At 36.2% G+C, this 118,402-nt stretch overlaps 1 protein-coding gene across 1 annotated transcript; it reads right to left on the reverse strand.

Annotated features, from left to right (window-relative positions):
- Positions 1–22,799: 22,799 nt before the first annotated feature.
- On the reverse strand, positions 22,800–62,774 carry LOC574937 (sodium/potassium/calcium exchanger 3). Its single transcript, XM_030999314.1, has 16 exons — positions 62,577–62,774; positions 47,539–47,615; positions 43,942–44,016; positions 42,072–42,156; positions 38,841–38,944; positions 36,887–36,987; positions 35,567–35,620; positions 34,876–34,979; positions 33,536–33,629; positions 32,866–32,962; positions 32,379–32,503; positions 31,553–31,641; positions 30,714–30,995; positions 29,801–29,913; positions 29,048–29,113; positions 22,800–27,876 (listed from the first exon to the last, which is right to left on the reverse strand). Exons 1-16 carry the CDS (start codon positions 62,638–62,640, stop codon positions 27,730–27,732), a joined length of 1,677 nt encoding a protein of 558 aa, XP_030855174.1. The 5' UTR covers positions 62,641–62,774; the 3' UTR covers positions 22,800–27,729.
- Between the last annotated feature and the right edge of the window lie 55,628 nt (positions 62,775–118,402).

A 118,402-nucleotide genomic window follows, 5' to 3' on the forward strand; every position in this document is an offset into this window, starting at 1 on the left:
GGTTTCATGGTGGCCATAATACAATAATAAGTAGTATGGATTCTACAACCCCAAAAACCTGACACCCAAATCAGATATATCACGATTTATGGCTATTTTAAGTTATTCTTTTTGGAAAATAACCACTTTGGACCCCGATGAAAAACAGCTGTGCTGACTAGGGTGTTCCGCCCGTATGTGGAAATAAATTATTAAAAAAATTAGCAAAATTTCCATCAGTAAAATTCATTCGCTTTCATTATGTTGTCTGCGTGCGACGTATGACCGATTATCACTAACAATGTACACGCACACGCCTCATTTGTTGCTAGGTACCATCTGTATACGACAATGCTGTCGGATGAAGCTGTTGTTTGTTTGTTGATTTTGCTTGTTTTTAATTATGTACCCGCTGTCTATTTTAGAATTGTAGTACTTTGTCATTTTTATGATATAATCGCAGACACATGCACAGCCAAATTGAGTTAACTTTCTCCATATAAGTGAACATGCCTTCCTATACTTAATTCTCTTCTCATTTTTCCCCCTCTTCCATTTACTATTTTTTCTTTCCTATCAACGTTCTGTTATATAACATGTAATTTTCATAATAATATCTATAATGTTCTTTCGGTAAGTGTGTTAACTTATTATGGGCGTTCCCAACTCAAGCTATATGCTTTCCGGGTTTTCGCCTCTGTCCGTATCTAAATTATTTACTGTATACTCAATGTTGAAATAATTGTTACACATATTGTACTGTTGAGAAGGAAGTAAATGTTAATAATTTTTTAAATTTTTTTTTTAACAATTTTGTTTTATTTCTCCAGATGTGTAATACAAACCATGACATACAATTAAATAAAATAAACGTGTTCAATATTGATGCTTTTACATAAACATAATTAAACACAAACTTATTTGCAGTATAATATAACTTAGCAACAAAGTAAACGTATAAGTACCTAAACATAATATGTCAATTGTAAATGTTATTTACTTATATATTACCAAAAAAAACAAATCTGGAGGTAATTTTACTGAAACAATCCTGCCCCCTCCCTGCCCCCTCCATCACACAAACATACTCACCCTCTATCACACAAACATACTCACCCACTCACACACATACTCACCCACCCCCACCCACCCCCACACACACACAGTACTCACTCAGTGGATGTCTGCCAACATTCTCAACTCAAGAAAAATATACTAAATAAATTATCCAGGCCGCAAAATCGAGTTACGCCTTTAACAGGCTCACGGTGGAGAAGAAAGCAAATCTTAATTAATCTTAAGCTGCTCCCACTTTAAGAAATGTGATCTTAGCTTTCCCATTTTAATTGCTATTTTCTTTTCCTCATCCCTATACTTAAAAATGCTTGTTTTCATCTTTTCTAAAGTTAGTACTCGCCCCCCCCCCGATCTTGACATAAATGTAACATACTTCACCATGAAAATGATAGTATTACACATTTTTATTCTATATGAACTACCTACCAACCCAACAAATATATCTCGCCATTCTAAATCTTTAATTTCATCTAACTCAAAAAGTTGTATTAAAGCCTGCCATAACCTTTGAACGCTCCCACAAGATAAAAATAAATGTTTGTATGTTTCTATTTCCTGCTTACAAAACGAACATAAATTATCACCAACAAAACCAAATCTATGAAGATGCTCATTAGTGTATATGGCTCCATGCAATAATTTAAATTGAAATTCACGTTGTTTTCTAATGAGTATAGTAATTCTTGGTCTAACAAATATTTCTTTTAATTCTTTATCTATAAAATCATAATCATTTTGCCCATCCCTTACCTGCAAATCATACGTTCGTTGCAGTGCTTTGATAAAATAATCATAGATTGTTCTTGAACCCACATCCACAAACTGTATTTTTTTACTAGAAATATGGAAATAAGTGTTAAAGCTTATCAAATCAACCTCGAGGAATTCTATTAACCCTGATACATCCTTCCATAACCTGGGTATCGCATCATAAATATCAATAATCATAAGCAAATTATTACCTTTCATACCGAGGTTCATAAAATATTTAACAGGCTTAACATGACCTTTCTCAACCAAATGATTCAGTTGAACAATCCCTTTTTCAAACAAGTATCTATCAAATATACTTTTTCCATTTATACATATATTCTGATTATTAAAAATAATTGGATTAATATAACCCTCCAAATATCTTAAATTACTTGTCTCTTGCCATGCTTGCAACATTTCCATATAATATGGTGGAATATCTAAAACGAGTTTAATCTTGTTTAAATCATAATCACATAAAAAAATAAATCTACCACCCACAAACTGTAAGCAATGATCAAAAAACAATTTCCATCCCAAACTTTTCTCTCCATATAAAAGACGTTTTATCCACATTATGCGCTGTATTTTAACGGACATTTCAAAATTAATCATTCTTAATCCTCCAAAGTTATAATCCTGATAAATTGTTGCCCGTTTAATTCTATCTTTCCCCCTCCATATGAATTCAAATGAAATTTTTGCAACTTCTTTATATACCCAATGAGGGACAATAACGAGAGATGAAATATAATTTAATTTTGAAAGCGCGTAAGTTTTTAGCAAATGTATTTTACCCATAATAGTTAAATCTCTTTGTTTCCACCATACAAGCAATTTTTTTATTTTACTTAGAATTTCTTTATAATTCAAATCATCTTTTAATCTTCGATCTAATGAATAACTAACCCCTAAAATATGTATTTCCTTAACCAAATTTCCAAATAAAGGCCCATCAGGTTTGTTCTCATCCTCACCCATCCACATAAAATGTGTCTTTGTTTTATTCACTTTAAGACCACTAATTTTTTTCAAATGATTCAAAAATATATTGCAACCTTCTAACCGAATCAATATCCTTCAAAAATATTGTCATATCATCTGCATATAGCACTTGCCTAATTTCAGATTTTCCAAATGTAATCCCTTTAATACCGTTGTCCCTCCTTACTGCATGCGCCAAAATTTCGATGGCAACCAAAAACAAATATGGCGATAATGGATCCCCTTGCCTTACTCCCCTTTCTATTTCAAAATACCCCGTGGAGTGACCACCGTTCATAACACAACTACTTATCCCTTTATACAATAATTTTACCCAAGAGCAAAATGAATCTCCAAAACCGAACAATTTCAATATTTGAAATAAATATCTATGAGATACAGAGTCGAAAGCTTTCTCAAAATCCACTGCACACAAAAACCCTTTCCCTTGTTCCCCATAATGCATAGAATAAAATAACATGTCATCTATCAACCGTACAGCTTCCCCAATATTTCTATCTTTTATATATCCAACTTGATCATGATGAATTATTTCATTTAAAACCTCTTTCATTCTTTTTGCTAGAACTTTAGATACAATTTTATAATCTACATTCAAAAGCGTGATGGGTCGATAATTTTTTATATGGAGAGTATCTTTCGCTTCCTTCTCAATTAAGGTAATTACCCCTTGTTTTTGAGATGCCGTTAATTCCCCCCTTTCGTATGTTTCATTCAATACTTCTACTAACAAATCACCCAAAGCTGGCCAAAAAGTATAATAAAATTCAACTGTTAACCCATCATTTCCCGGGGTTTTATTCAATTTCATTTCTTTTAAAACTTTCAAGCATTCATCTTTAGTTAATTTACCTTCACAGATTTCCCTATTGTCTTCATTTAACTTTGAAATATCATTAAAAAAGAAAGGGTCGTTTTGATTTATATCAGCCCTTAAAGAATATAAATCTTTATAAAATAGTTTAATTTCCTTTAAAATTTCCTCCTTATCTATAGTAGTTTCCCCATTTTCTTTGTACACCTCCCTAATTACACTTTTCCTTTTATTCGATTTTAACAACTGTTCAAAATATAAAGAAAGGGGGTCCCACTACCAGTTCGCCTTCTAAATCCTTGATTTGTTTCTCTAACAGTTCTATTTCAACCCTCCTTGCTTTTGCCTTTTTCCGCGAGTATGTTATAATAAATTCTCTCATTTTCATCTTTAAAAAATCCCAAAATACTAATTTATTCAAAATCTGTAATGACCATTCAGCTTTTAATTCCTGTATTTCCTTATTCATCTCTTCAACAAAATCTTTATCCATACATAAACTACTGTTAAATTTCCAATATGATTTCCCCAAAACAAACTTATCAACCAGATCATTAAATTCTAGCCTAACGCCAGAATGATCTGGCGTAATAGATGTCAAAATCTCACACGTACCCACCAATTTTTCAACACTACAAGGTATAAACCAATAATCTAAACGGCTTTGCACCACCGGCCAATTTTATCGAAAAGTAAATTGCTTTACATTCGGATTTTTTTTCCTCCATATATCTTCTAAATCGTATTTATTTAAAAATTCCTTAATCAAATCAATAACCCGAGATTTCACCGGTGTTTTTGACCCCACATAATCTAATTTTCCATCCAATATACTATTGAAATCACCTCCTAATAAAACTAAATAGTCCCGATCACACTGATCAAAAATACTTTCATCTAACTTCTTCAAAAATTCAATTTGTAAAGTTTCTTTATCTCTCGTTGGATAAATACAAAAAAATAATAATATATAATTGATCTGTGGTCTTTTTGTTTTGCACTGATAGACCCAATTAACCTAAATCTAACCCTATACCTCTTACGAATAAAGTTCAGCGGAATAGCCGTCGGTCCAAATGTAGACCAGTCCCAGTCTCATTGGCATTACAACTTATCCTGTCCCCTCTCCCCCTCTCTTTCTCTGTGCAGCTCTATGAATCATGAAAATTCCAATATCCATTCGTATATACCTCTCTCTCTCCCTCTCTCCCCCTTTCTTTATTTCTCTCTCTCTCTCTCTCTCTCTCTCCCTCTCTCTCTCCCTCCCTGGCTCCTGCCTAGTTCTTTCTTGATTTATATCGGTGCACCGATATAGTGAGCGAATCAGAAAAACAATTAATATCCATTCACGGGTCAAACTATCACAGACACAATGAGTAACGTTATTCAGACATCAGACAATAGCACTAAAGCGTACAACTAGCTAGGACTAGGTATAGCATACCAAAAATAAATAAGTACAACAAACACATGTTATTTGATGATTGCAAATGATCAAGCTTTGTGAAAGTTTCAAAAAATAAAAAAACAGAATTGAAATCGGCCAATGCGTTGTGATTTTATACCATTTTTTTGATATCGCAAAATTACCGAAAAACCTGCCAGAAATGGTCAAATTGGCAAAAATGGCAAAATTCGACAAAGTTGACAACTTAATTCATCACTTTCTTGGACACAAATAATAAATTAAATTATCAGACACGTAAATATCATCTTTGTGGTAAAAAATACCAAAAAAGAAAATTCATATATCGATTACCGTTTTGAAAACAGAAGCAAACAAAATAAGTCATTTTTGCCATTTTTGCGAATCTGCAGATATGAAAAAGTTGTGAAAATAACTAAGCCCGTCTAATTAATATGCGCATATGTAATCAAATCAAAACCGAACATGATACATCAATGAAACCTATGTATATCAGTCAGGTATGGAAATATTTTTTTTGAAGAAAAAAAAAATTATGAATATTCATCAAATATGCAAATTAGGTAATTTCAGCTAATTTTATATTATAGGAAAGTCAAACTGTTCATTTTGTTGGCATTTTTTAAAATCATATATTTATAGATCATATTTACACCAAATATTAACATTAAATTCCAAATATTTTTGCAATGCTAATAAAATATGGCGATGGAAATTACTTGGATCACCGTTACAGCTATTTCCTCATATGTTTCACAAATTATTCAGAAAAACCGAACAAATGATCAGAATTTGCAGACTTTCAGCTACATCACAGTATATATATATATTTTTTAATGTCAGATTTGAGGATTTATGACGATTTTCCGAGAAACCATTCAATTCAATAGGCCATAACATTCCACAGGGACTGAATTTTAGAGAAAAAGAAATTTTTCTGATCTTAGTACAGTTGTGACTACCTTGAGTGTAAATAACAAATCGATTCAATGAGTGAAACACATGAGGATATTGCATTTTTGTAGGGGAGTTTTATAAATTGATGTGCATTTTCACCACGTAGATTAACAGTCAATGGGCGATCAGAGGGTCATGTCACACATGGCTGAAAAGACAATATTCTAATTAGTAATTTAACATATTTCCCACATGCCTATAACAATGAAACTACACAGAATTGTAGTTAAAGGTATGCTTGAAAGATATGTGAAATAAAAATTTAAAAATATTGTTCAGTTTAAAAAAAAATAAATTTACGAAAATTGCTATTTCTACCAACTGACTGCAGTTGTGTGTGTGTATGTGCCTGGGGCAGACTGTGTGCACATACAGTGTGATCACCCTACTAGGACTCGTGAAATTATTATGAGTAAAAATTATACAAAATGTTGATAGTTCAATCAGCAAAATCGAATATGTTTCCAATTAAAGACAAAAAAACTGCATACACAACTAGGAAATCATTAGTTTACCCACCTGATAACATGTGGTAAAAACGTTAAATACAAGTACTCAGGCGCGTACGCAGGGGGAGGGGGTTAACCCCCCTTCAGTTTTTTTTTATATGTATGTTTTAGGTATGTTTTTTTGCAACCCCCCTCCCCCCTTTGGATTTTTTTTTTTTTTTTTTTTAAATAAAAAAAAAAAAAAATTATGCCAACGCCAAAGAGCCATCTGTGGCCTTTAACAACACTACTGTATATATCCAATTCATTTCGAAGACTAAAATGCGTTCTTTCTACGAGAAAATTTGCAAAATTGACCAAGGTTAGCAAATTTGATCGTAAAATTTTGCTCTGATATAAAAACACAATTTTCACTGAATGTTGTGGTGTATGCAGATATTTAGAGGTGGCTCTTAACAAGTAGTTTTAAAAGGAAGTTTATGAAGTGTGCCAACCATCACAGAAAACTTATGGCCATTGTGTGTTGTGAATGGGTGTTGCAATGCACATTATGAATGGTGTCTGATCAGAAGTGTGTGCAGGCAATGGGGGACACCAGGTCCAAGATGGGGGTCGTTTGTTGTGAATGTCGAGTATGCCGAGGACAGTCAATGACCCGATGCTTGGTGGTTAATTGTCCATGTACAGAAATATTTTGGGCCACATTTGATTCATTTATTTCTGTTTGATTTCCTTTTTCTTTTGCATTTTTACAAATATATAACAAACAAAACATTGCAAATTTTACACATTTCAAAAGAATATAGGCCTTTACAAACACAATTCCCTGTACATCATGAACCGTATCACTGTCTTTTCTCGTATTTATTTTCCAGCTAACTGGAATTTTTTCATAAATTGTCTGTATTATTCTAAAGTCAATTAAATTCAATTCCAGCTGTTGGAAATATGCAAAAGATCTTAAGTTTCCACTTTGGTCTATTATATGTTTTATTTTATATATATTTTTTTATCGAATACGTTTTGTAAAATATGCGCTTCCCTTTTACTCGTATGAATTTGTTATAAAAAATGATCTCATTTCCTTTATATGGTTCATATTTTATCTGAAAATCTCTCGTATACATCCAAACTTCCAAGAGATTAATACAAAATTGTGGCAACGTTATATTCAACAGTCCAAGGATATAATCACATGAAAATATGACATTCCCTCTTAAGTGTTTTGTGGCATAATTAAAATACTGCTTCCATTTCACTCATTATCTTTTATAAGTTTTTAACCCACATTACCCTCTGTGCTTTAATCAATAATTCAAAATTCTTCATTTTCAGAACTCCGAATTGATAATCTTAATACAAGGCATTTTTGTTAATTTTATTCCACCCACCCCCATAAAAATTCGAAAGTTAACTTATCTAAATCCTCATATATCCATCTTGGGACCGGTGTGATTGATGCCACATCAATGAATTTAGAATTATAAACAACTTAATTACTGTATTTTACCCATCATTGACAAATCTCTCTGCTTCTACCAACTCAACAATTCCTTTATTTTACTTAGTATTTCCTTATAATTTAAATTTTCTTTTACTTCTACATTCAAGGAGAAACATACTCCTAGAATCTTTACAACGTCTACTTTTTGACCAATGGCTATATTATATAACTTTCCTTGAAGGGCGCCTATTAACGATACTTTTGTTCAGTCATCTCAGTGTAAGAAATGAATTTATACCGTCTGTACTTCATATTGTGTCATGTAGATTAAAACTGGCCTTGCCCGTCATAGTAGGCTATTTAATCATAAACGTATGAAAAGAAAAATCTTAGGGCCAGCTATAGGCCTATAATAGGTCGTATGTAACTTTGAACTTTATTACAATTAAGGGAAGGTATTACCAGCTGCACCTTGCAAAAAGCCCAGAATGTCTGCACAAATTGAGATTCTGAAACTTGTTTATCAGTTTAATTAAATCATAATTTTTTAAAATATTTTTTTTCTTCCTCGTTTTTTTTGTTTTTGTTTTCCCCGATAGACAACGCATAGTCTTGGCCAGCATTGGAGGGGCCTAGGCTGCGAATGAAAATGCAAGCCGAGAAGCCTGTTCAATGTACCGAACCGGGCTGGCCAGAAGATACACACAAAACGGTCAATGATTGTAATAATATGTAGACAGCCTGTCTGGAATCTCCGCAAAATGCGAAAAAATGAACAGCGTAGATTTCCCCCTTGTCTTTTCTGATTCCATTTAATTTTGTGTGATGCAATTTGAATTTGGCGTAAATATTCATAAATAAATGATACACGCCAATACAAACTAAAACAACAACAAAAACGTTTTATCCTTGTTTACACGGAGTCCGGATAGTTTTCTGAAATTCCCTTATAGTTTTATTACTGTTGCTATGGAGTCCTCATATTGAACAAAAATGGTCATATCGTCTGCATACACAACCTGCTTTACTTCCACCTCTCCAAAACGTATTCCTTTTACACCCTAATTATATCCAGAGGCGGCCCTCCCGGGGGGGGGGGGGGGCAGGGGGGGGGGGCACAGTGCCCCCACTTTTTCAGATACCCCAAAAATGCCCCTTTTTACATAGGAAAAGTGCCCCTTTTATTTTGACAAGTGCCCCTATTACTTAGTAAAAGTGCCCCTTCCCCCTTTTCATCTCTGACGAGTGCCCTTTTTATTTTTGACACGCGCCCCTTTTCCTTCGACATGTTCCCATTTTCCTTTGCAATAAATGTCCATTTTCCATTCTCATAAATCTTGAAATTATCTTGAATAAGTTTTTAATCTCTAGTAAGTGCCTCTTTTCAGGTACGAAAAGTGCCCCCTTTCACTTTTAATAAGTGCCCCCTTCACCTCTGATAATTGCCCTATTCAAAACTGAGAGGTGCTCCTTTTACTTTGACAGCTTCTTCTTTTTTCCTTTGTTAGAAGTGCCACTTCTCCTTTTAATAACTACCCCTTTTTAAAACTCGGATGAGCACACCTTTCATTTTAACATGTGCCCCTCTTATTTCTAATAAGTGCACTTTTTCCCTATAATAAGTACCCCCATAAAAAAGAGAGAGCTCCCTCCCCTTCTCATAACTACCTCTTTCCCTTTCTAATAAGTGCCCCTTTTCCTTATGATAAGTGCTCCCATTTAAAAGAAAGAGATCCTTCCCCTTCTCATAACTGCCCCTTTTAAAAATCTGAACGGTGCCCCCTTTTCATTCAACAAATGCACATTTTCCTTTATTATAAGTGCCCCTTTTCATATCTGGTCAGTGCCCCTTTTTAACTCTGATAATTCCCCTTTTAATAATGATACGTGCCCCTTTTACTTTCTAATAAGGGACCCATCCCCTTTTCACCTCTTATAAATGCCCCTATCAAAATCTGATGGGTGCCCCTTTTCCGTCAACAAAAGCCTATTTAATAATAATAATAATAATACATATGATTTATAAGGCGCCAAATCCACTTGACAGTCAAATGCTCAAGGCGCAGCTTGTGCAAAAGATGAAATACATACATGATACATTTATACAAAGTGCGATAAGAAAGGTACGGACATGAAAGGTAATGGTAATCAATTATAAGCTAAATTAAACAGATATTTCTTAAGATTGTTTTTTAACACCTCAGCAGAACTGCTATTCTTAACCCATTGAGGGAGAGTATTCCATAACGAAGGCCCAGCATGAGCGAAGGTTCGTTCCCCCCACTTTGTTTTAACCCTAGGAGTAACAAGTAAGCCAGAGTTTTGAGAACGTAGCTGTCTAGAAGGAAAGTAATGCTTAATCAAGCCGATGTTATACTGCGGAGCAGAGCCATGTATACAGTGAAATAATAGCAAAATAATCTTGAAAACAACACGTTTTTCTACGGGCAACCAATGGAGTGATTTGAGGACTGGTGTGATGTGACTGTACTTGTTGGACAGGGTCACGACACGAGCAGCAGCATTCTGTAATCTTTGTAATTTTGCGAGTAGGTTGTGAGACGAACTAAACAAAAGGCCATTACCAAAATCCAGGCGAGAAGAGATCAAAGCATGAGTAATTTTCTCGGTGGCACCACGGTTAAGATATTTACGAATAAAACCCAAATTGCGTAACTGATAACGTACTGATTTTGAGACATATTGAATTTGAGTAGACATTTTCATGTTTGAGTCGAGAAACACACCAAGGTTGCGACATACATTAGATAGGGTAATTTCATGTCCAGCAAGAGTAATTGAAGTGATGGAAGAAATCTTCTCTAACTGAGTCTCAGAACCATACATTATAAATTCGCATTTGGCGAGATTTAATTTCAGTGAATGTGAGTTTAACCAATTATGAACATCTTGTACACAAGTCTCAATGTTATGGATAGCGCTGGCTGCATTGCTCATTTTCCCATTTTCGTAAACGCCTCTTTTTCATCACTGGTGAGTGCCTCTTTTCAGGTGAAAAAAAAAATGCCTCATTTTCACCTCTTATAATTATACTTTGTACTTTGACACGTGCTCCTTTTCTTTTCTAATATAAGTGTCTTATCCCTTTCGATAATTGTCCCCTTTTCATGTAATCATTAAACGTGCCCCTTATTTAAAGCGACTAAGAGCAATTTCCCCCAAAGTTCGCTCGCTGCACTCGCTCGCATTTAAAGATGATATAATTATGTTACTTATCAAAGGTCTTTTCAGTCTTCCGTTATGAGAATGTGCTTATAACCCCATCACGATTGGCTTTTTTCCTCTTTATAAGATGTAATTTTTCGCACTGCGACCTCACAGATCTTTAAAATTTTTCTCGCTCGCTTCGCTCGCTCGTAAATGCATATTCAAACACCACACCCAACTGTAAAGTATGATGCTTAAGCGATAAATATGTATGAAGAGAAACAAATATTGAAATCATCCCTGATAATGTAATCACAATGTAGGGGTATATACCAATGTCTAGCAAATTGTATATTTTCGCTTCGAGATTTCCCACTGTAGGTGCCCCTTTTTTTCCAGAAAGTGCCCTTTTTTGTTGGTGCCCCCCCCCCACTTTGGAAGTCGCTCGGCCGCCTCTGATTATATCGTATATTATGTGCCATTATTTCTATACATAAGATAAACAAATATGGAGACATTAAAATAGTCGGTCGATTTTCCTCCTTTAAAGATACAACTGTGTGTATTTGTATACAGTATTTTCACCCATCTACAAAAATGCTGACCGAGTCCAAAAGATTTGTATAGAAACCTGCACGACACCGAGTCAAAGGCTTTCTCAAAGTCAATAGCTATCAGAAACCCTGGCATGTTATTATGAGACGTATAAAAAACAACATCGTCAATTATTCTAAGCGCTTCTCATATTTTCTTCCCTTCATAAACTCCATGCGACCTATCAAAACAATATCTTCCAAGACCTCTTTTATTCTTGTGGCCATTATTTTAGAAACAATTTGTAGTCGATATTTGATAAGGATATTGGCTTAAATTTGGTACTGAATGTGGATCTTTCCCTTCTTTAGCTTTTAAGATAATAATGGCCTGTTTCTGTGATGCCGATAGATGTTCCGAGACATAGGCTTCATTGAAGGCACATATTAGTAAATCTTGTATGTCTAACCAAAATGCATTGTAAACTTCAACGGTTAGCCCATCATTTCCTGGTGATTTATTTAGTTTCATTTCTTTCAGAGCCGCAAAAAATTCCCCTTCAAAAATCTCACCTTCACAATTTTCTAAACTGTCCCTTGTCCCTTGTCCCTTGTTGGTAGATCTTCGAAAAAAATCCCTATCAGATGCAATTGTTCCTTCGAAATCTTCCCAAGAGTAAAGTTTGGTATAAAACGTTTTTGTTTGGTTTAAAATGCCTTTCTCCTTTTCAATAACTTCTCCTCCCTCATTGACTAATCTCTTAATGATGCTGTTCCTTTTATATGCATGCAACAGCCGACTGAAATATTTTGTGTCTCTCCCCACTTTCAAAATATGATGCACGGGATCGAATTGTTATGCCTTCATAAATACATTCTAAACTGTCTGCCAGTTCTTTTTAATTTTTTTTTTAATTCCTTAACTTTTTCTTCAGTTACTCCTTGAATAATATTATGTTCTAACTGTACAATTTGTTTTACAAGAAATTCTCTTTTCTCTCTTCGATCTATGGCTAATCTCTTTGAAAAGGCTTGTGAAAAGCTCCTTATTTTCATTTTATATAGTCCCAGAAAACTCTCTTTAATCTTTAATTTATACGTCAGTTCCTCCTTTAATCGGATTATCTCTTCTTTCATCTGTTTAACTTTTTCTACGTTTGCACAAAGACCGTTGTTAAATCTTCTATATGATCCATTCTCCTTTTCTATATTCTTTTTCTGTTTTATCGTAGAGAAACAGAAAAATTGCGTGGTCGGGTGCTAAAGAACTGATTAATAACCCGTCCTTCCAGGTCTTCAGATATGAGCCAATGATCTAATCGACTCTGCATAAATAGATTATACTAAATTTCTTTCTCTCCATATATCTATCAAATGTAACTTTTACACAAAATCGCCCACTTAGAATTGTCTAGACAGACGGCGCTATAGAAATGCCTATTATTATTATTATTATTATTATTATTATTATTATTATTATTATTACATTATAGTGCGAGCGAGATATGTGATTACTCACAGTCTTTTCCTTTTTAGACATCTATTTTTTTATTCTGTTGAATATCATCAGAGGCGCCATTTCGACTTACGTTATGACGTATGCCGATCAAGCCATAATGAAACCAGTTAGGTGCCAGTAGTTCAAAGATTTATTTGTTCTGTTCATTTTCATGATTTTGTCTTGGATGACCCTCTTTACGTGGCTCGTCGTTGACCACACCAGGCGGTGACGGCACACTCATTCATGTATTGTACAACAGAGTTTAGTTTTAGTTTAGTTTAGTTTTATCGACAAGGCATGTTTCAACGTGTCCAATTAAAACGTTGAAAAAGTCGGATGATTCCCATTCTGTAATGGCGACTAGAAAAAGCGTATAGGAACGGGTTTACCATGCTATTCAATCCAAGTGAGATAGTAGCGTAACGGAACGTAGCAACTGAGATGGAAGTAGGCCACAATGCTCTCATCGCAGAAGTAACAGCATGGGGTGACCAAAATATCAGGTGACACAGGATAATGGCAGACAAGGCACGGCTAGAACGATGTAAGCCTCGAAGACGCCGAGAACAGCATGTAACAAAGATGTATTCTCCTTTCTCCTCCTGGGTCGCACTTGATTCCAACCGAACTTTAGTATGATTGGATCCTATGATTCGAGGTTGAAACGACGTTTCTGCTTCTCTGGAACGTTGCGCACCAGATGATTCTCCAAATGCAGCATCGGAGTGGGGTCTTTCAATGGCGTTCGGCTGACATGCAATAGTGTTAGGACGATTGCTAACCCCTACCCTGATCCATGACTGTTTCCAAACCGTAAAAAGTATATTGATGGTCATCGTAAAGAAACAAATTAAGGGTAAAATGAATTCAAATATGGTCAAAGCAAAGGCGAATGGTTTGTGGTAAACCATCTCCATCTCGCAGAAGAGCTCGTAGTCTACGTAATCGGGTTGGCTTAATTGAGGGAAGCCAAAAGAGATAATGAGATAAAAAAACAGAAGTATAGCCCAAATAAACGTCATTGCAATATTGATATGTCTTCGCTTCAGAAAATTGCGAGTTTTCGCATTCCGCGATATACTAATTCTTCTATGTGCTATGAACATCAACATGATCACTATAGGGATGAAGGTATCGAGATAAATAACAGCTAGTACTATCTTACAAGAGATCTCACCGAAAACCCACTGTCCTTGGTAAAACTCTACGATGGCGACTATGGGGGTGTTAATGATCCCTACAAGTAAATCCGAATATGACAGATTCACGATGAAGGTGTTAGCCACATCTTTCTTGGCGTCGGAGAACGTCCAATAGGTAGCAATTACTGTTATGTTGCAAAAAATTACCGTGAAACCGATCAATGCATATAACGAAATAAAAAATACAGTTTTCCAGTCCAAACTATTCAGTATTGTCGGAAGTGTTGTCGAATTGAAATAGGGTGTAGCATCCATGGTTTCCTTCGCTAAGTGTTTTCTGAAACATTAATAAAAAATAGATGATCATGAACCCGTTTAATTTTAATATTATATTACAATACTACATACATTTATGCAGGCCTCTTTTATTATATAACATTTGATTATCATTTTCTGTGCAAAAATTCAAATGGAAAATTGGATATCCGGCTTTTCAAAGCTGGCCGATGTCAATCACATAAAGCGCCTAAACTCCCTGCCATTGGAATTATCCACAATGCATGACCCTGAGTCTGAACTCCCTGCCATTGGATAATAATAATTATAATGATAATAGCTAGTTCTTATATAGCGCTTTTCAGGACTGAAGGCCCTCTTAAAGCGCTTTACAGATATATATATATATATATATATATATATATTATTACCCGGGTCATAGGATTCAGGCTTACCCGCACACAATGTATGCACATTCTCCACTCCCTGGGGAGCATTCCAGCCAGACGTCTTTTTTTTACAAGCGCACACTTGCTAATCTAACCACATTAGCAATTTATGTTGTCTTTTTCAGTTTAAAGCAAAGGGAAAGATGATGCTATTTCCTAATATGTTACACAATTTCCTGATTTAGCCTTATTAGATTTTTGGCTAACCAATTATGGCTCTGATACGAAAATGGGAAAATCAAATGAACAGTAATTCATTATGGGCGTGTGATCAGAAATAAAGGCCCAGATGTTTCTCTCAATTATTAAGGCCTCATTATAATATGGCGTGATAGAATGCAATCTAATGGTCTTGTAATATATACTATAAAATCCAGAAGCCGCCTGTTTATTCGATGCGATTGTAAAATTAACATTCCCAAAACATGCATTTATAAACAAATTGCATTATCAGAACCCTCTAATAGGTATTCTACGACAAGTAGGTCCATGTTAAAACAAAATTATTAACAAAAAACAGAGGTAAAACTCACTGAGCAAAAACTCTCAAAACTTTCAGATCCACTTTTGCAAAATAAACATTACACAGACTTTTAATACACGGAACATAAGATGCCCATTGCATTAAATAAAGGTTCAACAGGGGAGCGTTTCATGAAACAATTAGTCGGTGGTTTTCACCGACTAATATCATGTTCACCGGCAATTCTTTTGTCACCGACTATTTTCCAGGCCTGTGATTGGTCAAATTTAGTCAGCGCTGACTAAATTGTTGGTGAACATGATATTAGTCGGTGAAAACCACCGACTAATTGTTTCATGAAACGCCCCCCAGTTTCATGCTAATGGCGTCTTTGACATTCCCCAGTGGAATTCCATATTGTTATTCCACAACCCTCATTCACAATACAAATAGATCATCATCAAAATAGACCGTCATCATGATTGGCATATTTTAATCGAATCATCAGCAATACAAATTTGTTGTTCTTTGCAGTATGTTTATTACGACAAACACAACCTTGACAATAAAATCTGAATATTATACCCAGTTCCGGACATGATTTCATATTGTATAAACAAAGACGTGTTCTTTTTTTTGGACGTAATATTATCAAATAGAATTCTAATTATACTTTATTTTTATTTGTATAATTTAGGAATTCGAAACATAGCTTTAGAAACAGACAAATGAAAAGGGTTGCAGAAACTTGAAAAGGCATAACTTTAATATTCCTATATTTTTATTATGTGGGTTAAAAATTTCTGGGGAGCTACAACCCCGCCATAGTAATACAGGGACTGTAATATCAGCACCTACAATTCCCTAATGTATTATAAATACATGTGTTCCACTATTGGTAATACGATATAAAATATATCAATGTCACAATCGAAACAGGGTAATAAAGTCAATCGTTTTTAGTAGTGCGAATGAAAAGCTTCAGGCTTAAAAGTATTTGCCTAAGAATAACTTTGTTCTTTTTGAAGGTACGTATCGACATATTGTATAAGAAACTTAAATCTTACCCTTCGTTGAAATCTAACCAAAAGCGTGATCATTCCCCCGAGTCTCGAAGTAGAATGGTGACGAAGAGTCAATTCCTGATCGAACAAAAACAATTATTTGTGCACATGGTTCATCCGCAACTATGGCAGCTATGACATGCACGAGGCGAGGAAGCAACCTAACTGAATCTGTCTGATTCGGGCAAGCAGTTTCCATGGTTGACTTACATATGGGCGTGTCTAGGTGTATGCGAGTGAGTGTTTGAGTGTCTCAGAGACAGATACAAGATGTATTTTCATGGTTGCGTTTACTCGTTAACAAAGTCCTCACAAAACACTGAGCAAGATGTCAGTTATTAATTTTGAAGAAGAAGAGTATGCCTACTTATTTTTTGCCGAACGCCACACGCATTTTCTTCCAATCAAAAACTAAATCAAGTTGAGTTTTCCAGCTCAAACATGAAATTTCACTCCCCTTTATTATACTATTATCATTATTTTGTTGTTGTTTGATATTGCTCTTGTTTGTTTAGGCTGATGCTTTTACAGTTTGCCTGTTGCCTTTACTACAGGCAAACTTTTAAAAAATTATCCTAAACTGTCTTCTTTTTAAAATATTTAAAAAGGCAAATGGGGCAGACTCAATAGTTAGAATAAATAAAGAATCTGTGTGGACCATGTGGAAACTTTATTTTTCATAAAATCCCGTTTCAAATGGTATACAGCCATTCAAAAAACGGTAAACGTTTCTAAACATGACAATTGATTCAATACGAGTCTGGTAATGGAGGGAGAGTCGGGGGGGGGGGCGGCGCAAATATCGGAATAACTGGATACTTAAAAAAAAAATTGATTATTACATTCGTGTAAATCAGTGGCAGAAGGAGATCTGTTCATGGTTATGGTCCTGCTCCTCGAATATTGCTGACCAAAAAGAACGCTAGCGTTCGAAGACAATTTATAAAATATTTAATACATTTTTTAGTTAAAGTCCCATGACTTTGCAATTACATTGAGGGACTCTGCATATATTGATTCTTTGGATTGTGTTTAAGAGCTGGTCTTTGTAAGTATAAACTGATTTGCAAATTGCATCGTCAAGAGGAAGGGGATTTAAGCCCGGAGGCCGGAATGGCTCTTGGAAAACACATCAAACCATAGGCATCCGTGTTGCATCTCATGTTGAAGATGGAATGACTGTGATGTCCCTTTAGAATATCCAGGGGTCATAATTACAATTCTAAATTTCATTATTCATAAATAATTACAATTCCCATTTTCATTGTTTATAAATAATTACAATTCGTACTTTCATTATTTATAAATAATTACAATTCTAAATTTCATTATTTATAAATAATTACAATTCCCATTTTCATTATTTATGAATAATGAAATTTAGAATTGTAATTATTTATAAATAATGAAAGTGTGAATTGTAATTATATATTATATAATGGAAATACGCTTTTCATTATATATAAATTATGTAAATGTGAATCGCAATTATTTATAAACAATGAAAATTGGAATTGTAATTATTCATAAATAATGGCAATTATATATAAATAATGAAACGTACTTTGTCATTATTTATAAATAATGGAAATGTGAATTGTAATTATTTATCAATAATGAAGTATGAATTGTAATTATTTATAAATAATGAAAATGTGTTCAGAATTATATACAAATAAAAAAGTACATTTACTTGCATTATATGTAAATAATGGTTATTATTTGTAAAATAAAACTTATATAACATATAATTTGTCTATATATTGTTTTACAAACGGCGCCTCATACACACGTACACAAACAAAATAATCTGTTGTTGCATTGGTTTGAATACAAACTTTTTTCTACTATAATAATAGTGCGTTTAGAGGCGCTATATCACCCTTCCATCAATTTTCTTCCTCTAGAATATCTATCTCCCTTTGTCTTTTCTCCTCTCACTGCACGGTACATTCCTCTTGTTTTCGCCATTCGATGGGGAAGGGGGTGGAGGGGGGTAGGGGCACATGCCCTTAGCTGCATACGTTTTCATAATTATAGTGTCATATTTGTCAATAACGACTACTTGTTTGCAGTGGAAGTATCGTATTAATCATATTAACAAGCTCATTCTGTTTAGTCACCAAAGAGCTTCATACCAGAAGGCATTTTGTTTTATTTTATTTTATTCTTTTTGTTGTTGTTGTTGTATTTTATCATTTCTGCTCGTCACAAAACAGTCGCGCTTCCACCCAAACCAACCACCAGAGAATCCTCGTACTACATAAAGTGTGTAACAAAAGCGTACCAAACTTTGGTAACTTCTAATTAACAAGTTATAACCTATGAGACCTTGAATATTATTTCATGGTAAAGGGTAACAAATATCACGTTTAATGATATCATATTCAAATATGCTGCCACGGATGACTGAGCAGCAGGCTTTTCAAAAGGCACTGTCAGAATCCTCTTGTACTGACCGCAATGAATGTGGGTCAAAACCCATTTTGTGTGTGTTATCTCATTCCATAAACAATTGCTTAGTTATTTACATTCACTATTAGGCAGTTGAAAAGAACATGACTGTGTTAATATTAACTGTAACTCAAACTCAAGGAAATGCTCATTACGAGCAAAATATACGATATTATCTTCGTTATGATGATAACAATCTTGAATTCATTCGCATCCCTTGTTTCAAGGTAACCCTTCTCATTGGAGATACAAAGTGTTTAATTTTTTCTTTGGTGTGTACTTTTTTAAATGAAAGTCTACTGTCGGTTTCTTTGAAACCTCACCCAAAGTCATATCTTAAGTTTGGAACGAATCCAGAAAAGAGCATGTAGGACCATACTAGGTGATCAATATATTAATTATGACAACGCTCTTGAAGTGTGTTCTTTGCAGACCCTGTCAGATAGACGCAAACAATTATGCACTAATTTTGCTTCATCTCTTGTCAACAACCCACTTTGTAAACATTGGTTACCTGTTAACAATAATGTAGATTATTCACTGCGAAGAAGGACCAAGTATCGTCAATTTCATTGTAAAACGAACCGCTATAGAAATAGCTCAATTCCATACCTAATAGACCTGTTGAATGCATGAATGAATCTCAATTGTCTACCTGTTGAATGGTCCGGTGTCTCATTGTCTGCATACATTTTTACATTTTTACATTTTTACATTTTACATTCCGCATTTTAAATTTTAAATTCTATGCTTCCATAATTACTTGTAACATCTTTTTAAAATGTACATTGAATAGTGATAAGGTTTTGTAGCAATCATGACATGGCAATTCAGATCAAATGGTGTTCAAGTTTTTAATTCATTTGCTTATTTCTCCCCAATTTACGAAAGTCGGGAAGGAGCTTACTTGTTTTTTTTTTTTTTTTTTTAAATACCCGACACTCCTTGACACAAGAGAGGTCCAGGGATGAGCGAGCAGACCGTTAGCTAGTGTATGGGAGTGTGAATGGGAGTGTGTATAAGAGTGTAAATGTGAGTTTTTATGAGAGTGTCCAAGGTACAGGAGTGAGAATAGGAACGTGTATAGGAATGAGAGCGTGTATTGAAGAGCAAAGGGCCTGCTTGCTCATCCTTTGACCTACTCTTGTGTCACCTCACAAAATATATTTTAAACGTGAATTAATTTGCCTGTTATTGCCTTAGTCATATTAGTTATGAACTTTGTTATGAATTTTGTTATATACTGTATATTATACTTTGTGACAATGTCAACCACATTTGTATGTATTATAATTCATTGTCAATGTAAATTGTTCATAATTCAGCCACCTGGCTGCGAAGTGCAATCAATAAAACCTTTTCAATCTCAATCTCAATCTCAATCTCATTACCATCTACCACCTTTTCTGCATTTGGGTTTAGTAACTTTTTAGTTTTCATTCGCTATTCGAGATAAACACCCTATGCTGCTCCTTATTACGCGTGAGAAATGACGCAGTGGACAAGTGAGCAGAAAGAAATTACATCTAATGAGACAAACAGTTAGTAGACTGTTCAAATTAATTAAAAGGTTATCCTTGAATTGAAACAAGGTCCTGTGATAACCGAGACACATTACAAATTTCAAACAGTGAAGCACTGAAACACTAGGCATAGTTTCACTTTTAAAAGAATTAAAGTAGATATTCATTGATTTTAAAAACTAACTTAATTTCATTATTGCAAAGTTGAAACTTTGATTCGACAAGGTTATACAAATTCAATGCTTGGAAACATTCGAAGTAATAATTATTACAAATTATAAAACGCTTAAATACAGTCCCGGCATAGCACCTGAAGAGCTCTCCGAACGCTGCTGAGATGTGTGAGATCACAGTATGGACACGATTTGCACAAGCAGACGATGTCCAATGACATCTCACACATTTTCAGTGCCTGTGTTTTCATCTTCTCTTGAGTTCTTTCTCTTACTTCACTACCGTCAGGCTAAATGTATAATCTATTGCCTCACTCTAAAGTTTAAACCCCGCACGTGGCTTTATTTTGATGACAAATGCAGCGATACACAAATAAAGGAACCTGTCGCTTGTAAACAAAATAAGACGCCATTGAATATTCAGCTGCACACACCGCGGTAGGTTCGGCGTTTCAAGAGGGAACAAATGCCGTCCTTAATATCATTCCGGGGGGTTTTCAATTGGAAAGTCTGGTTTCTTTGATTGTTAATTAACCCCTATCCTGTGTATTTACAAGCAAAAGATTTTAGTTATCGGAATCGGGTCATATCCCCTTTTGAATGGTTTGACATGCCATCACATTTATATACACTAAACTCATTTTAATTTGACAAATAAAAGCCTTGCAATTATTTGCATTCTTTATGGGATGTCGTCTGCTTGGTCAGTATTGGTCCATATAGTGACGTCATTAAAACATCGTTATTTTTCCGGCGAATCTCTCGAATATCCCAGCTGCTTTGCAGGTGGTTGTATTTGTATTTTTATAAATCACCCGATATGTAGTTGACCTAAAACGTGTACGATGGCCATCTGTTAGCTTACCAGTTTCTAGTCATACAGTAGTTGACATATTTGTGATTTTCTTTGAATTTCACCTTTAAGAACATGCATATGGCCTGACCAACCTTCGTTCCATCCGTCAAAACTTGGTAAAGGGCGATTTTGACAACACTTTTTAAAGACCCTGGTGCTCAGTCACCCGAGGCAGAAATGTTATGAATAGGGTATCATGCGGGCAGTTGTTGTTGTTGTTGTGTTTATCGGCGCTATCCATCGATTCCGATGATTTCCGCCAGGCTGTGTATGAGGGCGTCTTGCTCTCACTTCTGCTGCTCTACGTTTCTGTGATTCTGATACTTGCCCGGTGTGTGAGATAAAGATTTATCTTGACCTTTGTTATTGGCGAAGTGCAAGGTTATGGAGGATTAATGTGCTCGTTACCCACTATTTGTTAGTCATTCAATGTTAGAGATGGTTGGAATTAATATCATGAAGTTTTGGTGTCAATTTATAGAGTTAATGATAAATAATGTGTCTTATGTTTAATAATAGTATGCGCATTTAATAATCGGCTGCCATCATTTATTCAGGCTTCGTATGTCCATCATCTCCTCCGTCACTCTGCTACTTTTATGCCTAAAGGCATGAAAAGCACAAGAATGATAACAACACAATGCTATAATACACTTTATAATTCTCTATATCTTCCAGTACCTTTTATGAAGACTAAAATGAGCAGAAAACTAATTACTCTTTATCAAGAAATACATTTCAAAGTTATATTGGTTATGACTTTGTAATTAGAAGCTACTAAAGCTGGGTACGCTTTAAAAAAAATATATACGCACTGTATAATCAACTCACAACGCTAGATGGAATTCACAAGAGGCATGGGTTACTACTATTTTCACTCTGCATCTCGTTGGACATTGTTCCTCTAGCATTTTCATTATATATATATATATATATATATATATATATATATATATATATAAATATGTATATATATATGTATGTATCAAGAAATAAAGGTGATACTTTTTTTAAAGAAAACAAAACAAGAGGCAAAGTAAATCTTGAGCAGGTTTTCCGGGTTAAAGATGCATATTTAGCAAATATTCCTGTACCCTCGGCATTGTCTCTCCATCGAGTTCCGACTTAAAATGTATTCACTTAACCACCAGGATGGATGTGATTTTATTCTGTCTCTTTCGAAACACTCGTATACATTTTTAATTCGTAATTTCCCTATTTGCTGTTCTTGCACCTGCCATTTTCACATGATGAGTTCAAAATAAAAAAATAATACTACCGAATATGAATCGATTCTTTTTCAAAACGTATTTATGATAATTTTCAATATACCTGTTGTACAAAACGGTTCAATTGCAGACATCTATCGAACAATTTTTTTTCATCACCATCTAAATGTGTAAATAAACAAACATAAATACATTGGTGGCTAGTTGATTTTAACAGTTTTCATTGTTACATGTTTGTAACACACAGTATAAATAAATACGGAAGATTATTTCACGAAATAACCGTAAGAGTTATTTATAGTCTCTGTAAGTGCCCTTAATCCTTTCATTACATAACCATGCTTTTAGTTGATTAAGAACAACATTATTCTAAACTTCAGCTAGCACGTGTATTATACTAAAACGATGCTTGATTGTGATATAGATAATTGTTAGTAATTTAACATTGGAATATATTTTCTCAAGGGCGTTAAAATAAGAAATGATAACATGGTTACATCTTCAATGTGAATAGGACAAATATTTAATCTCCCCCATTTATTCTATTCCAACCCACATTTCAGACGACTTGTATTATATTTCTGATTCTCGCATTATATATTATTTGCATGAAAACATAGCGTTTCTAGAGAGTTAACAAGATCTAGGAAATGATATCACGAAACAAACTCATGATATAAAAAGAAACAAACATATAAATATCACTGCATCCCTAGATTTACATCGGAATCATACTGCATACTAGATGAAAAGTTTTCATACAAACATATTACTTTTCCAAGAGAATTGTCGGGGAGCGGGGGTATTCATACGTCAACATCTATAGCTTCATTACATAACGTGTAACATGGATCTTCAAAAACAAAGTCATCATCGAATACAAAAAAATGCAGTGGCCTTAATGAATTTACAATGATTTGACAAACAAACACAATTACATATTTAAAAGCACGTACAATTTCTCTTCTCTAATAGTTACACTTATTGCTTACAATAGATTGGACCGGATTCGAGATTAAACATTCTCCCACAAAATAGGATTGAATTGCAGTAATGTAATGAAAAACAGTATTTAAACTTCAATCCAACGCACAAGCCATATAAGATTCATCAAATTGTGTCCAGTTTTTTAATCATAGGGGACGACGTATACTTTTTTTTTTTTTTACACTAATGGATAAAACAAGGACGAATATCATTATCATCCCTAATGTATTACAATATTCTACACATTAAATGAACTTATCTGTATTTGAATGCAAATACACGTCGAAAAAGAAACCGGAACATGCCTGCTTTATGTTTCTAGTTGCCTTTGTAAAGTTTTGAACAGCAGGTGGATTTAAACTGAAAATGACCGCTGAGCGATTATACCATTTAATAATAACTAATATGTCAGATTGCCGATGCAAGCGAGAACGTACTGTAATTTTTTTTCGAAGAGTTTTTTCTCGAAAGGTGTCGTGGTTTATTGGATACATCGCTTGACGGTGAATAATAGGGTTCGCGGTTCGAGTCCCGCTGCGGCACTAATGTTCTTTGGCAAGGTATTAATGTCCAATTGCCACTTTACACCTAGGAGTACCCGATAGGAAGAAATTCCTGGAATACTTGAGCGCATTCTCATGGTAACTTGGCTTAATTAAGTCGGTGTAATATATGATTGCAGGGCCCTCAGGGAGAACAGTATTAATACTGATGAGGATACCCTGGGTAAACAAGACACATTATTATTATAATTATTGTCATTATTATTATCATTATCATTATTTTTAATTAATATTATTTTCTATTTTATTTATAATAATTATTATTAATATAATTATTATTCTTATTATTATCAAATTGTTCTTTATATCATTATTTAGGGTATAAATTTTGTTAGTTTATATTGTTTTGATATGGTCTAATGTAATGACAATAAATCGAACGTGATTCGTTGGATTAATCTTGAGCAGAAAACCTTGTTTTGAAAATGATCTTCTAAAGCCTGATTTATGGGATTCATTAAAGAAATCAAACATGTTTTTAATTTGCATTCAATACTTGAATTTGATTATTACCGTGATGCAAAAAGTAGGGTGGAACAAGATGTCTAAGACAAAATAATGCCCCAAACATTAAATGTATTGTCCAAGGAATTACATAATCTCATCCTTTAAGTCATAATATCGAAATCAATTCCGGGAAGTTTGCTATTTTTATCAATTTTACACATATCTAAACGTCGTTTTGTGGTGATCTGTTATCGCCAAAAATAAATAACTTTACCGTCTAATTATAATTATGTTCAAAATAGAACAGATGACAGATGTATGGGTGAGAGCAGGTCTGTCAAACAAATTTCTCTCCACACACTAAAAAGAAAAAAAATTGTCCAAGTCAGATAATATACAATATTTCACAGCCACAAATATTCAAATTTCTTGGTGTTATATTTTATATATATTACATTTCACTATCGATTCCCTGATCTATTATACGACATTCATTTTTTGCTTTGTACACATTTCAACTAATAATGTCCAGTCGGGAGAAAAAAAACCATTGCTTTAATCATAAGTTTGAGAAGACTACAAAGTACATTATGTGGTCACCTTTACGTGCAATTGCATCGTCCAATTAATATTCCTTGCATAATAATTGAGGCCTCAAATCGACTCAACTCCAGCTACAATATTTTAATAATGTTTTGAAACCATATTTCGTTTGAGACGTAAGCCAAAGATTTGTGGGTCTTTAACATATACCAGGATAATTTATTAATCATAATTTCGCGTTACAGCAACCTCTCCGTGGAGGATACAAAGTTGTCCAGTATAGCTAGTATAGTTATATTCTGCGATTACACTGGCATATGCTCTACGTGCATTTAGACTACTACGGTAATTAATATATCTGACCCCTTTAAACAGCCCTTTGATGTGATTTACAACTCTGTTTGGTAAGATGTATTGTATTCTACACGAAGAAAGTTCTATGGTAACGTTTAACGATATAGCTCTATCAATTACCCTAAACATTTTTAAAAAATCATTTTAAATCGTATTGGCAAGATATAAAAGTGTATGCAAAAGGGAAAAGGGGGTATAATATACTTTTCCAAATATTAGTTGCGAGTTGCTTTGAAATTCTTAAACATTACAATTCACATTTTTCCGAGGCATAATCAATTAGAATGTATAAATCTTTGTGCCGTTACGAAGAGAGCGATCTCGAATAAATGTTATTATAAATATCAACTTCATCCTTTTATACAGCTATACTTCAATTATGTGCATATATACATAAAATACTACACAAAATATTAAATCTCTTGATAAATAGGTACACAACATTGCATCTCTCATAATCCTAATAAATTTAGTATCAAAGCGAGTATCTTTTTATGATGAACATTCTTATTCTATTAAATGCATAGATTTACATCGTAAGTGAATAAAATTATCACAACAAAATCATCTTGATATGGGAATCTTCAATCAAAAGAAAATACACCCAGTTGCTATATACCAAGAGTTTCCTAAACACTCACATTCTCTTTGACAATTAGACAATCTGTAAAACATCATGGGATGATAGCACATTTTTACTCACAAAATTGTCTTCGGTGTCCTCTGATAACCAATATTTATAATGGGTCATTGCACAACGAGAGAAAATTTTCTTCTTTTAACTTCTTTTAAACCTACAATCATAATCGCTTGGCTATGAGAAATTAGGCAATATAAATTAACCGAGATCATAGTCCTTCAAAACCACGTGACCGATCATGTGATAGGCACATGAAATCACTGAGTCAAAATAACTTCTTACAAGTGCACTTTTCTTACTTTAAATTACTAGACGTGTATTGCCAGAAAACTCTTTAATCTAACATACTTCAAAATTTAGTAACTATACCAAGATTATATTATTGCAACAAAATGTTAGGGGAGAAACAATACTTTCAACTGTCCCTCGATCAAATAATCAATAAAACTCTATTTAGGACAATTATTATTCAGATAAATACATTTTTCAAACTTTCAAGATAATGCAAACAAAAAAAGAGTGCCACATCAGATATCTGAAATTTATTTTTAATCTTAACAGTACCTGTCTACCTAACGTGTCAAAAATCACAAGGGAAATGATTATTCCTTTTATTCTTACTAATCACTTATTTTAATCAAACAATCGTCATGAACCGCCAAACTATCAAATTCAATAATCATCACGGCAGGTTACGTTTTCGCCGTCATCTATATTTTTCCTTCAATAAAGCAAGTAATGACCACATTCCAACTGTTATTCTGATCCAACAACTTCAAATAAAATACAATGGGCTGCGTACTTCATTAATTCTCAAGCAAGCCAAACATTTTAAATCAGTATTCAACTTCAAAATAGTTTAAACCACTCCCCGGAGTTTCTGCCAACATTTCTTTTTCACTTTCCCCTGGCGATAAACGGCATTCATGTTAATATTAAACACACTAGAAATGTACAACCTCACTTTTCAAAGTCCATAACAAGATAGTTTCGACTCTAAGACTGACATTTGACCTCTCTGGCGGATGTCATTTCGGTTCAAATTAGACGTAGCACACGATAGCATGGGATTTATAAGACGATGGTGGCGAATAATGCTGGTTGTGATACTGATCATCTTGATTTATCCCATCATTTTCTGAATTAGACGAGGCTACCCTGCTTAACTCCGCTCCTTACTTCGCGAGTAAAGGTCTAGGGATCATACAAACGCCATTCTTATTAGATTAAACCACTATTCTCGTACATGTGACCAGTACTTTCTGGTAGTTGTCTTCATTTGTCTCCTGTAATACTCACAGAAACAAAGGGATCACCTTTGTTATCTTCTGACCGATAGCTTGGTCCCTGGTCAGACTTGAAATGTAGGTTATCAAATAGAGGGCTCCTTTCCAGAAGTTTCAATAGAGGGTTAACATATGTCTTCTGCATCGATAAACGGGAGCTGGTGTCAGATGTTCCTAAGTCTTGCACATTGGTGGGTTAACATAACCGAATACGTTCATTTCAACCATGATTGAGAAGGAGAGGAAGACAACATAAAAACAAGTCAGTAGCACTCCGAGCCGTTTGTCTAACCTCCACTTGTTGAAATGAATCGCCAGTATCTGCGTTAAAAAGTACAACGGGAATGAATTTTAGTTAGTTATTAGCCGAAATACCCAACACTAAGAAAATAATCATAATGCGAGATTGATTTCATGTTAAGATCTAGACGAAATCTGTAATTTATATACAGTTAAATTTTCATTGGAATCTGCATCTGTTGCATGCATGACTTATATTGTAGCTATTCAACCTTATATCCACTTTTGCAGGAGACTGTCGCTTGACTTGATGCTGGCAATACAGGTCACCCTTATTTGCGGAGAAATCACTTGATTATCCCGAATTACTTCACATCATTAAACAGATTAATCTTTAAGCATGATCAATTAAAAATATGAAAGAAAAGCAATGATCGTTCCGATGATATATAACAAATGTGGGAATTATTTTGAATTTACCAATATACTTTGATAACCTGTACTTGTTCATGTGTTAAGAAGAGGATACGTAAATTGCCTCTTAAGGTCGCCATGGTTACATTCGCTCTCTTTTTCACTCATTCAAATGACACTTAAAAAGATTTTGAAGAACCATATAAGTGTTTGATCTTTTGTTCGTGACGATAAAGAGATTCGTGATTGTGAATTTCCAATCATTAGAGATTATGAAACTGAAGAATATGATAACAATAAGACTGATAACTGGAGTATGATAATCACACCATCAAGAGTTTTTTTTGTTACCTTTTTGTATGATAAAATGGTAATTAAAAACTGTAATTCCATCAACACTATAGTCATATGGTAGAATTTTCAACCTCTCGCAACTGATGCTGAAATGCGACGTACCTGCAATTATTACACCATTATGTGCCTAAAAGCCTAAATCTTTGCTGAGAGCCAGAAGGGCGTTAATTCATATTATTTCACATATCGTAGCTATCCATCTGGCTCTAAGAAGCTGCCAATGATCATATTTGGATAATGTGACATATAAGTATGTCTTTGGGATGGTAATGGGGAAAATGCAGTGATTATTTTGACTTACACACAACTTTTCAAAATGGTCATAAAATTGTGATCATTTTTCAGTGTAAAGTTTGACAACATTTTAAACAAAGTGTTAACCTCCTTATAACTAAATTATCTAATGCCCATATGTTAGATACAGGAAGCCCTATGTTCCGGTGGGAAATGGATTAAGAACAAAGAATCAGCAGTATTTTCTTACCGTTGCAGTTACGGAAGCAAATAAGAGAAGAACCGAATAAAGAAGACCCTTACTGTTGATCTTGATCTGTTCCATGTAAACAAATAAATAAAGAGTTAGAATAGCATGAAATATGTCACGTTTCACGAGTATGTAAAGGTGTACATTTAATAGTACATGTAATGGTACATGTATATTTAGAGGTGTCAGATGAGACAGAATAGTTTACAGTTTAACAATGATAACTCATAAAATTAATACCTCCCTCCGATCTTCAGAACTATTCTGAAATTCATCATGTATATAGCAATTCTCCAAGAAAAGTTAGAAAAGACAGGTAATACTATGAAGCTTAAAATAGTTATGCAACTTCTTTGTACATTTATAGCAACTTTCAGTAAATGTTCACAATGGGATAAATAGGATACTGCAGTATAATACTTTGGCCCATTGAACACAAGGCGTCATTGCCTACGCTAATCGAGCCTGTACAGAAATAATTTATGTGGGTCACGATGCCAGTAGGCTAATTCAAAGTAAAGCCCTCTTCATTCCCTTTTTGAAAGGTATCACCCTTCAAGGCATGCCAAAGGCTCTGCCAGTCACTGACGTAGCACTGCATCAATGATACCTGAATGCAACTGGCATTAAATGTATTAATGTTTTCTGTGTGCATGCGCGTTTGTGCGTGGGTGTGTTTGTGTGTGAGGGTGTGTTTGTGTGTGCGTGTGCGTGTATGTGTGTAGTAGAATGAGTAGTTGTAGTAGTACTTACTCTGGTACCGTAACTGACGAATGCTGTCTTAATAAACCAGGGAAGTGCCAGCCCAATAAGAATGTCAAAGACGTTACTGCCAATGCTGTTTGATACTGCCATGTCACCCAAACCTGAACATGAGAAATATAGAAGATGCTTTAAACTTTCTTTAGCCCCTGCTTGATATCATCACAATTTAGTGACAGCAGATTATAAAGATCAAAGTATAGCATGTTGAGGTTTTATGCGCAGTCATCCTGACTAAGAAACTGCTGGCTGGTAATATGAGTAAATTGTCCGTAGTCCAGTGGTTTGATCAATCTGGACTAGAGATATGGAGGCTAATAGTTCAAGACCTGGCTCATCATCCATTGGGTAAGATAGGGTTATTTATTTACATTTACCAATCCATACCAGGGAGTGAAACTGGTAAGATGCTACGACTGGGAGTGGAGATAATCAACATAATATTCTTGTCAGTAATGACTGTGACGACCTTGATGATTACGTAACGGGATTGAGAGTTGCAGGAGGTGTAGACAAGTTATTCCATCTATACATTAATCTCTCTTGAACATAATATTGTTGTCTTAATGACTCCAAATGACCTTGATACTTACGTAACGGGAATGAGAGTTGCAGTAGGTGTATATTCTTAGACAAGGTATTCCTTCAATACATAATCTCTCTTGAACGAGGTGTAGTACAGAGGTATATATAGTTATACTTATCAATCGTAGTAGTAGTTTTATCATTACTTTACTGTTAATAACAAGTTGCATACAATTTCATTTTATAATAATTATTATCATTCTTACAATACTCTTTAATATCAAGATTTACATCATTGTTGCTATTGATGATGTTATTGCTGTTATTGCGGCTGTTGTTATTGTTATTGTTTTATCATCTACGATTTGATCATTATTACCTTCTCTCGCAACCAGTAAACTAGCGATAGCATCAGGAACACTGGTGCCAGCGGCCAGGAAAGTAATGCCCATGATGGTGTCGGGAATGTGAAGGGTGTGGCCGATATAAGCCACCATCCACACCATGACGTAAGAGAAGATAGCAATCCATGCTACTGATATAAAGAATGTAACCATGTACCACCGATCGAAACGTTTTCTTCTACAGTCCGGGATTGTGAAGAACAGTAGAATACAGATAGGTAGGGTGACGATCCATTTGAGTATGTTTATTATACCACCTGTAATGAAGAAAGGAATGAAGAAAGAGGTCTTCAGGGTCGATATAAAGGGGGAATAGAATATAACTTCCCACTAATTTTCTGTCCGTAAATTTAATTGGTTTTCGGCCATGTTGGCCAATGGAAAGAATCGATGGCATTTCCCCTCAATTCTTGTTGGAAAAGTTTGGTAACTCCTGACGGCATATTAGAAACTTATCAACTTGTTCTACCTTGTTGGAGATAAACCTAGTCTTACATCCCCATTCCTCCTCTACGCAAAATGTTACTACTTTACTGGTGGGAAGGCGAATTTTCCTTGGAGAGCGGTTTAGAACAAACAGTAAATCGTACCGCTTTTAAACTCTTCAAAAGATAAAACTGAGGGCTAATTTATCGGAACACTGCGTGCATTTCTCAAAAAATAACTCACCAAAACTAAACGTGTTGATTAACAGAACAGGCAAGTAATTATATTTTGTAATTCCAGTCTATATAAAAAAATTCTAGCGGCAACTAACAATGAATAAAAGCTGTTATGGTTAGTCCTGCATGATCATAGAATGAATATGTCTTACTTGGTAAACTAAAAGGAGAATCTATTTCTGGGAAGCTTCGCTCACTGATTACATCCTCTGTCCCCTCTTTATCAATCGACAAATCAACACTGAAATATAAAAAGAAGGAAAAGAAAAGTGTGAAACTTTCAGTCTATCTGTCAGTACTAGACATTTCAGTTGTTTGGGTTCATATCCCACCGCTGCCACCATGCCAACTGAAACACATACACAAACACACAAGCACACACAAACAAGAAACTCACAACAGGGGTGTAACACTAATCAAAATGAGTCCTCGCCATTGAATGCATAGGAAAGAGTGACCGCGGCCAACGCAAGGTGGCTTAATATATTACAAACCATTATTTGAACTACAATGAAATTCCATAATTTACACTGAAAAGAGAAGATTTAATATTGACGATATATAGCTATATTCAATAAAACAATGATTTAAAAATACGTGATACATATCAGTCGTTATAATCACGTTTGTGTTAAGGAAGAGACAATAATTTTGTCATCTTTTCAGTAGCAAATAAGATTTGTTTAAATCATTGAAGTTGAAACAAGTTAAGCACTGAGAGAAGACAAGTTATACGAGTCTCTCTACTATGACCCTAGAGATGGCATCTGGAATGTAACGGCCTAGAGTTACTGTTTTGGATAAACAAATATATTCGTCCAATGAATACATAATTTATCTAACGGTCAAATGGCTATGTCTGTCTTTAATATGATTTTTTTTCTCTGGATTTCTATATCTTCTTGACTATAGTCTCTTGTGAGACAAATCCAGTCTGAATAAAGTTACATAATAACCGTTGAGTGTAGCATTCCTTACCTCTCATCTTTGCATATGGAGTCACTCCGAGGTACATTGCCGTTCTTCTCTGTCTCTGGTAGGCTTGGCCGGTGGGTGTATGTCGTTGGAAACTTCCCGCCGCTTTCAGCCTCCAATTGTTTTTGCTGTTATGGTAAGTAAAAAAATCCGTGTGTTTTTATAAATAACAAGTTATTTCTTTGAATGGGAAAAGATCATTACGTCCGGGCTTTCATAAATTTGAATTCTTATTTCACCGAAAATGTACATTTTTATGGCAGCATCGCGTATTCCTCTTTTTTTAAAACCATCATTCTGTTTCTTTGGCATATTCCTAAACGTCATAACAGATCCTGCAAACTTTCAAGCCGATGGGAACAACTACATGTGGAAACAAATTTCCCATGATTATAGCAATAAAAGATAGCCTTCATAATTATTCTGATTAACTATTTTTCTGATTTATGAAGAAATTGGTTGATTTCACATGTTTCCAAATAATTGATACCTCAGTGATGATGAGCCAACATGCAGTCCTCAGTCGCGTGCGAGCAGGAAATTGCTTGGTTAACATCAACCTCAAACCAGCATCAGAAAATGTTAATCTGAAACAAAGACACAAACATATTAATATCGTAGCAATATCTTGATACACTGGTAGCGGAGATAAGATGATATGGATAGAGACGGTAATCAATATTGAATGAATACACTGCATACGATAAACAACTGTACCAATATCTATTTCCCTCCCAGGATGAAAACCCAGGATGAAAACCCAGGATGAAAACCCGGGTGAATAGATTACTTTCCTTTCATTTATTCTACCCAGTGTTTGGCTTCATTTATCATGGGATAGTGCAGAGAACTTCGTCAAATTTAGATGATTATTTTGTCTCAAGCGTTGACTGTTCATAATACCATGCAAGTATACAAGTACTGTGGAATAAGGAAAACCACTGGTGTAAATACCCTCCAAATGTAATGTAAAAAAAACAAACATAAGTCCAAAAATAGTGAATTCAACTAAAGGACCCTCAAAAACGTTTCCCCAACGAGCATACAAGCATGTTGGGCATGGCATATACTCTCCATCGCATATACCACTCTCCAACTATTTTACTACAACACTAAGCATTCTATTTACACCTTAAAGGTCAAGGAATAGTAAAGTTTACCTTTTAGGTGAATTGCTGAACTCTCCATCGACCTCTTCTACTTCTTTCTTTTCACCATTCGTCGTGATATCTTCTGTTGCATTGAGTGGTGTTACTATTTGATGTAAAACGGATACATTTATAATGAATAGAATATACCATCGAATATACCAAATGATCCAATATGTAGTCTCGTCTGCATGCAACACTCTATCCATTTTATGCTAGTCAAGGGATTTGTACTACTCTGACATCACTAATTAAATAAAAAATGGCAGATCCCATGGGAGAATGGTTACCAAAAGACTGTAAACTTTGAAGAGATTGCTTTTCCATGATATGTTATCAAATAGGAGTAATTTTAAGACATGTTTAACTGGCCGACAGTTTTGAATAAGATTATCAGCTAATGTTTGTTTGGTTTCATTCTCCGTTAATATCTATACAGTAAATAAATTGTCGAACGCCATCTGGTGACTTTTTGTAGCGAACCCGCTCGCTCAATTCCTTCGACAGTACGCGATAAGCAGGTTTATAAATATTTTTTTTTATAGGAATTAAAGAGGTCACAGTACAAAATGCTGCTTTCAGTGCACCTAGCTATCTAATTCTTAATGACATTATTGATAAGCTGTTTTTCTCTGTATTATGAGGAATAAAACGTTTGAATAGGAAGAGAAATAAAGTCAAAAGGAGAGAGGTAAGATAAGCAGGATGAAATTTGTTGACAACAAATAAGATAATAATGTTTACATATTACTTCATGACAATCTAATTACTACGTTGAAAAATAGATTTAACATGAACAGTCAATTTTGTAACGGTTTGAAATGCACGCAACGAGATTCGTCCGCAAATTTAACGATGCCCTATCTTCGGACGACCGCTTTCCCCCTACCCTATTCAAACGTCCCATCCCAATCCCACGGCAAACAATCTGCTTATGACGTCATCGTGATCAAATATCTCTCTAGATGAGGTCCATAGAGCTGCAAAAACAAATACAATTACTCCTGGGATATCCAAAGCGGGCATGGATAAACTGCCCTTTAATTCTCCTCTCATTTTTCTTGTTCTTCTATGATGTTTGCCGTGAAAGATGTTAACTGTTGATGTAAGGGCCATGACAAAATGTCCTTTTATTTGTGACTGATATTGCCATTACAATTTTACTGCTAGATTTTATCATGTTTTTTTTTAAAAAGAAATTAATCTTCAGATGCATCAATGATCTGGCCTCATTGATTATCCAAAAGCGTTGCTAATGTCAAAACTCACGTAGTTTATCAAGTTCCAAACCTGCATATTTTTTTCTTCTCGAAAAGACTTAATAACTGACGATTGCTTCAATTTCGACCTACCTTGCTCGAGTTGGATTGCAGATTTGCCGTTATTGCACGTTTCCCTCTTCTTTCTTCTCCTCTCGTTTAACCTCTGTGCTTGTTTAAACAGGCGGGGATTGCACCTGAGAAGTAAACAACATAGAAAACATTATATATGTATATATATATATATATATATATATATATATATATATATATATATAATGATTGATATTATGAGACTGGCAAGTAACTGTGATTTCTACCAAAAAAAATGCTAACATTACAGTGATATGAATTTGTTTAGATTGTTTTAAAGCAAGCAAGAAGAATGGGAATTCGATTAGGTTATTGGAAAGTCATTAAAATGGGTGAGGTCACATTATTCTTCCTGCTTTTGCATCCCAAGGCATTTAGAAACTATCATGTTATTTCGTGACGAAGCCAGAGATAAATATATATATATATATATATATATATATATATATCAGTATAAAACATAAATCAAACAGCATTTGATCTAAAAAAATGTAATGCATAAAACATTAAATCAATATATCTTTTGAATAATTTCTTAACCGTATGAAAACGGAATAATTATTTCGACACATCATGTGTTTGTTTGTTTTTTTCTTCATAGTTTCAGAAATTTCAAGCTAACAATTATTCTGAGTCTGATACATTGTACACTGCACCCTAATTCATAAAAGTAAAAAGCTGTCTTACTCACCACATAATGATCACGTAGCACAAATACATCAGTAGCATGACTAATGCTTCATACCTGAAAACAAACGAAAGAGAAAGATATAAATTAAAGTCCTGTAAAGTTCAACTCAGCTTCCTTATACTTCATTAAATCCCTACAGATATCTTATTAGAAATGCTTAGAAGTACAATGTTATCATAAATAATAATAAATAATAATAATATTCCGCTTTCATATAGCGCTTAAAGGGAAAGTCCACCCTGAAATTAAGTTAGTTTTAATAGGAGTAGAAAAATGAGAGAAACAAGTCAGTGAAAGTTTGAGCAAATTCCGATTAAAAATAAGGAAGTTAGGATTTTTGAAGTTGTGATCAATCAAACACAAATTGGCAACTCTATGACGTATCATGCGAGCTCAACTTCCATTTGCTCAGTACTAAAAAAATCTAAAATTTTCATTTTCCCTCAAGAAAAATTTCAACCATACATGCACCCTAAATACAATAATTGCAAATATGTTTCTATACTCCCCCTGCAAGGAACAAATATATATTCCGTCATCAATAACGAAGAAAACATGATTTATGGAATATTATGCACTAAGCAAATAAAGGAGAGTTCGTATAATAAGTCACAGAGTTGCCAATTTGTATTTGATTGATCACAACTTCAATAATTCATAACTTTCTTATTTTCATTCAGAATTTGCTCAAACTTTCACTCACCTGATTTTCTTATTATTCTGCCTCTATCGAAACAAACTTATTTTGGGGGTGGACTTTCCCTTTAATACATCAACGATGTCTCTATACGCGCTTTACAGATATGACACATACATATAAATAGAAATAGATAGAATCTTTATGCACAACATGTACGAACAAAGAACAGCAGAGAGTTGTCAGGTGGGAATTCGTATTTTAACAAGCAAGCCTTATAAATTACTTAGTTTAGAAAGGGATAACAAAGTCATGTTGAAAAAAAGGTATAAATGTATATTACCAAAGTTTATGTGAATCATCATGTTACAACACTGAAATTGAATGATAGATATTATATTGGAAATAAACGCACGTGCAAACAATATATGCTGCCTTTAAGTTTATTATAATGTTCTAACAAAGACAGATAGAAGATGTGAGCGTTCGTGTGCGTGTGTGTGTGTGTGTGCTGTAAGGGAATGTGAAAAAGAAGATAACACAGAGAGAGAGGGAGAGAGAGAGAGAGAGAGGCAGAAATATGGATAGATAGAACAAGAGAAGGAGTAATTTCTTTATTTACCATGTATAATAGAGTAAATAGGAACAAATGAATTTGCATGAAATAGGCTTGTAGATCTTACCAATTGATATATCCATCCCGAATGACCAAGACGAGAGTTACTACCGAAATTGCGTAGACCAATGTATCTCTGAATAGAGGCCACCATGACAAATGGACTACCTGTCAGAACAAAAACAAAATCACCATCATTTAAAGCAACAAAGCAAGAAAACTTATTCAGGGAGCGGAAGCATGGAAGCTAACAGCGACCAGATGACCCAAGGAATGGGATCCTATTTTACACCCGAGAACACATTATTCTGGTATTGATCAAATTATATTTTGTTCATGAAATTTATTCCACAAAGTATCAAAAGAAGGGGTGCAAATGAATAGGAAAGTATGGAGCAAGGGCTCGCATAAACAGGAAGTGGTATTGATTTAGCGTTATACCACACATGAACGTAACCTGTCAGAGGGACATTAACGTCTTCTTAAGAAGTGGGAGGTTCAAGTCAGGAATAATCCATACGACGAATCGGTAACGGAAACAAATTAATCAAATCTAATTGGTTTTGAAATGGGCATTTATTTAGTGTAGGTATCCGAACTGAAACCATTAAGAGACCCTTGAAAAATTACCCTCTTAAAGTTTACAACATTCACGAGGATTTAATTTCTTTCCAAGAGCAAGATACATGAATAAGTTATTTTTTCGACACCATTGCCACACATTTACTTTCCTCCATCCCTTCTCATTGCTCTTCTTTAGACATTAGACTTAGTTACAAAATACATCATATTCCTAACTCCGTTATAGTAGCCGGAAAAATGCATTCCTCGTTTCGCATAATCTTTGTGATCTTACTGTTCTTACAGTCAAAAAGGTCCCTACATTCTATGACTTTAGTCCCATTCCCATTACAAGAAAAAAGCGACGCCATATTAAGTGGAAGCTTTGCTTGCCCGAGGCCATCCAGCTACTGGGGATTATAACTGGTAACCAAGACGCCATGCGCCTGGCTAGAACATCGTCACATTCAATTACTCAAAATAAACGTAGATCGGCGAGAAGGTACGCCGAAATAAACATCACGCAATGTATGGATTATTTTTGATTCTCCGACGAATAATCTTACAATTTTTTTACAAATATTGACGAGTTTTATTTTGTTTAGGTAGTATAGAGTTTTGATCCAGTCTTTCAAACACGGGGCGTAAAACTGGCTTCATTATAGTTATGTTGGATTCACCACTAATGTTCTGTCCATTTCAGGAACTGGACGCGTTGAATTCTAATTTTATATGTTTCTCATTCAAATCTTCCACATGATGTTTTCAACCTACTTCACTACGGATCCTTCGAACAAGGCGTCCATGATTAACAAATAAATAAATTGAGATCCTACTTCAAGATCAGAAGCCTTGGTTTATGAAAGGCTAGAAAATTTGAATGAAGAAATTTTATTTTTATTTATATTTTTTTAAACGTTTTATTAACGGGTTTATATCTATCGTCGTATTTTCTTCGTTACTTTCACAGAAATAGAAATAATCCTGTTATATGTAGTTCACTGCTGCCTACTGTCTACATGTCGATTAAGCTTTTATTCATGTGTATTTAGCGGCATATCCAGCAAAGGGAGGAAACCTCGAGCCCTCCTCGCCCACCCGCATTTGAAGGCGAGAGGAAAAATCCAAAACAACGTATTGAGTAGGCAAAACGCGAAACTCAGTAATACATTACACCCTCCCCCCCCCCCCCCCCAGTCTGGGAGGAATTCTGCCTCTTTAAACTTCTGCTGAGAGTCAGAAGGGCGTTATAAACTCCTATTTGCAAATTAAAAAAAAAATGTTTTGTGGGTTCATAGTCGATGTGTCATCCGTTTCCTTACCCAACTTCTTCAACTCCTTGCATATCTGTGGGCGTATTTGATCGACTTTTAAGCGACCCATTGTAGATTATCCATTTCCACGTTGCATCACCTAAACTGAACTTTCTCTAGTTATTGTGTCTACAATGCGTTAATTACCTGACCGGCAAACAGTCCGCATAATCCAATGATGACAAGAATGTTGAAAACAGCTGATCCCACGATCGTGCCCACTCCTACGTCTCCTTTGGCAATGAACACACCTACGAAGTAATGGAAAGCACAATTACATATTACTTCAGGTACTGGGGCAATTCAAATGGTCGGAATTGTAAAGGTTCCGCAGTTTAAAATCATTCACATGAAGGCCCTATCTTCCATTTGGTGTATGTTATGATAATTATAATGCAAGACCATTTGAGTTGAGCAGTGGATTTCAATATAACTGCTTCTAATGGAACATATTGATCAATAAATAAACGAATTTAGACATGGATTATGCACAGTGTTCCCTATATTATGTAACAAATATCTCTTCTTAAAGGTAAAGACCAGTATTGGTAACGCCCCAATTTCAAAAAATGAAATGGAAGCTCTCATTACCAATCATGTGAAAGAATATGTTTTGACTAATACATGATGATAACAAATTTGCCGGGAAACCGCCTACTAATTCATATATTTGGTAAATTTATTTCTCTCATGGTCGTGTGAGAGAGATAGGGTAGTCCCATATACATCTTTCTGTGTATAGTGCTTGTAACTTTCCGAAGAATGGGCCAAATTTCTTATCATTTTGATGATTCCAGAACCTTGCAGATGCTAGATGCTAGATGATCAACCTTTTCTGATCGATTCCACAACGTTTCTTTCACAATGCAATCGCATGACCATTACTGGTCTTTACCTTTAAAATTCTTGTTATTTTCGCTTAAGTTTTGCTCGAATCTTTGGTTTATATCCTGTTTTAGCTGAGTTCAAACACCGATACGGGAAAGGGAAAACTGGAGAACTCATCAACGCCATTTTCTATGAAATATGGTTCTATGTTTCCAATTAATGCTCAAAGCCTCATCTTATACTCTCATTACTTCCTTCCTTGTGAAGATGACAAGGTAATGAGACAGTTCTTCAACCTTCTTCTCACCACGTGAGACATGACTGTCTTGATTTTCTTTGGGACTCCTCGTGAGAGAGATCACTGAAGCCATCAATCATATACCATCTGCTTATCATACGATTGGTTTCCCTATCACAAACCCACATACACTGTCAAAGTTAACACATTAATCATTACAGTACTGTGGATCGATAAATTCATACTTGACGAAATGATGCACAATTGCACATACATGAGCTTGGGATTTATCGGAACAACGACAAAAGCAGCTTAAAATTATGTTTTTTGGGGTAGTCAATATTTCCATTCATATCACAGTCGTCTGGGCGGGGGGCGTTTCACAAAGACTAAGATTGACTTAAGTTGGACTTAGGTAGATCTTGGTCTTTGTGAAACACCTCCCAGCACTGTACAGTACCCATTATGAAATAATGTAGCTGGTGTGCTGTTGTCCAATCTCTCTATTGTGTAAGTACTATGCTTTGCGCATAGAAACTTAGGCGTGTAAGAAATATTTCTCCTTATTATTGTTATTATTCTCATTAAATCATGCCTTTTGTAGGTTAACCATGCACTGAACTCCGTTCAACAGCATCGAGATAGTTCTCAGATGAAGTTTACACGCGTAAGAAGAAAAATTATTACGCAAAACCCCTGAGAGCCCTTGATTAAATCATTTTAAGTGCAACTGTACGTATGCGAAATACTTTACGTCATTCTGATGATTATTGTCTCTAGACAAACTAAATCAAGCGTCTATTATTAGATAGTATGAGCTTGCTTTCTCAACGATACAGTACATACATGAAGCTAAACCATGGAAACAGCCGAAATGACACTTGGCCATTTCCAGTTGGGAGTTACAGAATTTATTTAGGATATGGTTACTCGTAACAGACGTTTTATTTTAAAACAGTATACTATGTATAAAACCCAATTTGATGTCATATCACTATTACAATGCGTATAGTGTTAATTTTGAAGACATTTTCAGAGAATCTTCAGAGAAACTGTAATGTGATGTAATCAACCCTTTAGTTCACAACCCTTTCTAGGAATTTTATTTGCCATATTTCATATATTTGAAATGTGTTGTAACGATTCAAGCTCTATTTGCTTATGTTTCATCACCTTTGTGTGTTCATTCTTTAAACTGTATACTAGTTCCAACTTGCCTTTGATAAAACATAGTTATATTCTTTTTCATGTGATGTTAACTCCAATGAATTGTGAAATTGTGAACATGCATATAAAAAATAAATAGACAAATCAGCGGAGTAATCGAATACACTTTCATAGACTATCCCCTTTCTGTCAAAGTTTGAAGGTGTTTTTGACATCCACATCGTGACGTTACACCACATCAGCCAAAATAACATTCATATCACTGCCTGAAAACAGGAACCAATATACAGTGAGCGTGGCCACTAAAGGAGCAATCTGAGAGCGCGACTGAGAGCAATTTGGCCATGAGCATTATTATCTCATTCCCGTCCAAACAAGCTGGAATTTGCTCTCCCACGAGATGGGTTTGTAGAGTCCCATCTTTTTATGTCGTCTGCGCCACTTCACCATAATCCACTTAATGTTTTCATTGCTTCGCGCCTAACACCAATAAAATGCCAAATTGAACATTGGACATCACTGTGTAGGAATAATGTACTCCCGCGAAGGTAGATTATCGCAAACGCCTCTCGTTTCTTTCACATGCCACTTTTTTCTCTCTCTGTTTTTGTTTTGCCTCCATTAGAGACTTCTGAAAACCTTTAAAACAGTCTTATAAGAGTTTATTGGTAGAAGATGCAAAGTGCAGTCAGCCTTCCTAGGTATCTACTTCCTCTTGTTTGAAGAGGAAAATAAAACTTAAATTAAAAAAAAAATCTTACTTTTCGGCAAAGGAGAAAATCATAGCAATAGGTAAAGTTCATTTCTATAAATCGAACAGAGAATTTGTTAGTTATGACGAATTAAATATGGAAAAAGATACAGGGAACTTGGCAAGGGCAATTCTAAATTACTCATTAATATTTGTATTATACACCTCGTAATGAAACACAGGAGCTAACATTAACAAAGTAAGCAATAAACCCATAATTACGCCTGTACATGAATTAGTGCCAGCAGAGCAACTTGAAATAGCATCAGTGAAAATGATCTTGAGCTTTCTTCATAATCTATCATTTGCCACAACACATTCTCTGTTTAGCATTGTAACAAATTGAATCTGATCATGTGTATATGATAGGAGATAAGAAGCATTGAGCGGCTACCTATTACTGAAGTGAAGAGCTCTGGCGCAGAACTTCCGGCCGCCATGAAGGTTGCCCCGGCAACGTCCTCCGTTAAGCTGAGGTTCTGAATAAAGATGATGAGAAAAGGTGATGTGAGGAGGAAGATCGTGTGGGAGATGTTTCCAATGGAAAGATAAAGAAGAGATACAATGTTACTAGAATCGCCATAATGTCAATTCTTTCATTACAAAGTGCCTTTATTGAATATACCTTTGATAATACAATGGGTAGAGTCGTAGAGACGCTACATTTTACATTCATATTCGGCACTGTGTACATATTATACTCGTCATGTTTAACATGCGATTGTACAATGAGAAGTATTAACTCCTTTAATAAGAATGGTCGATTAAAATGTATGAAAATAATTTTAAAAATATCGCTTTATCAGTGAAAACCCTGGTAATTTTGTTCATTTCTCAATGAGAGGATCATTATGAAAAGTAGTTGATTATGTTAGAACAAATACTAATTATTCATTTAAAAATATTCTAGTCTTAAAAGGGTTTTAATTAAAAATACAACATTTTGAAATGAAATTGAAATATGCAAAATTTTCCATTAGTTATTTCTCGGACATGCATATTTTCTTCCATTGCTTCTCTACTGTTTGGATAATGATGGCCATGTTTCGATGCTACCTAACTAATCAACCAAATGAAAAAACAAGATTGACTGTCGGATAAGCGAAATATTTTCCTCCCACGCTGATGTTGTCTTATACATCCATAAGATGATAAAGACAAGATCTTTCTCAGACGGGGATACGTTTGTAAATGCTAAATGAAATACGAAGATGGGGGTACGAATAAGAAGCTTGATTTACAAAGTTATCATTTTATCAGAATATTCTGCTTGCGGAGTTGTCGATACATTTCTAATTCTCTCTCTAAAAGTCATCATCATTCCACTTTAAGGGTAATGGTTATAGGATTAAGGATTAAGACTAATGTATGTGATTATATCCTCTTCACTTTAACAATTTAGCACACAAAGTAATTCTTTATTTCCCCTAATAGAATCATTATGACCAATGCTGCAAAGAGCACCATTTTATTACAAAATTGAATATGTCAACATAGCTGCCATCACAACTATGTATTCTATAATAACAATGAGAGAGACGTTTTACATTCGAAACTTAATTCAATAATATTAAATAAACAATCACTCGCGTCTAAAGTGGACTGCTATCTCAATTACAGCAACTTACATTTGCATTTCGCTTATAAAAACGATTTTATAACAGTTGTTACCTATAAGGCACAATTACATCACGTGTATTCCCGAGACTCTACGTAATGGATATGTGAAGTATATTCACCTGTGTTCAATGTGGAATATAATAACTGTGGATGAAATGAGTTTTCAGGGGGATTAAACTTAATCATGTGTGCACATAAACGTCACGTTTTCTCTTGAACGAGTAAATCATGAAAGAAGATTAAATCGCATATTAAAATGTAGAGGGGGCTCAAGGGATATACTAAACAATTAGATGAAATATTTCGTATAGATATGACTATGTGTCAATGATGAAGTCTAAACGTAAGCTAATGGTTCGAATGGCATCATTATCAAAATTTTGAAGAGCCAAAAATCTACCAATCAGTTTATGATGCTGTGCATTTATCGCTTTATCCCCCTTTCCCATCAAATTTGCAAAGAAAACATTAACATGATGAGAATGTACATGATCTCATCAAAATTAATAAAAATAACTTTAACAACATTTACCGACCACCCACAAACACATTCCTCATTAAATTCTTTTCTACGATAATTTTGTTTCTTCGAAATTGAAAGTCTAAGTTTAGCTTGCTGGCCAGGTGATCTGTTCGTTTCTTACCTCACATATTTTCTCCAGCGAAGACACAAAATAGTCATCACAGACGATGGCCAGGGCAATAAACATGTATACGGCCTGTAGGGAGAAAAACAAAATGTGTTTAAAAAGGATGATGTTTTAAAATTGACCCAGTCATCGAATTAATATGCTTGTTAATTGAAAAGCAAGTTGGACACTTCTTATGTAATAATATGCTCTCAACAAATCACCACTGCACCGGTTGGTCATTTTGTACATCAACAAAGGCAAAACGGTTTATAAAACTAGCGTATGAATTGATTAAACAAATAAAAGTGATTATATAACAACATGCATAATTAATACAACTATTATAGAATTAAAAAAGTTTGTATAAATAGCAATGCCCCCCTAATTTTTAAATTGCCTAACTCCACGTCGTCCTTGGGATTAGTATTCAAAATTGTTGACGCTGTTATGACTTTGTGTTAATAAATGGATTTCAATGTGGTACATGGGAATACGCAATAATGTTTTAGAATAGAACACCAATGGTATGATGTTCATAAAGCCGTGACCTGAATTCTGCACAAGGACATAGGCAGGGAGTTAGCAAAGCTCTAGCCACAGTTCGGACTAGAATCCGATATTTTTACGTATTCGAGAATCTAATACCAGCGAAGGCATTGTCTCTTGTGACACCACAAAGTGCAGATGAACCTATTTGGTAATGCACGTCACACGAAACCCTGCGGCATGTCACATCAGAGAACATGGGCTAACACACTAAGGTCCACTTCATGAATGTTAACCATGCTCTTCTCGAGTAGAAGAAAGCATGTATTGGTACGTGTAAACACACAAAAATGTTCACTTAATGAGAGAAATGGTGCCAACGGATCAGGGATACCGATCATTAGTGGTTCATCATGTTTGCTGTGCCAATCTCAGAGTTTGCACAACCCGGAACGGCTCAGAGTGAAAATGACAGCTGTGAAACCGGGTTGAAGCTATTTTTGGAGCAGCTATCTGTCTTGCACATGATATGTAATGGGCTTCAACCACCATGCGGTACCCCGCTAATGAGCACCGACATCAAAGACTCCCTAAGTTAGAATCTCTGCCTGCCACTTCCTCGTATTCCATCTTCAGACAAACGAAAATAACCTACTCTTATGAAAACAAAAACGTCAGAATTTGATTTTTTTTCTGTTCTAGTAATAGCTAGCATAACTGCGGCATGTTGGATATAGAATGCGTTTTGTAATTGAATCTTTATAAAGTAAGTCATTGTCCTTGCTCTGAAAACTGTACAGGTACTGTACAAATAGATAGGTTCAGACTTTTGATCAGACATAGCATTCGAGGTTTGTAATGTTCAAAATTAGAGTCGATGCAGACTTTACCCTGTTTATATTTGAAAAGTTCACCAGGTCACGATCGCACATTGTTTTGAAGATCAGTGGTAGATATGAATCTCGTTTTCAGACATCTGCTATTGACAGATGTTCTAAGACTCAGAATCGTGAACAAAAATAGGACAGGGCACGTATTTAGGTTTTTAGGTGAAAGCTTTTTGAAGTTGATAATGGCAATGTCATTCATTTCCGACCCGTCCAACTATCCATGCGTAATGGTGGTAAGTGATTTCCCTTCTACATTCTTCATTCAAAATGTAATCTCACGTTTTGTTCATTCAGTTTAGGACACAGGAAGAAATTTGCACTAGGGAAGTTGAGAGGGGACAGACTCAGAGGTCATTTCAAGAAAACCCCATTTCATTCCATGACATAGACGCATCCTAGATAATTGGCAAATAATTTGGTGATTTATGTAAGAAAAAACACACAATCTATATCATATACATTTTATTATATTATATTTCTTTTTTCAGTGACTAAACTAGTATTATGTAAAGTAATGAAAAATGTAGCGTAATATTCTGGGAATCTATTAATATTAAAATCATTCACGAACCCCTCCCGAAGACTAGGCCTTATTGCAAATTTATCTTAAACTGTTATATGTTGACGCCATTTGCTGGGTAATTCAATGCCCGCGGTCTTAATAATGCGAAATCGTTCACCAATCTTTTTCCCCCGTTGACCTGAAATATCAACATGGGATTTTATTCTTTAATTCATGTACCACCTCGAGGGTCTACGTTTTTCCGATAACATTTTAGAAGGTGTGATGGCTTAGGAGTTAGAGCAGTTAGCTTGGAAACGGAAGGTCCCGGATTCAACCAGGCATCAGTTCCCGATTTCCTAGTTCAGGCTCCGTGGACATCATGAGTCAATTTGCTCCATTGTCATTGATTTTAAAAGGCTTTAAGGGACATCAATAAGATTTAATTATTAATGTATGCGACCGAAAAAATCATAATATCTAAAAGATGCGACTCTGATTTGACTTAATTGTTTTCAAGATTTATTTAAAGTAGTAACACTACACTAACTCCCTCTCCCTATTAACGCGCCTTGCTGATATCGCGAAAGCTTACAAATGCATTTTCACCAGTGTGGTAACCTAACACCAATCATTCAACCTATCAATCAAGGTATTGGAATGCCAAATAAGCAATATGACATTTTCTGTGGATATCAGATAAACATTGTTTGTTCATTCAGAGGTTCATTCGGTTCATAAAACGCATATAAACTCATGACGCTACGCAAACAAATTCATCATCCATTACTGTCAAAGTTGAAGAAGCGCACGATTAAAATGATGTCATGAAGTCGGTGCTAATCATATGAGACAATTTCGTGTGGAGTCGCACACGCAGCGGAATGACGAAGGTCACGTGATACACCCTGACCTAACATTAGGTTGGCTATGAAATGTCACACGTGTTTGCGTCGTTAGAATGTGACGCTACCAGTATGGCCTGCAGTCAATCAATTTCGATTTCTAGCGGGACAAGATTGGTACATCTAGTCATTTGGGTTCATTACGGTTTCTGGTGTCAATTGACTTTTGTCGTTTGATCCCTTACTTCATTAAACCTCCAATCTGGAAGATCACTTGAACATGTTGTCGATGTCTTCTTGACATTCGAATACGTCGGTAGATCTTAACAACCTAACCATGCTTCTACCAACGATTACATTGCAAACATACGATGATCGAATCTGGATAGGGAATCATCTCCGGTTCTAAGAATGTCAAACCGAAGATGTAACATCCAATGAATAGAAAAAAGTCTTGTAGATCAATAAAATACTAACCTATTCACTTTACTCTTGGGAATTACTAATCTACACTGAAGAATCTCATTTATTACAAAGGATTTATTTGTATATTGCTTTCTAGGCAATATCAGAAGAAATCAGTCTGAATTATGGATGGAGTAAGTAATATTTCAGTGAATTTTTTTCTCAGTTTACCAGTCTTTCAGCAACATCAATGCTCATAAGCTATCAATTGATTGATATGAGTTGACACTGACAGGTTTTTCATAGTAGTTTTAAGCATAAATACCGCTCGAATTCTACATTCATCTAACGAGAAGGCATATAGACTGTTTGACAAATAACAAAATGTATGAATGGTAAATTAGAAATTAGGATTACGAATACTTTGTTCATGTAAGAAAATAAATCTAGTTAACAGACGGAGAAACAGATGCATACTTACACATATGGCATGTGTGATAAACGCTCCTTTTGCTCGTTGCTCTTCTGTGAACAGATCTCCAGGGAATTCCTCAATGGCTGAAAAAAGGAGAAAATTGACAAAATATTATGCAATCTGTGTCGATAAATTTATACGTGGAAACCTAATTTGAACCAAAAAATAGGTGAAACATGGAGAAAATTTAATTTCTTTTTTTCAAAATTTTCAAGATTAGTGAATATCATTTCATACAAATGATTTTGTAATGTAATTTCATTTTTATCTGTTGAACTAGATACGAAAAACAGCGTGTCAAGTTTTTTTCTCTTATCCTCAAGCGAGGTTTTTATTTCCATAATTTCAATACATATTTACATTAATAACTCAATGATTGAGTGAAACATAACATAGTCTAAAAATAAAGTATATTCAACGAATCTCCCAGCTCACTATTATTTCATTTACTAACACATTCATATCTTTAAAAAAATATTAGCAACGACTTGAATTTAAAAAAAAAAGTAGGCCTATGTGGATAATAAACAGAACCATATTGCGCATAATTTATAATAATATTGAGGAGAGAACATTTCTTGTTTCCAATGTCCTTACCTACAACTAATATCTTTCATTGGTATATATATATATATATATTTTTGTAATAGGTTAAATATCAAATTACATATTATTTTCCAAAGTCACATGTAAAGTGCATTCCATAATGATTTGATAGCTTGTCGAATTTAAAGAATTTAATGGTTGGGAAGTCCCTCATCATGATTATACAAATAGAAGTTACTCATACATTACATTTAACCCTTTCTAAACAGTTATATCCAAAGGCTGATGAATATTAAAGTAAAACAGATTTTATAACTTCACTAGGCGTCAAAATGAACATATCTTGACGGTAGAAATTGCTTCAATGCAATATGCACCGTGCAGAGTATATATTTATTTTGATAAATCCTGAGCAATACTTATAGCCTTGTTTGTCAATTCTTGAAAAAAGAAAAGGCTATGACGCACCTTAGAGTAGCATGGGGTCAAACATGACAGACCTGCTTCTAGCTATCTCATCTCTAGTACGTTATAGCCTGGATCACATACAAGTGATCATGTATTATAACGGTCCCTCTATAATCAGTTTGGCCATAATATACGTTTTGGATGACGCACACGTCCCATTTATAGAACTACAGGGATGTATCAAACATAGAGTTCAGAAGATATTGAGCTGACAAGTATTGCTATATCATGTACCGAAAAACCTTAAACCTTATTTAAAATAAAAACACACACACAAAACAAAAACACGGATGCTAGCTCGAGACAAAATCTCCCCGTTGTTTTGTCAAAAAGAATCAAGATTTGCTTTCATCTTCCTTCCCAATTGCTGTCTTTTCTCAAGAATGAATGGTCTATTCAGAGCCATCAAGGAGTTAATTCATGAACTATAAAACAGAATTAGCGCACTTGTGGCTCCAAATCGACGACAATAATTACTTCTATCTATTTGAAATGGTTGCCATGATACATGTTCAACTGTAAAAAGGTATTTTGTATACAGAAAATACACGTCCATGAGTTTATTATGAACAAAAGTCATACATTATTTATATATGTTGAAGGCGATCTTAATCAGATGTAGAAGCACCACTTTCGATGGATCAAAGACTTTCTCAGTATACATTATTCTACCCCTCCCCCTTTCTGAAATCCTGCACCCACCATTGTACTCTATTTCGATGGTGTCAAATGAAAACAATACAAATGCCAGTACAGTGACATCATATAAAACAATTTCATTTTGCTACGTGCAACAACACATTAGTTGATAGACTTTCTATGTAAAAGCACAATGGCATGCTTAACTTGAGTCAACTGAGTACATGAACCGCAAGCCATTCAAATCTGCTCTGTCGAGAATGTTGACCCATTAGGAATTCCAATTAATCTAATTTTTCCTTCGATTACTTTAGACCCAGCTCATCAGAGGTGGCAAGTTCATGGTATGTAATAAGAGGATAATTGAACGTTTATATAATTTGTGGATGACTGGGGCGTAGCCTAATCCGACATTAAGAGGGGGCGGAGCATCTGAGATAATATAAGCCATTGCCCCCCCCCCCCACCCCGGTCGGGTAGGGTTTATACACCATGCCAAGCTAAGCATACTAAACTATGACCGAGAGTAGATGGGTGTCTTATACGTTTCGTGGTGCTATAAAAGCCCATGGCTACGCCCTTTCGTATGACTGCCCTACCCCCTCCCCCACCATCCATGGCATACCATGGCGGTCACGATCGGAACTTGACACATAAGCCATGTCCCACAGCTGGGTTCCCTGACCCATGCCGAACGCTAACTTTCCTAGTATCAAAGGTTCAATTACTACTTCCAACAATGACACGATATACCCATGGACCTACCTCACAAGATTAGGAGGAGACTGGAGGGGAGTGGGGGGGGGGGGGGGGAGGGGTGTAGGGTGTAGGTATCGTTAGATGATATCCACCAACAGATTTGTTATAAAGCTCTAGTCTAAGACGCTGTCACTAAAACCATGTCTACTTGGAACATAAGAAACCCAAGGAAGTATCATTCATTGACGATATGGCATAGTCCGTACAGACACATCCCGTCCAAAGATCGACGTCAATTACCCCCATTTCATGAGGACTAGCTCCTATTACTTCCGATTATACCAATCGAGAGGTTAGTAGTAAATTAGACAGAAAGTAGACTGCTTAGTCAAGCCAACATCAGGATACACCATTCCGAAGGATGTATTCTATTCAACAAAATCTGATTAAAAATGAAATGTTGAATGAATTTTTAAAAAGAAGTAGAAGATGGAATACATACGTTTAGCATATTTTGTAAATTTCATTTTTCGCTTTTGATGATGATTTTTCTCCACTTGAACATTCATAGAGGGATTTCAAAAGCAATTACGATTTTTAAGTGGTATTCACAAATCTTATCCGTGACTAGATAAAGTTCTGCAAATTGTAAATTGTTTTTGGTTGTTCCAATTTGTATGCAGTATTGATGATATCTAAGACGGTATTACATGGCTATAGATGACATTCATGAGAAGTGCAGTCTCTCCCACTCGCTCCATCTTCCCCTCTCTCTCTGCATTTTCCCTTGTAATACTGTTGCCCTTGCCCTTTTCTATACATACATGTAAATGTAAATTTCTGCCCCCTGGAAAAGTTCCCAGTGTGCCCCAACGAGCTTCATGACATACCAACTACCCCCTCGGTATACCAACAGATGCTAGAGAGGATCCCGATATAAAAAAAATCATCTAGGAGGGGGCGTTGCCCATTATGGAAGTCGTTTTTCCAGTCGCCAAACGCCTACGTATTATAATCTAATTTACTAGATTGCACATCACCGGCTTCTTAGATCTATTCAAAGTTAATGATAATGCTGCCCAGCATCAGAAGAGGAAATATTTTGGTCCGAATGTACATGACATTAGTCCCGCCAGGCCGGCCATAGTTGTAAGAAAACATGAGCTATAACTTTAGACAGTCGAAAAAGCAACGGTGTGCGAATTTACAGTAGCTGAAGAGGTTGAAAAGGCATCGAGTAATACCTGAATTATAAAAGATTCCAGCATTTGAATATTAAAGTTTTGTTGTATTTTGCTTCTTAAAGGGATAGTTGAGTTCTATTGCAGAGGGCGCTACACAAAATATTTGTTTGTGAGATAATGAAAAACTGAGTGTCAAATTTGAAAGAACATAATATTTAAATGACAAAATCATCTTGTTTGATCAAAATTGGTTCAGAGACGGCTGAAATAGAACGATTTCTAATACTTATGTACCACCACAAGTATTAGATATTTTGAAAAAATTGAAAAATACCGTTGAAAAAACGAAATAACGCCTTTTACGTCGTATTTCAGCCAATGCGGATGTTGTTTTTTTGTTGGCATTTTCGTGTTGCTTATATTACGCACAACCAGCCGGCCCATGTATTGTTATTTTTAATTAAACAATTAACGGTCACCGTGTTTTTTTTAAGTGGAGCTGAATTGGTATGCTCGTATTGGCTAAATTTTAAACATTTTGGGGTCTAAAATTACCTTCATAGCAATTGTAGGTTCTAAAAGGGCACTAGAAATGTCATAGATAAGAATAAGAGCAATAACCATGCACTTTGAAGGCATTTGCGGTCTGAAAACAGAACTCAACTATCCCTTTAATGATGTAAATGATTACCTCAAAATATCACCTAGATTATTTTCTTCTTTGAGAAAACAAGTATTGCAAGTTAACCATGTTCATCAAACTTGAAGTCCAAAATCTTCATAACATTCTTGTCTGAGTGAGAAAAAGAAGACGTGAGATCTGGCTTTAAAAGCAGAAGAAGTGACAATCTTTTCATCCGCTATTAGAGTTTCATACTTCAAATGATGTTTGCTCATACCCTCGTTGTTGAAGCACTGAACAAAGATTTATGAGTGGACTCACTGTGCCTCTTTGTCGTCTGCTTCGCTTGGTCGATTGGCGGGAAAGGAGTGAGTTACTTAATTTTAATAAATCATTGACTCGGACGTCCGCTCTCTTGATAAAAAGAAAAAATGAAAATTGTTCCGTCACAAAACATAAATGGACATAGAGATGAAGAATTAAGGTTTAAGGTTAAATTATACTACATATTGAGGCAATGTATCCTATCCGACAAGGTAGTCTGTTCTCTTATTATAGATTTATCATTGTCAATAAATTCACAGGGATGTCCTTGAGCAGATCGAGTATGCTTCGCTTGATTGACTGGCTTGTGCGATCTTTGATGCGACCACTACAGCGTGACGAATGGCCGAGATGAACACAGTCTGATAGAATCTTGTTCATGCCAATTAAGCTTGGTTTAACCTGACGGCATCCTCTATCGCTTCTATACATAAGGGAATGTTCACACAGCCAGCAGAGATCATTCATGTTGTACACAACTCTTTTAAATGAAATGTTTTGCTACTGCTAAAAATGCTATTAGAATTAGAAGATACACGAACGTTATGATCGACCACGTCAACCAAAGGAGATTATGATGGGTTTCTATCTTCTTCTATGGCCTTATGGGAGTGGGAAAGAATAGCCCGACCTACATTTGAATAGGTTCGACTGATTACCTAGAAATTTGTGATAACATTGGCATATTTATGATGTGATATGGTCACAGATGTGATGCTATATGTACGTTATCGTATCGCAAATAGTAGTATCATGGAAGAAAATTGTTTGATTGGTGAAGGTCGAGAAAATCATGCTCAATCAAACAGTAAATCCGGGTTATCAGCAAGGACTACTCGATAATTTATCTACTGCACGCGAGAATATTCCTAACTAGAGATTTGAGGTGTGAATCTCACAGTTGCATCAATTCTCCTTCTCATTTTATTACCTTGGTCTCCATCTCAGTCATGTTGTTTTTTTCTTTCAAACGTGGTATGGAAGCCACAAATAAATGTAAGTCTAATCAGCACCTCGAGCGACACTGTAAAATGTTTATGCTTCTCCTTTTAGCTGACAGCCGCTACTTTGCTGAGAGTAGAATGGTTTGAGTAATATCAAGATATAAAGAAAATAATAATGGCTCTTAATAAATCCAATCCAATCCAAAAAATATTTGATATAACGCCTTTTCTTGTTGTTACAAAGCGCTGTATACACACCGCTCCACAATGTAATAAAAAGACAGTTTTCCCATAATATATTGACATTTAAATCATAAACATGTTTAAGTGGTTTAAACAAACCTGAAACCACCTAAAAATATCTGAACTGAGAAGATGTGTGCGTAGGAGAAGGAGCGTGCACATCAGATGTGCGTGAGCAAATGTACGTGAGAAAATATGCGTACCGATATGGACAGTAATTAGGAACTGTCATAGTACCTCTCTTTCAGTTTCACATTCTCCACTATTCTCCCCCCCTGGTGGGTTGTTATGTCCATTGTACTTAAAAATGAAAGAGAGTATACGGAGTTATTATAAAGACACAGTAAAAGATATCCGTTTCTCGCCGGTTTATTATTTGTTTTACAGTGAGATACGGAAACAAATATATCCTGTTGATTTGCATTGAAAGTTTTATCGTTTTATAATTATGTAACATTGGTTGTGTAAGAGTCATGAGATCAATTTTCATTCCCTCTCGTGGCATATATTATTCCATGACCAGAATACCTTCCAAGTTCGCATGTCTTTTTTTAAAGAAAATCATTAGCATCAACTATGCAGTTACGAGACCAAGCACGGAGGCGGAATATGCATTGTTGCATACCGAATCAGTTTACAATTATCTCTTTCTCTTAAACCGCTCCGCGTGAGGTATAATGATCAGGAGAATAGACAAAAACAAAACATTTCTTTCTTCCCACGAACAAACTCGAAATGTCATCTCAAATGAGACGGCAAGCTCACTCCATTTTACCATCCTCAAGGCTTATGGAACTACGGGCAATAGTACAAATTCGATTTATTACAGCAATTTTGCGGCGCTATTTTGCAGCTCCTCGTATAGCTACTGACAATGTAATCTTTCAACATTATTCTTAATTGCTATCCACGAAGGGGTAAAATCTCATTTTGCATGTTTTTATAACAAACACAAGACACTTGGGCACCACTCTTCACAACTCAGTGGTATGTCCTTCAAATCATTTTAGTGGAAACTTGTAGGGTAGCTATAATTATATACAAAGTCAATTAAAACGAGTCTTGAATAAAATATACATGAATTTCATTCATGAAGGGCGTTCTTAAGTCGAAATAGACTAAAATAGAATAATGCATTGAAATTCAAGAAGAACACAATTGCATGTTTTCTGATAGAAGTGCTCAAAGTGTTTCATAAACACGAACTATACACCAAATAAGTATCTATTTGAATTAAATGGCTAAGCCGAAATGACAATAACAAATGAATTAAACACTATGCACTAACCACAACATTACAGTTTGATATGAAGCAAAACTAGAAATGCAATCGTGTCAGAACGATGTGCGTGCAATGACGCCGTGTGTCTACGTGTCAAACGAAAGAGCTTCTCTCGGACTATCCAGAGCAATTTGCATGAAGTCTGTAGCTTCTGTGATATTGGAGATAGGTAGGGCGAAAGAAAGGCATCAACAGTGACCTTGATGGGATGGTACTATGCCTACGAAGTTTGAAAGAAATTGGGATAGGGGAAAGAACCTAGAAAGGGCTCGCAAGCACTGCGTGCACAAACCAATGGGATTTGGTGCATGTTTGACATTGCAATCAAGTTCGTTGTGGGGGCCAAAAGCGTGAACCCGATATGCCCCATAGACAATGCGTGTAATGAATGGGCGGAAAACGTGCAGGATCTGTATTATGGCCGGAGTTAAATTGTTTTTTCTCTCTCTCTTTACGTCTCTTTATGGGCCGTATTTGGTATCATTAGAAAGAGAATTTCATGGTTGTTATTGTAAACCACTCTCTTTTTTTCTATGATAATCCTATCGAAACACGTGATGTAAAATAGATGTATAGGACAAAATGGCGTCTTGAATGGCCCCCTTGACCAATTTAAAAAATCCGGCCAAGAGGTGCCCTGCGTATTGGAACTCGGCATGTCACTGCAAATTTTCAAGGAAAAAAAAGGACGTTTAAGGGGCGAAAAGCAGTCTGAAAAAATGACGTCATAGCCGAAACGTGTTAGGTTCGGGCGGAAACTCGGCGGAATTCGTGTAGTGATCTTTGTTCAAATGCGATTTACTCACAATTTTCTGTGTGAACATATATAATACTTGGTATCATCCGAAAGGGCTCTTCATTGCGGTCAGTTTGACACCATTGTTAACTGCGCGCAATGTATTGCGCGCATTGAACGCGCTATTACGTAATCCATAGTAAATACATCATTTTTGGCGATAACTTTGCGCTGACATATTTGAATTTTACCAAACTTGGTAAACAGTTGTCACGTATATGGATACATATATCTGCCAAGTTTCATTGATGTAGGTATAAAGATCGCCATTTTAAAGCAAGTTGAAGTTATTTTGGAATTTTTCTCGAAAATGGCAAATTTGGAGGGCATTTTTCTCAAATTTGGTCAGTGTAAGGGTATATAATTTTGTATAAGGCTGGAAAGGGCATATCTTCAAGTATCTAAATCCAAAAAAGGGTACGGGTTTGCCAAGCCATTATGGAGATACGGCCACAGAAAGAAAGCCAATTCCCAGAACTTTAGAGGGCGCTATTTATGTTTTGCATAGTCATTGGAGCATGAAATTTGGCATGGCTATGTGCAATTATAAGATAAGGATAATGTGAGATTTAAACACAAAACGGAATTTATATGAGAAAGTTATGGCAGTTTTAGATTTTTAGGGGTCCATTTTTCAAGAATTTGAGAGATTTTTGACGGAGTCAGTTTCAGATTTGAATTTTGAGTACGAAGATGGCATTTTGAAGGTCAGGTCATACGTCGCAGATGAAAGAACATCTATTAGACTATCTAGAGGAATTTGTTAGAAGTTTGTAGAATCTAGGATAGTGGAGATAGGAAGGAAGACAGAAAGGCCTTAAAATGGACCAAAAACGGACAAAATGGCGCCTGGACGGTTATGCATGAGTGATTTCGAAAATCAAAGAATGTAGTGACCTTGATGAGATGTTAGAGACCATGCCTATGAAATTTGAAAGGAAAAGGACATGATAAAAGCACCGAACCAGGAATAACAAACACTACGTGCAAAACGAATGCGATTTCCTGACGATAAGGAACAGGAAAAGGAGGAAAAGGAGAATATTAATGGGGCAGAATGTGAACGAAAACAAGGCAATGACGAAGGTTCGTCATTGCAATGAACTGCGCCACAAAAAAACTGATACGGAAGCTACCCACTCAAAATAGTCCCCAGGAAGATGACGGTCACGTGACTATTTGTACCGATTGTATGCAATGTCACGGCCATACGCATCCAGGGCAGTGCTAGCCCCCCGCGATCATGCGCAGTGCATTTCTCACTTAGTACTCTTGGCGCTATAACCCTTAGAGAAGAAAGCGAATGATGGAATGAGTAATAATAGCTAGTTCACTGCCTGCAATCAGTAGGTCCATGCTATAATTTACTTACAATCCAAAGACCGTCTATCGTACATTTTAGAAGATTCCTTCTTCATTGCAATTTAAATGCAGCAGACCCTTTTACTTCAATTTTATTGCTCGATCGCACCGCCTCTATTATTATGCTACGTTTAAAACATACGGAATCTCTTATCAGACAAAATATCAAAGATTCTAGAAAGAGCAAAATGGCGGAGTGTACCATTATTCAAAAAATGCCAAGGCCTATATGATATATTCTCTAAAGAAATTTTCGATATTGTGTACCCACATTATATTTTAAAAACGTTACCGCGTCTTGTGTAGTTCTTACTAATAAATGAAATATCTCCTGAACTTTATTTTACTTCTGGACCAGTAGATATTCATCACGATGGAAACGTAGTATTAATCGAGGTGACTGTCCCGTGTGTGAGACCGGATGTATCTCATCCTAACATCAGACAGAAGAGGGATGGAGTGGCGTCAGTAGAAAGGGAGGTTGCTTAAATCTTCAGTCGAATTTCCTATCAGATAGTTTAGAATTGTAATTGGTAAATGTCTTTTCTTGTCCTTATCGGTAATCTGGATCACCGTTCATTTTTCTTTTACATTGTTTTGACAGAATTAATTGATAACTGAAGTTTGCATGGCATAGTTATCGGCAAATGTGTTCGGCACTTATCCCCGTACCCATCCCCGTACCCATCCCCGCCCCTCTTTTCAAATTATTTTCTAACGGCACTCGTGCGTTAACCGTTAATTACAATATAACTCCTCAGACAATACTTATTTCCTCTGATCCACTGAAGACCTATTGCAGCTATAATTCTTAGAAAAGTCAGGGAACAAAAGCGATCACCATTTCCGCTCAGCCCATGCAGGAAGGCGTTGGTAGCTCGTAAACCTTGTCTCGCGAGTAATAAGTACATGGCGTGATGCCATCCCACTTTACACAACCTCAAAACGAGATGCCCATAGATATGTCAGAGCCCTAGGTATTGGTAAGAATATCTTTTAATTTGGGTCAATGTTTTGATAGCCAGATACGATTATATCTATTGGATAGCCTCAACGGGAAAAGTGCTCAGAAAGAAAGAGAAGCTAATGTAAGAATGTTACCAAGTGAGAGAAGCACGAAGAAAATACATAGGACAAAGAGAAAGAGAGAGAGAGAGAGAGAGAGAGAGAAAGGAAAAGCTTGTTGAGTTAATATTATTATCGATATCAAATTTAGCATGTTTAGACTATGCCCTTTAATGAACTAAACGGGATTATTCTCATCACACAGATTAACAAATTATGAGCCATTGTATAGACTTTTGATCAATTATTGAGGAAAACATTTAAATACAATTTCACACATTATAACCGTGAATACATTGTGCATGCTTGGTTTTCTTTTTATTTCGGGATTAATATTCCACGAATGAAAAGGCTACTTAAATATAGCTGTGCAGAGAATTGTTATTATTAATGTGTACATGTACGTAAGCAGTGAGGGTTTATTCTGGGTACGACAAGATAACATCCATTTGATTTGGAGTCCTGTCTAGACATGAATTACGTGAATAGTTTTCATTATCTTGATTATATATGAAGCGAATGATGTTTGAGTTTTCAAAACTATAAATTCCTTAAGCCCAACTCCTCATTTACGGTAACAACAAGTGCATATTATCATCTTAACACTGGCAACAATATTGAAGCATATGCATCGAACGGCAAAATAGGAATATAATGGTGATAAATAACACTACATTAGGAATACTAAAAATCTTGTTCAGTAGCAGGATATCAAATAGGTCTATACAAAATATGAAAAGCAAAAATAAACAGGTTTATGGAGAATTAGAAATGTATGAAAATAAAATAAGTAAATAAATACAAAATTGCATCAAAAGACGGGTAAGGATTACAAAAACTAAACAAAGGACTTACATCCGAAGAAGGATATTTTCAAATGATTAGATTAATGCTTTGCAAGTGATTTTTTTTTAGAGCATTACTATTGGATTCTTTGAGACAAATGCAGCAGAATCATTTTTTCTGTTCGTAAACAAGTACCCAATGGTAGTGTGTGGTTAATAATTCAATCTCTTGGCAACATCCCATTCTATCTTTAGCTTTTGACAGAAATTTCAAAACAAACGCTTGTTATAGAATCAGGACCTACGGCTTTAAATACAGTGTTTTCTTTTAAATATAAATATAGGATCCACGTTTAACTGTTTAGAAAGAGTTCTAGCAATCAGTTTACACGCCGCAAGCCGAGACGAATATTCCCTTACCCTCGTTCTCGACTGCATTAAATTTAGCCGACATTCATGACAATTTGAATCGTCCTTGCTCAGCCGAAAAATCACAACCGTAGGCGGTCGTATTAAGTGAATTTTAAAAGTCCTCTTCTTTTTTTCCAAGAATTGGTTTGCTCTTGGGTGAATATGCAACAGTTGATTACGATTCCAGCAAATATCTTGACTCTACATGCCCCACGAGCACATGGAAGCAAGCAGGCAACGATCATTTGGCTTACTGTCAGCCACTTTTTAGACAGGTCACAGGTACATTATGAATCAGATGACCAAACGATAAAGAACGGGAAAAAGTTAAAGTAAAGAGGGACATTAACTTGGAACTCTTTTCTGAAACGTCCGTCACACCGATGAGACTGAAATTAGAAGTTACATACCTCGAATGGTTAAAGATTGATCGATTTGGAGTCGGTTTGGTGGTGTGACGGAGGTATCACCTATACTTCATTGACTAGCAATAGCATCCCAAAAAGCCTCCGCATAATTCATGCTCAGTTCTAATATTGGAGGGCTTTAAACTGTTACGATGTAGCAGAGTAACTTTCTTTTAAAAAACCCACACAAATAGGTATGGGACAGGCACAACTGTCAGAGGACACACATTATTCAAGATATTCATGTTGCCGTTTACTCTTGAGCATTATTCTTTGATAATACACAATTGGTCCTGTTCATTCAAAACAATATCATGACGACTCTTTATCCTCTCGATTTTGCTGCTTTGTTTGTGATAATTTTTTGTTTGTTAATGATCGTTGATGAAAGTAAATATGAGTGGCATGCTGGATGACAGGTAAATAAAAGGAAGGGTGAAATGACTATTAACATGCTGACCAATGAAAACTAACCTACATGTGAAGACAGAGAGGAGAAGAGAAATAGAGAGATGACAGGAAGACCGACGTATAAACAAAGAAAGAAATGTGAGAATGTTTGAAAGAAACGAACGTGCAATACATGGTGGTACATGTAGTAGTAGTAGAGAAGGAACATATCATCCATTGATGAAAAACGGGGGGGGGGGGGGGGGGGGAGGGGGTGAGTAGGGGAGGAGGGAGGAAAATAGAATGACAACAATGACGTCGTCTTAACTGTCTTATCCATCAAAACTTGCTTGTCTGCTAAAACATTTCATGGACTCTACTTTGCTCTTGTCAACTTCATGGAGAGAAGTAGGAAAAAAGCAACATTACTAATCTTTCAATCCAATTCTATTCTTCTACATTTACCATTATGTATTACTACCCTCGTATTTCGTTGCATACTTCATGAGCTGTATCCCTAGGACTCTCTTCTTTGTTCAGCTCACATCACGTGACCTTGCTGGTAGCGTTGCGTTCACGTGCAAATGATTGATGCTCGAGTTTATCCAGGGATGATGCCTTAAAGATTCATTTCAAGGGATTGCTTTTCTTTGAAGAAGCAATACACACACGGAGCTTCGAATAATAAACGATACTGCAATTAATAAAGGCTTAGTTCGGAGATACACCACCAAGATTGAACATACATGTTCGTACTGTAACCAAGTAAGATACATCAAAAGGCAGTGTGGTACACTGACGACGGATTATAAATTCTTTTAGAATGTAGCGAAATTTACAGCGAGCTTTAAATGATACATAAATGTTAATGGAATCGGTAAACAACAATCTGACAAAAGCTGCATTTACACTGCCAGCAAAATTTGTCGATTTTCTCACATCCCGGTGTTTCGTTGGTAGTTGCATAGCATTGTTGGCTTTAAACAATTCCCCACCAATCATTCCCTTTAAAATCATTCTTCGTCATTTTTCCAATGAATTACTAGCATATTCAAAAGTATACACTCATACATATCAATAATACCGCCTTCATCTCAACTACATTAGTCTGAATTGCTGTATCTCCCAGCTTCATCATTAACTTCTGGCATACAACACGCAAAAATGCATTTCAGTATCCCTGGATATGTACATTAGAGAAAGATAATATCATTTTCCTTTCTGCTTAAATTAATTTTGCGTAATACCTAATCACAACTACCACTTTTTCTCCCTTCACTTCCCTTGACAATTAACTCGCCCATGTTCTTTACTCATCATCTTATAACTCTCCCTTCTTGTACCATCTTTGGTATACCTAAATTTCCTACTCAAAATCTCTCTCTTATCTCTCTGTACCGCCTTCTTCATATCTATCCTTCTCTTTCATCGATCCCCAGAGACATTCATCTCTTAGGAAACGCGACTCAGAGAAAACACAGTTTTGTGTGGCATTGTTTGCAATGGCTTGCCCCCTATGGTCTTGCACCTTCTTTTATTCTGTTTGCGCAGGGTAATGGCGGCCATATCAGATTACAGGTGAACGGTGGCCTGAACTTTTCTTTGCTCGTCTCTCGAAGATATGAACATACCGGATCTACATCTAACAATTTTAAGTGTTGTGTCATACCGAGCTACGCCGGTGTACTATTGTCACAAAATATGTTATGCAGCTAAATCCGACAATATTGGCTTGTGGAGGAGGCCTACATGGAATAAATGGAGCTTATGATCCCGCGTAAGGTGGAAAGGACATATATCGACTGAGAGTAAAGAAAGGAAGAATAATCCCCACAAATGGTCATTGACAAGAGATATCATGAATGGCATGAAAACATGCATAGTTTCAAGAACGACAGTTGAAATAAAAGGAGCCTTAGGATAGAGTGTGCGAATGAGTTAATGTGTCAGAGAGAGACATTTAGATAAGGATCTACACTGGGTGGGTAGACAAAGAGTTTGGGTGACAGAGAGAGAGATATAGAGATTGAGATGCGAAAGTGAGAGAGACCAAAAAACAAAAACAAGATGAAGATAACAGGGAGAGAGAGAGAGAGAGAGAGAGGGAGGGGAGGGGAGTTATGTACATTAAATAAAATATATATTTGCCAACATTTACACACTTCTACTCCTTCCATTACTCCTAGCAAACCATCATTAATTTTAAAATGTGATAACGAGTGCGCAATCATGTGACATTGAAGCTTTACGGTTCCGGAGGGAGAGAAAATAAAGATGACCCGATAATAATACACCATCCTCGGGCATCCGGCTAGGGAGATGCCATGAAATGTTAAAGGTTCACCCTAACAACTCGCTAAAACCCTGGCATCTGTATCAATATCGCTAACCCTTGTCTTCTTCACCCGCGTTTCGAGAAGGGCTCGTAATCAACGAGATTTTACTCCGCCAATATTTCAGTTTCCTGCTTCGGCTGTATGCACCTGCTTTGGCACGAACGTGTGAGTTATGTATTTATGAAGCTATACCTTCCTCGTCTGTATCCCATGGCTCGGTATTGTTTAACTTGGTTTGACAAACCGTGTATAATGAAAAGTAATAAACCATCTACGCCACCACTACCATGATTACACATGAATACGTTGTGCCAAATATCTTATTTTTCTTCTTTAACGATATACATGACGCCCTCCATTTTCGTCTGCTTTCGTCGACCTCCCTCTCCCTCTCTTACTCTTTCTTCAACTCCCCCTCTCTCTTTACATATTCGATTGAATCCTAATTGTATTAACGGAAGCCGCAACCGCCACATTTGACGACATCGAAGCCTTCTTCTATACTATAGATTTAAAGCAAAATAAATAAATGAGGGCTTACTTGAAGGGGTACAATTCATCTCCACTTCGTGTACGCCGCTGGTAAAATCCGTAAAATAGTCCATGCCTGGACTTGATGTCTCAGCAAGCAAACGTCGTCGTAACTGACCGAGTTCTCCACCACCGGCTCCGACATCGTCGTAGATCTTGTGCTCATTGTTGGCTGCGAAGTCCGCTCCAGCATGATGCCTCTGACCACCAACTGTAATGAAGAATAAGGTAGGAATCATGGGTGAGTTTCACAAATATTTTGTTAATGAGTGTCACCTCTGGTTAACTTCTTAAGCAATTGACCAATCATAGATATGGCTGACAATATGCTTGTGTACAACGTACAAGACCAAGGGTGCCGAATTTCTAATCTCCAACATTAAAGGCTCCCAACTTTGAAAAAACACTCATCGCTTTTATACAAATATCCTCTTTATGAATACTTAAGGTTTCCGATAAAGGACCCAATCTTTTCTGAAATTTAGCCTTATTTTTATATTTGGTCTTATTGCAGTTCCTACTACATTCATATTATCAGAAATTCCATTCCAATCCCATCAATAATTTATGATTATGGAAATATATCTAATAGTATCCATTATGATAGCGATTTAGTTCTTTCCCTATGTGGTTATGTGTCTTATAAAGAAAGACCAATCAAGTCTCCTAAACAAGAATTAGAATTCCCAAAAATTAAAATATACATGTACATATAAGAATATAGTCTTGCGGCGGTTGTCAAAAATAGACAAGTTAGTGAAGAAGAAATGGTAAAACAACCGTAGGAGATACAAAAATCATTAGCATCTACTAGAATCACATATAGAACAGAGTTAAGTTAAAAATAGATAGACATAGAGGAAATAAACACTTGAGACAAAAAAATAAAACTCTAAAAATATCTTAGGAATGTTTTCCCGACATATCACTTCTATCTATCTTTTTCTGGACAAACTGGTAGGTTATGAATGTTACGTCAATGCCCATGGCTACAAGTAACGGACACCTAAAATGAGACTGCTTTTACATAAATTACCAGCTAATTTTTGGGACTGGATTGTCAAATGCAAATGAAATTGTTGTCTCCTCAGATTCAAGGGCAAAACAAAAAATGCTTTCTGTTGTCCGTTGGCTACTTCTCCGATAAAAGAGAGCAACATTTCTGAAAAATTGCGCGATGCAGGTGCACAAACGCGCTACATGAGCAAAGCATTAGTTATTCCCCTGTTTTCAGCAACTCAAGGCAGGGAAAATCGAAGTAGTCAATCGATATCAGGCCAATCTCCTTCCATTAAATGTTTTCCACTGTGTCGCGTTCTCGAGGCTGAACGGACGGCAGTGCAGTCATGCTGAAAACATGAGCTCAGGAAAAGGAAAGGTCCAACCAAGGGTATTTACACGTGATTTGCGGGTAGCTTGGTCCTTCAAACGGGGGCAAGTTCGGTGAAAAGGAAAGGTAGCTTATCCATTTGACATTGACGGAACTTGTCTGTCATAGCATGACATGTCAGAATCCTCAGTTTGTAATTGAATATATTTTCACCATGAGTCGACAATAATTAATTTACCTGGTTAAAAGAGGATATTAACCTAAAAGTTATGTCTAATTAGTGGAACAAATATAATGGTAAAATCTGCAATGTCCCTACGCGAATAGAGTAAGAAGTACATGATACCACGTTGGAAAGCTAATTTCATGTCCTAGATCTGGGAATTATCTAGGTCGATCTCCCACCTGATGAATTATTGATTGAAGGAAATATAGATTAGTATTCACATTGGGACCTTCAACTCAAATATCTTTACGGTGTTTCCTGCCCATGCGAATAACCTTACCGCGTCGAGGACACACCTCTTCCCTCGGACGCTACATGGTATTGCAGGAGTGACAATAAAACAGTGCACTAGATATTTTAATTTTCATCCATTTCTCTCACTTCAGTTGAAATACGACCTTCTCACTTGTAAAGTTGTCAGCCCTACGGCAAGAACATACCTGTAGACTGCTTTATCCCTTTAAACATTTACAGAGTTTTTGACTGATGAGTAGGAGTGCCTTTTGAGTAAGGGTGGAGAGGGGGGGGGGGGGGGGGGGGGGAGAGAAAGAGAAGGAGAAAGAGTTTGAGATGGCAGGAAAAGAAAAAGAAGAAGAGCAAGAGAGAGAAAGAGAACACTTCAAACTATTCAATTCCAACTTATAAGGATCCTGAGAATCACTGCAGAGACATGGCCAGGGTGTGTTTCCAGGAACACTGCATTAAGCGCGCCAAAACCCCTCATATTCCATGGCGTGAAGCATAAATTATACACACAAGACATTTAGTTAAGTGAAATACTAAGAAACTAAGATTGATCGGCGTTTAACACAGTAACTGTTTAGGTGATAAAAATGTGATGTACTTCTGTGATTCGAATTACGCGTTTTCATTGATCACTACTCAAAATCAGAATTAAGGGAGTGGGTGTCTAGGGAACACATTCAGCCTCTGCCCCCTTTTAACCAATGAAGCAAACTGAAATACACAAAAGTAATATGTGTCCCTTCTCAAAATTCCCCCCAAAGGCACATAATAATTGTAATAGCCTTTTTCTTCCTGTAAAGTTTCTTCTTCAAAATTGTGCCCTTCTCCTTCTTACAAAACCCGGACCCGCCCCTCCGTTAATGAGGACAGATGCATTGTGGTAGAGCCTGGCTAAAGAAACAAAATCATGCATGTATTATGAGTATTTCGTAGAATGTAACACTATATTTCCGCCGGCAATCCGTGATATTAATCAAACGATCATAAAAACCCACCACAGGATGCCTCTTCACAACCTTCTGCCTACTGGTTCATGCAGCGTGTCATATTGTCCTTTGTTTTCCTTGATCATTTTGTTTGTGTTCGACGGGAGAGGCCACATGGTCATACAACAATCACTTTAGTAAATTATATGCATCACAGTCACAGTAGGGGGTAACGACCTATGACTTGAAGCATATCATGCATGAAATGTAGAGTGACATCATACCACAGGAGCACGCAGGAAGGGAAAACGAGGGTTTCCCCCTTATTCTCACTTTTTGTTTTGTATTCTTATATAAAATCTAAAATCATACTTAGGGGATTAGAAAGACAAGAAGTTATTTAGTTTTAAGCACTCGATATGTCGCCTTAAGACGAAACCCGTCCTTAAGTATGGAGTTGGCTTTCTGAATAGCTACTGTCTACCCAAGATATGAAACAAGTGAAATCTTCATTGTTTTTAAAAACTTCTTATTCATCGCGAAATCTCGTTCCTCTGGCTTAATTTAGTGCACAGGAAATAGAGCTACCTAATTGTGGCATACATGTTAGACCCACAAAAGGATCTGAAAAAAATGTGATAACATTTCTCATTTAAGATTTTGAAGAGCATGTAGAGAACGTGAGAACATTTTATTTTTTCTTATTTGCCTGCAAGGTTGTCCAAATTTATCATACTTATTTAGGCGTACCTACAACAGGGATTTGAGGAGCGACTGGTCGTTTCTTGAGCTAAATCTGATAAATAAAAAGGACTACTAATGCACTCAGGAGAGACACATTCTCATTTATTCATACTTCTAAGAAGATGACACGAACAAAAATGCATCCTTTCAAAATTTAGGATAGGAACGTCTAAAATCATCAAGCACGCTGTTTCACTAAAAAATATGTTACGGCACCATTGCTATTCATCAATCTTTACACCACAAGAAGAAAAAAAACGAAACAAGCATCCACTTGAATTTTTGTATGGAACCTTACTAACTTTGATATAATCGTTTGAAACTCGAAGGTCTTTGAATGCAGTGTCATTATCTAGACCTATAGGTATACACAATTGAAGTGGAAGGCCCCATCCTATCTCTTAACCCCCTTCCATTACCTCCCTATCGACTAGGACACCCTTCATGATTGATGTGTATGTCAGACCTTGTCAGGAAGTGAAATGCCGAGAGTATAGGAGCGAGTTTAGAGTCACCGATCTGCTCAGCAAGATATCAATTTATTCAGAGTTAAATGGGCCAGCACTCTACATCAACACACAAGACGAGAAACATACAGAATGGATCTTATACCAATACTCTTGATACATACAGCTTCTTTACCATAATTCGGCCGACAATTCCGTCCTACTCTATCAACTAAAATGATTAAACTAGATCTGGTGAACATTTACCATCTTATTTTATCTATTCTTATACTCCATGTTATGTATTCTTACTACTCATCTTTTATGTCGTCTTTATGGTCAATAGACTTCAAGTTGGCACATTTATTGAAAACAAACTTTACAACATGACTTACTTTCAGTATGACTTACATCACAAGATTATTTAAATAGACTTTTAAAACACCTTTCGTAAACTGGCGCTGATACTTAAATCTTCGTCACACTTTGCCACAGCATATTTCAATTATTCGAATAATCTACACAAAATAGCGTAAATCACTCTCGACCTCCAATCACCACGCGACATACGATTCCGTGTCGTTCGATCGGACATGTCAGCGAGCTCGGTAGTATGCCGTCGGCTCTGACTGACTTCCCCATTGATCGCAAGGTTTCCGCCATTTTGGGTCTTAAAGATGCCTTCAGACACCAATCAACATGTCGAACCCTACACGGGACAAAAACTGTCGGAGACGGGTCAGTCGGAATGCCTTCCAAGAACAGTGAACTTATGTCAGAGTATAAGACATTGAAATGAACAAACAGCGATCAATCGCGCCGCCATTTTGTTTTCTTTATATGTCAACGGACACTAATCAACCATTTGCTTGTTTCCGCTCCTAGGACTATAGGTCAGTTAGACCTGCGGTGAAATGTATATTCATGATTTCACGCTGCACTCACAGGGGTATTTTCCAAGGATGAAAACAAGAACCTTTTAATTGCAGATGACTGATCCAAACAGTTCATTGCAAGAGGGCATCTAACACAGTCAGAAGCCATGTATTCATGCTTGCAAGACAAAAGTTTGACATTTAAAAGTTATCAAGCATTTCTTCATTCACTTTCTTTGATGAATGAATAATATGCACGAATACTTTAATTGTGGAAAGTCCATTATGTATCGGCGGGTACAATTATGTATTAATTTATTTCAAACAAATTTTTGTTGGATCGACTGCTGACTTTATGATCCACCAGAGAGATGGAGTTTACAGTCTAATGAAAAGGTGATTTCAATTTTCGTGACCATCAAACTTAGCCTACGTTCATATCTTATGAAGACGAGAGCATATTTCTACAGAAAAAATACACAATAAAGAAAGTCAGGCACGTGATTACTTTTGTCTTGTAGTACCTTAACTTTGTAAGGGGCTCCCCGTAGATTGAAGCAGAAGAGTTAAGTAATGGATTTTCGCGCCTTTTTCATGCGAATCGCTAATGGGTAGGTAGCGATGAAATCGTAGATTGTTGTTTTAACCTGAATTACACAAATCCACTCTGGGAATCTGTATAAACATAGGAAGCGCACGCAGTTCCCCGATGGATTCGTTCACCTCGATGTAGAGTAAATGCCATAAGGTAGCTCAAATCTGGTGAATGCTCTTTTCGTTATCACCCCCTTTATCACTTCTTCAAGAACTACGTTAAACCTATTTTCTGGATTATCTCGAATTACGGCGCTTGTTTGGATTTACGAATTTACTTTTTCCCACGAAAGTACGAACATGATTATGTCAAATAATCAAATAGCTATTCTGTTTATTACAAATATAACATAGATCTACCATTGTATTGGATGGATAAACAAGAAGTTAACAATTATCTGCATTTTACACCGATTATCGAGAGATGTCCTAAAGGAAAATAGACTTTCTACTTTCAATTAGGGCTAGTCTAACATAATTTTTTTCTAAATGTACAATGGCGATATTTTACAAGCTTATCTTATCCGTAATTTAGAGATTTAAAATCCTCATACTATTTTTAAAAATAAGTTGTATGTCGTTAAATTGGATGAATTTGTATTTTTTTTAGAAACTAAGCATAATAACACTAGTAAAAGTTCCTTTTTTCCAAGTAGAGTAAATAGTTTGCGATCTTTATAGCGTGTGTAAATAATATGACCCAGTAGATGTACTTGGTGTCTAATATGACTACACAAAAAGCAGGTTGATATAGGAGCTTGAAAAAAAAGAAAAGAAAAATAAAACCAAGCGTATAGCGGAGGAGGAAGATGAAGAGGTATAGACAAACACAAATATAGCTCTTGATCTTTAAATAGTATTCTGTCCTTTACAAAGTGATCTCATCCACATAGTGAACTCATCACATATATATCATGCATGTTATTGTAAGCATCATGTTACTGAGACGTTGTTTAAAGAGCAGGTTGAGTTCTGGGGAGAGGTGAAAAATAATTTGTGAGCATTATTATGCGAGTGTGGAAGACGATTAGAAGAAAACAAAAGTTCCCTGAAAAGCATGGCTCTTCAAATGCCTTTATATTCTAAAAATGACAAGTAACAGCTTAAAAAGGAGGCTCTATTTTTATGCCACATGTTTGTGTAGTCCCATATACATCTGTCTGTATACAGTGCCTGTTACTTAACCAATACTGGACCAAATTTCTTATCATTTTGATGACAGAAGAACCTTGCAGTACACACCCATACTTTTTCTGATCGATTCCACACCGTTTCTTTCACAATGCAATCGCATGACCCGAACTCAACTGTATCTTTAACTTTACATGCTTGTTTACGAAATTCGAATTTATGCTAACTTGAGCCATGTGTGTTCGACAGTATGTTTTAAAATGTGTCAATTCTTATTCATGATTCATTTATGTTAACTCTATAATTTCATCATTTTACTTTGGTAGTGTATTAATCCTATCATTATGTTGCATTTAGTCTGTAAAGTAAATTTTGAAGAAAAAAAATATAAATCAAATATTAAAATATCGAAATAAAAAAATAAAAAAATAAAAAAAATCCATTAATCATTTTCATCGCCCTCATCTCTTTTAGTATTTACAATAACATAATTCTATTCAAAATTAATCCAGCCTCTTAAATCAGTTTCAAGCCATTTGATAATTCTTGTCTAGAAAACAAAACAAACATAACGCAAATAAAACTATAGCGCCCACATATTACAGAGAAATTATGTTGAAGAAATGATGGACGCGGCAATGATGTTCATCTTATTGATCTGTTGTTTAGACAGGCCCCTTTAAATCTGTAGCGTTCAAGCTTGATCAGAAAAAGAGAAAGAGAAAGAGGGAGAGGGAGAGAGAGGGAGAGAGAGAGAGAGAGAGAGAGAGAGATATATCGATATCAAGAATGGAAGAACCTACAAGAGAAAGGGAGATACAAGGACTCAATAGGACATTCCGATATTGCAAACTCCATTTTGTATTTCCGACACCAGTCCTTTCAGCGTGTTTAAATAAAATAAATTATTCCAATTTCATGATTAAATCTTTGTTCTCAGTACTTATTTGACGATTTTCATACAATGTATCTTCTGTGGAAATAATGGACATATTAGGCAATAACATTCTCGTTAATATAAATATAATATGAATCTATATTAAATGTTAGCCTGTAAAGTCTAATTAAGAAAAAGGTGAATGTCCCGAACGAAACAAAATAATTGCTAACATTATTAAAGTAATAGATAACATAAATATTGTTAACTTCTACATACAGTAAACGTCTATTCAAAGTTATTCGCCTACCACGATAAAGTAATATCAATTCACCATCCCTGACATCTATCATATCACCTAACCTCGAACTGTTAAAATGAAGTCGATGTCATTTCTTCACGTCAACCAAGTCCCAATCCACAAGAATCCCATGACGAATAGGCTTACCACTCTCTTTTTAAAATGAAACATGCATAATTTGTGTTTGGGTAGGGATGAAGTCCCCAGACCTGATTTCCAATTTGTTGGCAGCGGGCGCGTCCATGTGATGCGGGAGTATGATACGACAAGCGACGCTAATCGCCTCAATATTTCATCATTCCCGACCTTTTGGGATCCCCTGCTGGTATGTGGTGAGCATGACCAAGATGGCGTGGCCGTCACACTCTGGTTTGGCTTTTACGCGCCATTCTCTCGATGATATCGAGCAGTGAGAAGTGAAATGTAAAGGTAAACAAGATAAACTGTACAACGGTAGGTTCTACCAGTGCAGAAAGCGGGTATTTGTATCTTATGGTTATGGTTGGTATTGTGAGCAAACAAGGAAATCAAAATGTATATACACATGTATTAGCTGTATGGTTAAGCTGTTTTGTGTCTTCATTGTGGCATAATTTATTTTTTTAAATACTTAAGATGCACATTATTTCTTTAGGTAAGTATTACCCGATATCATTAACGTTTCACCAACTGGGAAACTGCACTCCCTTATCTAATATCAACCAATCCTTTTTGGTTTAATGGCAGAATTTAATAAAGTTGACATGTCAACATCTCACTGCAATCTGCAGTTGAGCTTTTGCTGCGCCAACTTGCTCACAATCATATGCATCTCTCATAGAGTCCGATTTACATCTCAACGATTGCTTCCTACATTATTGGAAAGGAATTGCCCCCTTGGTTCAGGATAAATTACATCTTGGATAGCACAGCTCGCCATGCCAGCGTAGGCCTACAATCCCACAGTGATTGCAATCCAATTACGTTTCTTGTAAAGGTAACGAATGAAAATAATGTTTGTTGACAAGCCAGAGGTAGACCAATGATTTATATCGTAGAGTGACCGGTATGATTTTTTGATTGTTCCTTTTGTGACGTCACCCCTAGCGGGTGAATCCCCAAAGTCATATCTTGCAGATACAACCCATTTCATTTGACCTCTGCTTTTCTAGATATCGCAGTATATTATGATCCTCATCTTCATTACATAATTATATTAGCTTTGGAACGGAGAAGACAATCTAGGGGAACAGAATTTGTCTTTAAATCTCCCATAAAATGAGAGTCCACCAAAAAGGTTTGTTCTTCAATACGAGAATTGTGACAAACACAAGACAGAAATAACCCGTTTCCACTCGCAGTCATCACCTAAGATAATAGCATATGATTTCGAATAATAAATAATAGTAATAATAATGTAACTTATACCGCGCCAAATCCACTCTGTGGAGTGCTCAAGGCGCGTGTAAACAGGAAAAACGATCAAGACTTGAAAAGGAATGTTTTGAGATGAGTTTTGAAAGAATCAGAAGATAAACATTTTTTGATGTCTTCAGGAAGGCCATTCCATAATTTAGGACTAGAGTATGCAAATGATCTTTCCCCCCACGTTTTGGTAACTTTGGGGGTCACAAGAAAATTGGAAGTGGATGAGCGTAGAGGTCTTGCAGGAGTGTAGTTTTGGATTAGAGAGATAAGGTATTGAGGAGCAGAGCCGTGAACGCAATGAAAGGTAAGCAACAAAATTTTGAAAACAATGCGATCTTTTACTGGGAGCCAGTGTAGCGACTGCAAAACTGGGGAAATGTGGGTACACTTAGTAGTCAGACAAACAATACGAGCTGCAGCGTTTTGAAGCTTCTGGAGTTTGGACAGTAGATTCTGGGGTAGATTGATTAGGAGGGCATTGCCAAAATCAAGACGGGAGGAAATCAAAGCATGTACTAATTTTTCGGTGGCAGACTTGGACAAATATTTACGAATAAAACCGATATTACGCAATTGGTACCTTACTGATCTGCAAATATTCGAAATGTCATGCAAGAATCCTTTTCATGCCCTTTCAAGCTTTCTTTCCAAGATCATTTCTTAACCTCTGCATATAAAGTGTATTAGAGACACGTTTTTAAAGACTGTTTCCTGGGGAGGCTTATTTCCACGACGACATGTCTTCTCGTTAGCCATTTTGCAGAGAGCGTCCCCGTACGTAACAAGCCCTTGTCTTGCAGAGTCAGTGCTGGTCTGTCTGCTAGCCATCAAACAGATAATGGAATTTCAATGATGAATTAAGCCATCTATCTAGCGTGTTTAGGTTTGAATGATGGGCCAGAGTTCCTTCATGACATTTTCCTGCTGTGCCCCTTACACATGACGCCGGGACGGCCACATTTCCTAAAATACCCGGTCGTAAAATGTTCATCCTTCTTGTGTTATATTCCAAATAGGTCGTGGTAATTCCCAGACTTCCCAAGCACAGTCATTTGGCAACGCTTAGCACGATTCCAATTTAAACTTAATATTGGATACTGGTAGTATGGTGTTTAAGTTTGAAAGTAATTCTAAATTTTTAATCATGAGTTGTTTGGATCACCAACACATAAACAAAATGAGAATGTATACTAGCAACTAAATATACTGAAAACTTACTTTTTTGGTAAATACGTCGGTGGTCGGACCTTAGTTTCCATATTTATTTTCCTCATTAGCCATTTTCAAAAAGCTCCTATCATAATCGTTAAGGAAACATGACTTTTCTTTAACGTGTAGTGTATTTTTCATGATAGAGTGTATTTCTCGTCATTACGAGAACTCGATATTCCTTACATTTTCAACATTAGTACGTACAAATGAAAGAGTCTCAATATCACCGCTACCGTAAAATAATTTGCGAAATGTCTGTAAGTGAATCTAAAGCAACATTTTAATAGGTAGGTTGCTTCAAAAAGAAAAATGTAAACAAAAACGAAAATTCGTCAGAAATCACATTTACTGAAACGACATGAATGTTCTACTGCACACAATGCGGTCGGGACGACAAGCTCATTCTCGCCACTATTACTCAGTTATTACACATTTAAACAAAAATCTTTTGGCAGGGATCATCTATTTGTAGTCCTGAGCAGTAAATAAAATATGCTTAAATCTGTGTGTGTGTTCTTCCATAAATTTCCTGAACTTTTGATTGCCTATAGCCTGTAAAAGATACCCAGTCATCCCTGAAATTGTATTGTGATATATGAGCGTAGAATTAAACGACCAGTGCGGCCAATGTGCGGCTCACAGCTTTACAAGAAAACCGACGCTTTCCGGATACGGGCACTTTAGTAATCACCCATCCTCATATTCCCTGCTCCAACATCCAGGGTTTAACTTAACACTTTACATGCTACACAAATATTCTCCCTGTACTACATTGTATTTATCAAGGGTTATATTTATATAAAATCCTTCGAGAATATTTAACTGTTTCTAGCGCAAAGTTAATGTTAAAAGGGTTGTCATGGGCCTAATCGAGACCGGATATTTGATAATTTTGCAAAGCCATTGTGTTTAACAAACCAATACTTCTGTCAAGAGGTGTCTTTTCTTTTGTGCCAAACTACACGTGTGGCAAACTAGTGACCTTGCAGAGAGGCGAAGAAAGCACCATTAGTCTTAATCTTATGAACAGTTCTTCCCACAAGGCACAACAGAGGAGATCTGGCAATGACGACGAAAGTCTCTCTCATGCTTTCAGAACGATGAGCAAGAGTCAATATTGGACAATGATCGATGGTCACCATTTGTACCATAGTGCATTGGAGAGATCCTAGTTCTTGCTCGTCCGTTTCAAAGACATAAGATTAATCACAGAGTATCCATAGTCTCAAGGATAACAACATTCCCTAGATGTACATATACTTGTGGTGATCCAGTCATTTACATTCATTCTTAGTGACTATTCTGCGGGGAAGCCCTGAATATTAATTTAAGGTTCTGTTTTAAAGAGTGAGCAGATTTTGAAGAATTTAAAAGTTGCCCAATTTGTGTAAAAGAAGGACTCAATTATGTAAAAACAGCTTTATCCCTATTTTCAATTAATCAAGATATCATTATGGCTGTTTCATAACCTGGTGATCAAAATGCGTGTATACATGCTGTACAGATTGTATAAAAGCTCATATGGCTATCGTAACCATAATGTGATTGTACGAATCAATATTCCAGTGACAATAATGGTTGCATGGTCAATTACTTCAAAACAACCGCTCCCCCCAAAAAATACAACAACAACAACACGAATTCCTATATCTAACCACTGACCCAACTCTTTACGTACACAGAACTTAAACTAAACAAAATATCAACCCCATTGCAACCCAAGCAATAATCATAAACCAATTCATGAAAATGGTAAGGAAATAATCCTAGAACCAAATTTTGAAAGACCAAAACATCGGATCATCTTTTCTATATGATTGTGTATCATTCAATTTTATGTCTTCTAATATGTTTCTAAATCTATGTTTCCCATTCTGTGGTTTTAATTTTGAAAAATATAACATATTTTTCTACACATGTAAATTGATGGGCCTAGACCCAGATAGTACTTATATTGAAAAAAAACAAAAAAACAAACAAACAAACAAACACACAAACTCATACACAAAGATCATTTGAACACTTTTTCATTTTAAGGTTTACCTTAAGATTTTTTTTGTTTGTTTGTTTGTTTGTTTGTTTGTTGTTTTTTTTTTAGGCCGCCATCCTTGTCAAGCTTTGCTTATGATTGCGGTCTCCTGCACTTTTCCAATAGAAAAGTTCGGATAATACTTTAAATTTATGATTATATGTTATGGAAATATTAAGTTTTGTTATTATGTAAAAAAAAAATTTGACATGAAGAAATTATTCTTTGTTTATGTTGTATTATACATTACATTTATATGTTCTTTGTTATTCAGTTATATTTTATATGGAAAAAATGCAGAAATCAAATCAAATCAAAATGAGAAAGAAGGATTAGCGTCGATTATGCCCTTACAGGAGGCTATTGCCCCACCCTCACGAAATTAATTATGTAAAATGCATCCTATGCACCTTATGATTTTGATTAATCAAAACACAGGCCTAGGACGGATCGACGCCATATATAGACTTAATGAATCACATCAAGTTTTATTCATCACGGAAAATTGACCAGTGATTGATAACAACATATCCATCGAAAATGAAGGCAGAATTTATGGTGTAAAGAAATAAAAATGCCATCTGTCGAATTCGTAGTATTCATATATCATATATATCTGATACGGGTTTCCTGTTCTACTTTTCAGGTAAACCTATAGTTAATGTCAATCACTGCTTCATGATACAAGGTGCTTAACACAATTGGAGCGTGCACCCATTTTCATTAAAAATCACTGAGCCAAAAAGGCAAATAAACCCCTGCATACTGACGCAGTGGAAATGGAAAAACACCTCCCACAAAAACCGTGAATATGTCAGTATAGGCCAATAGCTGGCATTTTCTTTTCTTCGACTACTGAGCAAAACGTTCGATGGTTGCGAGAAATTCGACGATTCAATAGCCCAGGGTAACCGGAAATGTTTTTCTGCAACTGTTAGAGGGCATGTAATTGCAGATGAAGGGATAAAAAAAAAAAACAGCCTGTCGTGTGTAAATGATATTAGTGAGCGAAACTAGCAGAAAGCGGGCTTGTTTAATGCACTTTGACGTTATCAATCAAGATCTGTAAAACCCGTTTTAAGCCATGATGTGAACGCCAAAATGTTAAGGCGCCATACAAATTGCGAACCATAAAAATGTATCTCGCTTTGGTACATGGCTATCCAAAGGAATGATGAAGACTTGTTTAAGTTTAGATATCAAAATCGTTTATGCATTTGAGTTTTCTTGTCATAAAAGAAAATATTTAGGAATGCTCCGAATCATTCTTAATTACAATTCTAAGTTTTTATAAAAAGTCTGGAATTGGAGAATTCATTTCTATTCGTTCCTTCATTATCATTATTGCAGAATCGGGTCTCAACATTTCGGCTTTCCAATTGTACATGCAACAAATTTATTAGCAATTTGTAAAAATAGAAGCCTTTTCCTCATTTTTATTAGAATTTTTCAAGCCTTTTAGAAAGGAACCAGCTTTCTCAAATAGGTAGATCTAGAAGTTAATGTCAGATATCGAACTAGCATTTAAAAGAACGGTCAACTATTATTAAAGAAGCTGATAATTCCTTATATCGCTTCCTTCAATGATAATCTCACCTGAGAAATTATATTCACTGTAGAGTATATACCCTATGTGAGTATAGATTGCAGTATATGACATCTTGTGAAGTGAGAGAAAATCGCTTTCCAATCATTCACTAGATTGCAACATTCCAGAAACCAATACAACCAGGCATCTCCATTCTAAAATCTTCACAGTGATTTAATCTGCTTGATTGCCCATTGCCAATCAATAACGCCTCTCAGAACATCATCAGGTCGCTTCATCGATCTCGAACTACCTAGAAATTGTATTCTTAAAAATTCTCAATAATACCATACACCGGAAACAAATGTAATCGAATCACGAAGTAGAGTTGTGATTAAACACAGTGCTATTCTCGCCCTCTCCCTTCCCCCTCCCTCTCCTTTCCTGTATATCTCTCTGCCTGACTCTTTCTTTTCTTTCTCTCTCTACTCTTAAGATAGGTTTTTATATGCTCTTCATTTTTCCTTGTCTTTTTTTTTACCTCCCTACTCTCGTCTCTCTCGCTGTTACACTCTCCTTCCCCCTCCCTGCCTGTCAACATCTTTTCAGTTTGACCTTTTGCCCTTATCTAATTACTATTATATCATCCTCTCTTCCGCACGCCTTCTCTCAATCTCCATGGATTACTAAGTAAATACATATCATATAATTGAATATATAATTGCCCAATGCTGCATCGATCTGCAATACAAACACATTACTGGTATTAACATTAATCAACAAGATTAACGAAGGTCTCTTCACAAAATTACTCCCTCATTCATTCCTCCTTTCACTTGAAAGGTAGGTGTACCATATATTTTTTGAAACATAAAACACTCTAAGATAAGAACCATATTTCTTTTTGGTCATAAATCAATGTATGAAAGGATAAAAGTATAAAAATCAATATTTTAAAAAATATATTTCTTTCATGAACAATGAGACAGTATCTGCATCTTGAATCCTATCCATTTATTCAAATTGTCTAAATCGTTCAGAATTTATCTTTATTATGCTGCCATATTTCCTTCTAAATTACATCGTAAGTATCTTGAATTTGATTTCTTACAAACCCCGAAAATGGCATCTGCTCTAGATACTTTGATGATTTTCATGCATTTACAATTCATTTTCCAATAACACTTCTATTGACGCGAACAGTGTCTCTAGTTTGTGATTTACACCTTTTTTTTTAACGTATTGAAATATTTTGCTCAATTGACTGTGAGTACAGATGATGGCTCAGTGAATCCAAATAGATAGCTTCTTGGAACGCAGGTATAGTCAGTCACTCATGTTTCCTCTCATAAACATTAAGGCATTGATACGCATGCTTGAATGCTTTGAGTATTGCAGAGTCATGTCGACACAATCGTATGGTAATTTGTTTACATCGTCAACCTCACTAAAGCATTATGTGGCTATAAATATTATTCAATTGCTTTCACATCCCTTCCCCTGTCCCTGTAATGTCCGATTAATCTGAGTACAGGCTGTGATAAAGATTAAGTTGAATAGTAGTTAAGTGATTGCATTTGGTAATAAAAATGTCTCAAAGTTGTTCATAAGTTAGTTTGTTGACGAGAGGTTGACTCAATCTTGTTGGAAAATACATGCACGAGACGCAGAAATGGGAAAGAGGGGACCACACAAATATTTGGTATGAACGTTTAAGTCCAACCCGTCAGGTATTTCTCGTTATAATTCGAATATGAGAGCATTTGAAAAGAAATACTTTCGGTGGACATTTTTACGATGGTATTCGTTCGAACTAATATGAAATTAATTATAGTGCTCAAAATAATTTAATCTCGTGCGTTGTTTTCACCTTTACCAAAACTAAGCCTTTTAAATGAGAAGCGTTTGTAAAAATATCTGTAACGAAAAAGAATTAGCCACCATCTCTACAGGTCAATTCACTCTACAAAGATAACTTTTTTCTGTACTAGACAAAAATAATACATTTGCAGTTGATAACATCTGACGATTGTATTGTGAAAAACATTGGTATTCGGTACTTCAGGTCATTAAATATAGTCTTGAATATTTATGGCTAAGATCAAGCCACTTGATAGTCGCTCATGATCAAATCCCTTTGCTTTGACTCGAGAGCTATTGTTTTGAGAGAGATTGCGGAAGAAACAAACAACAAACAAAATGAAATGGAAAGGAATACAAATAGGAAGGAGAGGTTGAAAGAAACAAAGATAGACGAAAAAAGGTTTTATCAAGAGAAAATTTCAGTAAACAAAATGTACATGTCTGAATGGAGAACGACTTAGCAAGTGATATAAAATATGATCCCATCTCACAAACCATACTTCTGTGGACATTTCCTAATGGACATTAAGAGAAACCAGTCTGTTGTGTATGCAACAGTGGTACACTTTTAGGCTGTTATATAGTGAATTTCAAAAATTGTTTGTGTGCGTGTGTGTTTGTGTGTGTGTGTGTGTGTACGACCTCATACCTTTCATTTATAACTGGCTACGCTATCAAACTGGCGATTTATCAAGACACACACATACGCACCCACACGCACACACATCTAGGCGGCACGCACTCTTAGGCGGCACTAGGTTGTTATTAATCCATATTAAGAACAAACAACCAAATCAATTAGGTCTCATTAAATCACGGCGCGAGGTTAGATTGTTATTCCACTACAAAATAAAAAGGACACCCAAGGGAGACGACCTTTCTAATAAAACCTGATCAACGTGTTCAACTTATAAAAATGCTAATAAAAAGGAGGCAATTTGAGAAATAATTGGATCAAGTTCTAGACCAGCACGGGAACGTGAAATCGGTAATTGGTGAAAAGAAATCCGCCAAACATGGAGCACGAGCAAAACTAGGTCAGAAATCATGTGACAAAGCTATAAATTGTAATTATCAAAGTATCAATAATAAATACTGGGCCAGTTTTTTGTTCTTACTAAAAAAAATATCCAGTCATGGCGTCAAATCAAATGTTTGTGAAATAAGTTCATATCTACGACTGATAAGATACCCTAATTGACACCGGGGCTCGTAAAGTATTACGACATTTGGAATCGTTCTTTTTTCGGAATTGGGCTCCCAACCCCCTCCCTCCCCCTGAGTTTTTAGCTAAGATTGGTTATGATCGATTTAATTTTTTTAAATTTTGAATCTTTAACATTCGGCTATATACGTTCATCTAATTATGTACATTATTTACATTATTTTGACGATGGAACATAGAACAATCTTCCATTCTGCTCTCGTATAGCATCTCCGTACGCTCCTGCGAATTCTACCCGTTTTTTCCGTCCCACTCTGCCCGCATAGGCCTCCTCGTATAAGAACGACCGTGTAAATAAGAACGCTCAGATGCATATTCATTTATCCTGTAGTATTGTTTTAGTAAGAAATAGCCACGGTCACAATCCAAACAAACAATATCTTATTTACGATCTACAAAATGCTTTAAAAAAAAAGCAATACGAAAGTTATTGCTGCTATTATTAAAATGAAGAATTTTTGTTCTGAAGTGTCCTCTCATACGAGTAATCTAAACTGTTTGTTCTGGAAAGAGATTTCCATACCCTACGTTTTTCCTCTCATATGAGGATGCAATTTAGACAGCTGTCGAGTAAACAAGCTTCCGAAAAGCATGTAAAACAAAAGGCGGGAACTGATTTAAGAAAACTAGATCACGTGATGAGAAAGTTAGTGATGTCGTCTGCTCTGTCATTGCTAGTCACACTGATGGTATTATCCAATTCAGTTGGTATGCAGTAAAGCAATTTCTGTCAGGTGGGTCGCACGTTGCAAGGCTGCTTTATATACCTTTCCTGACTCATAATCATCAACATTTTCTCTCCCTTTCCATCATGACCGAGTTCACACTGAAAGATGTAAAATCTTTGATTTTGGACTATTCCGTCGAAATGATATATTTCTATTCTCACTGTGTCTCTTCCACTCATTTAAACTGTGACTATCTTTTGAATTAAAGATCCTGATATCTCCTGACTCAGACGAAGGAAAACAAGGAGATTAAAGAATTGAGTAAAGGCAGCGGTAATACGTATGTTCATAATTATGACAGACAAACAGAGGTGGCAAACAACAACTCGTTCAAACTGCCAGTATAACACATTAATTAATCACAAGAGGTAAAACCAGATTTTCATTATCATTCCAATGGCCTTTAGTGACCTATGCCTTTGTACACAATGAGAGAATAAAATACGGGCGTTCAGAGGGAAACGAGGTTAAGCGATTCTGGGAAATGCATAGTCTCCATAACAACCGGTTGAAGAACGTGTATTTACCCATTGTACCAAAATAAAGGTGGTCAACACGGAAGATGAAATGATTACGTACGACGAGAGAAGGTCATAGGTGACGGTCCTGTCTTCTTGTTAAATGTCACCATGACATATTGGTCACGTACTACCTGCAGTTTGTAGCAGCCGTTTTTGTCCTTGTCTTATCCTTTCATTCTGTAGCGTGGGATCCGTTTGTACTTTCAAACATCACTTCAATATATGCCCACCTGCAGCATTTCCTATTCGTGCACTAGAATCAAATACATTAGGACTCATTTTCAGTTTGAAACCATGAAGGTTTGGAAACATCTAGGTTAGAGATACAAAGAAGAAAATAATTTGTAACGGGCACGGTAATGTCTGTTTTGGTAAGAATGTGGAACATGTTAGAAGCATCGATTGTTTGTGTAAACTCCGTCTCCTGCCACGCTTACATCAGGGGTCTGGTAGAGTATTTTCAAATATGGTAACATCGTTTGAGGATGTCTGGCAAATGATTTTCACTTTCCTATCATCAGTGACATCTTCTCTTCCTCCATCTTAACTTCTCATTTGTTTGATGAATCTCTCTAATCACAATCCATACCTCCCTCACACCCACTGTCTTTAGCTTTATCTCTCTTTCTATTTCTCTCTCTTATACGCTGAGAGATATGATAATATTTTGGAAAATTACAAATACATTTCCAGTACATTTTTATAAAATTCTTTTAACACTAACTTGAAAATGCTCAATGCTACATTAATATAGCTTTAAAAAAACCCTCAAACCTTTCGACGAAGTGATATGGTTTGATGGTATATAAAGGAGTATTTTGAATAATGCGGAACGATCTGATGTGATATGTGACCATATGCCCACCTGAATCAGTACTGCCATATGCATACATACGGACTGTAAAACTGAATTAATAAAAAGAAAAAACAAGGTTTATGTACAACTTACTGTATTCATTCAAAGCAAATCCACACCTATACATTTGTCTTTCCAATGACAGCAATATCAACATGATACATATCTTTCTTTTCATCTACTGGAGTTCCTTTAAAATGGCAAACCTGGCCAGCTTTCGAACTGTCGCCCCAATTTTTTCTCTCCTTCTTTTCTAAAATATACACCATACATTATCACCACAGTCCTGAATAAACGATCTACTAGAATAAACCATGCAGACACTCACAATTCGGATGTGTTGTAATACTATTTATTCATTACTTCAAGTCGTTCATCTTTATTGACTGTAATTTTCTGTCCATGCCCTTTAAGTCTTGGTTAGAAGAACGCTGTGGCTAAGGCCTTGTCTGATCGCGAAACGTCAGTGATGATATGTGAAAAATGTAACGCCTGGCCATATGCATCAAAACCTCGGCAAATAGATCGGCGGTTTATCATCACCTAGAGCTGTGAAATGGGTACATTCAAGCGTATAAAAAAACGAAGTAATATAATCTGACTTCTTTACTTTTATTGGATGTTGTACTTATTGCTAAACATTTTGATTTAATGCCATTTGAAGCCACAGACGTAGTATACAAATATGTTATCGAGATTCAGCACAATTCCCAAGTTTCTTATGGGCAATTCCATGATTAGGTGGACATGAGTAAAAAATTTAGAATTCAAATTTTCTTTTTTTTTTTTTTGTATTTGACTAAAGACACCACAAAGTATCTGAAAAAAATATTTTCCACACCATACATTTGGTATAAGTGAGTGAAAATTGCAAATGAACATTGTTCATGTTTTCCTGTGAAATTTGTAATATAAGAGGAAAAAAAGTTATTTAAGTCATTATCAACATAAAAGTAACTATATCCTCACAAACCTATTGAATTTATTGAGGGAGTACAATGCCCTCATGGTTTCATTAAGCAAAATTCAAGTTAAAAAGTGATTTAGTCTACAGTTCACGAAATTCCAAACCCTTGATACGCCATGTAACGTTACCAACCAAAACATGAATTTATTTTTCTGGAGAGAAAATCTGGGGGCTATTAATTGTCATATTTCAAATTTTCCTTTCCTATACAATGCTCTATTGAAGTAAAGGAACCAGAATTACAAATATTCTATGATGTAGAAAATATTAGCAGTCAAAATCTGTAACGTTACCAACCATGTAACGTTACCAACCAGGCTTAAGGATTGTAACGTTACCAACCATGATATTAGTGCCAGGAGATACTTATTTGTAAGCCTTAATCAGCTAAGAAGAAAGTGAAGTGATTCTTTAACTAAGACAAGAGATGGCAGTATAGAACATTTATTAAAGGCATGTGACAGCCATGTGACAACCATTTAAGCAGCATCATATCTGTGTAGAATCCATGCAGCATCACATTTGGGAAGAGTCAAATCATCTTTACTGTATTAAAACTCTTCTTGAATCTTTCTCCATGAAAGCAGTTCTAATTAGCAAAACTTGTTGAATCTCAATCTACTGTCACCCAGTGTCAGCATCTGGTAAGTTTATTTATTTTCAATTGTAGTAACTGTAATCTTTATTTATGTTTCTTGAAATACTTTAAGATCAGGCTAGGCTACTTTCTACAGTCTTCGTTGTATGTACAGTTCACACTACACTTTTTAAAGTCAACATTGGCAATTGATAGTACATAAAATATTTAGTATCAACTACATGTACATGCAAATGTACATGTACATCAACTAGATGGAATAGATGCAAATGAAAAAGTGAAGGTTAATGAACTTTTTTGTATTTGTTTTTATGTGCATTGGCTAATTTGTTGCCGTGGAAACTTTCATCTTAATCCGAATGCAGTTGTTTAACACTTTGAGAAAACATGGCAATTGACCTTTACTCAAATTTCCAAAGGATACATTAAATATTATGGGAAATCATGAATTTTAAGTTATATGATTTCTTGTAAATTAGAAAAAAAAGTGATTTTATTCATAATTGTTATATTGTATCAATTTTTCTGTATGGTGACTTTCCAACACTTATCCAGATTCGCACTAATAGAAGGATTCTAATACCAATTACGAATCTGGAAATCTTTGTTCATCCTGATTATTTATTTTTTTTAAAGATTTGGTTTGTACAAAAATATTTAAAAAAATTATAATTATTTTTTGATATATAGGTCATCACGCCCAAGTTTACGAAGAAAGAGAAACAAAGGCACTACATAGAAAAGATGAAGAGGATGGGGAAGTATGAAGAATACTTGAAGAAAAAAGCAGCAGCCATGAAGAGGTGCCGGGAGAAGCAAAAGCTGAGAGAGAGGACCTTGCCAAAATATGCGAGAAAACAACTGGAAAGGGAGACGAAAGAAGCAACAAAGAAACAAGTAGCAAAGCACAGGAAATTGAAGAAAGAAAGAAAGGCAGAAGCAGAAGCAGAAGCAAGTCGGGCCCTTCAAAAGTGCGATGGCACTCGCAAAAGCCACTGCCAGGGCACATCGGATAATGGATCGAGTACTCCCCGACACTCCTAAACGGCAAATTGTTGTCTCTCGCAAGTTGTATGAGAAAGAAGCTAAGCAAGGACATGAACTACCATCAGCTTCAGCAGAGAAAAGGAAGACGGGTCCTCCTAAAGTCAGTGAAGATACAGTGAAAGTCATCGAAGACTTCTATGAGAGAGATGATGTGAGTCGCCAGGCCCCAGGCAGAAAGGATGTAGTGACTATTTGGAATGCAGACGGAAAGAAGAAAATGCAGGCTAGACCCCTCACTGCTTCAATTAAAGAGACATATGCCTTCTTTTGTGAGATTTACCCAGAAGTACATGTGGGAAAGTCCAAGTTTGCAGAGTGTCGCCCAAAGCATGTCCTGCTTAGCCAAAAGTTGCCACATAATGTCTGTCTCTGCAGGTACCACGAGAATGCCATTAATGCTTTTACTGCACTTCACAAGGCTCAACCAGAATTCCCTGCTTACACCCGTGATCTCCCAGCTTTGCTCCTTTGCAAGCAACCATCAAGAGAGTGCTGGATGAATGAATGTGCAGAATGCAAAGATGGAGCAGGATTTAGCAAAGCCTTCTCTTTTGAGGGATCCCTTAACAGCCCTTGCTCATGGCTTCAGTGGGAGACGGATAAAGATGGACGGATGATGAAGATTCAAGAGGAGGGAACTGTAGGAGAGCTAGTACAGCACATCACTGCCATCTTACCTCAGTTCCTGCAGCACTGCTATGTAAAGCGTGAGCAAGCATCAGCATACAATGCTCAGAGGGAAAAAGTTTCTCCTGAATCACATGACACCCACAGTGCCCTCCTCCAGGTGGATTTCTCTGAAAATTTTACATGCGTTGCTCAAGATGAAGTCCAGAGCGCACATTGGAATCAACGTCAAGTATCCCTCTTCACTGCAGCACTCTGGTACTCTGGATCTCTACATTCTCATATCCTGGCATCTGATGACCTCACACACTCCAAGGAAACCATCATAGCCTACCTTGATGTGCTGCTAGGATATCTACCAGATACGGTAACATCTATTTCTATCTGGTCAGATGGCCCAGCTTCGCAATTCAAAAATCGGTTTGTGGCAGCAGCACTCTGCACACTTCAAGAGGCTCACAAGATTCAAATCAAGTGGAACTTCTTTTCGACCTCCCATGGAAAAGGCCCCGTTGATGGGATTGGAGGGTCAGCCAAGCGCTTTGTGATGCAAAGAGTTCTGAGCCGCCAAGACATTGTAGCAGATGCAAGCAGCTTTGTTCTAGCAGCAAGCTTCATGGAGAATGTATGCGTCACAGAGGTCAAGTCAACAGAAATTGCTAAGCGGAATGAGAAGCTCAAATTGAAAGATGTTTTCATTCAGGCCAAGCCAATCACTGGCATCGGAAAGATGCATTTCCTGAAGGTCGTAAAGGATGAAGTGGTATCCCACATTCTCACAAAAGACAATAGGGCAGACAAGGATGATGTAGTGGTTACCCAAAGTGGTAGTAAGGCCATTGTAGTGGGAGATTGGTATGTGGTCGAGTACGAAGGAAAGAAATTTCCTGGTGAAGTTGTTGGGTTCACACGCAAGGGTGAGTTTCAGGTGTCAGTGATGGAGCCAGTGGGAAAGTACTGGAAATGGCCTACAAAAAAGGATGCCATTTTCTACATGGAGAGCAAGATGATTACAAAATTGGCTCCTCCAGAAGTTGTTAACAACCGTGGGCATTTCAAATTTTAGATTTGTATGGTATCAAGTAGGCCCTACATCAAATACATGCATTGGGTTATGGAATACAACCGCACATTTTTATTCTGAACTCTGTTAAACTTATCTCAACAAAAATAGTTACTTTGTGAAACCAAGTTATCATGTATGTTGACATGCATAATCCCATGGCAAATGGTGAACTTCAGAATCTAACATTTGGATAAAAAGTGTTGTAAATATGTTTGGATTGTTTCAAGTTGTGTCTGGGTAAGAGTTATAAATAACACTTACATTGATAACCATGTTAATTTACATGCAATTCCAAAGTGTATCTTTTGATTTTAAGGAAGGAGTACAGGTCTAAATCGACGGCAAATACATTCGTTAAAGAAGTTGTTAATAACCGTGGGCTTTTCAAATTTTAGATTTGTATGGTATCAAGTACATTTGTACATAAAATACATGCATTGGATTATGGAACAAAACAACACATTATCATTCTATTGTGTTATGGACTGAATATCTGCTCAATGTCTCTGTCATGATGTCATGAACTCTGTTAAAATTCTCTCAATAAAATAGTTACTTTGTGAAATCAAGTTATTATGTATGTTGACATGCATAATCCCACGACAAATGGTGAACTTCAGAATGTAACATTTGGATAAAAAGTGTTGTAAATATGTTTGGATTGTTTCAAATTGTGAGTTGGAGTTATAAATAACAGTTACATTGATAACTATGTTAATTTATATGTAATTGCAAAGTGTATCTTTTGATTTTAAGGAAGGAGTAGGTTTAACACTTGCTTTTTACAACGCTTATTTCTGCATGGACAAACTGTAACGTTACCAACCGGTAACGTTACCAACCATGAATTTTGGGTCTAATAAAAAATTGAAGAGTCAAGCTGCTAAAATTATTGGCTGAAATATTTATCATGACACTAGAATTGAAATGAATACGACACTTTGTTTGAGGTATCTCGCGTTTTAGGAAACTTTTGGTCTGAAGACACTGATTTTTTTCGCATGTCCTTTTTTTGTAACGTTACCAACCAACATTAAAAGTTACCATGGCGACTCTAATATTTGTTCAATTGTATTCATTCTTTTTTATATTATAGACCTAGGGTGGGTGAACATATTGTAACATGATTGTGACTTGAAATGAATAGATGGTGATGTAGTAGTAAAATGAAATATGAAAATTTGCTTAAATGTAACGTTACCAATTGTGGAATTGCCCTTATGCAATGTAATGACATATGGTTACTTTCGCAAATTTAACATTGTTCATTAAAATCACGTACTCAATATAACTCGTAATATTGTTGTTCAATGTAATTATATTATCGAGTTACAACACGATTCAGTTTGCGTGAAAATTGCCGACTTTGTTGCTTGAGGGTGATATCATTTGAGAATTTGTAATGACTCACGAGACACTCTTGGGAACAAAAATGATGTAGATGCCTTCAAAAATCACAATTTCAAAGTATTTGGAGAGCACAAGAATTCAAGAGAGAGAGAGGCAAATTATCATGCTTGGAACACCGGTCAATGATTGTGTGTAGATTGTTAACACTGACTCCAAGAAACGCGTTCACTGAAGACGAATCGCCGACTATTTATTTTTGTGTTTTCTCGCAGAAACAAAAACCTCGGGGCCAGTCAAAGAAAAGGAGAAAGGAGAAGAGGAGGAGAATAGGAAAAAAATGCGCATACCGAATTTCATTTGAGCTCGGTTGTCATAGGAACGCCTTCATTTTATTTCTCCGCAAGCTTTCTGCCACTCATTACAGCGAGATACCTACTGTGAAACACTATACCGTAGAGCATTTAAACTGTATCATGTAGGCGTTTATTGAGAATAAATTTGATGAAATGGAATGATACTGAAATACACATTGCTTCGGCTTAACATAATATATTTTTTTCTGCAGGGTATAATTCAAACTTGAATTATACTATCATTAAAATTCGCTAGAAAAAATATGTATTTAATACAAAGTAACAAGAAAACCGGCAGTACGTGATCTTTAAACGACGTTTAACTTGTCAATATTTAATATAAATATACCATTCTTTTTCATTCCTGATAATTTATTCTTTTAACAGAAGTTCAATTGAGGTGTACGTGACATACGCCACTTTCCTATTTTTCAAGGGCCTTCTTAGGATATTCTGCTTTGAAAATGATACAATCCTCAAACAATTTGTAAGGAATGAGCACTATTATGAACATTGTCTCAAATGCTTGTTAATAGGCCTATTAGGCATATGTGATTTTGTGGTCCTTTAATTTACCTGATTTCACTTAACGATTTTAATTTACCTGTCAATATAATCTTCCTTGTAAATACTAATCATTTCTACTATTAATCTAATCACCACTGCCAATTAATCTCTTAGTATTCCATGAAATTCATGTTCATGTAATCATTCAAATTCATAGGCCTACATTGATATGGCGGAGAAAAACTAGATTTAAAAAGGGAGACGTAATGCATTTCTTTTTACACGCATCAATGACTTGTAATACATTTTCACCGAAAGCATGACATAGATGTACGGTACACGCTTTATCAGTCTCTTAGAACAAAATCAGGATCTCAAAATTATGTTACATAAGCTTTTTGCGATATTGTCTTATTTTCTTCATGCCAATAATGCACGTGTGCACACATGCATATACGCGATGTCATAAATGGTGGCCAAACGCGCATGTATGATGCATAATGCCATTGTTCACGTGGTGATTGTGTATACACAACTGTCAGTGTGTAAAAGTATTTTCCTCCAAAAAGTATACAACGCATAAATCGCCCAGATGGTAATTGCTTCTCCAGCGTATTTTTAGCTGCTCTACGCTGACCATCTTGGATACGACATTTCTAAATCAACATTTACATCTGTGAGGGGCGGATTTAACTTGATTTCCACGTTCAAGTCAAACTCAATTTTCCTTCTAATGATGATCTGCGAGTGTTTGTGCGAGTATAGCTAGCTGTTTAGAAAGCTTACGCGACATGAGTAAAAATCAATTCATTTAAGGAAACACCTATTACTAATGAATGTTATCCGATGAATGGAGTTATTAAAAGGATCCTCGTAATTTCTCTGCGAGTATTTTAGCAATGCAATTAATTGTCTTCAAGGGTTTTGTGAGAATTATTTTTGTGTAACATGGGAAAACTCTCAATGAGATTTTAGTTAATTTGTGTAGCAGTCACATGAAATTGGTGTTCTATAATAATCTTTTTTTACATAACATCCTTGCCATTTGATTGGATGAATGTTGGTCACATGATATTCAATAAATAATCTATTGGACGACTAAGTCATTGAGCCTGCAAATTTGGTCATATTCGCCATGCATTTCTTTCTATTCAGCGTGCATTTTTGGTTGTATGCGACACGTATTGTTTTTTGTAGTTGTGACGTTGCACTGCAGCACAACCTTTGACACATACATTCACAAGCAGACGACATGGATCATCATGCCGGCCGGTATGAACAACAAATAATGAATGTTTTTAATTCGTTCAATAGTGCGAATATTTTCATTCGTTGAAAGATTAACGTTCTATTGAACTCATAAACATTCACTATTTGTATACTAATATCAAGGTAACATCATCCTCCTAATAGCAATCATACTCTCCTTTATCCCCCATCTCTATGTTATCACTTTTGTGTTAACAATCGGGTGTGCGGTTACACGTAATCAGTAGACTATCCTTTCAGTAAAATATAAAGTCTTTATTATTCATTTCATTTAGAACAAGAGTATAATTGTATGATCTTTGCCGTAGGCAAATATTTTTAGAAATGGAAAAAAAAAATGATTTGAAACCTATCAACGGCAATATCAAGGTGCGCAATATATCAGATGTAGAAATACTAAGGATGCTTGAAGCGGTTTTCTCGAAAGATGTTTTGTCTTATTCTGCGACAAACGTCCGAAATGAGGGATAATTCGCGAATATTGAGCGCCTAAAGACTTAATCAGATCGACTAATCCACCTGATATTGTGTTCTATAGCATTCGTTACACTGGGCGAGAGTATATTAAGGTTATTACTCAGGTTTAGTTCTATATTTACTAAGCGTGGGATGAAAACTAGAAGACATAATATTTACAAAGAAGTCCAGTGGGCTACAAGAGCAAGATCCAAACAGCAGTCATGAAAGGCCCTAGAACAGACATCAACAGTTTCATGTAGCGCTAAACATCCCTCTTAGAATAAGTAGAATGTAGGCCTATACAAAATTAAACGTTTATGTTTTCTTGTTTTCTGTCGCAGCGTTTTTTTTCATTGAGCTTGGCATCACCATCTTTTTGTTATTGTTTATTAAGCTCACTTAGAGATAAATATAATTTGTGTAACCCGTATATTGCAATCAATAGATGAATCTTGTAATCTACGGTAGATGTAAACTAAGCGTACTTGAATTGGCAGAATTCTTCTTAAATGATGGAGGTATTAATAACCACATATCTTTTCACACATAAAATCCGTCACCATACATAAGCAAAAAGAAGATGAATTCTAAATATTAGAACAGAACAAATATGTAAACAGCTAAAGTTAATTACTAGGCTTTGTTAAGAAATAATTATAAATAAGAAAGAAGCCTACATTAACCCAGAAAGTTATGTTTTTGGCGCGATTATTACCACTCAAATTTTGTCAAAGGCAACAAGTGAATTCAGAAGTAAACTAGTCTCTATTAAAAGCATAGAAGTCCTTGAAATCTAAATAATCGATAGACTTCCGATCCAGGTGTTTCGCTTCTATTAATTATATTTCCAACTGCGAAATAAAAGGAGGATGACTATAGTTTCGCGAGTAGTCTATTGATTTGACATTTACGACTGCTAGCTGATGGGACTAGATCCATGCAACATTTTCACTTCATTACCACAACCCCGGAAGTCAAGATTCATATTGTTTACGTTTTAAACCTACCGTAGCACCTGCCTTAAGCTGGGCGACAAGCGGGATTTTAGAATCAGAAACTAATATCGGCGGGCAGGTTCAACATACTTCTGAGATTAAGACAATGATTTGATTTAAAGTTACTTTCTCCTACGACACGAGATAGAGAAGGAGAGTTATAAAACAATATACATTACTGACGTCATATCATCAATGTTTCATTTCTAGAGAAACGTGAAAAGAAAAATTACCTGATAAACATTACTGAAAACTAAAAAATTAAAAAACGAAAATTACACAATAAATCATGAAACCATTTGGATACCGAAGAAAGGAATACATATCTTAACCATTCTACAGGGTTGTTTTAAGCAATTTAAACCTTTGATGGCATTGTACGTAGTATACGAAAGCGTAAACCATTTATCATCAAATATAATATCAATGTTTCAAAAATTATGTAAATGGTTGGCGTTTTCAGTTAAAAACATCCATTTAATAGCCTCTGTTATGGTAGACGGAGTTATCTTGAGGAAGTTCTAAGCAAAAAACTGCAACCTAGTTTTTCATTCACCATCTATCTAACATTCATGTTAACCTGTTTTTTTAAACAGATATTCAGTTTCTAATTTTGTCCATGCATGCTGAAAATCATCAAAATCCCCCCCCCCCCCAATATGAAATGTAATCCTAAATACATGATAGGAAATGAAGGACAATATTATGAGATATAAAATGAACCTCAAAAGTCACAAACTATTGATCACCATTATATTAATGAAAGCTGCGTGGAAAAAAAGTTGTTCCCCCTTGAAATGTTTTACTTTTTAAGTCGTGTGAGCTTTTACAGCGATCTAGGTGGTATGGAACCGTCTTCAAAATCGATTTTATAAAAAAAAAATTCTGTTTAAAAGCTAAACGTGCAAAGACATGGTTTCAGACGCACCAAAAAAAAAGAACAATCTTGATAAATTTCGTTGTGTGTCTATATCGCATAACACATGGATGCTAATTCTAATTCTCTTATCTTTATCATATCACCTGGTGAACATTCAATGCTAATATTCATCTCTCTATCTCTTTTTCTCCCTATCCCTCTTTCTCTCCCATCTCCCTCTCTCCCCCCTCTCTCTCTATATATATTATAATTCCTCCCTTACTGTATCTTTCTCAGTCTCTCTTTACTAAACCCTCTAACCACTTCCTCCTACACCTCCTCCTTTTTCGTCTCTCTCTCTCTCTCTCTCTCTCTCCCTCGCTCTATAGCATTCATAATTTCAAATATAACATAACATGGGCTTCTTTAGGCTTGAATACCAGTACCTTCTGCATGAATGATAGCGTCTATAATAAAGTAGCATTCGGTAGGTAAGCGATTCTAAAACCAATCACTACATCTCCTCCTGAATATGGGTGGGTTGTCTTGAATCTGTATTCCCTCTTTTAAATTAGTTTTTGGATTGATTGAAAACACTTCGTTTGTCTCGACTCTTTCATTGATTTGTCAGCTTTGTCTATCTTTGTATACTCCATCGTATGTAAATTGTACCTCACTTTCCCTGTCAGATATTTCCTTTCCGTTCTTCTGTCTCTCGCAATGTCTTTAAATACACCCATCTCATTTTCTCGCTCGTTTCCTTGCTTGCTTGCTTCCATTCCTTCTTCTTTCTTTCATCTCCCTCATCAGGGATATAGTTTCTGGTTGTGTGTACCTAACGTGCAGGCAGGCAGCTGGTAGCTGATCTGAGACAATCTTCAATTGATGAGCGAGGCAGAGCCAACATTGCCCACAAAAGTACACAGCAAACATGTGGAGGATAGCACGCTCGCATTGGACTACCGTGCTAATCGATGCTAGTGACTCCGCTCTCAAGTTTGTCCGATCTATATCAGCCCATTCAACAACAACAAAAATCAAACCGCTTTCCATGTACGTTTCGTATGTTTCAATATGCTTGAAAATATGGTTAACCATGAATATTTCTTAATAATAAGATTTTTATCTTGGCCAGAAGTACTTATCTCATGTAAATGAAAGGTCATGCTATGATTGCTACGATGCAAATCTGTGCGTCCACTAAGTACATAGACGATCTAAAATGCATCAATTTCTTTTCAAGAGGAAGATCAGTATACAGCAGATGAATTGTTAATAAATAAATAAGCATAATGGTTTCGAGGATATAATGATCTCCAAAAACTTATAGGTGAGAGCGAAGGGTGCCTATCCGCTGATAAGCACTGAATATTGAAGATCAACTTCCCGAAATTTGGTTCTATCCATTTCTTATAATAGTTGATATTAAACATCTACAATGAACTGTGAATTTTCATTTTTACTATGGAAATGAGTTTTTTTTTTTAAGGGCTGCAGGGGCTATGGTTACAATTGTCGGGACTCCGTCTTCAAACTGAACGAAACTATTTCAACAACCAATATACTTTATATTGTCGGTTGCTAGTATCATGACTCCTGCAGCTGATGCATTGTATAATTTTCATTAATATGAGCTTGTTACTGACACTCACGAATTTTCTAACATCTTTCTCACTATATATCACAATATCTTTTTAACAGTCATGTTTCCGCTTTCCCCCTCCCCTTCGCTTTAATCTCTCTCTCTCTCTCTCTCTCTCTCTCTCTGAGGTCCTCCATCTGTAAAGTCACTGCATCCACTCTTACAATTACCGTTGCTTGGGAGATGAAAGTCTATCCTTTAACCCTTTAATGACGTGGGGCTAGGCTCAGGATTCGGTTACTTCACAATCACCATCTTGATTGTATTGCAGATTAAGCCCGGGATGGGTTTAATACGAAGAGGATTAATGCCGCCTTACATCAAGGCCTTTATCTGATATTCATCCTACCGTAATGAAGAAGAGGAGTTGCCCTAGGAACGAGTAAGCGGAAGGAGGAGGGAGGGAGCAGGGGCTGAAAGGGTCCATGTGAAATGGGGAGGAAAAGCACAAAACGTGAAGAAAATATATACATTATAATATTATCATGGTTAATTTCGATAACGGTCAAGAAGTGGAAATAGCATTTATTATTCCTTTTGTTTCTTAATGTAGAATGCAGTGTATATGATCATTTCACATGCCTCACGAAAATTCGTAACAATTCTTTTAGGATAATCGGTATGCTCGGCAATATTTTGATTCAATACTATACTAATGTACATTAGGATATTTCTTCCGTCTTCAAGAAAACAAAATCTTGAAATGCCAAATAAAGTGATGGCATATTACTTTATCGCAGCTATGTGTAAAATTCACATATCTGAATTATTTTCTCATATTTATATTGAAGGTAAAAAACACATTTTCAATTAAATTTATTTGAACAGTATTACACAAATATTTATTGCAATGATAGCATTGTGAATGAGTTGATATTTGCATACTGACACATACTGGAGGAGAGGGATTCATGTAGGATTTCTGTTTTAAAAGGGCCCATGGGAGCCCCTAATTATTTCGATGCTTGGAGCTCATTATGAAAGATACTCCTCTCATGGGATTTATTTCAATGTACACTTCTAAAACTCCACGAAACGACGCTACCTATTCATATAGATATGTCTCTCAGTCAACGACAGAGAAAGGGTATAGAGAGAAAAATAGATAGAAAGGGAGGGAAAAGCAGCTTTGAACGAAGATGATACGACCCCTTCCTTATCTCATATTGCAACCACCAAGTAAATCCTGTGCCCTCCTCCCTCGACATCAGTGCCCCTTTCAACGGCTGAATTCACCCTACGCCACTTAAATCGTATGTGTGGGTGCGTGTGCGTAAGTGTGTGTGCGTTTGTGTGTATGTGTGTGCGGGTGTGCGGGTGTGCGGGTGTGCGTGTATGCATATGGGTATAAAGAAATACATTTTCCAGTGTTGTAGTTTGGTGAGGTAAGAAAAATTTACTTAGTAACATTTCCCTGGCTGAGGCCTTTACAAACACGCTCTTCACGTGGTTTGTACTGCAAGGCCCCTGTACTTAATACAACCATAATGAAATTAAGAACGTGATTTTGAATCTGTGAATGCTTTAATCTGGCATATATATGGGTCGCGTACCTCGGATCAATAGCACAATAGAAGTATCTGTAATGACGTTTAGTTGAGCCAAAATCGACAGTTGGATCAATATGTCGGTTAAATGCGAATGCCCCGACGATGAATCTAGCTATGTGCAAAACAGATTGAAAAGAAATAGACTTACAGAAGTCATAATATATCTAAAAGAAAAACAGCAACAGACCATCAGTGAGATAGCTACTAATATCATTCTATTTTTAACGGTAGAGGAAAAAATGGGTCATGGCTTTGATAAACCGTCAGATTATCATTTTGTGTTTAACGAAGCCGTGATTATAATAAAATGGCGGTGTCGCAACCAATCATCGTCTGGAAGTTACAGACGGGAAGTTAGCTGCTACGAAACGACATCTCCTGCCATTTTTGCGATGGTGGCGCCAACGAAGACACCTCGTTGTCTATTTTTTCATGCCAGCCAAGATATTTCTTTTGTATGAGTCAAAACCGTTTAACTCTAAAATACATCCACTTAGAGCGAAAAGTAGGTTACGAACTAATACTAGAGGCTGCATGTACAGTCCTACCCCAGAAATAGGTGGAATTAGGAACAAGGCATACGTCTTTAAAGGTACTATGTCCCTTTTGCAGCCAACCTCAAATGCTGTAGAACTTTGCAGGAATTATGAATATGTCATGTATGTCCTATCTGTGAAATTTAAACGTTAGCAGTGTCCTAATATTCAAATTATGCAAGGAAACCCGTTTACTTGCTAGACTTCACTGTCAGACACTATTGAGTGACTGACTGGCTTTTTTCTTCTTTAGTAATAACATACATGAAAAGAGTTGTAAAGGGTACATGAGAATTTGTCTACATCAATAATCCACTTCTTGTGATGGCCAAGATTAAACTGATTGAATCTTTGCCCAGCATAAAACGTATGATCATTCGGTACAATTGTCTGAAAATCAAGACTATTACTTTTGGGCTCTATAGCCCTAAAGTCGATTTGACAACTAATAGTCGTTATTTTCCCACTTGAAGACATTTTCAAGCCCCACCTTTTTTAGGGAAGTTCTAAATTAGTATTATCTTTCAAGTGCAGTTGGAATTTAACTTTTTCATTTTTTGGGCCTGCAAATGGGACATAGTACCTTTAATGCATTTTTGTTCGTGCATTATAATTGTGGGCTTATCAGGCTCAATGATATTTTTTCCGTAACATTTTGCATTTATTATCATCTAATTTCCGGTATGGTGTATAGCTAGAGTAATTTCTATAATTCGAATTCTATTTTTTTCTGTTTCTCTTCACGCTATAACATACAATTGGATACTCCAAAATCCTTGAACCAATGATAAAATTAACCAGAGGGATTAGCAGATTCGTAGCCTCTGTGACCTGAAGAAGAAGAAGAAGAAGAAGAAGAAGAAGAAGAAGAAGAAGAAGAAGAAAGAAAAGTATCCGTCGGATAAATATATATGGTAATTAAATATTTCTACAACGCGCTCATGCTAATTATCAAGACAATTACTCAGGTACTGTGGGAATATACTGATGCACTGTACGTAGTATAAATAATACACTAATGACTAGTGGCTCTATAATATCCTCGGCAAAGCAAGTTGAAACGCCTCATTAGCCTCCTAAGTCATTTACGATTTAGTCAAGCACCTTTCATTTTCTTGATTGATATCCATGAGGTCTATCACTTAGAGTAAATAGCATCAAGGGAGTGTACCCAGATCATTATATCTTCATGGTCACGTGGTCTTGAACTCGGATTTACAAGATTTCTTTGAAAGTGATAATCATTCTAACTTTTCCATTGGAATTTTGATGATTCCTTGATAGAATAAAATAATGATCTAGAGCAAATGTATATTCAAAGGTAAGTAGGATGGTTATGTGTTGGCTTACCTTCTAAATCTATTTAATTAATATTATGTAAAATAGTGAATTCATATTTAAAATATCACGTGAACACACGCCTAGCGAGCTTTCAATGACATACATGTATGTACAAACGAATGTGCAATTTGTCATGTGCACTGGGACACACTTGAGACGTCGTAAAATTATAATTTCATGCCATTAGCATTCATAAATCCGGCATGCATAGCTCCTTCATGACTACGACCTTGTCTGAGTATTAACCCAATAAATCCCTAATCTGTTTAAGTAAACAACAACCAAGGATTTATGATCGGGATATAGACAAACACTTTTCGAGTAAAAGCCACTTAATATGAAATAAAAATATCATTTTGAATCTTTCTAATGGGATTTATGACATGGAAAGCCGTTACTAATTAACATTCACTGTCAGCAATGAAACAGAAACAATAATAAAAAGATTTTGTCAGTTCGTGAATTTTCTTCACACTTCTTCGACTGCTTGGATTATCCTAAGATTTAAGAGATTTGTTCGGTCGGCATAAAACCGGAAATTATTAATTTGTATTGTGAAAGTTTAACGCACTGTATCCGAAGACAGCGACCTTTCTAACTACAGTGTATATCGTATGGGTTACATATAATGGTACGCTTGTATGAGGAGAGAATACTAGCGTCTATATAACTTGTAAGAGCTTTTAAAATCCAATTTTCAAATTTTCAACATAAACAGAAAGTGCATAGACTAAGGAAGTCACCAGGCACGTTAAAACAAGAATCAGTGAATACAAATCAGACTAATAAATCCGGTAAATGAGCATTAAAATACGATTTAAGAAAGAAAGAAAATCATTAACATAACAGCCTTTAATTCTATTTTAATTTAACCCACTGAATATGGTAACAAAGCGAAACAAATTTATGGTTCAGTATGTCAGGACATAAATTGTTCTGCAAAAATGTTAGATTTATCTTGATTTAGCAGACCTTATTCTATGAGTCCAATATTACTTATATAGAATGGGACTAATTGGTTGGTATTCCCGACATTTTTCGTTAAACCGTAATCTCCATAATATATTTCTACATGATTGTATATCATTCTCCAATCTCTATGTCATCTCATCATTATGCCTGTTCTACCTCACTTTCTCTCTTCATCTTTCATCATCTTGCAGATCTGTTTTTCTACAACTTTAACTGACTTTTTCTCGGCTTCTATCCCTCTTATATCACACCTTTTATCACCCTGTATGGCAATAAGAACAAAACCAAGTAAAATGACGACTGGTCACACCATGCAGTCGCCACGTGCATCATCACATCGAATGGGCAACTGATTGCATTAAAATCGATGGATTACGTAAACCGATTTATGTTTTTTATCACTACCTCGTGGCATCAACACGGTGGCCCTACACTGGTACAATTTAATCGATTAGAGTGTCTGACTAAAAATAGGCAAGGTATACTTGACTATATTTCTAAAAGCATGTCAGTATGACGTCATTACGCTCACACGGTTGCTCGAATTAGCTACCAAGTAGGTAATTTGGAGGACCCAAACAGGCATCCATCCCAACAGGCCACTTTGAACACAACTCAGACATGACGCACAGATTTTGAGTGAGAATTATCATCATCATGACAACAATTACATTTCAAGGACTCCCTATCCATCTCAAAACTATTGATATCTACCCTAACTCGATGAATATGTTGGAGTTTGAATTTTAGAAATAAAATTGAGTTTCGGTTGTCCTCTACCCCCTCCCCATCTTCCTCTCCCTCTCCCCAGTTATTGTCCTCTTTATCTTTATCTCCCCTTCCTAACATCCTTGATATGTGATGCAATACACGTTTTATATATATTTCATTTGTATACTCTGTTTAATCTATTCATGCTAACATCCCTTTGAATATCATTGTATTATTCTAGTTGTAAATTAATCCCTCTAGTCTGTGCTGCTGTTCAGTTTTATTATATCCACCAATATATAAATAAAAAAGCAATAGACAAATAATTGGCAAACAAGGGGAAATAACAATTTGATTACAGATGTGCCATTCTCTGAAAGACAGAAAACATCATTATCAAGCTTTCCAAACATGAAAAATAATATTATCAGATCGTTTGATTTGCGTTTATACAATAACATGTATTTATGTAGGGCCTATCTAAATTTCAATTGACTCTGTGAGTATGCAAACTAAACTTTGGTTTGATTATTTTATTTCTGTATGTTTCCAAATACAATAACTGCATAACAAAGAACATATATAAAACGTAAGGTATAATACATAATATGCAAACACTTATAACTTCATGTCAAAATGTTATTTACATATACATAATATAATAACTAACTTAATACTTCTATAACATATTATTATAAACTCAAAGTATTATCCCAACTATCTGTGGAAAAGTGCAGGAGACCGCAATCATAAGCGATTCTTGATTAGGATGGCGGCCTCAAGCTCTAAAAGTGGATAATGTATATTGTAACTTTTATACTAATTTTGAATCCCTTTTTCACAGGGCTTCCCTTTGGCTAAAAACTACAATTATTAACCTTTTTGTATTTTTTATTTTACGACTGATATCACTGCTTCAATGGTTGGATTGGTGGTGATGGCGAAGATGGAGATTGCTTAATACGTATTAAGGAACAGGAAGATGACCACAAATACCACCACAAACACGACACAAGTGGATTCATTCGAGAACAAATAAAAATCAAGATGTTATAGGACCACGACAAGAATCCTGTCGAAGTGTCTGAACTTTTGAACTCGATATCTTGTCAGAAAGACAATTATCGATGAAATGATTGTGCAGTGTTTATATTTGACTAGAACGATAGCAGAGTGGTCCATCAAAGACTGGAAGGGGCCTTGCAAATACAGATTGGGTGATAATTAGAGCAAATAAATCTAATATACATTAACAAAAGGGATTGCAAAATCCTAAAATCAATGCATCATATCGTTGTATTCAGTGTTATATGGCAATTAGTCAAATTTGACTATTTATTATTTAGGTTGGTATTTCTAGTTCACTGTCCCCTCTCCTTACCTCGGTACAGAGTGAAGTAAAATATGATGATAGTTACAGTTAGTGAAATTTAGACTTCTCACAAGATCGATTATTTTCTCAGTTTCAAGTACTCTATTTAATTACTTCATTCAATGTTTTTCAAAGTTTATTTTATATAAAAATAAAATGAAACTACCAAAAAGTAATACAATTGGCATACCTACATTACTATATCCATGATTTGATTATGTAACTAATGTTACTCAACATGCCTATTGCATTCATATGTAAATTATTAGATAGCTCTTACAAAAGCAAAGTTGTGATTGGTCCAATGTTCGTCACGTGATATCGATTTATTTTATATAACAAAGTGTAATGAGGGATATGTATTATTTTAACAGATATTGACTGGTAGGATGTGTAATATAATATCTGGACCGCACAGGAGTTATATTTTCCATCGTGAAAATATGAACCCCTTTTGGAAAATAAAGTTTCCTTCGGCGGTCCAAAAAATGTTATTACATACCCTACCAGTCAATCTGTATAATACATTACCGATAACCTCAGAGTCAATTTCAATTTACAGGAACGTGTCTTCATATCTGTGCGATAAGAAATGGAATATCAATTGCTTCCTGTTCAATGATGAGTCGCAAATTGCTCTATAAGTCATTCCAATTAAACTAAAATTCAACTAAAATAATTGAAGAGGTCAATATTAATTGTAAAGAAATGAAAACCATTTAGTATAATAGACATTTGAGAACTACTTCTACAATAATAATTGTTAACATTAGTGACATAACGCCTGTCAACGATTTCCAGACATAACAAACTCTGGTGAATACAATCTTCGTTCTGTTTATTAGAATACAATGCCTCGTAAGAAGAGAATGTAGTCATTAAGTGGGTGAGTAGGGCTCCCCCAAACTAGCATTCATGTCTTGAATACATATGAATACATAGAGTGAAATTGTCAGGTAGACGTACGCATATTGCATGGTAAATATAATTATGGGCAGTATGTTAAATTACTATCAATTGAACGATCATCCTTTTTCAAATTTCGATAATTGAGCTTATTGAACGGAGAAATCCATATTACAAGTCATGATCTAGATTCAGAGATCAGTAATCACCGCCCTTGATCTATCTTCTCATTAGTCAGATCCGTGCAAAATGTGATCTGTCCATTGATAATAGAATGCGAGAAAAGGAAATATTATCCCCTAGTGTTCCATTCATATTCATTAAGAATACATTATATACGTCATGCAGTTTCACTAGAACAGTGCTGTATCGTTCAATCAGATTGAAGTTATTAAAGCGTGAACACTAACGTCAGACTTACTAATCAAGAACAAACCGATGCATTGCCATGTAATACAAAATGGCTTGAAGATAGAAAACGTCACCGATATGATGTCAATAGAGACCTTCTAACAGGACTTCACAGATTTGCTAACGCATTTAGAAGTGGCAAACATGACTTGAGGCCTAGCTGCGAGAGGGACGAATGCAGCCAAATGATATTTTGATCACGAACCCCGCTTCGAAGAGGTCGATGCATCCATCCATCATATTGTCCACGATGATGGATGAATCTAGTAAATATTTCATCAAGATGCCAATATGTGAAAGGGCTTTATTAAAGATGTTTTGAAATATATTTATGGCTGCATTTTTTCGTAATCTGATGTCAGAATAACTGATTTGGAATCAAATATGTGACGTATCTGTAGGTTGTTAAAAGATATTGGTGATTCTTTATCACATGCCAGCAAAATTATTTCATATTTAGAGTTTAAAATGTAAAGTATCCATGCCCTTTGTTTCCCCATAGAGTCCTGACCAAGAGAGGGTCGGTATGCAGGCCTATACCTCTGTTCATGCTATATTTATCAACCTTACTCCATCGATCATTGAATGACGATAGTAACATTAAAGCTACAAATTAAGATACAAATTGCATCAATTTTGACTTCTTTTTAAGCATAAATTAATTAGCGCTATGATCATCTTCTAAAAAGACTATCTTGTCATATCCAAGGCAAAATAAAAAGAAAGTAATAACTGTGGTGAGGAAATCAAACGTGTTTCGTATCATAATTATTCGCCGCATATATAAGTCCATTGTGAAAACACTGATTTTTAAAGGAGTGAACATCATTTACCATGTCAAAACAATAGCATAATCAAGTTAACTGGAATAGAAAGAACATGAAAGTTACATGCAATATTTTGCGGAGACGTCAACAAATCAAGTGTATCTGTTCCTGTTCCCTCAACGTTAGTAAGACTCATTTGACTTCCATTTGATCGTAGTTTCCATTTCATATATTTAACAGTAGCACTGGAGGGGTTTAGTTTCCTGTTCTTCACTAAGATTCTTTATGTTTCACTTCCGTAGTACACATGCAGGAAATTGTGTAAGTGTTGGAGAAAAGCCCAGGATGTTAATAGGCAATGCAGACAAAATATCTTAATCATAATTGTTCTACTTATTAAAAAAATAATTGGATATAATGACTGCTTCAGTTAACGTCGTAATGAGAAGAAAAAAAGACATTTGTCTGTCAGATTTCTAACCGAAATATCGTCCGTTTCAAATTTCTTTAACATGTTTACAGAAATTTCCACTTGAATAACACATGAAAAATTCTCGAAACTTCCTTTGAATGCAATCAAAACAAACAATCCGTTTCAAAATTTACAATAACCTCGGCGTGGGCATGGCAAATCACACGTGTTTCGCTGGGCAAGAAATGTCAAGGAGACTTGAATATGACAGAAAAATAATGATAACAGATCTCCGTTAAAACAGATGTTTGTAAAGCTGATGATTTGCTTAGATATGGATGAATCATTGATTCAATATCTGGTTACACACACTCTTCGAATATAACTTTGAAGGACATGAACTCGAGTAGATAGTTTCCCCTATAATAAGTTAACTGCGTACTTCTCAAGAACCCACTGCCCCTGATGATTTCTTAACATGTAAGATGCTATGTTTAAATAGTCATCGATGCCTTAGGATGTGAACTTTCCCGATGATTTCCAAATATTCCATCAATAATTTACATTATTGCCGAATTGCATCTAATATTAAACTGACATATCACATGCACACAAACTTTATTCATTCGAAGTAATTACACTAGGATAACCCAATTTTCTCGCCTATAAGTTTTCACCATGAGGAAGACCAATGACTTTAATCCCTGTTTTAATAGAGTTTTTTTTTTTTAAAGCCTCTCTTAGTGTTGGGAGCCCAACAAATTTAATGCTAAAAATTCACTTCAATTTTATAATGAAGTGAAAGAGAGTGTCGTTTAACACTGACTTCTGCAAGGATTTTCAGAAGAAAAAAAGTTGTTTGAAGACGAATATTGATGAAAGAATAAAAATTTAGGTTTTCTGCGTACAAGACAAAACCCAAGTTTTGTTTTCTTTCATCAATATTCGTCTTCACACACATTTGTTTCGAAAATCCTTGCAGAGTTGACTGTTAATGACATCATCCTTCACATCATTACACATTTTAAATGAAATTTTGCCATCAATTTTTTTTAATAGCGAATTTGGGGCTCCCAACACTTTATAGAAGGCTTTTATTTGTGTAGATAAATGCACACCTTCCTTCCGTTTACAATGCAGTGGCGGATCCAGGGGGGGGGCCCGGGGGGCCCGGGCCCCCCCCCTTGAGAAAAAAATCATGTAAAATCACGTGATTTTTACCTTTTTTGGGGGTTGGGCCCCCCCCCCTGGCGCTCAAGGGGGGGGTGCAAATTGAAATTTTTTTGAGGATCAAAAAAAAAAAAATGCGCTCACTACCCCCCCCCCCCCCCCCCCCCCCCCCCCCCCCCCCCCCCCACTGAGCGAATTTTGGCCGGCACGTTTTTCAAATTTTCGGGAGCAAAAAAAAAAAAAAAAAAAAAAAAAAAAAAAAAATTGAGGATCAAAAAAAAAAAATGTGCTCACTACCCCCCCCCCACTGAGCGACTTTTCGGCCGGCGCGATTTTCAAATTTTCGGGAGCAAAAAAAAAAAAAAGTTGGGCCCCCTCCCCTAAGAAATCCTGGATCCGCGCCTGTTACAATGTACGTAAAGGAAAAGGGTTGATTAGTAAAGGAAATCGCCTGTTTATCGAGACAATGAACTTCTAAACTGGTATCCAAATAGATTGACCCCGTTGGTGGACAGGCATTTTAACAGGTTGGGTTCACCAACGTCACAATATTTTAAATAGTGGAAAAACAAAGCGACCTCGTGATTTCGGTAGGTCAGGTTCTTCATGTTAGGTGAGGGGCATTTTAAAGCAATTCAGCTAATAATTACGCACAGGTCTCCATGGTTGATATTTATTCAGGCGTATCATTGACGATAATAACTTGAATTTGCGTGTCTGATTCTATTTGGTTTCCAAATTTTACTTAACAGTAGTTGAAACAATCAGATGGAATGTAGGCCTACAATACAGTCGTCATGTAAATGAGTAGTAGACACTAATGTCTTCGCTTTTTACCAGCATTTCGAAACATATGTCATGATTACAGGTTAATAACTTTACATCACATATTTGACTAATAATTGTTTTCATAGAGGAGAGGATGCCTGTACGCCTAAATATAGCTAAGCAATATTGAGTACTCAAAGGGTACTAAGAAGATCCTCGTTTGATATGTAAGATCAGGAGGTGCCCCTCTTCAGCTCCCCACCTTTCCGTTCTCTCTCTACCTCTCTGTCCCTCCCCTCCCTCTCCCCTCTCTCTTTCTTTTCTCTCTCTCTATCTCTACCCTCCCCTCACTCTATATGTCAGGACATCATGGTGGACGAGGAGTTGGAGGATGAACATTGTATTTCATCCTGAGGTCCGGTCTTGCCAAGGCATTCCAGGTATGCAGCTTATGCGTTCCAGCTTTACCCTCTGTCTGGTGATTCGAGATGGCTACGGTGAGAGCAAGCTAGGTATCACTGGAGGACACCGGTGTCATGGGGGAGATCTTTCACCCCTTCACATCATTACATCCTACTTTAAGATACCACTAGACGGAGCCCCCCCCCCCCACACACACACATTCAAAAAGACGTGCCCCACCTATAAACCCCGCCGCTTTACCCTATATTATTTCATATGCCCCATACGCCCCACATTCTCCACAGGATATTGTGATGGTGATGAGACGGCCATGGATGTGCACAGGATCGCATCACTAATGGTTCTGATATCCCTACAGTGATGAAAGACTCGTGGCATCTCTAACCCCCCCCCCCCTCCAGTCCTTATCCATGGCGAACCCAGATATTGGTCAATAAAGGTGAAATCCTGACAGGAAGGGGTCGTAATGCTTTTAGGCGTCCAGCCACTCTTGATGTCCTAATGGACATTTTCTTTTGTGGGGGGGGGGGGGGGGGGCTTCAAAACGAGAGAAGGGTGTCTGCTTCACCTTATATACAGCATACGACAATGATCATGCCCCCAGTCCTACAAAACTTGAAGTTTCTGGACAAGATGTTCATGGTGTGGAATAGTGACATGACATCGTGTCTTTTCCCACCAGTCCAATACAATTCAACCTTCTCAATCCTTATATCTGAATTCTCTTCGTCCATGACCAAACATATTAACACGTTTGTATTAATAGGTATCGCTTACCCGACGATTTGAATGCAGAACGAGACAAAGGACATTTACCTCCTCTACAAACCCACGCAGGTAAATTTGTCAAGCCGATTTCGGACGGGGTGGTGAAACAAAACATAAGAGCTAAAATTAGAATTATTAATTAATTTTGATTCTCTTCACAAACTTTTACATGCATGCCTGCTTTCAAGATCTCAATCAATATATACATAGAACCCAAATTTACACGTTTGACCAGTTTCACATAAAATATGAAATATACAATCAAAATAAAAGCAAAGAAGGATTGGATTCACTAATCTTGCACAAAAAATAAAAACAGTAGACTGCTCTAAAATACAAATATTAGTTACAAACTTACAAAATAACACTTTGCTGGATATATACTTATTAATTTAGAAGATGCTATTTCAGTCATGTTATCACTGACAATGTTAAATAAATTGTAAAGGAATATAAAATCACTGCAAAGATGAAGAGACCGCGTTTTCTGTCACCTAATGACGTCAAACGCATAAAGTTCGTTCTAAAATAGACCAGTTTTCTTTAATGCGGTCATGTCATCCATTGATGTCCAGTGCAGTCCAGTCTATTGTCCAGCTAATGTCCTATATTGACTGATAGTTAATGGTTAAAAGTCGATAGCTTTTATTTAGTCTCGTCGACAAAGATTTGTTATAAAGGAAGGCCCTCTTTGTGTTACTGTACAGTAATTATATATGACCAAAATAGATCTAACCTTCCATTCCCCACATCAATAGGCTACAGGATAACAAATTCGTTGACTTTTTTTTCTGGGGGGGGGGGGGGCAGATTGGTTACTTTTGTGGACAAAGATAACAATGGATTATGTCAATATTAGTACCAATGACAGAAAGAGAGAGAGAGAGAGAGAGAGAGAGAGAGAGAGAGAGAGAGAGAGAGAGAGATAAACATGAGTGATAAAGTGTAGTCCCATTACGCAATCAGTACAAAGATCAACTACCAATCAGGTGTATTTAATAAACCAAAGGTGTCAAAGCAAGTGGGAGCATTATACTTGATCTTTTAGACTAAAATTCACTATGTTGTGTTCCATTTCAGTCAATACACTTCGTTTCAATTGGCTGCATCATAAACTAGTTTCCTTTCGTTTATTTGTGCTTATTCAATTAATAAACAAAAAATTGCCTTTAAAAAGTTGTGTACAACCAAAAGAGAAGTATCTCTTTAACCACTATCATCAAACGATCTTTCAAGTAGGCCTACCCATTCATGTCACTTTATAACCCCCCCTGTAAATCAAATTTTAATTTAAAGACCACATAATTATCATAAGTTTATGCATTCTGGAATGCTATAAATATTGCCCCAAGCTTGACCTACATTGCAACAGCTATTTCATGTCAAAACAACTGACAGAATAGATTAAAAAGCCTCTGAGATTGACCCCTCTCTTTTTGGCACTCGAGACAGAAATATCGGTTGATTGCGAAAGAAGTCAAATTAAAGTAGATCACTATTCCTTTAAAGGTTTCACCGGTGCTCCCTGGGAGGGGAAAAGAATAATTTGCATTAGTAGAAGTAATACAATAATACAATTCTTCAAATTTGAGAGAAATATATAAATACCCCGTATTTTTCTTCAACATTTTATGGGTATTAATACAGTTATCAGTGCCCCGTCCCCGGCCCCCCCCCCACTCAGTGTTATTTAGGGTACGCATATGCGTGTTCCAACCGACCCCCCCCCCTTTTCAGCAAAAGTCCGGTGTGTAAAGTCAATACGGCTCGACCTTTTTCTTTTGTACACGAGCCTTTTTCAGCACCCCCCCCCCCTTTTCAGCAAAAGTCCGGTGTGTAAAGTCAATACGGGTCGACCTTTTTCTTTTGTTACGAAAAGGACATTTTGGCAACACGCATGGGGTCCGTCCGTTCTCGGAGTGGGGGTGGGGGGGGCGGGGCCCCGTCTTATGAAGAGTTGCGATTTATCCGAATCAATCGAAAGTCCTCTAATCGATCGCAAGTTTGAAGTCCCCTATCTATTATGTACATATTTGTGATTAGTTATCAATCGCAAGTAATTACGTGGGGCACTGAGCCGAAGTTCTGAGCCAAAATACGACTACTTGACCAAAATTGTCACGAAGTTAAGAGTACTGTTGACGTTCTACCGTTGGCTTGGCTTGCCATGTTCGTATTTCATCGTCTTAGCCTGTGGTGTGTTCAACTGTTCCGATTAGCCTTGACTAGACACCTATCTGGCAATGATTTCACCCAAGTTCTCAACTCAAAAGAATTGTGAATGAACGATTCATGGGCATAAACCCAAAACGCTTCAATCTCCTCTATTGTGATGTGTATATGTCATGGAATTAGAGTCTATATTCATCATTTCACCGCACGTGTAATTTTGGACAAAGAAGTGGGACGACTTGGATATTGCATAATTGAATACTTACTAAAACTCTAACTTGAAATTAACTTTCGTGAAAACAGTGATGAATAAAATTTGCTTGATTTTAATGTTGTATTGCATATCATTACAGTCGACAACATTTATCTGAAATATTCATGACATGTGAAAAGACTTCGTTCGACCAGAGGAGTAATGAGGTCGCTCAGAATTTCCTTCGAGAATTTTAGAAGTTCCTTCTTTAGACATCAGTTTTGAAATAAAATAATTTGAAAACTTTAACATTTCAATTGTCTTTAACGATCCAATATTACGAGACTTTCGTGCTCGTCTCGATGACGCAGACTTTCGCTGAAACATCCGACCGCAAGTGACTCAGAGTTCTTACTGGCTCATAGATTGAAGGTAGACCATTGTACGTTCTTTGCAAACGCAACTTCGAAAATTAATGATGAAATGAAATAAATCACAGCTCATGTTTGAATGTTTTCAACGTAAATAATAAAGGATTACTGTATCAATAGATTATAGCAGTACATTGGAGTATTCAATAATATTGACAAGTTTGACATGAACGTTTTCCTTCACATCAATCACTGCCATCCAGGATCCCTTGATATGTGATCTTTTCCACACGCATTTTTCATTGAATAGAATCACATAATGCTTTCTAAGAAGAAATAGTAAATCACGTATTCCTTCCATCTATCCTGTATCTAAGTCAAATTTCTTGTTTGAAATAGGTGCAACGTATCGAACTTGTACTATCACAAATACGGGTCTAAAAGCACAATAATGGATATGTTATGAGAGGTTAAAGGAGAAAGTCATTGACATTAAACTGTCATAATAGTGAGTTCGAGTAACTGTCAATAAAGATTAGAGACCGATGTTGTAAGAGCTGAAGCGAAAACACGACAGAAATCGTTAAGAATGAACAATTGCAAATTTGGCAACCTCAAGTCATTGCATGTGACTATCAGAAAGCAATGTGTCATCATCAAGCGATTCATCGCACCCATTAAATGACCCTGAAGGGAGCTACAAGATTCAATTATGATTATGTTGATGATACAAAATAGCAACAATGACACCTAACTAGCCCCCCCCCCCAACTCCCCCAAAAAGAAGAAAAAATAAAATAAATTAGAAACAATCAATCCTCAACAAACAAGTTTATGTGCTAAGGATAATGAAAGACCATGGCCCCCTCTTTCTTTCTTTCTTTTTTCTTTCTTTCTTTCTATCTCCCTCTCGCCCTCCTATTTTCTCTTCATTATTTGGTTAACAAAATATGGTATCACGTGAAGTGCCGTTGTTGTGATTTCCTGTACAAACACAAAAGTTATTTTTCATACTGACCCATCAGGTCAATTTGTATGATAACAAACTTCATCTGTACGTGAGATCCTGTATTGTATATGACCGAGAATAATATATTGTTCTTCTTTGTTGAAAGAAATGTAACATTGAACGAAATGCTCAAGGCCTCCTCAGCATCCATTGTTTTTAAACGCGTGTAATTTAATGCATATTTTATCGTGTGCCTGCAACTCGACTTATTATAAGGCTAACCAGTAAACCAATCTTTTATCGATGTTGAGAGAAATGCAGGTCAGTCATAAAATGTCATCTTGAAACAGGAGCTTATGTTTCAAGTCATTGAGGCTGGGGTAATATAATATGTCAATGTGTTTATAATTGCGCTTAATCATCTTTGGAAATAGCAATGTAATCATGTTTAAACTTAAACGAGTTAAACTTGAACTCTGCTTTACTTAGTCGAATTTAAGGTGTAGTCGGGAAGCTCTGGATTTGTTCATTATTTTGTTTCCTTAGTTTGTTAAAGTACATGCACGAGCAACTGAACAAGCAGTAAGCCCAAAACTACACATAGTAATCATGGGTTCGTGTTTTGGTCAACAACAGCCTCTAGATGTGAATGAAAGTTTGATTGATTCAAGCAAACTGCACAAACTACAATTGATAGTGATGGTAATATCACACGTTTCGATTTTCGAACAGTAAGTGAGGGAGCATTAATGTGCCTACTATGTCTACAAAAACGTCATGCACATAGTCCTTGGTGTTTATGTGTACTCTTTGCTTGTGGAAAGAGAGGTACAAAGTTCGCTATGATATCTCAATTAGACCGCCAAACCAACCGACTCCAAACCAACCGGGTCTTGCCCCCTATAATTATAGGGATATGTAATGTCTCATTCACTCTGTGTAAATCTATAGCATCGGCCTCGTTGGTGTGACTGAGAAATAAAGTGGCTGTTCTTTCCAAACAACCCAAATGATACAATACCGATCTAGTCAACCATCTTACATAATTGTTCACCCCTTTCTTTCCTATTTCGTTCAAGAGGCTGTAGTTCAAAAGATAATATTAACAACCGCTGATTCAGAATAATATATCGAGAAAATAGCTGAATAAACCTTAAAAGTGCTAATTGTATATCGGCTTCTGAATAGATGTCTGTATGGATAGGGTTGATGAATAAACTGAGGTTGTGTCTATGACCATACCAGTCGGACCTTTGCCTCTATGCCACACCCCCTTACGCTATTATCCAGGGTCGATCCCCAGGAGCCGTGATATTATCAAAATCACAGGATAAGTAACGCACCCTTCAACCTCCCATGCAAGTATTACTCGCGTGTGTTTGGTTTTACTGTCAGAGCAAGGTTTAATTTGAAGAGAAACTAATTCACAAGTAACGCAAATAGGAAATCGAATCGGATATTAATTTCCGGTATATTTACATCATTGTACAGAGACCAGAGACATTTTTTTTACCTTACAAGTTCATATGTTTTTTGTTTTTGTAAATATATTTTTGTCTTCATGGGCAGTGTTTGTGTGTAAGGAAGCCATGCATAACTAATCGCCAAAAGCAATGACCTACAGGTTTGTCTGTTTTAGCATATGCACAACCTTGTTTCACAATGTAAGATTGTAAGTAGGCATTTCAGATGTACAATACAGAAGAATGTGGATAGGCGATCATTCTCAGAGTATACAAACACGCAAAACCTTTGTGGGATGATTCTTAATAATATTGCCGCAGTAAATTGCGTGTTTTAACAAACAAAAAGGCTTCTGATTTGGTAAGCGGTATAACATGTAAAGGCATCTGAATTTGAAAGCTGTAGACAGCTAAAATTGAAACCTGGTAAAGTCGTGTTATTTAATACATGGATTTCACGACAATGCTGGTACGAGCATTGAGCTAAACAAGAATCTCTATGCTTGTTATTGAGGTCATGCTTCATCAAACATCATAATTATCTGCAATACCTGCCTGCGCCACATACTATATTGAGTGAGAATACTCGTGATTGAGTAGGGGGTTAATAGTGTAAATAGTGGCAAGTAAGAGACATACCTGCGCTGTGACGTCTTGCTACGTGTGTCAGTGCAGTCGAGAGGACAAAGATGAGGGCTATAAAGAAGATTTTCTTCCAGACATAGAGGCTCCGGGTCCTCCTACCTCGTAGTGCCATCCCCATCACTTCAGCAGGGTGAAGTCACGGCGCTGCACAGAATGGCAACGCTGTAGCAGTAGCTTTGACTTGCTTCAGTAAGCTATGCACACTCTCAAATTAATGAGACCCGGTGGACTTCTCCAGGCTCGTTAATTGAGTTTAACACCACTGGAAAACTGATCGCAATCACAAAATGTGGGTCCGTGGTGTAATAAAGAGGGAATATCCAACAGTACGTCAAAAAGACTGCAGAAAGGTCTACAGAATGATCAATAAATAAAATGACGTCTGCATTAGTACGTTGTAGGGATCCCCCCTTGCGGCGAATCGTCAAGTTACTCGATGGTAGCTCCTAAGAATGTGAAGCGCGTAGTTTGAGAGGTAACAAGCATCTCCGATGAACATGCATCAAATGATGTCGTGTATCTTCTGCTATGCTGACCTAGCTGTAGTTCAAGTCAGCTGCATTCAACTCGCAACTTATTTTACAGATACTGAATCAGAGTTAAACACGAACGATTGGTAACAAAATGAAGAAGCGGCATAACAATACAAGCCACAGAGAAAGAGAGAGAGAGAGGCAGAAAGAGAAAGAGAGAGCATTCAAAACATTGCAGTCACGCTCTCGGTCGTTCCCCACCAATAATCGCACAACAGTCCAATGAGTGAGCCGACTACGTTGCCATTGGTTACCGGAGAACCCCCTTATGACGTCAATGCGGGCAGGCATGTGAAACTGTCAGAGCAGACGTTACAGACACTACAGACACCCAACACGGAATGAAACACACATCGGTGTCGCGTTCATATCTCCTACAAACGTATATATCCAGGTATATTTATAAGCTAGCCTAAAAACAACCCTTTTATCATACCCCATGTTTCGGAATGAATACACAGACGCTTTGCTTATAGGGAATGCTGAGACCAGATTGACAGACAATTACTCGTGGCGTTAGAAATTGATTCTGCTTTTGTCGCGCTAATGTAGCTCAACTCTTCGCGACAATCGAGGTATATTAATTTCCGGATGCGACCCTGGGACGTGGGATGTTTTTACTTCTGACCGAATATCCCGATTTGTTGAACTTTCTCGGTTTCCTATCGAATCTATTTTGGATACAATAGCCTATTTATGAAAACAACCGTTTTCTTCGAGAAGAGAGGTTCGAACAATATCATTTTTGTTTCATGTTAAACTGGTCAAGGCTTCTCCTGAGTTTATATCTAGACTTTATATACGTTGCATTCTAGGACTTACTTTTCCTTTCATTAATCTGTTGCCTTCTACACAATTATGTTTGCCCTACATGCAAATGCACATACATGTATGTGAAGAAAAAAAAAAGAGAATAACTTGCTAATAATCTAGACTGAAATGATGTAGTTTGTATTACATCTTCATTGTTGCTTGCAGGTATGGTACAAAGGCAGACGCGGTTCTTGAAGAATAATATGTCTATTGATTTATTTTATGCTGTTTTATTCAAATTTATTATTCAAACTTATTTGAGAGGGGGGGGGGGGAGGCTTCAATTTAATCAAAAGATAAGCCCCTGGTACAGGTAGCAAACAAAATAATGATAATTATGGACGACTTTCTTTTGATTTGATGCAGCATTTGGGGATTCCGTTCGGTGCATGATTCTCATGAAATTGAGAGAGAGAAGTTGAATTTGAGGTTGAATTAATTCTGAATTGTTATGCTGTATAGGATTGTCATCAAAATAAGAGAAAATATTGCATTCCTATAAACCACACAAGCTCACACACACCTTCGTTCATGCCCTCTCGCTGCCCCCCCCCATACACACAACCCCCCTCTCTCTCTCTCTATCTCCTCCCATTCCTTGTCTTCTATCTATCTCTCTCTCTCCTGTGACTTCTCTCCATCTGCATTCATTTGCTCATATGTAAATCCTTTTGCAAGTGTTTCTTTAAAAGAAAAAAAGTCATATCGACATATATGAATATGAATTTATATCTTATGATTGTTATCCATTGGCAATAACGCATACAATGTTCTCTTTATCTCCTCCTTCTCCTTCTTCTTAACCGTTTCCATTTTACACCAATCATGGGACATTAACCGATATATATAATTATATAAAGTATATTATCATGTAACTTCTAAACTTCTCTCGCTGCTTCTCTCTGTCTCTGTCTCTCTTTCTCTTTTATTTATTATTTAAGAAGTTTTTCAATACACCAATGTAATTATAAAGTATGAAACTTGTAAGGATTCTTCTTGTTAATATCCTATGTATACCTCCCAACTGAATGTTATATACATCCAGCTTATACATAATTTTGACGTTAATTGTGATTACTTTTTTCTTCATCAATTTGTAATGCATTGTCGGTTTCTCCTCTCTCCAGACAAAGAGTGTTCGCTGACACTGTTAGCGAGCGGGTAATTGATTAATTAGATTTCAATGGTAAGAAAAGACAGATGAATGGATAAGCATGAAAGGAAGAATAAAGACAGTACTGGCAATGTGCCACTTGGAGAAGGCGGCTGTAATCCCTCAGTTGGCTTGCAGCTCGTCTTGAAGGACGCCATCTTGGCCAACCAATCCCGCATGTTTTCTCTCATCATCTGTCTTTGATTGTCATTTCTGTAGACAGTAACACACCCTTTCTCTAGCTCTCTCTTCGACTCTCTGCTTTCTCGCGTCGCTCTTTCGTCTCTCATACTTTTTAATGACATATGAAATTGAAACCGAATCTGGGCTGAACCTTTTCCGATGAGCGAATCATGATATACCCAGGGGCAACAGGGGCCATTGTTACCCCCAAATCCTGTGATAACGAGTACATTGGAACAGATAATTGTAAAAGAGTTGAATAATAATAATCCATCGTTTTATGGATTATATCCTTAATCACTTACTCACTGTAAGATATATAGTCAGCTGTTGATGAGCTACCAACCCTATATAGGACTCCACATATTGCAGGAGTTGATTTGTCATGAATATTTCTTGTCATTGTCAGCTCATAATCACGATTTACATACTAAATCTTGATGATCGTGATCACAATCAAAGTAGGTCAAGTCTTTTTGTTTTAGGTTTAAAAAAATGACAGGAAAATACGCATATTTCCATAATCTATATACCCTCGATGAAGAAGGTTTTTCTGGGCAATTGATTACTAGATTCATGTTTCATCCACAATACGGAAGTAATGTTATTCAGATTCAAATCGATATGCCTGATATTCGTATCTATTCATGACGCATTCATAAAAGGCATAAAGGAAGAATGTGATGGGAATGATTAAGTGAAAAAAGTGAATTAAATTGTGCTGACAAATGAAGCAACAGTAAAGAAAACAATATAAATTGTTAAAAATCAGTTAATGAAATTGCAAACAAATTGATAAAACAAGCAAACGAAGGAATAAATGAATGATGAATAGTTGAAAAATGAATAAACAGATTAATTGATTAATAATTGATTGAGTCATTTTAGAAAAGAGGGATATTGTACAATACGACGGGCCTGTATAATTATATAAAGTCGGACACGGCAAAACCATAAGACCCAACAAAACGTAAGAAATCTATCTTATGGTACTACAACAAAAGAAGAAGCGAGAAGCGGGTGAGAATTTTTGAGAATTTTAAATTAAAAACATATGATATTGGAGTTTAGTCTTATGATAAAATTCTAATTTCACAATAAGAATGTGGCAAAATTGTTGCTCACTTGCTCGGCTCGCTAGGGAAAATAGCTGGACAGGACGTATGATATTTGAACAATATAAAGCCCTGCTATGTTCTCTTTACCCGGTACACAATAGCAAAGACTAAACAAAAAAAAATCAACCTCAGACAATTTCAATAGCCTTGTGCATCACATATTGACAATTATGTTCGAACATTACAATGACATCTGCCGTAAATCTGAACATGATTTCTCCAGGCATTATCATGATAACAAAAGGATATGGAAATGGCCCTTGAAGTGAGTTTATGAAAGTCTTTCAGATCATGTTGCCTGTATCATGTATGCTTGTACAAACCACATAATTTTCGGTTAGGAAAGACTCACAATCGCACTCTCCCTTGAAATTATATCATGAAACCAAATTTGATCGAGTATTTTTGTTATGAAGTAACAATTAACACGATCGCGACTACTTTCGACAAATCAATATGGGGCAATTTGCATAGCCTCGACGGCACCGAGTGAAATGTGCGACCATTAATAAGACATATTACGTAATTCTAACTTGATTTTTATGGGACATACCATTGGGTGTTGAAAATGAGGGGAGTTTAAAAAAAAAAACTAGTTATTTCCTTTTTTACACACAAAACTATACAAATGGAAGCTCAGCATACAAAAGATAGATTTAAAAAAAAGTATATTTCTCTATAGATAATGAACACTAGTGGTTTATTACCTCGACCGGAACCTTTGGTTAAGTATGAGCTATAATCAGGCGCGTACGCAGGATTTTTTCAAGGGGGGGTTTTAACATTTATAAATCGGTCCGAAAATTTCGCAACGACTCAGCCAGCCGCTGAATAAAGGGGGGGGGGGGGGGGGGGGGGGGGGGGGGGGGGGGGGGGGGGGGGGTAAGAGGACACATTTTTTTTTTTTTTTGGTCCCAAAAAAAATCGCAACGACTCAGCCGACCGCTGAATAAGCGGGGGGGGGGGGGGGGGGGGGGGGGGGGGGGGGGGGGGGGGTAAGAGGACACTTTTTTTTTTTTTTTGGTCTCGAAAATTGGAAATTTGACATTTGCTCCGTTGGGGGGGGGGTAAGGTCACCTTTTTTAGGTCGGCCATGGGAATAATTTTGTTTTGTTTTTTTTTTTTTTAATAATTAAAAAAAAAAAAAAAAAAAAAAAAAAAAAAAAAATCCAAAAGGGGGGGGGTTTAGGTTTTTTTAGGGGGGTTTACACACAAAAATTTCCAAAGGGGGGGGGTTAACCCCCAAAAACCCCCCCCCCCCCCCCCCCCCCCCTGCGTACGCGCCTGGCTATAATAATGTTGATCTAGCTATATAGAAAATACTAACTTTTTAAAACTAAAAACTAAAATTAGGACCATTTCAAAGGTGGTCTTATCTCAGCAATGGGGAAGTGTTATTAATTGTTGGAAAAAAAAAGAGAAAAGCCCACGGTGCCTTGGATGTTACTGAATTTCAGATTTTTTTTTTTTGGGGGGGGGGGGGGGGTAGCGGCGATCTTTCTCTTATGTGGATGCACGTAAATGCCGTTCCGAAGAAGTGAGCGAGCGATCTGACGTGTGGGGGAGGGGGGATGGGCGTGTTGAGGTCACGTCGTAAAACCGCTTGGTAAGGGAGGGGAGGGTTTTAAGCCTACAAGACAAAAATTAGTAGTCAGGAATCCCTGGATACTATCTTGATTGCATCGACATGACCTTAATGATAGCTGATTCATGATCAGTTTGATTCGCATGTAAACAGACTAGAGTTCATTGTTCAAGTTTGGTTTTCTCTCTGCGATGCGTGCGACCTACTCGTGTAGCTTTCTTCTTTTGTACGTTGTACTTGAGGAACCATAGCAACAATTGCGTCAAGCAAGCTAAACCGGATTGTCTGTTTCGGTAGACAATGGCGGTTTTGCTCAGGTGACTAGAATGGGATATGCCCTGCCAATAAAGTCTTGTCTAACTACACACCGAAGGTTAATCTGTGACCTATAACAGTTCTCTAATGAGACGATAACATAAAGGTTCTTATAGCTTCCATTTTATTGTCTAATGAATGTTGTAGGAATCAAGATGGTAGGAATAGGAAAAGAAGCTTAATTCACATTAACACAGGAATACGAGTGTTGGGAATGCGCGTAAAAGTAGGTGGGGATGGGTTGGTCGATGGTGGTGGTGATGATGATGATCGTTGTCAGATATTAAAAAATCTCCACCTCAATTTTTGCATACATGCTATTTACCTGTTTATATTTAAAACTATTGACGTCGGGTCCCATAGACAGCCTTGGATTCCGAATTTAGCAACTCAATGGTTTTATAGGAAGCAGTTAAGGAAGTGGGCCTACATCAGAGATAGAGGGAGGGAGAGAGAGAGAGAGAGAGAGAGAGAGAGAGGAAGGGGGGGGGGGGGCAATACGCGTTGTGATCTTTTTTTCTTGCGGCAAAACATCTTACATTTTACTTTCGGATTGTCCACAAAGCGATCTCTTTTTTTGTACAGCTTCATAATAATCATAATAACTATGTACCCAGGGCAGCCACATCAGAATTGATAGTGCTCTTCTTGCGGGCCTTATCCAATAAACATGTACCACAGCTAGTACCCCCACATTGGACAAAACATAACATTCTGATCATGACGGGGAAAATGAATGAGGGCAATGCCTCGTTCTTCTATTATGATGTATACAAAAAAAAAAATCAAGAATAGATAAGTCACGCCAATAATACCACATATATCACCGTAACTGCCACTCTTTCATGGGATGAAAAATGAAATAAAAATACTAATATAATTGGACATTGTGGTGATCATATTGAAAGACTAATTCAACAAAAATGCTATATGAAATAGATTTTGAACCCATAAAAGTCAGCAAAATGGTGATGATATCATACATCAAGTCATCTGTGATAAGTTTATTACATCATATCACTAACCGTATGATTTAAACTGTTCTACAGGTGGTGTAGAAAGTCTGCAAGCTTCAGGCAAGGTTTAATGTATGTGCCTCGCTGCATGTTTTCTATATGACGTGAATCCACGGACGGAAAATGTCCATTGCCTTGGAACTTGACAAGCCTGATGTGAAAACAATACAACCTGAAAATCCATCAAATAAATTCAATCTTCTCAGACCACATATTGCCTGACGTTCTCTTTATTACATACATTTCTCAATTTCCCTTACGTTCGGATTCGAGGGAAAATAATTACCCAAAGGCCTTGGCTATGGAATCACATTAATTATGAAATACCCTTGGAAAGTAACGTTCCTTATGTCCCCCGGCGAAATTACCATTATGTGCAATTGGAATGCAGATTTAAGAGGATGGGGCCCGGATTG

The sequence above is a fragment of the Strongylocentrotus purpuratus genome, unplaced genomic scaffold (genome assembly GCF_000002235.5).
Source record: "Strongylocentrotus purpuratus isolate Spur 01 unplaced genomic scaffold, Spur_5.0 spur5_scaffold_5, whole genome shotgun sequence".
NCBI classification, from domain to species: Eukaryota; Metazoa; Echinodermata; class Echinoidea; order Camarodonta; family Strongylocentrotidae; genus Strongylocentrotus; species Strongylocentrotus purpuratus.

Excerpts from the sequence above, each read along its gene's own strand:
- LOC574937 (XM_030999314.1), bottom strand. The coding sequence starts at position 62,640 with ATGGACTATTTTACGGATTTTACCAGCGGCGTACACGAAGTGGAGATG. Across the intron at positions 36,988-38,840 it reads GCGGACTGTTTGCCGGTCAG|GTAGTCCATTTGTCATGGTG; the intron begins GTAATTAACGCA and ends TTGTTCTGACAG. Across the intron at positions 34,980-35,566 it reads TGCTACGTGATCATTATGTG|GTGCAATCCCCGCCTGTTTA; the intron begins GTGAGTAAGACA and ends TTTACTTCTCAG.